Source organism: Hyperolius riggenbachi, chromosome 5 (genome assembly GCF_040937935.1).
Source record: "Hyperolius riggenbachi isolate aHypRig1 chromosome 5, aHypRig1.pri, whole genome shotgun sequence".
NCBI lineage: Eukaryota > Metazoa > Chordata > Amphibia > Anura > Hyperoliidae > Hyperolius > Hyperolius riggenbachi.
Window position 1 is genome coordinate 382,508,211 of NC_090650.1, and position 121,896 is coordinate 382,630,106.

General features: G+C 45.5%; 1 protein-coding gene across 2 annotated transcripts; it reads left to right on the forward strand.

The window, feature by feature from the left end:
* The first annotated feature begins 33,142 nt into the window (after positions 1 to 33,142).
* Positions 33,143 to 119,517, forward strand: DPY19L4 (dpy-19 like 4). Of its 2 annotated transcripts, none has more exons than XM_068237671.1 (20): positions 33,143 to 33,222; positions 42,857 to 43,034; positions 48,441 to 48,554; positions 59,204 to 59,328; positions 61,501 to 61,591; positions 61,692 to 61,813; positions 63,675 to 63,820; positions 73,127 to 73,250; positions 74,162 to 74,296; positions 76,233 to 76,364; positions 79,045 to 79,143; positions 91,483 to 91,556; positions 97,253 to 97,411; positions 100,147 to 100,266; positions 102,647 to 102,767; positions 104,537 to 104,635; positions 105,889 to 105,971; positions 109,029 to 109,161; positions 110,323 to 110,481; positions 118,319 to 119,517. In XM_068237671.1, the coding sequence occupies exons 2-20, from the start codon at positions 43,022 to 43,024 to the stop codon at positions 118,481 to 118,483; spliced, it is 2,214 nt and encodes a 737-aa protein (XP_068093772.1). In that variant the 5' UTR covers positions 33,143 to 33,222; positions 42,857 to 43,021; the 3' UTR covers positions 118,484 to 119,517. The 2 variants fall into 2 exon arrangements, with proteins under 2 accessions (XP_068093772.1, XP_068093773.1); XM_068237672.1 differs by having other exon boundaries at positions 104,537 to 104,593.
* Positions 119,518 to 121,896: the final 2,379 nt, after the last annotated feature.

Here is a 121,896-nt window from a genome sequence, read left to right on the forward strand (position 1 = left end):
CCCTATAAACTAAACAGGCTTCGCCCACAGCTTCTTAGAGAGCATTGGCTCTCAGTCCCAGGTAGCAGGGGCTTATGGGAGCTCAGTCTGGGCAGGAGGAGGAGGAGGTTACTAGCCATTGATTTCAGAGGCAGAGGGGAGGAGGGAGGAGGAGAGGGGACTGAATTTACACACAGGCAAGCTGATAGCATCTCCAGCCCTCAGGCCTGTGACAATGTGACAAACAAAAAATGGCTGCCCTCATTGTATCACAACAATAAATAATCAAACTTTTAAAGCTGTTTGCAGCTAGATTTGCTGTGTAAACTATCTAAACTTTAGATAAGATATATAGATAAGTTATTTGTTATAGTTACTTTTTCATTTTGAATCTGCTTTAACCTCCTTGGCGGTAACCCCGTGTGTGACACGGGGTAAGCTGCCGGAGGGTGCCGCTCAGGCCCTGCTAGGCCGATTTACATCATTTTTTCTTTGCTACAAGCAGCTAGCACTGTGCATAACAATCGCCGCCGCTACCCGCCTATTCGCCGTGCCGCCCCCCCCCCCCCCCCCCCCCCCAGACCCTTTACGCTGCCTGGCCAATCAGTGCCCGACGTCGGTGGCGTCATCGCGATCGTCGCCATGGCGACGGGGAAGCCCGTACAGGGAATCCCGTACAGAACGGGATTCCCTGCAGGGTAAAAGCGCCGGTGGCAATCAGAGGGGTGGGAGAAATAGCGAAGGGAGGGCGGAAGCATGGAGCTAGCGCTAGGCTAGCTACATGCTTTAAAAAAAAAATGTTAAAAGTGCTGCGCTCCCCCCCTGGCGGATTTATTGTACCGCCAGGGAGGTTAAGGGACAGGAGGGGTTAATGGCTGAAATACTGTATGCAGTACAGTCATTAACTCCTCCTGAGCCCCAAGTGGAGCTATTTACTTTGCTGAGTAGACTTAGGTAACTATTGTATGTATTTTAAATGTCAATATACTGTATATACAAATGTTGTTTATTGGCAACTATGCAAGAGTGGGGGAGGTAAGGGGTTCATTTTAATGGGGAATTAAGGTATTTTTATTTTTTCACAGGAGGCTACTAAAACGCTTGTACAGTGGGGTGCGAATGTTATGGCAACCTTGTTAATCGTCCAGATTTTCCTGTATAAATCATTGGTTGTTATGACAAAAAATGTCAAATATATAATATAGGAGACACACACAGTGATATTCGAGAAGTGAAATTACGTTTATTGGATTTACAGAAAGTGTGCAATAATTGTTTAAATAAAATTAGGCAGGTACATAAATTTAGGCACCACAAAAAGTACATGAAATCAATATTTAGTAGAAATGACAGCCTCTAAACGCTTCCTGTAGGTTCCAATGACAGTCTGGATTCTGGCAGCACGGTGGCGTAGTGGTTAGCTCTCTCGCCTTGCAGCGCTGGGTCCCTGGTTCGCGTCCCCGGCCAGGGCACTATCTGCAAAGAGTTTGTATGTTCTCTCCGTGTCTGCGTGGGTTTCCTCCGGGCACTCCGGTTTCCTCCCACATTCCAAAAACATACAAATAAGTTAATTGGCTCCCGCTAAAAAAATTGGCCCTAGACTACAGTACTTACACAACATAATATAGACATATGGCAATGGTAGGGATTAGATTGTGAGCTCCTTTGAGGGACAGTTAGTGACAAGATATATATATATATATACACTGTACAGCGCTGCGTATTATGTCGGCGCTATATAAATACTAAATAATAATAATAATAATTTTGGACCATTCCTCTTTACAAAACATCTCTATTTCATTCAGGTTTGATGGCTTCTGAGCATGGACAGCTCTCTTTAACTCACACCACAAATTTTCAATTATATTCATTTCTGGGGACTGAGATGGCCATTCCAGAACGTTGTACTTGTTCCTCTGCATGAATGCCTTAGTGGATTTTGAGCAGTGTTTAGGGTCTTTGTATTGTTGAAAGATCCAGCCCCGGCGCAGCTTCAGCTTTGTCACCGATTCCTGGACATTGGTCTCCAGAATCTGCCGATACTGAGTGGAATTCATGCATCCCTCAACTTTGACAAGATTCCCAGTGCCTGCACTGGCCACACAGCCCCACAGCATGATGGAACCACCACCATATTTTAGTGTAGGTAGCAGGTGTTTTTCTTGGAATGCTGTGTTCTTTTTCCTCCATGCATAATGCCACTTCTTATGCCCAAATAACTCAATTTTAGTTTCATCAGTCCACAGCACCTTATACCAAAATGAAGCTGGTTTGTCCAAATGTGCCTTAGCATACCTCAAGCGGCTCTGTTTGTGCTGTGGGCAGAGAAAAGGCTTCCTCTGCATCACTCTCACATACAGCATCTCCTTGTGTAAAATTCGCCGAATGTTTGAACGATGCACAGTAACTCCATCTGCGGCAAGATGATGTTGTAGGTCTTTGGTGCTGGTCTGGGGGTTGGCTCTGACTGTTCTCACTATTCGTAACTTCTGTCTATTCGAGATTTTTCTTGGTCTGCCACTTCAAGCCTTAACTTGAACTGAGCCTGTGGTCTTCCGTTTCCTCAATATGTTCCTAACAGTGGTAACAGACAGCTGAAATCTCTGAGACAGCTTTCTGTATCCTTCCCCTAGACCATGATGGTGAACAATCTTTGTCTTCAGGTCATTTGAGAGTTGTTTTGAGACCCCCATGTTGCTACTCTTAAAAGAGGAGGGAAACTTACAATTGACCCCCTTAAATACTCTTTCTCATAATTGGATTCACCTGTTTATGTAGGTCAGGGGCTTACCAAGCCAATTTTAGTTCTAATCATTAGTACCAAAGGTTTTGGAATCAATATAATAACAACAGTGCCCAAATTTATGCACCTGCCTAATTTTATTTAAACAATTATTGCGCACTTGCTGTAAACCCAATAAACATCATTTCACTTCTCAAATATCACTGTGTGTGTCACCTATATGATATATTTAACTAACATTTTTTATCGTAACAACTGACGATTTATACAGGAAAATCCTGACGATTAACAAGGTTGCCAAAACTTTCGCACCCCACTGTATATGCTTTAATCCCATCCCGTCTTGATTACTTAAACACGCTACCCTGTGGTCTGCCGAAAAACAGACTGGCACCTCTCAAGCCCCTACTGAACTCTGCTGCCCATTTCATCCACCTCTCCTCCCTTTCCTCTAAGGTAGCCCCTCTCTGCCAATCTCCCCATTGGCTACCAATTACCCAAAGGCTTCAGCTAAAACTCATCACCGTCATACGAAGCTCTATTTATGTGGTCACCTGCATACATTTCCTCATTAATGTCCAGATACCATCGCACCAGGAACCTTCACTCCTCCCATGAGACCCTCTTGTCCTCTAGCATGGTCACCTCCTCTCACTTCCGCATCCAGGACTTCTCACGTGCAACTACTCTCTTTTGGAATTTTCTCCCACAGTGGAAGTGGCCAGAGCCTGGCGGCCTAATCCATGTGTACAATAGAGATATAGGCAGTGGCGCAATGTGAATGCAGAGCAGCACAGGTGTACTCAGGGCCAGTCCCCAAGCCCCAAAGGGAGGATACAATAAAAACTAGAGCACCTGGCGCTTAGACAACAGACACTCTAATAGTTAAATCCAATTGTGACAAGTCCTGTCAGTGCAGCAAGGTCTGATGTAACAGTTCCAACACAACTCGTGTGGGGAAGCGGCTATACTTGCTTAGACTTGATAATGTGTCCGGTCATGAGTGAAGATGCATCACAGTACCTTTCTCAGGTGACCAATACTTTCATGCAGAAACCTCTGGTCCTACCGTCCGTGTCAGCGTATGTATGGATAGTTCCTATTCCGCGCGGCTCGGATCCGAGCTCACGCGAGAAGGCTCACAGCCTCCGTCAACTTCCACCGGCAGTGACGTCACCCTCTGCGTTCCAGTACTATCCTAGGTGGTGTTGGCTCACTTCCTTGCACACGTGGCGCTACTTGAAAGCTTTCGGTAGGACGGTAGGACCAGAGGTTTCTGCATGAAAGTATTGGTCACCTGAGAAAGGTACTGTGATACATCTTCACTCATGACCGGGCACATTATCAAGTCTAAGCAAGTATAGCCGCTTCCCCACACGAGTTGTGTTGGAACTGTTACATCAGACCTTGCTGCACTGACAGGACTTGTCACAATTGGATTTAACTATTAGAGTGTCTGTTGTCTAAGCGCCAGGTGCTCTAGTTTTTATTCTAATCCATCTGTGTTCACAGGAATGCCATAGTGACATAGAGACAGGGCATGGGTGCTGTGAAGTGCCCATGAAGAAATATGATGGTGGAGATACAGATGGTAGAAACAGTGAAGGTAGCCACTAACTGTCCAATTTCTAGCGAAAAATCGTTCGCGCGATCAGAAATTTTGATCGGAAGTGAAATATTGTAATAAATCGTTCACTACACCATCAACGAACCAATCTTTACTTCCTATCTATCACAACCAACAAGAAAATCCATATTTTGGTTCGACGAAAATTCATTCGGGCGACATTTTTTTCACTCGTTCATAATTGATTGTGTCCACCAATGGAGATTATTTACAACCAATCCAATCAGAATTTCTGATCGCTCAAATGATTTTTCGCTAGAAATTGGACCGTTAGTGGCCACCTTATGACTGTTCAGCTGCGGACTCTACAAATTCTTCATGGGTATACGTACCCTTTGCATGACCTGTGCCATGCCCAACGGGCACATGTTTGCTAGTTCTTATAAATATAAGGAATAAAAAATTGTGTAGCAGGAGGAAATGACTTTCTGTAAAAATGAAAGGGTACCAAGTTCATCTGGGTGTGACTGTAACTTACAAAGCTTATCTGGAACAGCTTGTGTACACCCAGCTTGTGACAAAGATAAAGATCCATTCACTTTGCTGTTATTCTTACTAGAAATGTTTTTAGAATATACTTGTTTTACCATATCTGTTGTTTTTCGACACAGAGATAGAAATCCTCAGTGACAGACCGCATACCTGCACTGATCTGGGCTGGATCTTTGAAGAGGAAATTATAACTCAGGCCGGTTTACATGTGATTTTTGCATTGCAGTGGGGATGCGGTGAACCTACTGCATCCCACCACAACTCAAAAAATGACAAACACCCTCCGCTTAGTGACCTACTCTCTGCTGAGCAGGAAGTAGGTTACTGCGATTCCTGGGGATCCCCGTCGTATTCCCGTCTTTCCACGCATGTGCGCCAAAACGCCACTGCCAAAGGTATGCGTCGCACATTGGTAAGAACATATGTGTTACATTGGTAAGTAAGCAAAAAGTTAGTGTTGCCTCACACTCTCTATTGGGTCAAACCCTAAAGGACCACTGTCGCGAAAATCTTAAAATTGAAAATATATGTAAACATATACAGATAAGAAGTACGTTTCTTCTGGAGTAAAATGAGCCATACATTACTTTTCTCCTATGTTGCTGTGACAGTAAGTAGTAGAAATCTGACATTACCGACAGGTTTTAGATTAGCCCATCTCCTCATGGGGGTTCTCATGGTTTTCTCAATTTCTTAAAAGCACTTAGTGAATGTCAGTTGCTCTATCCAACTGAAATTCCCAAATTAAGCTGCGCTCCAGGACCAATTAGCTAAAAGTCAAAACAAAACCTGATAAATGACCATCAGCAACAAAAGTCTCTTTGTCTGTGGTCTGTTGGATTTCCTGGTTTACACTGTTAGACTCCGCTCAGGACCAACACGTCCTGTGAAAAAATGAGAGAAAGGGCCAATAGTGTAAATCCGTATGGCTGCTTTGCATTCACCACCACCTTTTCCCTTATAACAATAACCGTGTTCTTTTTATTGCTATCAATACACCTTCTGTGAGCACCTCAACACACCCCCACCGTGTGTGCACTCACCCAATGGGCCTCCTTAGATCTCCGGAGGTAGGATTAATCGCATGTGGGGAATATATGCAGGCTCCAGGAATCCAATTCCAAACAATAGCACTACAGCTAAAAAAGGTTCTATATAGTGTAAAACCATTTATTCATAAAACGTTAAAAATCAGACCGCACTCACAATTGGTTGACTTGGGTATAGCGCATATAACAACGTTGGGTCCCCGGGTGACCACTCTGTCAATAGCCGCCTTGAATCCCCTCGTCTCCGCTTGCCTGGTCTGCTACTTCCGTATCTACCGACAGCGTCTAGCGTAGCTCCGCCCTACGCGTTTCGTCATAAGTATGACTCATCAGGGGCTGATCCATCCAACTGCCCAAAAAGTGTTCAGTGAGCAGGCAGGCTCACCAGCATCTTTATTTAAATCTTTTTCAGGGAGTGTCTTTATAAAAAATAAAGGCCATCCTGAGAATCCCCTATGAAGAGATGGACTAGCCCAAAACCTGTCAGTAATGTCAGATTTCTACTACTTACTGTAAGTGACCGCAATATTGGAGAAAAGTAATTTATGGCACATTTTACTCTGGAAGAAACACACTTTTTATTTATACGTGTTTACATACACTAACTAAATCATTTATACATAATTACTGTAGTAAAGAGTACAGCCGGCACTATCCAGGTTGATTTAATGGTCTTTTATTTGATATGAATGCATAATATCAGAAGAGATACAGCTGTGTCAAGCCAAGTCATTGGGCCTGATTCACAAAGTGGTGCTAACAGTTAGCACGCTGGTGAAAAGCCCTTTATCATGCCTAAACTCAGTTTAGGCATGATAAGTTTAGGTGTGATAAGTTTAGGCGTGATAAGTTTAAGCGCCAACTGGGTTAGCACTGCAGTGCACAGCTGAACAAAAGTTTTATGCTAGCAAAGTCTGATGCACTTCGCATAGGGTTTAATGGCGCTGCTTTGCGTGCGGGACTTTGCGCGCGATCTAAACTTATCTAAATTTATCATGCCTAAACTTATCACACCTAAACTGGCTTTTCACCAGCGTGGTGCAATGGTTATCATGCCTAAAGTCTCTAACTGGGTTAGCACCGCTTTGTGAATCGAGCCCATTGTATCTCTTCTGATATTATGCATTAATATCAACTAAAAGAGCATTAAATCAACCTGGATGGTGCCGGCTCTACTCTTCACTACAGGATTTTGGATCTGGAGTGCTGACGGAGCATAGCCTGGGCACATCCACTATTGGCAACATTTGGGACGCTCCACAACCACTTTTGAATTGACTTACATAATTACTGTACAAATGAAGCACATTTTTTATTACATTATTTTCACTGGAGTTCTTCTTTAAAGACAATGTAACCTCACTGCTAAAAAAAGAACCCAGATACTTACCGAAGGAGAGGCAAGGCTCTGGCTCCCCTAATGACTCTTCCCTCTCCTCTCCTGGTGCCAACGGTGCTGCGCTGTCCCCGGGAGCCGTATTTGACTAAATTGGTCAAATCCTGCTCCTTCCGCCGGCAAAGGTGACTTCGGAAAGTCTTCGGGAGCCCGAGTACTTCCGAAGACGGGCCGCTCCACACAAGCGCCCTCTATCGCATCAGCGCACGTGCGCAGTATGGATCCGCCTGTCTTCGGAAGGACTCGGCTCCCGAAGTCCCCCGCGGCGGGGGCTTTGAACGGGGGAGCCGGCGCTGCACCGACAGGAGAGGGGAGGCTCATTAGGACCCAGAGCTTTCCCTTTCCTTAGGTGAGTATCTGGTTTCTTTTTTTAGCAGCGGTGGTTACATTGGCTTTAAGGGTGAGTACTACAGCTAAAAAAGGAGGATGACGCCCTCTGTAAACCTTCGAATAAAGCAGTAAGCTAGCATTCAATATGTACCTTTATTCGTTTTGCGTATAAAAACACATTTTTCATACACAAAATAAACAAAGACACATATTGGATGTACCAGCTTCCTGTTTTAATTGGTAAGTTAGCGTCAGATTGGTTTGATTAGGTTTCATCAACAGCTACCTAATTCGTTTTGCGTCGCTTGATGCGGTATTATGCAGTAGTTGGTCCGTCTGTTGACCACTCAGTGACAAGTGACCTATGAAAAGGAATAGAAAATCAATCCGTGTTCTTTACAAGCACTCTGAGGAAAGGCATCATAATCAAGCATGCTAAACTTTTACACATAGCCTTGTTCATGCAAAGTAATTCCATTTTAGCTTATCATCTTTCTTATTAATCGTTGTTATCCTACCTAATAATACACAAGTGTCCCTGCGTCCCATGCCCCTGTGTCAGTGCTTTTGCGCTACTGCGCATGTCCTGCACTGACACAAACGTTGGGGCAGGATGGGCCAGCCGGCAGGGCGGGCGTGAGTGTGCGGCGTTCAGACGGGTACCCGCACGGCGGTGACAGACCTAGAGCCCGTTTTTAAACCAGCATAGGTCACTAGTAAGATCAATACTTTTCTAATGTCTTCAAAACAATGCACAAAAATAGAAACAAGGCATTAAAATATATGAAAAAATAAATAAAATAAAATAACGTTGAAAACTGTAAAGACCAACAACAATGTTATATTGCAAATCTTGTATGCATTGTTCTACTTTGTTCTTTATTTGTATTTTTCACTGAATGTTTGATGTTAAGGAAATTCTACTGGTACAATATAACGCATATGTTGTAACTGTCTTCTAACAAGTGCCAATAAAAATTTAAATTTGAAAAAAAAAAAAATGAAGCATGCAAAGTTTCCTAGAACAGCTACGCTGCCATCCTGTGGCCACAGTGAGTAACTCCTGATGATCTTATTACATTGTACTTTTACCTATTATTATCAGGGCCGGTTCTAGACTTTTTGCTGCCTGAGGCAAACTTGTAAGGATGCTTCCCCCCCCCCCCCCCCCCCCCCCCCAATTTGGAGTGATTGCACAGCACAATTTTTTCACCCTCAGTATAGGTAGCCAGCTAGATATAGTTGCCCCCAGTATAGGTACTTAGTATAGTTGCCCCCAGTATAGGTAGCATAGTTGCCCCACTTTAGCTAGTATGATTGCCCCAGTAGGTAGTATAGTTGCCCCAGTATAGCTAGTATAGTTGCTCCAGTAGGTAGTATAGTTGCCCCAGTATAGCTAGTATAGTTGCCCCAGTAGGTAGTATAGATGCCCCAGTATAGCTACTATAGTTGCCCCAGTAGGTAGTATAGTTGCCCCAGTATAGTTAGTATAGTTGCCCCAGTAGGTAGTATAGTTGCCCCAGTATAGCTACTATAATTGCCTTAGTAGGTAGTATAGTTGCCCCAGTATAGCTAGTATAGTTGCTCCAGTAGGTAGTATAGTTGCCCCAGTATAGCTAGTATAGTTGCTCCAGAAGGTAGTATAGTTTCCCCAGTATAGCTAGTATAGTTGCCCCAGTATAGCTACTATAGTTGCCCCAGTAGGTAGTATAGTTGCCCCAGTATAGTTAGTATAGTTGCCCCAGTATAGCTACTATAATTGCCCCAGTAGGTAGTATAGTTGCCCCAGTATAGCTAGTATAGTTGCCCCAGTAGGTAGTATAGTTGCCCCGGTATAGCTACTATAATTGCCCCAGTAGGTAGTATAGTTGCCCTAGTATAGCTAGTATAGTTGCTCCAGTAGGTAGTAGAACAGTTGCCCCCAGTATAGGTACTTAGTATAGTTGCCCCCAGTATAGGTAGCATAGTTGCCCCACTTTAACTAGGATGATTGCCCCAGTAGGTAGTATAGTTGCCCCAGTATAGTTAGTATAGTTGCCCCAGTAGGTAGTATAGTTGCCCCAGTATAGCTACTATAATTTCCCCAGTAGGTAGTATAGTTGCCCCAGTATAGCTAGTATAGTTGCTCCAGTAGGTAGTAGTATAGTTGCCCCCAGTATAGGTACTTAGTATAGTTGCCCCCAGTATAGGTAGCATAGTTGCCCCACTTTAGCTAGTATGATTCCCCCAGTAGGTAGTATAGTTGCCCCAGTATAGTTAGTATAGTTGCCCTAGTAGGTAGTATAGTTGCCCCAGTTTAGCTACTATAATTGCCCCAGTAGGTAGTATAGTTGCCCCAGTATAGCTAGTATAGTTGCCCCAGTAGGTAGTATAGTTGCCCCCAGTGTAGGTAGTACAGGCCTGGTCAAAAGTTTTGAGAGTTGGTGCTTAAGTTTTTATAATAGCAATTTGCATATACTCCAGAATGTTATGAAGAGTGTTCAGATGAATTGCATAGTCCTTCTTTGCCATGAAAATTAACTGACTCCCAAAAAAACCTTTCCACTGCATTTAATTGCTGTCATTAAAGGACCTGCTGAGATCATTTCAGTAATCGTCTTGTTAACTCAGGTGAGAATGTTGACGAGCACAAGGCTGGAGATCATTATTTTAGGCTGATTGGGTTAGAATGGCAGACTTGACATGTTAAAAGGAGGGTGATGCTTGAAATCATTGATCTTCCATTGTTAACCATGGTGACCAACAAAGAAACGCATGCAGCCATCATTGCGTTGCATAAAAATTGCTTCACAGGCAAGGATATTGTGGCTACTAAGATTGCACCTAAATCAACAATTTATAGGATCATCAAGAATTTCAAGGAAAGAGATTCAATTCTTGTTAAGACGGTTTCAGGGTGTCCAAGAAAGTCCAGCAAGTACCAGGATCGTCTCCTAAAGAGGATTCAGCTGCGGGATCGGAGTGCATCCAGTGCAGAGGTTGCTCAGGAATGGCAGGTGTGAGCACATCTGCACGCACAGTGAGGCAAATAATTTTGGAAGTTGTCCTGGTGTCAAGAAGGGCAGCAAAGAAGCCACTTCTCTCCCAAAAAAACATCAGGGACAGATTGATCTTCTGCAGACAGTATGGTGAATGGACTGCTGAGGACTGGAGCAAAGTCATATTGTCCGTTGAAGCCCCATTCCGATTTTTTGGGGCATCTGGATAAAGGCTTGTCAGGAGAAGAAAAGGTGAGCGCTACCATCAGTCCTGTGTCATGCCAACAGTAAAGCATCCTGAGACCATTCATGTGTGGGGTTGCTTCTCATCCAAGGCAGTGGGCTCACTCACAATTTTGCCAAAAAACACAGCCATGAATAAAGAACGGTACCAGAACACCCTCCAACAGCAACTTCTTCCAACAATCCAACAACAGTTGGATGCCTGGCTCTTCTACTGACCACATATGCTATTGCTCCGTTGTTATTGCCTGATGAAGCGGGATCAAACCTGCGAAACGCGTTGCATATTTGGAGTTCATAAATAAAATATATTGACTGTGTTTACTACAGTCGTTGTGTGTCTACTTGGAGGAGGTAAGTCCACCACTACCTCCTCTATTTACCAAGAATTTGGTTTTTAAGCTCATTTAGCTTCCTTTTATCCTTTTGGTGCCTCTGTTCTCCTGCATAATGGTGAACAGTGCATTTTCCAGCACGATGGAGCACCGTGTCATAAGGCAAAAGTGATAACTACGTGGCTCGGGAACCAAAACGTTGAAATTTTGGGTCCATGGCCTGGAAACTCCCCAGATCTTAATCCCATTGAGAACTTGTGGTCATTCCTTAAGAGGGGGATGGACAAACGAAAACCAACTAATTCTGAGAAACAAACACAGGGTAACTAATGACCAGTCCTTTGAGTATAAATATAGGAGTATTTAGCTCCACATTATTGGACCTAATGGTCAGTAAAAGAAACACAACTTTAATCGTGCCTAACAATATTCACAAATTAATGTATATAACCTCTAGTGTGGAGGTCTTGGCTTATCCCCCACAATAAGACATATAATGTGGTGTAGCTATTCCACATAGAGGTTTAGAACCCTGCTGGTATAGGAGATGGTTGTAGCCACTACTAGCATTCAGTCAGCTGTCGTATAACCTGCTAGCAGATGCTGCCTATAGTCAGTACAGACCATCACCTACATATACATATCAGGAGGACATATAGAGGAGTGATAGTGCTATTTACAAAGTGGTTGTATAATGTTCTTTAACATGTTTCACCCTACAGCTTTTTCAAAAAGTGCTATACATATAACAATGAGCATAGTGCACCCCCCACCAGCAAAATGTCCCCCAGCAAATAGCCCAAGTCAGAGCTCTAAACAAAATGATCACACACTAAAAGCCTTTGTTGTCCTGAAATAAAAACAATATATAGATCATTTAGGTGTGATTATTAGTAATATAGTTATTGGCGAATGAATGGGAGTAGTGCTGATATGTTAAATTTGTTCGGTCCTGAAGTGGTTAAAGACTGGATTCCATGACTCCCCCAAGAGGCGCCACGCCAGTATGGACTACTACCTGGTTGCTCCTACCTGTATGTATTTTGCCTGAGGAAGCGGGCTTGTGTCCCGTGAAACGCGTTGCAAACTGATTGTTTATTTGGAGTACAAAATGTATTAAATTTATATTGTTTACCATACATAGTGGTCTTTTGCTTACCATAGGGTGGGCAAGTCCACCATTGCCACCCATGTTTTAATTGGTTTTAATTGGAATTATTTTGCTCTATTGGCACCTCTGGTTCTTCTACATCTCCCAAGATTAACGTTCAATTATTGTATTTTAACATTTGGTACAGAGTTGATGGTATGTATATAGAGAGGGGTATAGCACTGTATTAGGTAGGCCTATTTTTAAAGAGACACTGAAGCAAAAAAAAAAAATGATATAATGAATTGGTAGTGTAGTACGGATAATTACTAGAAGATTAGTAGCAAAGAAAATATTCTCATATTTTTATTTTCAGTTATATAGTGTTTTATTTTCAGTTATATGTTTGCATTATTCTTTAATATTTGCAGTTTCCACCCTACTCAGCATTCTAAATGTTTTTACAGAGCAGTCTTGTGAACTATTGACCTGTCCACTGGTAGAGAAAAAGAAAATCCTTGACTGACAGTTGAGATAATAAACTTCAGAAGACAGAGCTCTCGCCGACATTGAAAGTGGTGGAACTTAATGGCTTGTATGCATAGAGATAACAACTGGGGTTTCTTAACCCCGCCTGTACTGGAAACAATTAGACTTATGTCTCTGCTCATAATGTTTTATTTCTTAGCTGTACTACATATATATATAATTAGATCATACTTTTTTTTCGCTTCAGCGTCTCTTTAACCCAGAGTCTCAAGCAACCAGAAGGCACTACTTATCCGACATCAGCCGATCCCTGTTGGTGTCGGATGCAGGCATCCTTGACATTTTATGTGTCCCTCAAGAGCTTCCAATGTGCATCATTGTAAACAGTAACATCGTTTCTGGTTAAATCATTGTCAGTTTAAGCTGGGATGCAGCAACAAACCCCTCCCCCATAACTCCCAACTTTTTGAGATCAGAAACAGGGACATTTAAGCCACACCCCTGTCATACTTCTAACTGCGCTCCTGACACACCCCTAATCACGCACACTATAAAGATTTCATCAGAAAAATATGTTGTTTTTTTAATTCAAACCACACTGGTCCTTTCTATCCTGGTTAATTTTCCTTTATACGAACATTTAAAATAAGAAATATATCAATTTAGGAGTAGGCTCCTCAAGGTTGTTAGGGTGCTTTAACACTGAATCAGTTGCTCTCAGTTATAACTGAAAGACAACTGATTTCAAAGTAATGTTCATGTTTTCCTATGGCACAGTTCCCACTATACGTGTTTTAACTGAAAGCTTTTTAGCATTGCACTGCTATGGAGAGAAGAAAAAGAAAAAACGTAAACTAACGCAAACCAACGCATTAAAGGGACACTGAGCACCTCTCATGGGCATGCCTTTAAGCCAGACGACTTCCAACAAAGTCGTGCTATGATCCCTCTGGAGGAGCCTCTTGCAATGGCCAGGCGTGTCACTTCCTCTTCCTGCTTCATTCAGTGATGCACTTCTCTAACAGAAAAGACAAGGGTGACCCGGAAGTTATATACATAGCCAAGATGGTAGCAGCGATTTTTAAATTGAAATCAAACGAAAACTATCTTGTGTTAAAAAATGAACGAGGAGAGCACAAGCTACAGAAAGGTATGTATCTTTAAGTACTTTGCAGTACTGGTCAGAGTCTTAAAGGCATGCCCATGAGAGGTGCTCGGAGTCCCTTTAAGTGTAAAAGGGCCCTCACACCACTTAGTTTGCGACTGTTCAATAAATGTTAACTCTTAATAAACAATATGGCCTGTGACTTTAGACTATGTTTTAGATGTGGGCTCCTGATGTGATTGAGTCTGACACCCCTGCTCTACTGTATTTGGGTTAAACAGAAATAAGGTTAGAAAAATGTTTGCATATAGTATTGTCACATAGAGTCTGATACTTTGCTGCCATCTAGTGGTAAGGAATATGAAAATCCTGCTGATGCCTGAAGCGAGAAGTATATAGACTAGAGGCTGTCATATTTATTTCCATTTTAACCACTTCTGTGGTTTGCATTAGTATATCTACGTTGCGCAGGACTTCAGTACCTCCCCAGCGATGTAGATAATCGTCAATGGCTGTGGATGGCTGTTGCTCGCTCCTATTGCAGTTCCCATTCATTAATCTAAGTCCCTGTGTGAATGATCGAAAGCATCAATGAGATCACGCATTACTTCCCATTTAGCGTAATAGGAAATAATGTGCAAGGACATCTCGTGGCCAAATAGTAAAATTACATCTACATTCATTTATTTTAATAAAAAGACCCAAACTTACATTACAAATTAACTCCTTCCCTCCCACCCTCTCCTATAGTTAGCTAAATAAATTATATAAATTATATAATAAAAAATGTTTATGGGTGTGTGTGGTGAAGGAACTAATGGGGCAACACTAGTTATGGGAAGGGGCATCTCATGCCGGCTGCAGTTCTAATGCCGGTGGGAAGGGATCAATGGCAGTTATTATTGGTAGAAAGTGGGTGTCATGGTGGCTGCATTTGTTATACCTGTGGGGAGGGTGTCATAGTGGCCACATCTTTTGCAAGTGGCCACAGAGGTGTCACATGGAGGCGCAGGCCACATTGGGAGTTATCACAGAACTGGTGACATCCAGCCACAGGCGTTTGAATCCCTAGCCTCTGGCCACAATTAGGGAAGGGGGGGGGGGGGGGCAACTTATTTTCTCGTTTCCTTTCCTAGGGTTCCTCTGCTCTCCCAGTACTAAGGCGGGGTATTATTATTAATTTCATTTATTGGATACATATTAAGCAGCGCTGGACAATAGATATGGTCACAGACAATGATAATAGGGTGACAGACAACACAATACAGGCAATAAGCAGTAAGAAAAACAATGTCAGATCATACACTGGAGTAGTATTCCAAGTAAATGACGTTATTCTGTGAGCAAGATGCATGATCACAGGTAGGATACACATGGAGGAAGGGCCTTGCCAAAGGCTTACAATCTAAAGGGGGGGATGACATTATAGGAGTGGGGCTGTATCAAGAGGTTTTCGGTAGAAAAAGTAGTGCAGCCGATGTGCTAAAAGTGTAGCAGAGCTGAAAATGAAAAGGATTTTATACATACCTGGGGCTTCCTCCAGCTCCATCCGCCTGGACCGTTCCCGCGCCGCCGTCCTCCGCTGCCCACAGCTACGAGAACCGGCTCCCGTCACTTCAGCCAGTCGGAGTCTCTTTAACATCTCCAACTCTTTGTATCCCCGCCCATCCTCTCCTGCAGCTGCAAGCTGTTTACTACCTGGTTCTCATGCATGTCATGCAAATCGACAGTAGGAAAACCAGGAGGAGGGGGCATCTGCAGTATAGGATGGGGGGGGGGGGATCCCCAGCGCTGGAGGTGGTAAGGTTCCACATTAAGCACATTTGCTGCACCTACTCTGCCTGTAGGGGAGCAAAGGAGGGAGGGCCTAGCCGCCTATAAGAAGGAAGGAAGAAAGGAGACTGGCCACCATATACACCATAAGTGGTAAGCAGGGGATGTGGATGGCTGCACAATGTGGGGCAAAGGTGAGCTGTTCACACACACACAGCCTTAGGATGGGGAATATAAGGTACAAAGCAAGGGATACCTATTACTGGTATCTGGGGGAAGGGGGAGACAAGCAACACTTTTTACTACTATCTGAGAGTGTGGGTGGGAGAGGCTACCTAAGACTGCTGGGATGGGGGAGGCACTAAGGCTACCTAGAGAGGGGTGGGTGGCAAGCGTCACCTACTGTTGGGGAATTAAGGTACATGGGGCGTACACAAAGGCTACCTGATACTGCTTTCGTGGGAAGGGAAGCAAAGGGTACTCACTACTGCAATGAGTGTATGGGAGGGACAAAGGCTATTACTGCTATCTGGGTGGGGGGCAGGATACCTAACACTGCTGTGGGGGGTGAGGGGCACAAAAGCTACTCATTACTGCTGTATGGTGGTGGTGGGGGGGGGGGGAGGGAGGTAGAAAGGATATTTAATACTGCTAAAGTGGGGGATCACAGGCTCAAATACTACCTAGTGCTGCTAGTGGGGACACACATAACAGCTAATACTGCTATAAGCAGGGGGTATAAGGTTACCTGACATTGATATCTTGAGGAGACACCACATTGATTGTCTGGGAAACACACACAGACTATTCTGATATCGGGGTGGGGGCAGGTACAGCTGCTTAGTCACTTTATCTGAGGGGGCGTGGCTCATCATTCTAATATCTGGGGACTATGGCTACTTAGAGGCACCATCGACCAGAGGTTTCCCATGTCCTTAACCCCAACCCCGCTGGCCAGGACCCACTTTTAGCTTGTGCGGCGAGTAAGGACGCACCTGCACAGCAGCATGGAGCCACACATGGACACGTGGCTTCAGCATATTGCGCAGGTGCGGCCATACTCACATAGGCGTGGCATGGCCGCTTGTACATGGCGAGGAGCATGGCCACAAGAACATATCTGATAAGGATAAGGGGATATAAAACCTCTGGTCTATCCAGAAGCTTTCCTCCACCTAGATAAGTAGCTTTGTTTTTAGGCCGCCTCAGGTTCACTTTAATAATGCCCCTTTAATATAGTGCTCCCATAATGCTCTTAACAAATCCACCCCACACCACTATGCAGAGAGCCCAGTGCTGGGCTGAGTGAGTTGTGGCACATCTCTGGGATTTGGCTGCATTCCACAGTAAGTGTTTGATGGCATTATAGCACATCTCTGGGATTTGGCTGCATTCCACAGTAAGTGTTTGATGGCATTATAGCAGCAGCATAACCTGAATTTCCAGTGCTACTGAGGTGGCTGCTGTTCAGCCCCACCAGGTTTATCTGGTAACTGGCTCCTTTATACCTTTTTTTTTAAAGAATGACCTGAGCAGGGTCAGAGAATATAAACAATAGCAAATGCCTATCAGCAGTCATGTCATAATCTACTGCAGTGCTGTCCAACTTCACGCATATGGGATTTTTTTTGCATACTACACTGCCTTTAATAAATAGAGAATTATTATTATTATTATTTAGCATTTATAAAGCACTGACATCTTCCACAGCGCTGTACAGAGTATATTGTCTTGTCACTAACTGTCCCTCAGAGGCAGGGTTGGTTCTCTCATGAAGCGAGGTGAAACATTTGCATCAGGCACAGAGATTACAGGGGCGGCATGTTTGTACTGTGTTTACACTAACACAGTGGTGGCAAACCTTTTCGAGACAGAGTGCCCAAACTTCAACTCAAAAGTCCCTTGTCTCTCGTAAAGTGCCAACACGCCAATTTGAACAAAATGCCCCCCCCCCCCCTCCTCAGAACAAAAGAGATGACAAATACCAGGCCCTCAAACCTACAGTGACCAGATTTTTCTGGGTTCAACCTTGTATACAAGGCCTTGTATATATCGGCAATGAACCGATATATGACATATGTTAGTCAGAAGTTACAAATAGTTTCATTGATAGCTGTAATTGTAATACGCTAGGAAAACATACTTATTGTATATTTATCTGTGTTACGTTCACCTATCTTAATCCTGCTATTTTCTGACTATCCTGTCCTGTCTTTGTGAGGCACGCCATCGCCGCAGCGCATTGGCTGCCTCATTCCAGTCTGTCTGGTTTTGGACGCTTGCTGTCGCTAAGTAGCCGCTTGCTAGCAAGCGTTCATTCTGTCTACCTGTCCTGATCTCCTCAGTTCTGGTTTATGCGCTCAGCGCTACTTTGCGCTGAGACGTTATAACGAAAGCATTGTTTGTGGCTGTCAGATCTGCACCGGCTCTGTGCGCCACAATCTCCTATTGGAGTCAGTCCTCCCCTCCACTATACTAGGGATAGCCTGTTTCCTGGTGCTAGTGTGTGTACCTCCTCCACGCCAGCTCATGCGTTGCATGCTGACTGTGGAGAATACACCACCAAGCGTTACATTATGAAAACCCAAGGAAACCCTGCAGGAAGCAGATCTTTATACTGAGGTCATCCAATGGGAGCAGACATGCAGATTCCCACACAGGTGAATGATAATCAGTCACAAGCTGACAGCAGGGAAAGACAGACAAACCTATGCAGCTTGCATGGAAAGACATCAGAACTGCCTGAGCTGCAGCACTACTTCCAGCAATAGCTGCTGCAGCAGCGATCATTACAGTACCCCCGCCTTTAAAAGCGGATTCCAGACGCTTTTCAAAACTGAAATTTCCAACAAAACAGTCTGACTGATAATTCATGATGACCGGGACAGCCCGGCAAGACCGAATTCCAGAATCAGTCCCCACAAGACTGGACCCATCAGAACCAGAACCTACAGAACCATGCCCATCAGTACTACAAGCCCCAGTGTGACACCCATCAGAACCATGATTTCCAGAAGAAAGCCCTCCGAAACTCCCTGAGCGATACCCACCGCCTTCCAGGAACAGTTCAGAAACGCCAAAGCCTTTGCAATGCCCACCGGTACTGTCTTTACCAAGACAAAACCCACTGTTGAACCAGTCCAAGGCACCAGGACAAGTTTTCTCAGAGACCTCCCAGAACACCTTGAAGCTCCAAAGAGATCCCCATAGGTCAGAATGCCCCTTAGGCTCACATGGAGAACTATCAAGAACCCCTATGGAACCTAGGGCAATTCCCGAGTCAGGGCCACAAGGACAAACATCAATATCAGGGCTTTCAGGGACCAGAACCATCTCTGGGCATGCAGGCAGACTGGCAACATCAGAACATGTTCCCACTAAGGAAGCATCAGAGCACGCTAACACCTTAAACACACTTGGGCATTCTGGCACACAAAGAACATCTGGGCACACTGGCACAAGAGAAACCTCTGGGCATGTCAAGGAACTGTGAGCCTCAGGGTCAGCCAAGACAGGACCAAAACCAGGACTGGCCAAAAAAAAATCATCATGACTAGACTTCGCAACTACTGGATTTTTACACGAGAATGCAGGATCAGACTTAGATGTCGCTGATTCCAGCAAAGTCAGTAACAAATCAGATTCAGGGGCACTAACAAGACAGGACAAATCTTCTGATGTATGCACTGAACCAGATAGGGACTCCACAACTACCTCTGGACTGGACAGAGACTCATCTAATACACTGGATTGGAGCTCATGAGGCGCTGCAGAACAAGTCAGCATTGCAGCAGCCCCCACTGGACTAGGCAAAACTGAGGAATTCCCTGGACAGGAAGGGGACTCTGGAACCTCTGCCACAGCGGCCAGAGAACCAGAATCTTTCAGGATACAGGGCTGGGTTTCAGGAACACACATCAGACCGGACTGAAATTCTGAGATTTCTATTATTTTGACCAGAGAATCAGAATTATCCATGTTACAGGGCAAGACTTCTGAAACATTCAGAGGACAGGGCTGGAGTTCCTCGGCTGTTACAACACTGGAGAGGGACTCAACATTGGTTAAATCAGACTATGTACAGGGCAAGGTATCTAACACAATTGCTGACGAGGACAATATTTCAATGGCTTCTGCTTTGCTGGGCAGAAATTCACCACGTTTTATTAGAGCAGACTGTAATTCCAAAACAGCTGCTAAACAAGTGAATATTACTGCAACACCAACTGAGGTAAGCAGTGCTTCAGCCTCCTCTGCTAGAGGGTTTAAAGTATCCAAAGTACTGGGTGAAGCATAAGACTCTGCGACCACAGCTTCACTGGACAGGATCACTGAACAGTCCACATTGCAGGGCAAAACCATGGAAGCACCTGCTGGACAGCATAATGATTCTGTGACCTGAGTTTCATTGGAGAGATCTACTGCACAATTCATGGTACAGGGCAAATTTATTGGAAAATTTTCTGAACAAGGTAATAATTCTGCAATTTCAGGTTCACATAGCAGATGCTCTGAGCTATTCACGAAACTAGAGCGAGGTGTAGAAACAGGAAGATCAAGACACAATGTTTGCGCATCTGAATCACCATTCATTTGTAAAATTGGAAAATTCAGATGCTGGGGTTCTGAGTCTACTAGACAGGATTGCTGGGACTCGGAAACTGATGTAGTGCATCTATTGGCATCTGCTGGATCAGACAGGAGTTGAACTTTATTAACACAGGTAATTTCTGCAGAAGTGTTTGCAGAGACAGGCAAGATTTTTCTGGTGTCTGTTTCACTAAACAAAGAGTCATGAGTACTGGCTAGGCTGGACTCGGAAGTCAGCAGGACCTCTGGATTCTCTGCTGAGAAATTTGCGCAGGGCAAGGTTAAGAATGTATCAGTGGCTTCTGTTTTACTGGGAAGTAACACTGAGTTATCCATGGTACAGGGTGGAATTGCAGGAACTTCAATTTCACACAAAAAGAGCTCCGAATCACCTGCTGAATCAGCCAAAGGTGCTGAAGCAGGCGGGTCAGAACGCCAAATTTGCGAATTCGGAGTCACATAAAAATCATCCAAAATCAGTTCCCACACATCAATCAAGGGAGCCACACAGTCATACCTACACACACCAGCCTCTATTAGGTTATAGGCTGACTTAATGCATGCGTTCAATACCATTTCACTTTTTGCACTGTAAAATTGACAAAATGAACTTGAATCATTCTTCCATTCACAGACCAGGGCTTCCATCTCTCCCCTCTCGAATGGAGGATCCCATGCATACTTAACAGCGAAACATTTAGGCTGATCACAGTCTGCAGATATGATTGTGGCAGGCACATGTATAGGGTTAATTAGCAGGTGATTGGCAGATTCCTTATTCTTAAGAATCTCCAATACCTGTAGCAAGTGTTGAACTGTAGTGTATGCAAACTTCCCTTGGTTCACAAATAAGTTGATTTGTTCAATACTCTGTAATATCTCATCATAATCATACTCAGATAATTCTTTTAAACAAAAATCTTTATTTTCCCTAGCCAGGGAGGAAAGTTCATTAGTAGTTTCATAGGTCCATTTAACTCCCCTGAAAGACAATTGCATTTCATTATCTGTTAATGGCAGAATCTCATTATAGGTCTCAGTCGCTAAGGATAACGATTCTGCAGATTGGACACGTTTCTTAGAACGTTTGCGTTTTGCCTTTGACCTTGCGGTTTTTGGTGATTTATTCATAGCTTCAGCCTAAGCCTGTCTTGCTGTCGCTTTAGCCCCCGATCGTGTTTCTTGTTATAAAGATACCTTGCTGGTCTTTGCATCATATATTGGTTCATTGCCAATATATATGCATACCAGCACGTTTATTATTTTCCTTGTATTTGTGTTACGTGATACATCAGTGTCGCTGATGTATACGTACACAAACTGTTTATATCCTGTGTGCAGTTAGTCAGCTTTCCAGCACGTTTTGGTAGGTTGCGCGTACCGTGACCACCCGTGCTGAGGTAGTTACCCTGCTCCTGGTTCTGTTTGTGGATTGCGTTCATCTCTGCGAAGAGATAACGGATCCTTCTGAATCCTGTCCTGTTACCGTTTGTGGATTGCGTTCATCTCTGCGAAGAGATAACGAATCCTTCTGAATCCTGTTCTGTTACTGTTTGTGGATTGCGTTCATCTCTGCGAAGAGATAACGAATCCTTCTGAATCCTGTTCTGTTACCGTTTGTGGATTGCGTTCATCTCTGCGAAGAGATAGCGAATCCTTCTGAGTCCTGTTCCCTGTGTTACTCCATTCCTAGTCAGCGTTCCTGCTTATGTCATATATCGGTTCATTGCCGATATATACATATGTTAGTCAGAAGTTACAAATAGTTTCATTGATAGCTGTAATTGTAATACGCTAGGAAAACATACTTATTGTATATTTATCTGTGTTACGTTCACCTATCTTAATCCTGCTATTTCCTGTCTCTCCTGTCCTGTCTTTGTGAGGCACGCCATCGCCGCAGCGCATTGGCTGCCTCATTCCAGTCTGTCTGGTTTTGGACGCTTGCTGTCGCTAAGTAGCCGCTTGCTAGCAAGCGTTCATTCTGTCTACCTGTCCTGATCTCCTCAGTTCTGGTTTATGCGCTCAGCGCTACTTTGCGCTGAGACGTTATAACGAAAGCATTGTTTGTGGCTGTCAGATCTGCACCGGCTCTGTGCGCCACAATCTCCTATTGGAGTCAGTCCTCCCCTCCACTATACTAGGGATAGCCTGTTTCCTGGTGCTAGTGTGTGTACCTCCTCCACGCCAGCTCATGCGTTGCATGCTGACTGTGGAGAATACACCACCAAGCGTTACATTATGAAAACCCAAGGAAACCCTGCAGGAAGCAGATCTTTATACTGAGGTCATCCAATGGGAGCAGACATGCAGATTCCCACACAGGTGAATGATAATCAGTCACAAGCTGACAGCAGGGAAAGACAGACAAACCTATGCAGCTTGCATGGAAAGACATCAGAACTGCCTGAGCTGCAGCACTACTTCCAGCAATAGCTGCTGCAGCAGCGATCATTACAGAGGCATAAGAAAGCAGTGTTTCCGCCATGATGTGGTGAAACGAGGATTCGCATCATGGGTGTGCAGAAACTGTGTGATGCTGTTTATTAGTATACCCGCCGTAACCCCAAAGCAGCAACTATAGCCAACTATGACCATTAAATAATAAATGCAGCAACAGTTACCCCAGACACCAGAAAATAAATGCAATGTGGGCAACATTTCAGCAGAAAATAATGCAATGTTGGCAACATTTCAGCAGAAAATAACACATTGTGGGCAACATTTCAGCAGAAAATAACGCAGTGGGCAACATTTCAGCAGAAAATAATGCAGTGGGCAACATTTCAGCAGAAAATAAAGCAGTGGGCAACATTTCAGCAGAAAATAATGTAGTGGGCAACATTTCAGCAGAAAATAAACGCAGTGGGCAACATTTCACCAGAAAATAAACGCAGTGGGCAACATTTCCAGGGCTGTGGAGTCGGAGAAATTTTGGGTGCCTGGAGTCGGAGTCGGGAAAAAATGCACCGACTCCTAATGAATTTGTAACTGTAATTAAAATAGAAAATATGATAAAATGTTCTATTTCTCAGATAATAGTCATTAAAAATAATGTATATATACAGTATATATACAGTAATAGCTGTGTTCAGTCCACAAAAATGAAATAAACCAATCAAAATTAGTTACTTGTGCTGCTTCAATAAAGCAGTCCCCGTATTTTTAAAGTCAGATATACATATCTGATTGTGACTGTACAGTATATATGATGTGTACACAGGAATCTCTTATATATACTAAATAACGTCTATGCTGTAAGAATAAAGCCTGATGTGTAGCCGTGTCACTAATAGAGATAGTCAATGAGATGGAAATAATTCTACATTGATGCTGGTTTATGCAAATGTAAATGTACGCACTCCCTTTGCTCATGAAATCAAATAATTTGATATGTTGTTAAAATTTGGTTTGGTGACTATGAATTAAGGGGTACCTGAGGCGAATTAAAAGAAAAGCTTTATACATACCTGGGGCTTCCTCCAGCCCCCTTCAGGCCATTCGGTCCCTCGCTGTCCTCCTCCGCCACCTGGATCTTCTGCTATGAGTCCAGGTATTTCAGCCAGTCAGAGCAGTCTGGCTACGTGCTGTTTCCACAGCCAGGAGCGTTCTGCACCTGCGCAATAGTGCTGCGCAGGTGTAGTATGCTCCCGGCGGCGGAGTGTGTGCATGCGCACTACACCAGACTAGCTCAAGTACCTGGACTCATAGCAGAGGATCCAGGTGGTGGAGGAGGACAGCGAGGGACTGATTAGCCTGAAGGGGGCTGGAGGAAGCCCCAGGTATGTATAAAACTTTAATTAATCTGTCTCAGGTTTACTTTGTTACACAGTAGTACTATACTCTACATATGCACTCCCCACAGAGCTGCAGGGAATCCACTGAGAATGTTGTGCACATTGAACACAGAGGTGTTGTATATCACCCATAAACCTGGTTCAGATTGTGCATGAAGAATGTGCAATAGAGGAAGAATCTCCTCATTCCCCTGCAGAGTACCTGCACATCATTCTTACATGTACCCACACTTACATTGCCTAGGGCCTGATCCATGTTTCAGATGTGTAATAGAGGAAGAATCTCCTCATTCCCCTGCGGAATACCTGCACATCACTCTTACAATGTACCCACAGTTACATTGCCTAGGGCCTGATAGATGTTCTTTGTTCCGGTCTGTACATTTTACAAGTACTCTTACCAAGGACTAGTTTTAGTCTAAAGGGAATAAATATAGTAGTCTACATATCCTTCTCACTTTAGTTGTCTTGTAAAATTCCTAAGCGTTGGCAGTTAAAAGACGAATTTCACGTTACATACTGTTAACCCCCCTGGCGTTATAATTCCCGCGGCTGCGCAGCCGCGGGAGGGTTTTTCACTTTTTTTTTTAGCATGTAGCTAGCCTAGCGCTAGCTACATGCTCCCCCCCCCCCCTCCCCGCGGCGTCCGCCCGTCCAACTCCGATCGCCGCCGGCGCCGCTTGCCCATAAGGAAATCTCGTTCTGAACGGGATTTCCTTGAGGGCTTTCCCCGTCGCCATGGTGACAAATGGAGTGACGTCATCGACGTCATGAACGTCGTGACGTCACAGGGAGTCCCGATCCACCCCATAGCGCAGCCTGGCGGCGATTGGCCAGGCTGCGCAAGGGGTATGCGGGGGGGGCCTGTTTCCGCGGCGGGTAGCGGTGCATCGGCGGCGGCGATCAGACCACACGCAGCTAGCAAAGTGCTAGCTGCGTGTTTGAAAAAAAAATTATGTAAATCGGAACAGCAGGGCCTGAGCGGCACCCTTCGGCGGCTTACCCCGTGTCACACACGGGGTTACCGCCAAGGAGGTTAATCAACAAAATTGTAATATGCAAATTAGAGGAGTCGGAGTCGAGGAGTGGGAGTCGGTGGAATCCTAAACTGAGGAGTCGGAGTCGGTGGATTTTTGGACCGACTCCACAGCCCTGAACATTTCACCTGAAAATAAACGCAGTGGGCAACATTTCAGCAGAAAAACGCAGTGGGCAACATTTCAGCAGAAAATAACACGATGTGGGCAACATTTCACCAGAAAATAAACGCAGTGGGCAACATTTCACCAGAAAATAACACGATGTGGGCAACATTTCACCTGCAAAAAAAGGAATTTACTCACCTGACAGGCCTCTTCCGGCCGGCCTCTGGCGCGCAGCTCCCCGGACGATCCTCCTGCATATCTCCCGCTCTGAATGCAATAGCAGGGCTACGGGAAGATGGTGCCCGAAGCCCTGTACTGGAGACATCCTCATCCTGACATCCTCAGGCAGTAAAAAGTCTGGAACTGGCTCTGCTCAGAGGGGCTCACAATCTACTCCCTACCATAGTCATATGTCTACGTACTTTATGTATCGTAGTCTAGGGCTAATTTCAGGGGGAAGCCAATTAACTTATCTTTATGTTTTTGGGATGTGGGAGGAAACTGAAGTGCCAAGAGGAAACCCACACAGACACGGGGTGAACATACCAATTCCGTGCAGATAATGCCCTGGTTGGGATTCGAACCGGGGACACAGCACTGCACATAATCCAGCAGCAGGTTTCCCACAAAATGCACATGATCTGCCAGCAGTTTCCCCACAAAATGCACATGATCTGCCAGCAGATTCCCTACGGAGTTCCTCTTCAATAAAACGAGCATTCACCTGATCATTTCATGAAACTTTTTCTAAACAAACATGCTGCTCGGTTATTTGCTCCATGGAAAAGGATGTTTTGCTCTATAACGTGGAAAGGTGTTCTGCTATTTGGAGAGGGGAGTGTTCTTTCCTATGAAGAGGGGAAGGGGGAGTCCTGTATTATGAAGAGGAGATAAGGGGAGTGTTCTGACCTATCAAGAGGAAAAGGAAATGTTTTGATCTATATAAAGAGGAAGGTTCTGCCCTATGAAGAGGGGAAGGAGTGCTCTGAGCTATGGAGAGAGGAGGGGTGTTCTGCTTTATAATGGAGATGTTCAGGTCTCCCCACTGTCACTGACTGGTCCTTCATAAAAGCAGCAGTAGAAAAACACCCAACAGGTCCTTCGGATCCCTGTGCCCACTAAGAGCCAGAAAAGCCTGAGGCTGGGTTCACAGAAAGCATTGTGTTTCCTGTAAAAGCAGGAACATAAAAGTGTACAGTCAATGAAAAATATGCTTCTCAGCCACTGTTAAGGTGCACGTTTGCGGTAACGCACGGCATGCAGTATTTAGGTTGATGCAAACTGTTAAACCGTACCACTCTGGCTTCACCTTGAACGTCACATAGGTGGTGCACTGCTGTACGGAAAGCCGTGTTGCAATGCGCCCGTTACTCAGTACTGGAAAGCGCCACTGTAAAATGTAGCCTTAGGCTTATTAAAGCACAAGGGGGAAAAATGCGCCCAAATATTGATAAAACTGTGTTAAAAACCACTAAAATAGAAAAAGGTTGAGGTGGCTTACCTCAATGATGACAAATGCGTACATGGAATAAACAAATACAATACTGTGCCAGAAATAAATTAAGCCTGCATGTGGAGGCCTCTATTAAAGCACATCAGTGTTCTCACTGCCGTGATTGGCACCGATCAAGCCGCCGTCACACATATCCCAAAGAATTCATAAGCAAAACACATAGGCTATCATTCATAAAAGCAGTGCGGTAAAAAAAATCCGTGCGGGAAAATACCGCATTCGGTATTTTAGACTTCTGTGTGCTCATTCATAAAATTGTTTACAGTTGCGATAGCAGTGCGGTATTTTCCCGATCTATGCTGGCTCTAGGCAGGCGGTAGGCTTGCGGAAACACGAGAAGCTGCCGAGTTGATACATTTTCTCCTCCAGAGAAAGCGTTACAATAGAAGAGGCAGCCCCAGCATCCCTTTACATGTGCATTTTTTTTTAAACTGCCTCTGTTTGCCCTGAATCTGTCTATTAGTCTTTTTAAACAATCTATTTAATTGCCACATTTTAGAAGAACTTCAAAAAAATGTTACACATGCAGGCTTTGTGATGTGAAATAAATCTGAAAACAGGTACCCAAGGGGTTAAAAAACACAGCCTGGGTATTCCCGGAATGCCTTTTTTTGCTCTACTCTCTCTGATGCTGCTGCCTGGGAGGTCTGTCTCATTAGCTTAGCTGTTCTCCGCATGCTTATCAGCTCTGACACCGGTTGCTCTAATCTTTATGTATTGACATATGGTGCCATGTGTTAACATAATCACATTTATCGCTCTGCTCGGTAATTGTAGCTTTTCATGCGGAAACAGCCTTTATGAATAGACACTTTGCTAAGTGCTCTGTAAATTCAGCTGTTTTCAGCATTTCCGCAAGCAGGAATGCTTTATGAAAATATGATAGCCATAGTTTTACAAATCAAACCACACTGGTCCCTTCTATCATCATTACTTTTCCTAGATATTAAGGGAAACCTGAGATCAAATTTACTAAGGATTTATACTTACATGGGGCGTCCTTCAGCCCCTTTTTTAGGCCATTGGCAACCTTCCTGTTTCCCCGGGGTGGCTTCAATCATCCGCTGGCCACCCCATCTGTTCCTCAAGTTGCCGCCAATTCGACAGTACTCTACATACGACTGGAGGGAGGTACTGGGCTGGCCAGCGGACAATCGGAGCGGCCCGGGACGATGGTGAAAGAGCCTGTGGCCTAAAGGGAGCCCCAGGTAAGTATAAAGCTTTAGTAAATTTGGTCTCAGGTACATTTTAACATTTGAAATTAAGAAACATATCAATTTAAAGGATGGAATAAATGTAAAAGTTAACTAAACACATTTTAAATAGAAAAGTACAGAACGTATATTCCGGTGTATAAGTTGACCCCCCTCCCAACTTTTCCAGTTAAAATATAGACTTTGGGATATACTCGCCGTGTAATGCTGGGCATACACCGCATTTTTTTTTTCTTATCAATCGAGACGCTGATGGCTCGATTGATAATTTCCGACAGGTCCGATCAGCGAGGCGCACAATTCCCCGCTCGATAGCCTAGGGCGGACAATGGGAAGAAAACGAGCGGAAGATAAGGGGCGCCGGCGGGGACGAGCGGGGATGCGCCGGGATCGAGCCAGCAGCTCGATCCTGCGCATAAATCTAACTGTGTATGCCCAGCATAAGACTACCCCTCTTCCAAAGCACAGCAAATAAAAAAAAACATCATATACTGGTGCTATGTATGAACAGATACTGGTGCTGTACTGTATGTGGTACCCAGTATATAAGCTGGTTGCATTGGTCAACTCTCCATCTCCCTAACTGGATTGATCAGCTCTCTCTGTCCCCGTTTTGCAGAGCGGAATGGAAGAATAGAGCGTGCTGTATGCATAAAACACGCCTCTGTCACCCTTCTGGCCCACCCTTGTATCCTATTTACCTCCTTCTCTGCCTCTCAGATCTCGCACATGTGCGCTGTGCCGCTTCACTACAGTCCTCAGCAGCGAGATCTGAGCGGCGGTAACAGGATAAGGCGGATCACCCGGCATCAATGACACCCGACGTATAAGACGACCCCTGACTTATACGCCAGAATATACATTATATTTACATAGATCTGTACATGAGTCCTGAAAGAGGGACAAATGAGGAAGAAAGGATAGAGGGATTGGGTTACCAAAGAGGGACTGTCCCTCCGAAAAAGAGGCTTCAGGCTATGCTTCAGGTGTCCTATAATGGCTTTGGTCCCACCGCATACCGCTTCACAGTTTATCGATTTAAATGGTGATCAGGCAAGTAGTGAAAATCTCAGGCAAATGGGACCACATTGTACTATACTGCTGCAGAGGTGGCTTAGCTTGAGTCTGGTTTTACACCTGGTCCTTGCGTTTGCGGTGCGACGCTCCGCCTCCATCGCAACAAACTACATTCATACGACTCTGCATCAGTGTGCGCTGACATGGTCATATGCATAGTGCCGCCCCCTTGGACACCTTTCGCCCAATGACATACTCCCTGCTGGACAGGATGTTTGTTACTGGGATTCCTGTCTTCCCTGCGTTGTTTCACGTGCACCGCCGCAAACAAATGTAACATTTCTGTCGCCATTGACTTCCACGCATGCCGCTGCTGCTGTGTCGCTGCAGAAGTCCAACAGTAACGCGATGTTCACTTAGCTGCGGGATATCGGCTGATGAGAAACTTCTGGCGCAACGCGACGGGCTATGTGTACTAGGCTCCATAGGACTTTCATTGCTGTTGCATTACCCTGCATGCCGAAAGGGTAACGCAACGCAACGCAAAGAAAGCATCCTAGTGTAAGAGGGGCTTGAATCTACGGGCAGCACGGATACAAGGGTACTAAGTAGACCATTTGCCCCGGATAATAGAACTATACGAATGTGTGCCCCCAAATACCTTAAGTACTGTGTTATACAACCCCAGATACAAGAATTAGATAGCCGTGTGCCCCAAGATACCAGAAGTAGGTAGCTATGTGCCCCCAGATATCAGAATTGGGAAGCCATGTGCACCAGATCAGTGTCATCTTGCGGTGGTCACGTGGTGATGACTTTGACGTCGTGCAGCCAAGGAAACCGGACACCCAGGAGGAGTCAGGACAGATGATTGCCAGCATCGCTGGTCTTTCTGGTGTTCTGTGTCTGCTCCTGTCATTATTGCTCCTGTCCTGCTTGCGCCCCCCCTATCCTCCTTGCTGCCCTGTGCTACCCTTTTCCTCCTTTCTGCTCTGCAAACTGGCCCTGGTTGCGTGGCTTGTATAAAGTGAAGGCAGGCACCACCAAATAAATCAAGCTCTTATTTCATTGGCGCAGTTGGAATTGCTCATTCCAGGCCATTGGCACACCGGTCCCATCTTCAGTGAGTGCCACTCCTTCCATCACCGGTCTTTTTTTAATAAGATTTGGTAGGGTCCTAGCATCCCCCAGGCCCCTACACTCTCTCCAGGCCCTAGGAATCTGCCTAACTTTGCCTTTTGGATGATACGGCACTGTCTTGTACACAGCAGGAACAATTAGAGACATTTGTGCTGTGATAGCCGATTGCCACCGGAGTGTCTCCCTATGGGTGACTGCAGCGTTGAAATCGCAAAATCAACGCTGCATGTAGCATTCTGGGAACAATCACACAGCTATTCTTGTTTCCGTAATGAGAATTACAAACGTAATCACCATAAAATCGCTGTGAAAAATCACTAAAAAATTGCGATCACTAAGCAATTTTTTGGGCAATTTTCATTGTGAAAAGGCCCTTAAAGGGAACCAGAGGCCCCAGAAAAAAGCTATTATACATACCTGGGGCTTCCTCCAGCCCCATACGCACGGATCGCTCCCACGCCACCGTCCTTCGCTTCCTGTATCCGGCAGTACCGGGTCCAGTCGTTTCGGCCAGTCGGCGGCAGGACGCAGCCAATTGTCCGCATCACAGGGTCTCCCGACATACACTTACGCGTGCAGCTGCATACTGAGCAGCCGCACGCGTAAGGGTATGGAGGGAGCCCCTGCTCATGCGGACAATTGGCCGCGTCTGCCGGAAGTGACGGGACCCGGTACCGCCGTTACAGGAAGCGGTGGACGGCGGCGTGGGAGCGATCCGTGCGTATGGGGCTGGAAGAAGCCCCAGGTATGTATAAAAGCTTTTTCTGTTTTTAAAGTGAGTTCCTCTCTGGTTCCCTTTAAAAAGGATAGTTTCTGAGAATACACAGAACTGATGTAATGTCTGTAATGCCTTTAGGCTGATTTTAAAACTGAGGAAAGTGTTGTGGTGCAATGTTCTGCCACCATTGCACTGCAATGCCCTGCCACTATTGCACCGCAATGCCAAAAACGTCACCCATTGACTTCCATGCATTCTGCCGCCACTGCAGAAGTTGCACAGTAATTATGCCCTGTTGACTTTGTGGTGGATTAGCGGTGAATCGGAGACTTCCAGTGCAACCTGTTGCGACGCAGATAGTGTAGCAGGCCCCACAGACTTTCTTTGTTGTTGCATTACCGTGAGTACAAAAAGGGTAAGGCAACACAAAGAAAGTGGCCTAGTAAAAGGGGCTGAAGGCCTTGTTCACATTGTGTTCGGCTTGCGTGTCCGTCCACATTGGGCTGTTTTTGAGGCGCCTTTTTTTCCCCAATTCCTGGCGCTTGGGTGGGTGATTCGTTTTTGTGCTTAGCCGTTTTCTAAGGCCCGGTTCACATTAGCGTTCGCTATCCGGATTTTCCGGATCTGATCCGGACCGCATACTGTACAAACGGAACATACGTTCCGCATAGCAATGTAAAGTCTATGCGGACGTTCACACGCGTCCGTTCCGTACAGTACGGAGCCGGATCGGATCCGGACTCTTTTCCAACATGCGCTATTTTTTGAGTCCGGATCTCCGGCCCACGCACCCGGACCGGAGCCGGACCTGAGCCTGACAGCACCATCAGGAACACAGAAACCAATGGGGAACGGAAGGCACAGAACACACTGCCTACAAAAACCTGACGTTCTACCCCACTTCCTATGCGTATGCAAGCGGCCATTTCGGATGGGGACACATGGGCCAAGCATGTCTGGAGTGGAGCAGCAGTGACAGACGTGCTGGAGCTGTTTGGCAGAATGTCGGAGGTGGAGGTGAGGCCTACAGCGGAGGAACCTGATTCTACACGTGCACCAGGTGCACCTTCTGCTGACCCCAACATTTTTTTTTTCAAATTTCGCTATTTTTTGCCCACGGATCCGGATGGCAGCCTGATGCATGCTTGATACAAACGGACCGGATCCGGATCGGAACCGTACGGTTCTGATCAGGATCAGGTCAGGATCCGATCAGGATCCGGTCCGTTTATTTGCCAAAACGCAAGTGTGAACGGGGCCTAAGCTTTTTAACGGTTTTGTAATTCACTCCCTGACGCAAGTCAGGAAGTGAACTCTTTGACCCGGAAAAGAATACATACAATGTATTTATTCTTAAAAATGTGAACGCAATGGCTTCACAAAGCGATTTTGTGAGCATTTTGCATTTCTCCTATACTTTCCATTGAGGCGTAATCGCCTCAAAAATGGTACACGCACCGATTTGCTAGCTGCATAGCGCATGACCCGCGCTGATATGAACCTTCTCATAGACATTTATTGTCCACGTGGTCGGGGGGGGGGTGTTAAAAACTGCACACGGGCGAAAAAAAGCCAAAAACTCCTGCAGTGCAAACAAGCCCTAAGGGCCCGTTTCCACTTGTGCCGCACATGGCTGGGAGACGTGCGGCGGCACTTCATCTGCAGGAACGCTGATGAATCCCATACGCAGTACCATGCACGGCTATGGGATTCACAGCCTCCTGTACGGAAACTGATGCCAATGTCGGCCGAATAGCTAAGGTAAGCGATTCGGCCCTGATGGCAATGTTGGCCGAATAGCTAAGGTAAGCTATTCGGCCGGCGCGCGCCATTGTGTCCTATTGCAGAGTTTCCCTGCAATTTGCCTGCAGGGAAACTGTGAATTCGGCCCAGTTTCCATGCTCTTTTTGCACCCCTCAAAGTATGTATCTGTGGGATAAACACACAGTCGTCTGACCACTATACATTTTGCTGTTGATAACTGTAGATTAGGTAGATCGTGATCTACTAGTAGATTGCGAAGGACCTCTTGGTAGATCCCGACCCACTGCTCCTAAAATTTTACATAGGTAGATCATTTTGACTTGCTAATTTTTCAAAGTAGCTCACAAGTCAAAAAAGTGTGGACATCTCTGCTGTAGTAGAAGAACACAAAAAAACTGTAATTAACAAACGTTATTCCTGTTTAACGTCCATTGGAATGGCTGGAATTCTATCAAGTAACAAAGAAAAGTAAAGTGAAACTGCACAGTGCACTGCACACAATGCTTTGCCATCCCCCACCTGGCAGCTCTGCGCTCCTCCTCTACGCCTCTCTGTCTGCTGCTCTTTTCAGAATGAACAGGCTGAGCTGCGGATAGGCGCTCGATTGGTGCGGCCTACTTCCTGTGTCGGCTGTGCTGTGAATGGCAGGCGGCGGCTGTGCAGACCAGGGACCTCGGCGAGACCTGCAGCTGGTAGGTGACGGACGGAGGGCGGCGGGGGTCATGCCACGTGCAGGGGGCATGCAGCGTAACCCCTTCCCTGCCAGGCTGCGGCTGATGCAGGGCAGGCGGGGGCACTGCGCCTCCTGAGATCCCCCTATGATGGCATCACTTCTCTCTCCTGTGACTTTGGTGCCAGTTCTCTCTGGTGGGGAATACTTTTTTTTTCATTACGTGCCACCAGGCAGACCAGGAGTCTCAGTATTGTTGCAGTATCAGTTTTGTATTATAGCTCCCAACTGTCCCTCTTTTGGAGGGACAGTCCCTCTTTGGGAGCCCTGTCCCTCTTTCCACCTCATTTGTCCCTCTTTTAGGACTTTGTCCCTCTTTCTATGTAAATATATATATTTCTCTACTAAAAAGTGTGTTTGATTCTAAACTTTATTCCCATCCTTTAAATTGATATATTATTAATTTTAAAATGTTAATATGAAGGAAAACGAACCAGGATAGAAAGGACCAGTGTGGTTTGAATTATAAAACCTATTTTTCTTATGAAATCTTTATGGTATGCGTGACTAGGGGTGTGATGGGGTCGTGATCAGGGGTGTGGTTTAAGTGTCCCTCTTTCTCATCTCACAAAGTTGGGAGGTATGTATATTGCATTTCTCCAACTCTCATAACTGGACCTGTGATCTCAGTCTGTCTGCCCTTGTTACTCTCAGTGTTATTAGCACCATGTTTACATGCATGAATAACCTGTTGTGCAAGTGTTTATTTTATTAGCATGCAACTCATAATCACAATGATCAAAATGCAGAGCTAATTTATTCTAATTAGAATGTAAAGATACAATCTAACATTTCCATTGACTCGTGCAAAGTCGACAACAGCATACATCCTTTTTCCCAGTACAGTAAAAACAAACCCCGTTATGCAGAACTCAGTTAACCAGAAATCTCAAGCACCATGAAAAAAAATGATGGCCTTACTAGATGTATATCTACTTTTACACATCTTTATATAGTAATAAACTCTGTTAGATTAAAGGAAATCCAAAGTCAATCAAAATAATATCAGTTGAACTTACCTGGGGCTTCTTGCAGCCCCTTGGAATCATCTTGTGCCCATGACGTTCGTCCGAGTCCCTCTGGCAACCAGTGGCGACCCCCGCATAAATGGCCAGTTGCTGCCAGTAAACGGCTACTGCGCAGGGGTAGCCCCGAGCACCCTGATCACGCTGCCGGGAGTGCTCTGCGCATGCCTAGTAGCAATTTGTGGATATTGCGCATGCATGGAAACGCTCCTGGCTGCGGTTGCGCAGTGGGGAGTTTTGTGGCCAGCCAGCTTTGCGGGGGTGGCCACTGCTTGCAAGGGGGACTTGGATGGATGTCGTAGGCACAGGATGACTCCAGGGGGCTGCAAGAAGCCAGAGGTTAGTTAAGCTGATTTTTTTTAGGTTGACTTTAAAGGGACCCTGAACAGTGAAAAAAAACCACATCTGGACTTACCTGAGGCTTTCTCCAACCCCCCACAGCCCGTGAGGTTTCCCGGCGTTATCTGGGTCCCATCCGTGTTCCTGCTGGTGGCCCCGTTAGGCTGGTGACTTTGGGCAAAGTCCTGCACGTGCACCTGGCTTGATCACGTGTGTGTTGCCATCAGCCTTTTGCCATGGGCAGTTCAGCCTTTTGAAAACTCTGAGGGCGTTCAGGGACCTCGCGGGCTTCAGGGGGTTGGAGGAAGCCCCAGTTAAGTCCAGACTTGTGGGGTTTTTTCACGGTTCAGGGTCCCTTTAAGTAACCCTTTAAGACTGTCCTTTGTCTTAATTTGTTTTTATTTACTGTATTTCAACATTTACAGCGTTTAGGATAAGTATACAGTGTGGGGTATAGTACTGATTTTTAGTTAGGCCAATTTTTAACATTGACTCTCAAGCAACCAGAAACTACACCACGCATCAGCCGATCCCCGTTAATGCTGGAAAATGAAGGTGTTTCTGTAGCTCATTAATGGTACAATTTTTTTCATTGGATGCATCTTTCGATGCACTTTATACGATCAGAAGATAATTCTCGAATATTCCCAAAAACAGGTCAATTAGGCCATTTTTCTCTATTCTGATACAATTGTAAAATCCAACTTTCGGATTAATGAAGTTTTCAGTTCCAATCGACCAAAGAATCGTTTCACATTGATTGTCACCAAACTGCGCTGTTTTTGGTACAATTCGAATGTAAATACTTCATCGAAAGATCGCATCTGATGAAAATAAAGGGGCACTACAGCGAAAAACTGTAAAATTTGTTATATATTTGCAAACATACAAATAAGAAGTATGTTTCTTCCAGAGTAAAGTGAGCCAAAAATTACTTTTCTCCTATAATGCTGTCACTTACAGTAGGCAGTAGAAATCTGACAGAAGTGACAGGTTTTGGACTAGTCCATCTCTTCATAGGGGATTCTCAGCCAGGCGTTTATTCTTTATAAAGATATTCTCTAAAAAGGATTTAAACAATGATGCTGGCCAGCTTCCCTGCTCCCTACACAGTTTTTTGGCAGTTGGACAGAGCAACTGCCATTCACTAAGTGCTTTTGAAAATAAATATATATCCCTGAGAAGCCCCTATAAAGAGATGAATAAACATACATATATCCAGGCACATCGCCTCTAGTTAGGACATTAAATAAATTATTAGGGAAAGGGAGGTGCTGAAGGGGGTGTGGCTAGAAACAGCAAAAATCAATTAACCCTTCGCACACTCACATGCAAATGTTCAAACAAATGCATTCACAGATTTACTCATCCAGGCACAACTGTTATCCCTACAGCTAAATTAAAAGCCAGGGTTTTAGTTCACAGAAGAATGCATTCTTATGCTTAGTCACCTATACTGCGTAGAAGTACCCAGGTAAACATAGGTGTCCTAACTCTGGCCCTGTAACATGCATAGTGCAGACATGCAAACACATTCATTGCATCAAACCTATCAATGGATTAGGAGCACACATCCTAACTTCCTCTCCTGGGAAAGACAGTGCATCTTACCAATCGCACAAGGGAGCTAATGTTATGTGTCCATGTGCACCATGCGCATACTCCTAACTAGAGGCGATGTGCCTGGATATATGTATGTTTATTCTTATCATTGACCCCTGTGGCTAGGGTCCAATTCGGTGCACTCCCCCTTCCCCTGTATGTTTGTCAGCATGCAGACAGCTTATGCTGGTGTATGCGCATGGTGCACATGGACACATAACATTAGCTCCCTTGTGCGATTGGTAAGATGCACTGTCTTTCCCAGGAGAGGAAGTTAGGATGTGTGCTCCTAATCCATTGATAGGTTTGATGCAATGAATGTGTTTGCATGTCTGCACTATGCATGTTACAGGGCCAGAGTTAGGACACCTATGTTTACCTGGGTACTTCCACGCAGTATAGGTGACTAAGCATAAGAATGCATTCTTCTGTGAACTAAAACCCTGGCTTTTAATTTAGCTGTAGGGATAACAGTTGTGCCTGGATGAGTAAATCTGTGAATGCATTTGTTTGAACATTTGCATGTGAGTGTGCGAAGGGTTAGTTGATTTTTCCTATAAAGAGATGGACTAGTCCAAAACTTGTCACTTTTGTCCGATTTCTACAACCTACTGGAAGTGACAGCAACATAGGAGAAAGGTAATTTATAGCTCATTTTACTCTGGAAAAAAATGTACTTCTTATTTGTATATGTTTGCACATATTTTAAATTTTACAGTTTTTCGCTGTAGTGCCCCTTTAAGCTAGGCACACCGATATAGATTTCTCATCAATCCCTTTTGTTCCCTTTGGAATTTCCCATGGTTCTCGTTTCCGCAAAGAACTACACACTGTTGGGGCCGAATAGCGTGTGTGTTTGGTTGTTTTCTTTACGTTTAAATATCCCTTTATTATGCGGTTCATTATCTTTTAGAACTGAGAGAAAGTTTTGAGTTTAGGTCTACTTTAAAGAAAAACATTTCTTCATTACATTTCCTTCACTTTACTAACAATAAGCAGTAACTTCTGATTAAGAAATCAACTGAAAATCTGATTAACATGGCACAAATTCGGTACAAAACTTTGTAGCAATCCAATTTCCATCTACTCTTATCATATTTCAGCAGAATTCAGATCCAAATCAGAAGGTACAGCTTGAGGCACTGTTTAGTGTTTCCTGTTTGGTAGGCACTGGAAAGTATCAGTCAGCAGATATTATGTACTGTTTTGAAAGAAATATAGATGCTATCGTTGCTGATGTAATTACTGTACCCAGAGCTGGTGTCCTTACTAGATCTGTTTGTGTTGTAGATGAGGAAATCAGTATGACTGGCAGTTAGGCAGTTTAAGTTTCTTTCAGAACACAATTGGTAATGGATGCCTTGTACTGGGTCACTGTGTTTCTACGTAGTTATACTCTATTGAACTCCAGCAAATCCCATAGTTAGATAAGAACCCAACTGTGGCCTTAAAGCGGATCCGAGATGAAAAACGAACTATCACAAGTAACTTGTCTATATATCTTATCTAAAGTTTAGATAGTTTACACAGGAAATCTAGCTGCAAACAGCTTTAATAGAAAATCATTATTTCTTCCTGTGATACAATGATAGCAACCATTTTGTTTGTAAACATTAAACAGAGGCAGGCTTATCTGTATGTTGAGCACTCAGCCTGTGATAAAAACCTAATCCCCCCCCTCCTCCCCTCTGCCTCTGAAATCAATGGCTAGTAACACCTCCTCCTCCTCCTACCCAGACTGAGCTCCCATGAGCCCTTGCTACTGCCAAGGCTCTCTGAAAATCTGTGGGCGTGGTTTATTTAGTTTATAGGGAATTAGCGTATTTAAACAAAAACAAAAGAGTATTTGGCTTGATGAATACCCTATAAACAATAGGAAAGAAACACAATTATGCAATGAGTAAAAGTTCACCTCGGATCCACTTTAACTACCAAACTACTCTCCCTCTCCATGTGGAGTTGCCAGGCCTTGATGTTAGTGAGGCCTCACCAGGGAACTAGATGAAGCCGTGGCTAGTCAATCCAAGAAAGTTGGCCAGACAATATGACTTGTACCTGAAATTTCAGCATTATTGTGCAGGCCAAGGCTGTGGAGTCAGTCAAAGCAACTTTGGTACCTGGAGATGGTGGTTTCATAAACAAAGGAGTCGGGGTCTGTTGATTTTTGTACCATCTCCACAGCCCTGGTGCAGGCCAAATACATTTTAATAGCACAAATATGGAATTTCAAGAAACAGGACTTAAGAACACCCAGCATCCAGGGTAAAAAAACACCCCAATGGCTACTGTACTGGCCACCAAACTGCCATTCTTCAGAGAGATAGGAGTAGCGGGGCCACCACCATGCTACAGAAAGACTGGGTGACTGAGAGACTGGTATGAGGTGTAGGATGGCCACCATGCCAAGAGAGGCTGGAGGATGTGTGAGCTGGCTGGAGAGACGATTATTATTATTATTATTACTATTTTTTATTTATAAAGAGCCAACATATTCCGTGACCCTGTACTTATTAAGAAAACAAACAAGGGGTACATAATGATACAGACAATGGTATACATAAAATATGGACACTGATACAAAATACAGAACTGCTGATTATTACAATGACAGCTGTAACATGATGAATAATATGTATAAGAGTGCAAGCTATTAAAGAGGATCTGTAACGTCAAAACGTCCCCTGGGGGGTACTCACCTCGGGTGGGGGAAGCCTCCGGATCCTAATGAGGCTTCCCACGCCGTCCTCCGTCCCTCAGGGGTCTCGCTGCAGCCCTCTGTGAAAGATGACGTCAATATTTACCTTCCCGGCTCCTGCGCAGGCGCTCTGACGGCTGTCGGCTCCGAACTACACGGAAATACCCGCTCGCCGTCTGGTCTGCTCTACTGCGCAGGCGCAAGTTTCCGGCGCCTGAGCAGTAGAGCGGACCCGACTGAGATCAGGTATTTCCGTGTAGTTCGGAGCCGAAAGCAGCCACAGCGCCCCCGCTGGAGCCAGCAAAGGTAAATATTGGACTGACAGTCGGGTCTGTCGCCGGCTGTTCGGAGGGCTGCAGCGAGACCCCCGTGGGACAGAGGACGGCGTGGGAAGCCTCATTAGGATCCGGAGGCTTCCCCCACCCGAGGTGAGTACCCCCCAGGGGATCTTTTTGAGGTTACAGGGTCTCTTTAAAAATAAAATTCCAAGACACAAAAGGGTAAGAGAGCCCTGCCCTTGAGAGCTTACAATCTAAAGGAATAGGGAAGGGGGATCAAGAGGTGGGTAAGTATACAGTATACATATAGGCAGTGCATGTTTATGTTATTTAATAAGGAGTAAAACTAGATGTGATTATGCAAATAATTAGAAGTTGATGCTGGTTTATGCTAATTCTTTTATGTAAATTTGTGCAGCTTGAAAATGGACTTGTCAAGTTTGAAGTCAACTGGTCCATTTTCAAGCTGTATACATATGCAGACAATATTTGAATAATCCTGCATCAACTTAGCATTGTTTGCATCTCCTTGACCATCCCCACTGGTCACCAAGGCGTTTGGAGGTTTTGGTGACCACAACGCTACTTTCAAACTGGATGAGTTTAAAGGTGTGTACACACGCACTACGGAAGCCAACGACTGGTCCGTCAGACCCTCCTGCTGGGCGGACTTTCAGCAGACAGTAGTGTGTGTGTACCCAAGTTGTGTTGAGCTCAGAGAAGCTCTTTTACATAGATAACTGAAGTTTTTTAACTCTTCCTGTACAGGAAAACAATATGAGACTCATATCTTTGCTACTAATGTTCTATTTCTTATCTGTTCTACACATACAATTCATTCTCACATAAGTATTTTTCGCTTCAGTTTTGCATTAAAGGGGAACTGAATTGAGAAGAATATGGAGGCTGCCATATTTATTTCCTTTGAAACAATACACATTGCCTGGCAGCCCTGCTGATCTATCTGGCTGCAGTAGTGTCTGAATCACACCAGAAGCAAGCATGCAGCTGATCTTGTCAGATCTGACAATAATGTCAAACACCTGATCTGCTGCAGGCTTGTTTAGGGTCATTGGCTAAAAGTATTAGAGGCAGAGGAGCAGCAAGACAGCCAGGCAATGTGCATTGTTAAAAAGGAAATAAATATCGCGTAGTGGTTAGCGTTCTCGCCTTGCAGCGCTGGGTTTCCGTTTCGAATCCCAGCCAGGTCAACATCTGCAAGGACTTTGTATGTCCTCCCCGTGTCTGCGTGGGTTTCCTCCAGGCACTCCAGTTTCCTCCCACATGCCAAAAACATACAGATAAGTTAATTGGCTTCCCCCTAAATTGGCCCTAGACTACAAAACATACACTACACGATACATTCATAGACATAGGACTCTGGTAGGGATTAGATTGTATGCTCCTCTGAGGGACAGTTAGTGATAAGACTATATACTCTGTACAGCGCTGCAGAAGATGTCAGCGCTATATGAATACTAAATAATAATAATAATCCCTCTTGCTTTAGTTGCCCTTTAAGCACTCCATTGCTGTGCTTGTGGAGACTTCCCTTACTCACCTTGTAAGCACAATCAACTTGTTGGAAGGACTTCAATGGACATTGAGTCATGCTTGCTGTCTGTGTCCAATCCATCTTCTCTTATACTAGGTACACACCATACAATTTTCTGGCAGATTTATCTGCCAGATCGTTATTTTTCCAACATGTCCGATCTGAATTTGATCGATTTTTCTGTTCACTTCTATGGAAATCAATCGGAAAATCAATCAAAATTCAAATTGGATATGTTGGAAAAAATTGATCTGGCAGGTAAATCTGCCAGAAAATTGTATGGTGTGTACCTAGGATCAGGGCTGTGGAGTCGGTACAAAAATCCACCGACCTCGACTCCGACTACTCTAATTTGCATATTACAATCTTGTTGATTGACAGTATGTAACATGAAATTCATCTATTAACTGCCAACACTTAGGAATTTTAAAAGACAACTGAAGTGAGAAGGATATGTGGACTGCCATATTTATTACCTTTAGTCATAGACTAAAACTAGTCCTTGGTAAGAGTACTTGTAAAAGGTACAGACCGGAACAAAGAACATCTATCAGGCCATAGGCAGTGTAACTGTGCGTACATGTAAGAGTGATGTGCAGGTACTCTGCAGGGGAATAAGGAGATTCTTCCTCTATTACACATTCTTCATGCACAATCTGACCATGGATCAGGCCCTAGGCAATGTAACTGTGGGTACATGTAAGAGTGATGTGCAGGTACTCTGCAGGGGAATAAGGAGATTCTTCCTCTATTACACATTCTTCATGCACAATCTGAACCAGGTTTATGGGTGACAGACAACACCTCTCTGTTCAATGTGCACAACATTCTCAGTGGATTCCCTGCAGCTCTGTGGAGAGTGCATATGTAGAGTATAGTACTACTGTGTAACAAAGTAAACCTGAGACAGATTAAATTAAAGTTTTATAAATACCTGGGGCTTCCTCCAGCCCCCCTCAGGCTAATCAGTCCCTCGCTGTCCTCCGCCACCTGGATCTTCTGCAAGTGGTCCAGGTACTTGAGCCAGTCGGGCGTAGTGCGCATGCACACACTCCGCCGCTGGGAGCGTACTACACCTGCGTAGCACTATTGCGCAGGTGCAGAAAGCTCCTGGCTGTGAGAGCGGCACGTGGCTGGACTGCGCTGACTGGCTGAATTACCGGGACTCATAGCAGAAGATCCAGGTGGTGGAGGAGGACAGAGATTGACTGGCCTGAAGGAGGCTGGAGGAAGCCCCAGGTATGTATAAAACTTTTCTTTTCATCCATCTCAGTTACCCTTTAATTTGTAGTTGCCAAACCAAATTTTAACAACCTATCAAATTATTTGATTTCATCAGCAAAGGGAGTGCATACATTTGCATAAACCAGCATCAACGCAGAATTATTTCCATCTCATTGACCATCTCTATTAGTGACACGGCTACACATCAGACTTTATACTTACAGCATAGATGTTATTTAGTATATATAAGAGATTCCTGTGTACACATATATACTGTACAGTCACAATCAGATATGTATATCTGACTTTAAAAATACGGGGACTGCTTTATTGAAGCAGCACAAGTAACTCATTTTGATTGGTTTATTTCATTTTTGTGGGCTAAGCACAGCTATTACTGTATATATAAATTATTTATGATGACTATTATCTGAGAAATAGAAAATGTTATCATATTTTCTATTTTAATTACAGTTTAAATTCATTAGGAGTCGGAGTCGGTGCATTTTTTTTCCGACTCCAGGCACCCAAAATTACTCCGACTCCACAGCCCTGCCTAGCATTACAGAAATCTGCTTGTTTATGATTAATGAATGCGTATAGCTTGCTGGCGAGGTCAGAAGTGTCATTAATTCAGAAAACATTCTGTTCACATTTACAAAACTCACATCTCTGATGTAGATTTGACCAATTACCTAAGCTGTTTTCTTTCATCACTGTAACAAAAGTGCTGAAATGTTTGTCAGGAGACAGACTACTTCACAAAAAACTTTATTAGCAAAATTGTATCTATTTAGGAGCCCCTGTGACTATTCGATACATTTTGGAATGCACATATATAACTTTATTTTTTTTGTGTACGAATTCTGTTGCTTTAGGTCTGCAAGGGCTGCAAGTGATACCAAGGACAGCGCGGTGCCCGGAAACCACAGTCTCTTCATGTTGTGAGTGCGCCATCCACGAATGGTTCTGTTCATCGTCCATTTCTCTTCATAACACATCGTAGACTGACAGCCCTGCAAGCACATTCCAGACTTTTCCAAATGGAAGCTGAAGGTAATACCGAGATGTTTAAGATGGCCACTAACGGTCCAATTTCTAGCTAAAAATTGTTTGAGCGATCAGAAATTCTTATCGGATTGGTTGTAAATAATCCCTGTTGATGGGCACAATCAATTACAGACGATTATAAAATCAGTCGTCCGATTGGATTTTCGTCGAACCAAAATTTGAATTTTCTTGTTGGTTGTGATGGATAGGAAGCAAAGATTGGTTCGTTGATGGTGTAGTGAACGATTTCACTTCCGATCAGAATTTCTGATTGCTTGAACGATTTTTCTCTAGAAATTGGACCATTAGCGGCCAACTTTAGTTCTCTTTGCAGAACTAGTATTGTCATAATCCAGACCCGAGCATTGTGAACTATCTGGCAGCTTTATGTGGAGTTGAGATTTTTATATCCCAAAGAAAAAAGACTGCTAATCTATGCTAGTTACACCATTAGTAGGGATTTTTTTTTTTTTAAAGTTTTGTTGGATGTTCTACCTGACAGACTGCATTCATGATTTGATTGCATATTTATGACAACTAGCTACCTGATTTGTGCTATTTAGTGACACTTAACCACTTGAGGACCGCGGTGTGAAACCCCCCTAAAGACCAGGCCATTTTTTACTAAAAGGGCCACTGCAGCTTTAAGGCCTAGCTGCAGGGCCGTTGAACACAGCACACAAATGATTCCCCCCTCCCTTTTCTCCCCACCAACAGAGCTATCTGTTGGTGGGGTCTGATCGCTCCCTCAATTTTTTTTTTTTTTTTTTTTTACAAATATTTATCTTCGCAGTGCTGTACTGTCCTGTTAGACAGCGGTTTCACCGTCTAACAGTCTCCGAGCGGCGATCGCCACTGGGAGACTGAAGGCAGAGCGCGTTCCAAGCAAAGATGCTCTTCTGCTAATCGGCATGGAGCGGTCCTGGGGCTGCTGCCGCGTTCAGGCCAATTGGCGTGGAGCGGTCGGCAAGAAGTTAAACCAAACCTGAAGCGAAAATAAACTTATGAGATAATGATTTTGTATGTGTAGCACAGCTAAGAAATGGAACATTAGTAGCAAAGAACAGAGTTTCATATTGTTTCCAGTGCAGGAGGAGTTAACAACTGAAGTTTCTTATCTATGCAAAAGCTTCTCTGAGCTCTCGACCCAAAACAACAAAGAACAGTGAGAGACAGGCTGAGATAAGGTTTTACTGCAGGAAAGATCAAAGGGTCATCGGCTCTGTTCTTTTATATACCGTATTTCGCGCCGTATAAGACGCTCCGGAATATAAGACGCACCCAGGTTTAGAGGGCAAAAACCAGAGAAAAAAAATATATATACTAAACCTGGTGCGTCCATATTCCAGGAGCGTCTTGTACATGTTACCCCTCAAATGTTGTCCTCCTGTGTCCCATTGTCTCCCCAGTGTCCCCAATACCTGCCCCATGTGTCCTCTGTGTCCCCCATGTGTCCTCTGTGTCCCTAAAGCCTGCCCCATGTGCCTGTGTCCCCATGTGTCCTCTGTGTCACCTATGCATGCCTCATGTGTCCCTCATGCCTGCCCCATGTGTCCTCTGTGTCCCCCATGTGTCCTCTGTGTCCCCCATGTGTCCTCTGTGTCCCCCATGTGTCCTCTGTGTCCCCCATGCCTGCTGTATCCTCTGTGTCCCTCATGTGGCTGCACCTGACTTATGCCTCTGCCCTCTCCCCCATGCCTGTTATGTGTCCGGCTGAGTGTGTTACATGCCCCCTCCCGCTGTGTTCCTTATCGCTGCGTGCCCCCACGAGTGTCTAATATGCCCGCTCCCCCGCCTGCCTTATCTCCCTCCCCCATGTCTTGGCTGGCCCCCCCGGGTGTTAATCTGCAGCGGGCTTACCTCTCCACCATGCCCGCGAGGATTGGAGACCTTCTTCACAGCCGCGCATCTCGCTCTAGTGATCGGCATGTGGTGATTGCGTCATTATCACATGCCGATCACTAGAGCGAGATGCGCGGCTGTGAAGGAAGTCTCCAATCCTCGCGGGCATGGCGGAGAGGTAAGCCCGCTGCAGATTAACACCCGGGGGGGCCAGCAACCACATGGGGGAGGGAGATAAGGCAGGCGGGGGAGCGGGCATATTAGACACTCGCGGGGGCACGCAGCGATAAGGAACACAGCGGGAGGGGGCATGTAACACACTCAGCCGGACACATTACAGGCATGGGGAGCAGGCAGATGCATACGTCGGGTGCAGCCACACAAGCAGGGAATTCCCGACATGGCGGCGGGTCGCGGTCCGTATCGGCGGGCGTTTCTAAGTCGGGAATTCCCTGCCTTTGCCGTATAAGACGCAGGGACTTTTTCCCCCTATTTTTTGGGGAGAAAAAGTGCGTCTTATACGGCGAAAAATACGGTAGTTTAAAATACAGAGTGTGGTTTGTTAACTGCAAATATGACAGAATGCATCGTTATAAAAAAAATGTATAACTGAAAATAAAAAAAGATTTTCTTTGCTACTAACGTTTATTAATTGTCTGTACTACACATATATCATGAGGTTTTTTACTCAGGTTTACCTGAGCTTGAATACTTGGTTTGTGTCATCTGGTGATACTCAAATGAATCATTTGTTTTGTAGTATTGTGTGCTAGTTTTTTTGTATATATTCTGCATAAATAATGTGGAAGTGTGTGTATTCCTCTGTGTTGAATAGAAAGCCATCTCTGTGGTATGTTTATGGAGTAAAGCCAAAAGAAATGTTTAGCAGATGCTCCAAGGGCTACTCAGCGGTACACAAAGTATCCATATGCTGGTATGCTTGCAGCTGAGCTTCCTGTCACTGAACTATCTTTTCTGCTGCGGTGACAGTTCCCTTGGAGCTCAGGGCAGCCTGGCCCATGGCTCTTTACAGCAGTCCTCAGCTCCCCTAGATTCTGTAGTCTACAGTAGATTAAACTTTGCTCAAATAGCCCAATGATAGTCTGAGTACCGTATATTCCGGTGTATAGGACGACTGAGTGTATAAGACGACTGAGTGTATAAGACGACCCCCCATATTATTCCAATTAAAATATAGAGTTTGGGATATACTCGCCATATAAGACTACCCCACTTCCAACACACACCAAATAAAAAATAAAAAAATTCATACACTGGTGCTATGTATGAACAGATACTGGTGCTGTACTGTATGTAGTACCCAGTATATAACAGTATACAGGTAATTGACTGGTTGGATTGGTCAGCTCTCCCTAAGTGGATTGGTCAGCTCTCCCTGTCTCCCTGTTTATCAGAGCAGTATGGAAAAATAGATCACGCTGTGCCTATAAAACACGCCTCTTTCACCCTTCTGTCCCACCCTTGTATCCTATTTACCTCCTTCTCTGCCTCTCAGATCTTACACATGTGTGCCGCTTCACTACAGTCCTCAGCAGCGACACCTGAGAGCCGGTAACAGGATATGGGGTATCACCCGGCATCAATGACACCCGGCGTATAAGATGACCCCTGACTTTTCAGAAGATTTTCAAGGTTTAAAAAGTAGTCTTATACGCCAGAATATATAGTAGATCTGGCAGATCATACTCAGGTTTCTCATGCAAAGGTAGGCAGAAAGAGGAAATCTAGTGAATAGAACTTAAAGTGGAATTGATGAGTATTTTAAAACAAACTATTTCACTTACCTGGAGCTTCTTAAGGTAAGGTAAGTGAAACCGTTTGTTTTAAAATACTCTTCAGTTCCGCTTTAATGACTACATTTTTTTTGTTTTTTGTTTTTTACAATATTTATTTATTTATAAATTGCTAGTGTACCTAAGCCCGTGATACCGCCGCCACATGTTAGTGCGCAAGCGCGCACCCGTCTGCCGCACACACGCCTGCCCTGCTCCATGGTCCGTCCTCCTGTCCCAGCGGATGACTATACTACACTCATGCGCAGTACAAAAAAACCACGGACACGCAGACAGGGAAAGAGGATGACGCAGGGACAGTTAGGTTTTATTATAAAGGATTTTACCCATTGTAAAATCTTGCCACACCCTGATTTGCATGCTTAAAGGGGAACTGAAGAGAGAGGTATATGGAGGCTGCCATGTTTATTTCCTTTTAAGCAATACCAGTTGCCTGGCAGCCCTGCTGATCCTCTGCTTCTAATACTATTAGCCATAGCCCCTGAACAAGCATGCAGCAGTTCAGGTGTTTCAGACTTTAAAGGGAAGGTTCAGGGTGGCTCTTAAAAAAATAAAAATGCCCATCAACTTACCTGGGGCTTCCTCCAGCCGTGGGCAGCCAGGACGTGCCCTCGGCGCCGCTCCGCAGGCTCCCGGTCCCCTCCGGTGGCCGACCCGACCTGGCCAGGCCGGCTGCCAGGTCGGGCTCTTCTGCGTTTCAAAATGCGCCTCACGGGGGCGCGCTGACGTCATCGGACGTCCTCCGGGCTGTACTGCGCCTGCAGCCGGCCTGGCCAGGTCGGGTCGGCCACCGGAGGGGACCGGGAGCCTGCGGAGCGGCGCCGAGGGCACGTCCTGGCTGCCCACGGCTGGAGGAAGCCCCAGGTAAGTGGATAGGCATTTTTATTTTTTTAAGAGCCACCCTGAACCTTCCCTTTAAAGTCAGATCTGACAAGACTAGCTGCATGCTTGTTTCTGGTGTTATTCATATACTACTGCAGAGAAATAGACCAGCAGGGTTGCCAGGCAACTGGTATTGATTAAAAGAAAATAAATATGGCAGCCTCCGTATACCTCTTACTTCAGTTCCCCTTTAAATGTATCAGATGCCGGTATCTTTACTGTTGGCATGGAGAATCATGTTGGGAATTATTTTCACACAGCACATGATCTTCCAGAGTGCTGTGTGACATCATAGCCTATGCTGAACTTCACTGGGAGGTCAGTGTTACTTACTAATATACGGATTGCCCAGGAAGCTCACTGTGAACCAGAACTCCTAGGATTGTGTAAGGCGCTAAAAAGGACCAAAAAGCCATCTTACTAAAATGCTATGCAAAGCAGAGGTTTGCCATAAACAGAAGGTATTTGTGATTATTCAGGTTGGAGTGAGCAAATGATGTCTCCCACAATGCATCACTGCTGAATATGCAAATCGTCCCATCCAGCAGTTCTGAAAGTGTGTTTAGCTTTCAGGGACACTTTGCATATTCAGCAGTGATGCATTGTGGGAGACCTCATTTGCGCACTCCAACTTGAATAATCGCAAATGCCTTCTTTAAGAAGGCAAACGTCTATTTTTCATACTAATATACAGCAATATTTGCCATAGATATAAAACATTTTTGATGCTAAAACCAGGAGAAGGTAAAAACGAGTATCCTGAATACTATATGTTATTACACTTTCTTTTGAAAGGATAAGAAAACCTGACCATTCATTTTTGTTTGAAGTAATTTGTATGTATAATTTTTATCTATTATTTTTAATATTTAAGGTCCACCAGAGGAAGAGCTGAGGCAAAGAAGCAAGACTTCATCATTCGAGAAAAAAGATAGTAAACCGTCTGAAAAGCCAAAGGCGAGGCAAAGAGTGGGGAAATCTGCAAAATGTAAGAGGTTTACAAGCAAGGACTATCAAACTTCATAGATAATTTTAAATTCAAGATGACATCATATCCAGAACATTTTTAGTGTGTGATGTGGATAAGGTTTAGGGCCAATTTAAATGGAACCTAAAGGTGCGTACACACATGCGACTATAGTCGTTTGAAACTATCATTCCCCGATCATTTCAGACGACGATCGTTTGAAAAAAACAGCCAACGACCATGAAGTCTAACGACGGACGAGCTAGATCGTTCAAAACGAATGATCTAGTTTGGCGGATTTTTCCCAACGTCGATCGTTTGCAAAAGTAGTACATCATTGGAAACAATCGTTCGTACTAGGCTTGACATGCGCATTTCACTATTTCTCCATGGAACTTTTCATTTTTATGCGCAGGCGCAATAGTTACTTCTACCTGATGTAACGTTCCTTCTAACGATCAGATCGTTACACACCTTTTAAAACTAACTTTACTTAGGTCGTTCTTTCATCAATTAAAAGTTCGTTCGTCGTTGACAACGAACGATCGTTGTCGCATGTGTGTACGTAGCTTAAGACGAGAAGTGTCTCGGATTCCATTCTTACGTGAGGCTTCCTTAAAGTGTACCAGAGCCATTTTAAATGAAAAGGTTTTTTTTGTTTGTTTTTTGTTTGTTTTTTTACATACCTGGGGCTTCCTCCAGCCTCGTGCTTGGACTGCTCCCATGCTGCTGTCCTCAGTCTTCTCCCTCTTTGGTTCCTGGGTCCCGCAACTTTAGCCAGTCTGCGCAAGAGAAGTGCGCCCTCTACGTATCTCTCCGGCTGGCTGAGACTGGAGGGAGTTACGGGACTCAGCACTGAAGAGGGAGACTGCTGCGTGGGAGCGATCCAAGAGCATGGGGTTGGAGGAAGCCCCAGGTATGATAAACTTTTCATTTTCAAAAATGTTAGTTTAAAATGGCTCTGGTACACTTTAAGCCCACTTAAGGCTGCTTGTCCCCACCATCTCCCCAAGTGGCTCCGGGCACCGGCAATTGAAAGCCTGGCCAAATCGCACTTTGGCGTGTGTGCACGGCCCGGCCATGTGTGCTCCTATCCCTAGGAGCGTTCTGCTCCTGCTCAGTACTACTGCGCAGGCGCAGATTGTTCCAGGGACGGGAAAGGTCATGGCCGGGCCGTGCTCATGCGACTCGGCCAGGCTTTCGGGCAGAATTGCTGGGGACCTGAGCCACTCGGAGAGACTGCGATTGACGAGCGGCCTTAAGGGGGCTTAAGGAAGGCCCAGGTAAGTATGTTACCTGAGACGATTCTTGTCTCAGGTACACTTTAAGGTGTACCTGAAGTGACCCTAAAAAAATAAAATCAGATACTTGCCTAAGGAGAGTGAGGCCTCTGGATCCTGCAGAGGCTTCCCATGTCCTCCTGGCCCCCACCATTGCCATGCGGGGACCACCGAAACCTACCCAACAAGAGCCATTACATGCAGGCACAGTACAGCTGCGCTTGTTCCTGAAGAGAAGCGACCATAAAGGGAGTCCCGGGCAGCAGTGGTGTCCTGCAGGAAATTCTTCAAACATCTTCTTAGGGAAGGGATTTCATTGTTTTTTAGGGTCACCTCAGATTCTCTTGAAAGGTTTTTGTTTTGTTTTTTTTGTCTGTGTAGATTTCTTTCACTTCCTGTTCCTATTACAAAAAGTGAAATGCATCTCCAAAATTTGAAATTGGAGTTTTGGGTGAATATTCAATTGGGGCTCAGCTTATTGCTGCTTTATAATTATGCATTTTGTTGCTGGGGGGCATAGGGCCGATGGAGCGGCATGGGAGTGAGGTCACATGGGAGCAGGGTAAGCAAGGAGAACCATGCTCTCTGGACTGAGGGGTCACTATCGGCCATTTCGGCCAAGTTTCATCTGCCGTGCGTTCGGAGCTTTATAGTGATGGTGATAGTTATGGCAATCTTTAAAAATCATCGGCACTTTTAATAATATAATGGTCGGAAAAGTGATGCTATTTATGTAGAAATCTCTGGAGATCGGGCTGATTGCCACCTTTTATAAACATGCCCATTCACCCCATTAGCGTCATGAAGGATTAGTTGTCCTTTAAAGAGACACTGAAGCCAGTTTAAAACGCCGCTATCCCGCAGCAGAACGAGGGGTCTTTACCCCCCAAATCCCCGGGTGCACACTGCAGGGAGCGCTTCCGTGAGAGGCAGAGCTTTCAGCTGAAGCTCTGCCTCTACACGCGTCTATCAGCGCTGATCGCCGCCTCTCCCTGCCCCTCTCAGTCTTCCTTCACTGAGAGGGGCAGGGGAGAGGCGGAGATCTGCGGCTGATTGACACGCATGGAGGCAGAGCTGCAGCCGAAAGCTCTGCCTCCATGAGCCGCAAAATCCACGACCAAGAAAGTCGTGGATTTTGCACAGGGGATTTTGGGGGTAAAGACCCCTCGTTCTGCCGCGGGATAACGGTGTTTTAACAGGCAAACATGCCTCACATAAATAAATAAAAGTTAAAAAGCCATTTTAAACTGGCTTCAGTGTTTCTTTAAGCACAGAACAGCTTCACAGGACACCTGGCAGAAAGGGGGAGGAGCACTTCACAAATCATGTCTAGCCTGCACTCCACTCCATCTGTAGACCTTCTGTTAAGCACTTCTTAATCTGCTGCAGTTTAGGGATGGATTTGCACTTTTCTTAATGGTAGTGCAGCTCTAGAAATTCACACCAAACTGTCACTATTAAGTAGAATTTAAGAATCTTCTTCTTATTATGCAGAACAGTCTCCCCCCCCCCCCCCCCCCCCCCTTCTTGGTTAGAATAAAAACTGTTGGTAATGCTTTGATAAATCTGGCCCTGTGTTCCGCTTGTATTGATTGTCACTGCAGTAAATATCTCTGGTTCTTCTCTCCCTGCTGTAGCCCTTCCATAGCACAGGCTCACAGCTCAGACTGTCAGTTACTGATAGTTTGGATGATAATCTTCCCCTCTCTTGTGACCATCACAGCAAGATGAAAATGCCACATATGTATTGTAATATATAGGGGGGCATCACAGGATTATAAGTGCAGCGGTTATCTTCCAGATATGTCCTCTGTGTCCTAATATTGACCTTGCATCCATCAGACTTGTTTTAAAGAGACACTGTAAAAATGTCCCCTAGGGGGTACTCTCCTCAGGAGGGGGAAGCCTCCGGAACCTAATGAGGCTTCCCCCGTCCTCCTCTGTCCCACGGGGGTCTCGCTGCAGCCCTCCAAACAGCGACCGGACAGCCTGTGCAATATTTACCTTTCCAGGCTCCAGCGGGGGCGCTGTTGCGGCTCTTCTGGCGGAAATACCCGATCTCCATCCGGTCCGCTCTACTGCGCAGGAGACTGCGCCTATGCAGTAGAGCGGCCCAACGGAGTTCGGCTATTTTCGCTTATCTCCATGGGAAGGAGCGGATACTGCGCCTGCGCTGGAGCCACGGAGGTAAATATTTACATCGCTGCCGCTCTGGGTGTATTTTCTCCGCCGCCGTGGGACCGAGGAGTACAGGGGAAGCCTCAAAAGGATCCGGGGGCTTCCCCCACCCTAGGTGAGTACCCCCTAGGGGAGGTTTTTTCCTTACAGATTTTCTTTAAATTTAAACCTGAAGTGAAAAAAACCCTTATGAGATAATTGTGCAGAACGGATAATGAATAGAACAGTAGTAGCAAAGAAAAGTCTCTTATTTTTATTTTCAGTTATATAACTTTTTTTTGTAACAGCATCATACTGTCACAGTTGCAGTTTTAAAACCACACTCTGTCTTTAAGCTATAAAACAAAGCAGAAATAATGACCCTTTGAACTCTCCTGCAGTAAAACCTTATCTCAATTGGTCTCTCACTGTTTCTTGGCTGTTTTAAGTGCTTCAGAAAACAGGACTGTATTCCACCCAGTGGGTTTTAGAGCTCAGAGAAGCTCTTTTGCATAAATAACTGAAGTTTTTTTTTAACTCTTCCTGTAGAGGAAAACAATATGAGACTCTTTTCTTTACTACTAATGTACTATTTCTTAGCTCTACTACACATACAATTCACTATCTTATAAGTTTATTTTTCGCTTTAGGTTTGCTTTAAAGTGTAAATGTTGGGCATAAAAAAATCCTATCTATCTATCTATCTATCTCTCTATCCTGCTTGTTGTGATCATCCTCTGACCTTACTACACACTCAGGAGGACTAGGCAAGTGAAATCAGAACTTCATCCTGAACGCTTCGTATGGGTAGTTGGTTTAGTGAACTATGAGGATGCGTAGACAACAGTAGACTTGCTGTTGCCACAAGCGTGATCAGGCAGGGCCCTCTCCTCCTCCCGTGTCAGTTTGTTTTGGTTATTATGTATGTATTGTTCAGTGCTGCTCACTGTAAATAAAACATGATAGTGGCTGGTTCAGCTTGCTGCTGAATGAGAGAAGGTCACGCATTGTTTACATGCTACATTTACCTTGCTGGCAGGCACAGGTTGTTTTGCATACACATGAAAATTGTGAGCAGCGAGGCGTAGTGTTGTGCTGACACGCACTGCCTGTACACTATGGCCTGTTACTCCTCTGGAGATGTATACACTGGAGTACTGGGCCACACAAGACATTACAGTGGACCTTTGTTTGAAGCAGAACTGAAATCCGGTGGTCCTATTCTGTCTAGTGGTGAAACAGAATATGAGGGTCAACGGTACAAACTAGTCTTGAAGCCAAAGCCATAACTAACCATGCTTATAACAGTATTAGCCAGCCTTGCAAGGATGCACATACTGGTGGTGCGGTGGCATTCATGCTTTTCATCCTAGCAGCCAATGCTAAGATGCTTCAATTCTCTCTGAACTATGCAGGTGCAGAGAGCTCACGCATGCGTAGAAGATACCGACCCGACGCGGGTCGTAATCTTGTGGATGGGCCACTGCAGGCCTGGCTCAGAGCGGAACCTCACCTTGGGGCCTAACAGACTTCTAGGGGCTGAAAAAAGCCCCAAGTGAGTACAACTTTTTATGGCCGAGAGGAATTTTCACATTTCAGCACTTCTCCTTTTAATTTCCCAAAGACTTTATCACTACTTGTCACAACAAAATAATCTATATTTTGGTTTGGTTTTTTTTTTTTCTACCAATTATGCTTTCTTTTGGGTGGTACCTTATGCTAAGTATTTTTATTCTAAATGCATTTTAATGGGAATAATAAGAAAAAAATCATTATTTCTCAGTTTTCAGCCATTATAAAAATTTTAAAATGAAACCTAAAACTGTGGATAAAAGCCACACATTTTATTTGCACATTGTCCCAGTTATTGCAACATTTAAATGATATCCCTAGTACAAAGTATGGTGAAAATATATTATTTGAAAATAAAGGTGCATTTTTTCAGTCACTATTTTTAAGCACATAACTTAATAGTAATATACCCTCTTGACATACTGTACATATTAAAAAAGTTATTCCTTAGGCCTGGTTCACATTAGCATTCGCTGTCCGGATTCGCCTGATCGGATCCGGACCGTATACTGTACAAAAGGAACGCACGTTCCGCATAGCAATGCAAAGTCTATGCGGACGTTCACATGCGTCCGTTCCGTACAGAACGGAGCCGGATCGGATCCGGACACTTTTCCAACATGCGCTATTTTCGGGACCGGATCATCCGGCCCACGCACCTGGGCCGGATCCTGACCCAAACATGCGGCCATGCTGTGCAATGAGAAATGGATGTTTCTCATCACACTGGCAATAGGACCGGATGCTTCCAGCACCGGTCCTATGCCACTTGGGGGGCCCGGACTACACACCGGTATCCCCTATGCTTGCGGTGCCTTTCTGGCACTGCAATGTATCTAGTTCCGACTACTTCATTGTAGCCGGAACTGATACATTCCGGATCCGCAACTGGTGGCAACTTGTGGCCACCGCAGAGACCTGTACGGTCTCTTTGCGGGACTCGGACCCCCGGACACTTGCGGACTCGAACCGCAAGTGTGAACAGGGCCTTAAAGAGACACTGAAGCGAAAAAAAAATTCTGATATTATGATTTGTATGTGTAGTACAGCTAAGAAATAAAACATTAAGATCAGATACATCAGTCTAATGGTTTCCAGTACAGGAAGAGTTAAGAAACTCCAGTTGTTATCTCTATACAAAAAAGCCATTAATCTCTACGACTTTCAAAGTCGTGGAGAGGGCTGTTTTCTGACTTTTATTATCTCAACTGTTTGTTAACTATTACTTTTTCTCTGCCAGAGGAGAGGTCATTAGTTCACAGACTGCTCTGAAGGAATCATTTTGAATGCTGAGTGTTGTGTAATCTGCACATATTAGAGAATGATGCAATGTTAGAAAAAACACTATATACCTGCAAATAAAAATATGAGAATATTTTCTTTGCTGCTAATCTTCTAGTAATTATTCATAGTACACAACCAATTCATTATATCATGTATTTTTTTTCGCTTCAGTGTCTAATGTAGGTGTAATGTTACTATTTGGCCACAAGATGTCCTTGCGCATTATTTTCTATTGCATACAATAAGTACGCTAAATAGGAAGTAATGCGTGACTGTGTTACATCGGAAGTGATGCAGGCATCTCATTGATGCCGGCGATCACAGGGACTTAGAGGGTAAATGAATGAATGGGAACAATATTCCCATTCATTAATCTAACGATCAGTGGCAGGAGTAGTGGGCACGAGCAAGCGGCATGGCCGGCACTTCCACAGAGGGAAAGGGGGCAGTTGCCCCAGGGCCACAGAGGCTGGAGGGCCCCCCATGGTACCCCCAACTTACCTGTGCTTCCCAGAGATCCTGCAATGGAGCAATGAAGACAGTGAAGTTGGAATGTGATGTGGGGGGTAGCTGGCTCAGGGGCCCTGGGGAGAAATTTGGCTGCAACAAAAGGGCCCCTAATTTCATTTTTTTGTCAAGGAGGGGTCTGTCAGGCCCCCCCCCCCCATGTTAATATTGCCTAAGCACCCCTTTGTTACTAGAGCCGGCCCTGGTAAGCGGGAGGGAGCGCAGTGGCCCCATATGAATATGATCACTGTTTTTTTTTACCAGCGCCAGCCGCGGATGTGAGACTCGGGTCCGTTCAGCTAAAATAGTTAAATATAGAGGAACTGTAACCAAAGATTGAACTTCATTTCAATCAGTAGCTGATATCCCTTTTCCCATCAGAAATATTTTCCTTTTCTTGAATAGATCATCAGGGGGGTCTGTATGGCTGATATTGTAGTGAAACCCCTCCTACAGTATGATGTCAGGACCATGGTCCTGACAGCTGTCTGTGAACCTCATTGCATTCTGGGAAATAACAGCTCTTTCCCAACTGCCAAGCAACCAGTACCTCCCTCTGTGCTCATTGTTAGTGGGTGTGGTTATAGAGAATGGTAGTTGGTGCTGTCTGGTTTTTCATGTCTGCCAGTAATAAAGATGATTACGTGCAAGCAGATCAAACATGAACAAATTATTAGCGAGTATCAATCATATCTTGATCACTCTTCTATTTTTTAACTTCTCATTTTGCAATGTTTTGTATTAATTTTTTTCCCCCTTTTTTGATACAGTTCCTCTTTTTAAAGTGTACCCGAGACTTTTTATGACATGAGATAAACATGTGTATGTACAGTATAATAACCAGGCTGTTTTACTTCTTTAATTTTGCTGCCTGAAAGAGTTAATTTCTAGCCATGGAAGTGACAGCTTCTGTCTTGTCGATACCTTGTCGGGAATATAGTAAACCTTGCTGATAAGCTAATTACAGCCATAAAAGTTTTCCTGGAAGAATATAACTTCTGAGGGCAAGAAGAGATAAAATACATGAACTGTAAAGGTAAACACTGGTCGATTTGCCATCAGATTCGACCAACAGGTAGATCCCTCTCTGATCGAATCTGATCAGAGAGGGATCGTATGGCTGCCTTATCTGCAAACAGATTGTGAATCGATTTCAGCCTGAAACCGATCACAATCTGTGGAGCTGCCGCTGTCGCCAGTCATTTCCCCCCCCCCCCCCCCCCCCACTTGCGCAGAAGGCCCCCTGCTGACGTCACTGGGCCGCTTACTGGAGCAGATTGCGGCTTAACTGAGGTGCTAAGGAGGACAGCGAGGGACACATCCATGCTTATGGGGCTGGAGGAAGCCCCAGGTACGTATATATAAAAAAAAAAAAAAAAGGAAATATGACTCAACTCTGAGTTTCTTTAAGCCTCAAGTGAAAAACATAATGAATGTACCTGTTGTTTTGTCTGGTAACACTATCAGATAAGGTAATCCCGTGTGTTGGGTTGCATGGGGCAGTGACGGCCTCTCCGGTGTCCTGTAATCCTGGTAGGAACACAGCCCTGCACTGCGCACTGTCACAGACCTACCATTGTATCTAGCTGCAGAGCATGTCTGAACAACAGATATCCAGGCTGATCCGCTCCAGCAGTTCCCAGCTCACAGAGATTGAATGAAGGCTTCATTATTGTACAAAGTGACTACTTCACCACTATGGATGGGGTCTGTCATCCCAGTCAATTTCAGGAAACAGTGTTCATTACAGGAAAACTGCTCATTTCAAGCTGTGTCAGTACAATAAATATACCCACACTGAAGAGTGCAGGAAGCCCAGCTCACATGGTTGCTTGGGAATAATTGTGCTGGCTGAAGAGGACCTGTGTCTCAGCAGAAAAGGATTAAGATTAAAGAGACTGAAGCGAAAAAAAATTATGATATAATGATGTGTATGTGTAGTACAGTTAAGAAATAAAACATTAGCAGCAGAGACATAAGACTAATATTGTTTCCAGTACAGGAAGAGTTAAGAGACTCCAGTTGTTATCTATGCAAAAAAAAAAAAAAACACATTGATCTCCATGACTTTCAAAGTCGCAGAGAGCTCTGTCTTCTGAAGCTTATCACAACTGTCAGTCACTGTATTTTCTTTTTCTCTGCGGAGGACAATTCAAAAGTTCATTGGCCTGCTCTGTAAAATCATTTACAATGCTGAGTAGTGTGTAAACTGCAAATATTAGAGAATGATGCAATGTTATAAAAAAAACAAAACTATATAACTGAAAATAAAAATGAGAATATTTTCTTTGCTACTAATGTTCTAGTAATCATCCATACTACACAACCAATTCATTATATCATAATTTTTTTTCGCTTCAGTGTCTCTTTAAATGGGGCCCTAGCAGGGCTGAGGAGTCTGGGCAATTTTGGGTACCTGGAGTCGGTGGTTTCAATAAACTGAGGAGTTTGAGTCGGATGATTTTTGAACCAAATCCATAGCCTTTGTAAAAATTTGACTAAGTAGTCAGAGTAACTTTGGGTAGCTGGAGTCGGATGATTTTTGTACAGACTCCATAACCCTGGGCCATAGGCAAGATATGGTCCCCTGGCTTTTTTTTTTTTAGTAAGTTTTGGTGAGGGCTAACATCCACTCTGCCCCTGGACACTCTCCAAGCCCTAGGCAACTGCCTAGGTTTGCCTTGTGGATGATCTGGCTCCGATTCTCAGGCTGAAACCCTCAGCTTCCTTTCCTGGGTGTAGTCAGTGTGGAGGGTCAAGCCCTGGCTGTCAATTTACCCTCCCCAGCCTTTAATTTCACCGCAATTTTTGTACCAACAGTGGTACAATTTTTTTTTTTTCAGCGTCTCTTTATATTGTAAGCATTTTTGCAAACCGCTTGCAAGTTGCAGTTTTGCAATCTGCCCGCCAGCATTTTTTTTTTTTTTTTTTACACTTCAATGTTTGCTGCTATCGGCATTAGTGCTGCCCTCAGTTTTTTTTTTGTTTTTTTTTGTTTTGTGTTTTTTTTTTTTTTTTTTTTTTTTTTTTTTTTTTTTACACTTAGATTTTTTAATATTGGAGCCAATACAGATATTTGTATTGAATGTAATACATCAAAATTAAATCTGTCGTGGGGGGGCGCACGCAGTGTCATCAGGATACGTCGGGGGGCGCGATCGCTGGAGAACAGGAAGCGGATGGAGGAAGAAGAAGAGGAGATCGCCGCTAAGAAGATAAGCCGCAAGGTGCTGGCGTGGGATAGCGCACACCAGCAACGAGGCAGGTGAGTAATAGAAATTACTAGACAAGCCTGACTCCTCCTGCACAGTAGTAGCTAGGTTTTTTAGGACGAGTCAGGCTTATCCTTAACGCTAGGGAGGTTAATATTCTAAATTCTGTTCCATTTGGGGGTCAATTACCATAGGGGAAAATAGTTTGAAGAGCAGTGGACTTTTACTCCTTACACATTACTTATTCAATCGTAGACAGGAAAGTTCCATGTTTTAACCTTAGACAATTTTGCGGAATTTTGCGTTATTAAAACAGAAGGTATTTGCGATTATTCAAGCTCTGTGGTGTCCCACAATGCATCACTGCTGAATATGCAAGTTGCCTCATTGTTATTCCTAAAAGCGAAACACACCTCCAGAACCGCTGGAATGCAATGATGTGTCAGCTTGTTAATTGTCCAATTAACAAACTGACACATAATTGCATTGCAACTTTAAAGGTCCTCTTTAAAGTTTTCCATTACCATTGTTCATCACTGACCAGAAGGATTAAAATGTGCCTTGTTTCACATAGCATAGATTTCCTAAGAGTAGAGTTACACTTTTTATCAATTACTTTGTGTCGCGTTTCATGCCTATTTTTCTGCTCTCATTCCAGGTGTCGCAGTGCAGCGGTTTGCAAAGCTGTTTGTCGGTTGCCTGGTAACGATCACAAGCGGGATGATGTATGCAGTCTACCTATCCACCTATCATGAGCGCAAGTTCTGGTTCTCTAGCAGAAGGGTAAGAAGATGTGGGATGACAGGAAGTGAGTGTGGGGCGATAGCAGCACTGTGGAGGAAGTGGTCGGGGATGTCATGATATTAACAGTATAATTACCATTCAGAAGTGTTAAATAAAAACCCATATAACTCTTCCTTATTCTTATGACTTGAGCTATTGACATATGGATTTTGCTAATTTATTTGCGGTTTTATTTGTTTCTGGAATTAACTTTATTTATACTAGACAGTATTGTCATTCTGTAACAAAACATCTTATTGGGGTTGAAGAAGTAACCACCAGTATGATTGCTGTGCACAGGGAGTTCCACTAGCAGTGTACACTTTGCCACTTTGGGGTTCTGGATTCAATTCACGCCAAAGTCCTGCCAAGGTATATCCTCTACTTGTATTTACGCAGATTTTCTCTGGATACTCAGCTATCAATGGCCAAGAATATCCCCAACTACTGCCAGCAGTGTACTGCACGACCTGCAGTATGTAAGTAACATCAGTGTTGCTAGGGTAACATGCATTGCACTATTTGCGCAATGCACGTTATCGTAGTAACTCCTGTGTTAATCATTCTAAAGCGCATCGCACAGCAGTTAGAAGTGCGTGCTACACTCACAGGACCTTGCACTATGTGCGCACGCTAATAGTAACCCATGCTGTGTGTGTGGGTTAGATTTAGATTGATGCATCCAAGCCATTTGACACAACTGCAGCCAAAGAAATCATCAGGACTACCAAGCAACTGGTATTGTTTATAAAGAAATAAATATGGCAGCCACCATATACCTCTCGCTTAGGTGTCCTTTTCCTGACCACTGCTGCGCATATCCACACCCCTATGGACTTCACTTCAGCACTAGGGCCACTGCTGCCGTTTGTTTCTGTCGGAATCCCACCGTTATGTGAACTGTGAATTGGAACAGCTTGTTCCCAAACCCGATCACCGTGCCTATGATGAATGAAAGCTGGCGTCAGCGAGATGTCAACTAAAGTAAACACACTTACTACTTCTGTTTACAGTTTATAGTACTCAGCAATTAAGTATAGCACCATCTTGTGGCCAAAAAGTAAAAATGCACCCCCATCACTATTATAAATACAAAAATACATACATTTTTATTAATTTTTAACCCATTACACTCCTACCCTATAGTTACCAAATAAAACACTTGTAAAAAAACAAACAAATACATTATGGACTTTTTAATATATATGTCATGAGGATATAATATTGTTACTTTTGCAAATAAAGGCACGTAATTATTAATATAGCATTAAAAAAATACACCTTTATGTCCAGATAAAATATTATCAACATACATTGTACTAGAGACTCAATTTAAACATTGAAATATCTGGGGCAAATAAAATGTCTGTTTTATGTATTGTAGCACATTTTATTTTAAAGGGGTTCTGTGGATTATTAAAACAACAAAAAACTGACACTTACCTGGGGCTTCTATCAGCCCCCTGCAGCTGTCCTGTCCTGCGCCGTCCTCCTACGATCCTTCATTCCCCGCCGCCGGTCCCAGTCCACTTAGCCGTCTGATGCGGCTGCGCGGCCATGGCCGAGTGCGTGCTCGCTTCCGCTGCGTCTCCGGGAGCTTACTGCGCAGGCGCAGTACAATAAAACCTCGTACTATGCCTGCGCAGTAAGCTCCTGGGGACGCAGCGGGAGCGAGCATTATTCATCTAATTAGACAAATAATTGGGCGGTGCCGGCCGCGGGGAACGGCGGATCGTAGGAGGACGGCGTGGGACAGGACAGCTGCAGGAGGCCGATAGAAGCCCTAGGTAAATGTCATTTTTTTTTTTTTATAATTGTCCACAGAACCCCTTTAAAACTGTAATGGCTGAAAACTGAGAAATTATTTTTTTCTTATTATTCCCTTTAAAATGCATAGAAAATCTTAGCTAAAAGTACTACCTAAAGAAAGCCTACTCTTGGTGAAAAAAACAATATATTGAGCATTTCGGTGTGATAAGCACATAGTTATTGGCGAATGAATGGGAGGAGCGTGATGTGAAAAGTGCTACGGTTTTTAAGGGGAAAAAAACTGTGATTGGGAAGTGGTCAATGAAATCGCCTCCATTTTGTAAATATAAATGTATTTCATTCTTATGATAACATACATGTGTTCAGTCCTGGCTGACGCATTCTCCTTCTCTCTTTCACCAGGATCTTGAAAAAGAAGTCACCTTTCAGGGGGATGGAGCGGTCTATTATTCATTTTACAAAGACATGCTGCGCGCTCCATCATTTGAAAGAGGTATTGTGATCTGTAGGAAGCATTACTCACAAGAAGCATGGCTTTTGTTTTAGCCTCTCAGTGTGTCGGAGTGTCACCGCTGTGCTATTGTTGTTTTCAGGTGTGTTTGAGCTGGCCTATAATAACAAGACTGTGCCTATGAAGACCATTAATGCTGTACAGCAGATGACCCTGTACCCGGAGCTCATTGCCAGTGCCCTGTATCATATGTCCGGGAGTAAGGTAACATCTAAAAGCTGCTTAGATTTGTTCAGGGGAGATTTAGCAGAGATGCAACTGATGCAATGATGTCCTCCCTCTGTAGCTGCTCACACATCAGTACTCTCGCTCGGCGGGGAAGGTTTATAGTTTTTGGTCACTACAAGCTGTTTATGTACTGCAGTAACAACAAGGCTGATTGATTAGAAGATTTTCATCCATTAGTGGTCCCAAACGATAATTTCCGATCGCTCATACAAATAATCGTTTCTAAACGATCATTCACAGAATTGTATCGTTAGTGGCCACCTTTAGCTATGCACTAAATTCTGGGGACTGGGAAGATAGCCGCTTAACTGCAATTTCTTGCTGGGTCACAAATAGTCTAAATCTGACATAAAGGTTTTATGAGAACTACTTAAAGGACAACTGAAGGGAGAGGAATCTGGAGGCTGCCATATTAATTTCCTTTGAAACAATAGCAGTTGCCTGACTATCCTGCTGATCTATTTGGCTGCAGTAGTGTCTGTATTACACCAGAAATAAGCATGCTGCTAATCTTGTCAGATCTGACAATAATGTCAGAAACACCTGATCTGCATATCATATCGGGGTCTATGGCTAAAAGTATTAGAGGCAGGGGATCAGCAGGATAGCCAGGCAACTGGTATTGCTTAAAAGGAAATAAATATGGCAGCCTCCATATCCCTCTTGTTACGGTTGTCCTTTAATTCCTCACCTTAACTCCCAAGATACATAGCAGAATGTTTAATAGGAGAGGACACCCCATTTTGTCATACAGAAAATGTTAGTCATTTGCTCCCAGTTATCAGCAATTAGAGGGTGCTCCCAAGTAAAGTGAAGGGAAGTAGGGTCAAGTGTACAGCACCAGGGACAGACATGGCATAGGGAAGTTTTTAAAGGACCACTATCTCGAAAATCTTAAAATTTAAAATATATGTAAGCATATACAGATAAGTGCATTTCTCCCAGAGTAAAATGAGCCAGACATTACTTTTCTTCTATGTTGCTGTCACTTACAGCAGGTAGTAGAAATCTGACAAAACCGACAGGTTTGGACTAGCCCATCTCCTCATGGGGGATTCTCATGTATTTCTTTATTTTCAAAAGCACTTAGGGAATGGCAGTTGCTTCGTCCACTGCCAAAAAAGTGTATGGCTAGCAGGGAGGATGGCCAGATTCTTGTTATAAATCTTTTTCAGGGAGTGTTTTTATAAAGAATCAAGGCCATCTTGTGTATCCCCTATGGATCGATGGACTAGCCCAAAACCTGTCGGTTCTGTCAGATTTCTACTACCTACTGTAAGTGACAGCAACATAGGAGAAAAGTAATTTATGGCTCATTTTACTCCGGAAGAAACGTACTTCTTATTTGTATATACCGGTATTTACATGCACATGTTAAGATTTTCGCAACAGTGGTCCTTTAACTGCCTTTCATGTGTCCTCCCAGTCTTCCTCTTCAAGATGAACCTCCTATCCTAACCATTTGTCTCTAATAGTAGATGTCTGTTCAAGAGCATCCGAGGACAGCAACTCTTTATATAGTAAGCTAACTTGCTTCTTAGCTGGGCTGTCTTTTACCAGGTCAATGATGGGGAGAAGGAAATCAGTATTTGTGGGTTTCTAAACTGAGAATTAGTAGCATGCTTGGGTTGCATATAACGGAATTGGTATTTTGCCAAAGTGGGAATTAGGTGGCAAGGGCATTAAAAGAAATGAATGTACTTTGTTCAACAGCAGATATGTGTCAGGTATATTGGATTATTCATCCATTTATAAATTCCCAGAGAAAATGCTGAAATGGTTAGTTCTCCTGCAGTAAGTGTGTCCCTTGTTACCACTGTCTTTCTGCTCCTCACAGGGCGTGGTGGACCCCGTATACTTCTACATCGGGATCCTATTTGGCCTACAAGGAATATATGTCAGTGCCTTGTTTGTAACCAGCTGGATCATGAGCGGCACCTGGCTGGCTGGGATGCTGACGGCCGCCTGGTTTATAATTAACAGGTAAAGAACTGCGAATAGCTTCTGAATACAATCATGTTCACTTCCCAGTTATACTTAAAGTGAACCTGCGCCAAAGTCCCCAAAACAATGTCCACACTATTTTACACCCACTGCTGGGATCGCTGCAGAATGTCCAATGTTCAGTCTATTTCAATAATTACTGCTGCGCTCTCCATGCATACCTGGAATAAAAGATACAAACTCCACATACGGTAATAACGTCCAGTAAGGTTTCATTCAAAACACCCAGGTGTCTGTGATGGATATTGCCACGTCCCCTCTGTCTAGATGCTCACCAGATGCTGACCACCTCAGCTCTCAGGTGGATCTTAAGCGTTAATCAAAAACTCCTTGCTTGTACCCAAACTGTCCTGTAATGTAAACCATCTCCACATAGAGTAATACTGCTGAAACTAGATGACAGGATAAAACGAGGGCACTGGTTTTAGCTTATAGAATAGCATGTATGTGCTTCTGAGTAGACACTCCAGAGCAGTACAGCGTGTCCATGCAATGCAGTCTTGTGTAAACTGCGCCTGCCTATACAGAAGATCCAGGAGAAATAAGGTACCAAATTAATAACCAACAAAAAGTTCAAAGGTTAAAATAGTTCCTGCTCGTAGAGTGTTCGCTACCACATTTCCAGGCTTGCACATTAGTCTAAGTTGTGACAGCGCTCCTCTTTGTGAGATCTGTAAATTGAAACAAAAAAAGCTCCACATAGTGCATTACTGTTATAACTATAATGCAATAGCATGCAACCACCCTTGTGTGCACTGTGATCCACTGTGCTCCACTCAGTGTCAAAATCCACACAACACCCCTTCAGTATAGCAGCTCACCAGATCGACACCACCTCAGAATCCAGATGGGTCTAGCGTATAAACCCCACAGCAACAGATTGCACTGCTCCAGTTTTCCAAAAGTATAAATCCAGTATTTAATCCACAGTGTACATATAAAAACAGATAAAACAAAACATAGCGTAATACAACTTTAAAACTGGGCAAATGGGCCTGCGCACTTATGCGCACTCACTTGATCCAGGTGAATATGAAACCTATCGGGCTATACAGCCCAGCAATGTCGCTTTTCCGTGCGGTGCCGGCATCCGGTGCCTCTGCTGCTTAGGTAATCCTCGGATCGGCGAATCCTCCGCTCTCGCTGCCCCTCCGGGTGGAGCCAGGTGCGTCTGATGTCACTGGGCAGCGCGAGTGGAGGATTCGCCGATCCAAGAATTGCCTAAGCAAAATGGATACTAGGCTTCATATTCACCGGGATCAAGTGAGTGCGCATAAGTGCGCAGGCCCATTTGCCCAGTTTTAAAGCTGTATTATGCTGTGTTTTATCTGTTTTTATATGTACACTGTGGATTAAATACTGGATTTATACTTTTGGAAAACTGGAGCAGTGCAATCTGTTGCTGTGGAGATTATACGCTAGACCCCCCTGGATTCTGAGGTGGTGTCAATCTGGTGAGCAGCTATACTGAAGCCGGGTGTTGTGTGGATTCTGACACTGAGTGGATCACAGTGCAGGCAAGGGTGGTTGCATGCTATTGCATTATAGTTATAACAGGAATTTTTTTGTTTGAATTTACAGATCGCACAGAGGAGCGCTGTCACAACTTAGACTAGTATCCATGCAATATGGATAAACATGTGCAATACAGGGCAGTGGGGTCGGGGCCGAGGAGTCCGAGCAGTTTTGGGTGCCTGGAGTCGGTGGTTTTAAAAAACTGAGGAGTCGAATGATTTTTGAACCAAACCCATAGCCTTTGTAAAAATTAGACTAAGGAGCCTGAGTTTCTGAGTCGGAGCAATTTTCGGTACCTGGAGTTGGACGTTTCATAAACTGAGGAGTCGCATGATTTTTGTACCGACTTCACAGCACTGGGGTAATATACAAATCATGTGATCAGAATGGATATCCATGTCTCTTCTACAAGAGGTTTGTTTAACTAACAGGGACAACGGGATAATATGCATATTCAGCATTGATGCATCGTGGGAGACCTCATATGCTCAATCCAACCTGAATAATCGCAAATACCTTCTGTATTAAGAAGGGAATCTTCTGTTATACACAGCCAGGGGTATCAGCAGGGCCGGTCTGTTGGCGCTCCAATATGGCATTCTTTCTTGTTTGTCTTTCATGCCAAGTTCTTTATGACCCTGTGATTACAGTGCAGTATAATCCTTCCTTATGTTCGGATCTCATTAGTGGTTTTCTGTTTGCTCCGTTTTTATAAATTATCCCAGGTCATTTGTAATTATCCTAGGTAATTTGTCTTCCAAGCCTTATTTGACAGGTGCAATTGAAAAATATCTACTTGCATAATGATGCTGGAAACAAGTCTTAAAATACTGCTGAAAGAACTTTTGGACTTGCCCAGATCTGCCTATTTTGTACAGGAAACCACTGAGAGCTTTGTTCTAGTCACTTACCCTGGCTGCGGCGACCATCTGCCCCCTGCATAGCAACAGAATATGTCTAGCCTGCAGGCTAGCAACTTGTCTGTACAGTGTTGGCCCTGCAATGTCGCTCGAGGCATGGGGTCTCGGCCCCCTCCGGCTTTACACATTGTACATATATGTGTGTTTGCTTAATCTGTGTTCCAGACCATTTCATACCTGATAGGAAAGTTGTCTAAAAAGAGGTGTGTGTGTGTGTGTGTGTGTGTGTGTGTGTGTGTGTGTGTGTGTGTGTGTGTGTGTGTGTGTGTGTGTGTGTGTGTGTGTGTGTGTGTGTGTGTGTGTGTGTGTGTGTGTGTGTGTGTGTGTGTGTGTGTGTGTGTGTGTGTGTGTGTGTGAGATAAATAAATCCAAACACCCCTCTACTTGGCAAGTTTTAAATATATAAATGAGTTACTTATCAAATCAAGTCTGCACACTGGTTCTGGCTCAGTAAATCATAATGAAGGAGAGGGATATCATCAGCACAGCAGGCAGATAAGCAGCAAATATAAAGATATTTTGTGTCCAACCTGATCATGCACCTCCGTTACTGTGCACCCATACTATGCATCTGAGTGAACCTAACTTGCCTAATCTCCATGCTCCATCCAGTGACTGACTAAGCATTACCTTGTACTCATACTGTGCTGCGTGATCTCTACTGAGACTTGACCCCAAGATAATACAGGTGGTGGGCGACTATCCACATATGGCGGCTAGAAGGGCCCCCAATCTGCGTGATATGTTAGTGAAATCTGAGTACAGATCCACTACAGTTCAGTCATCGCGCATGTGGTTGGGCCCTTCTACACGACCTAATGGGATGTTCCCATGTGGAAAATGTACAGTGTGTCATTTGACTGATCGTGTGAGAAGTTTATCAGATTCACAGTCTAGAAAATCATATGATATACGGTCGTTCATAAACTGTGAGAGCAAACTCGTGGTTTATATGATCGAATGTCCTTGCGGACTCAAGTACATTGGAAAAACGACACTTATGTTAAAACAAAGAATACAACAACACGTGGGGAACATCAAAGAAGGGGATGAAACCAGTTCACTAGGTCTACACTTTAAAATTTTCCATCAAATGAACCCTGACTCATTGAGATTTAAGGGGATTGTTAAGATGCCTATTCCACCAAGAGGGGGGGATTTAGATAGACGGCTGTGCCAAATAGAGTCAAGTTGGATTTTTAAATTAGCCACGGTTATTCTGAGGGGATTGAACTCTGATTTACCATTGTCTCCTTTTCTACCGGTTTAAGTTTAAGTATAAATATGGGAATTAAGCCTGTGGGTGCTGTGTGAGGTGTGATGTGTGACCAATGGAAGGTACCCTCCGCTCTGTATAGCAATAAGTAGGCTAATTCCCCTGAAAATCCAATTACTTTGATCATTGAGATGATAAATGAGAGATGATGATAAGACTCCTGAAAGTTCAGTAACATGGGGAGGTATTGCTGTTGCTCTATTTATGACTATGGATTATGTGAACAGTCAGGTATAGCAAAATATGATAATCACAAGTGAACCCTCTATAGATACTTTTCCTTATGTAAAACTGTCAGGATATGTATAGGGAGTGTGTGTTGAAACGTCCCTTTATACACCCGTTCCGTGGAAAGCTCTGATGAACTGTCTATATGGGAACACACAGTGCAATGACTGTGTGATACTGCATTACGATTGATGTCCCAATGGTTGGAGTGTAGACAAGACAAGACAAATAACATTTATATTGCGCTTTTCTCCTTGCGGACTCAAAGCGCCAGAGCAGAGCAGCAGCCACTAGGGCGCGCTCTATTGGCAGTAGCAGTGTAAGGGAGACTTGCCAAAGGTCTCCTACTGAATAGGTGCTGGCTTACTGAACGGGCAGAGCCGAGATTCGAACCCTGGTCTCCTGTGTCAGAGGCAGAGCCCTTAACCATTACACCATCAGCCAATCAGAGTAGAGGCGGGGATACGCAAATGTGGTAAGAGAGGATGGCTTTTAAAAGTAACATGACGGGGCTGCCCACGTGACCGCCTGAGGAAGCCCGATGGGCGGGCGATACTAGTAACGGAAACGAGCCTGGAGTGACGTCACCCGCTGCGCTGTTTGTGGCGCTTGGATCTGGATAGCGTGGATTGATGCTGGCGGCAAGAGGGGTTGAGAGGAGGAGGCGTGCAGTATCCGAGGGTGTCTGAAGAGACGCTGGGAACGATTCATCAGTCTGAGGAGGTGGTGAGAGCCTGATGGGCAGTGCAATTAATTTGTGCATATAAGTGAAGCTGAAATCACTGTGAGGAGTGGACAATAGCCCTCCAAGTGTGGCTGATCCTTTACTAACACCTCCATGCTGGCTAAGCTATGAATATACGTGCATGCTAAGTGACCCCCTGCTGCACGGACTAATACAACTGCATGCTTATCCCCACTCCCCCTAACCTACATATGACAGCATATGACAACACAGCGCTGCAACTATATATGAATGGGAGGAGAATAGCCGGTTTGACCTGGGACTGCTCTACAATCTATGTACAGTATACATCATGAAGCAGGATCTGAGGCCATAAGTCGATACATTACAGAAAATTGTTACAACCTGAGAATCTCCCGGGAGTGTAGCATTTGAATGTGTGGTGTGAATTGAATGTGCAGCTTGAGTGACACGGCCGGCTGTGTATGCTGGGTTGGTACACACTCACAGGCTCGATTTTATGGGGGGTTTTGGGGGGGGGGGTTTGTATGCAGATTACCAATAAAATTTGTAGTGTTACTGAGACTTAGTGAGACAGTTTCCTTGTTGGTGCTGCATGATCTGATCTTTCTTGTATTCAGGTATTGTCATTTTGCTGTATGTCACCCCTAAATATTGTCTGTATCCCTATTTATTGTCCAGCGCTGTGTAATATGTTGGCGCTTTATAAATATAATAAATAAATAAGATAGATTGATCGATCTATTTATTTAAAAATAGAAGAAAAAAAGGCAGTGGCACCTTCTATAGTCAATTAGTATTATATGTGGTTGGTTGCGTTTGGCCTGCCCACACTTAGTAAGTACGCTATTTTAGGGGTTCTATTTGGGAGGCTCGGGTGTCCTGATGAAGCGCCCCATTTGAGGGCGTGAACAGCTGTCGACCGTGAGCTTGCTTATACACTCTCTCTCCATGTAGCCGGTGCCATTGCTGGATTGTTTGACTTTAACTTTTTCTCAATAAATTGATGTTTTATCCGGGAGGTGCCCAGCCGCTATTTTCTACACTATTGCCTGCACCTTCTATATGCCTTGCTCTTAAAGGGAGCCAAGCAGCAATTTTAACCCCCGGTGCATCTTAATAGCACATTAAAATGCATGCTAACAATATGACTCCTTAATCAACAACTTCCATTTTACCTTGTCTTTTTACATTTAAAGCGGACCGGACCTGAACTCAGATCTTCCTCTCAACTCTAAGGCCTGGGGCACACTGAGCGGATTTGGATGCGATCCGCCGGCCGCATCCGCCTGCAAATCCACTTGGCTAATGTACTTCAATGGGCTAGTGCACACCGGCGGTTTGAGGTTTTTGGCAAACCGCAAACATGCCTCCTGCTGCACGTTTGCGGTTTGCTAAAAACCTCAAACCGCAGGTGTGCACCACACATTGAAATACAACTCATTGAAATTCCCCCCTTGACCCCATCCCTTCTGATTTACTCCAGCCTCACTTCACGGAATTGGCCCCAGTCCTCACTACCCTGTTCAACCTCTCCCTATCCACAGGCACCTTCCCCTCAGATTTCAAGCAGGCCACTGTACTACCCCTGCTCAAGAAACCCTCCCTCGACCCCTCGCTACCCTCCAACTACCGTCCTATCTCCCTCCTCCCCTTTGCCTCAAAACTCCTTGAGCGTCTGGTTCACAAACGCCTGACCCAGTTCCTCAATGCCAACTCACTGCTAGACCCACTGCAATCTGGATTTCGGCCTGCCCACTCAACCGAAACTGCTCTCACCAAAGTGTTCAATGACCTTGCCTTAGCTAAAGCTGAAGGTAAATACTCCATTCTCCTCCTTCTTGACCTTTCAGCAGCTTTCGACACAGTAGATCATCCCCTACTCCTCCAGTCCCTCCAGTCCATGGGCATTCACGATCTTGCCCTGTCCTGGCTTTCATCCTACCTCTCCAACCGCTCCTTCACGACCGCCTTCAATGAGTCCTCGTCCACCCCCAACCACCTCTCGGTGGGAGTCCCCCAAGGTTCGGTCCTTGGCCCCCTACTGTTCACCCTATACGCATCCTCCATTGGCAAGGTTATCTCCTCCATGGGTTTTAGCTATCATCTGTATGCAGATGACACCCAGATCTACCTCCACACCCCTGACATATTTACCACTACCATGGACAAGGTCTCCTCCTGTCTATCAGCCATCTCCTCCTGGATGTCCACTAGGTTCCTGAAACTAAACCTAGACAAAACGGAATTTATGATCTTCCCACCCCGGACATCCATAAACCTCCCAGATGTGCATGTCACTGTTAACCACACTACCATTCACCCTACTTCTCAAGCCCGCTGTCTGGGTGTCACCCTGGACTCCGCACTCTCCTTCACTCCCCACATCCAAAACCTCACAAAGTCCTGCAACTTCCACCTTCGTAACATCTCTAAGATTCGCCCTTTCCTGACCTCTGCCACCACCAAACTCATAATTTCCCGCCTTGACTACTGCAATGCCCTGCTGTCTGGTCTCCCTATGACCCAAACAGCCCCACTGCAGTCCATCATGAATGCGGCAGCCAGAATTATCCACTGCTCCCATTGCTCCACCATGGCGGATCCCCTCCTTGAATCCCTCCACTGGCTTCCTATCCAGTCCAGAATCCGATTCAAGATGCTGTGTCTGACCTACAAATCTGTCCACAAAACCTGTCCAACCTACATTTCCGATCTTACTCAGAGGTACACACCTAGCTGCTCACTCTGCTCTTCCAATGAACTTCGCCTAACCACCCCCCGCATCACCCAGTCCCATGCACGCCTCCAGGACTTCTCAAGAGCTGCTCCAACACTATGGAACTCCCTACCTCCACCCATTAGGGCAGCCCCTCCTTCAACATCTTCAAGAAAGCCCTCAAAACTCACCTTTTTACTCTGGCCTACTACCCCTCACAAGTGCTCTAAACCCACAGCTGAAACTCTGGTCTCCTACCTCTCGTGTCCCTACCTCTCCCTTTAGATTGTAAGCCTTTGGGCAGGGTCCTCCTCCTTTTGTGTCCAACCTGATCATGCTCCTCCATTACTGTGAACCCAAAGGACCATCTAGGCTAGGCATCTGAGTGAACCTAACTTGCCTAATCTCCATGCTCCATCCAGTGACTGACTAAGCATTACATTGTACTCATACTGTGCTGCATGATCTGGTCTTTCTTGTATTCAGGTATTGTCATTTTGCTGTATGTCACCCCTAAATATTGTATGTATCCCTATTTATTGCCCAGCGCTGTGTAATATGTTGGCGCTTTATAAATACAATAAATAAATAAATGAGTTATCAGCCAAAATGAGCTGTACTCACCTGGGGCTTTTTCCAGCCCCTTGCAATCAACAGTCCCATGCCGGCCGCTCCGCTCTGCGCCGCCTTCCCGGTCTCCGAGCACTGTGCGGAGAACTACCTCTGGGTCGGCCTCCGCACGGTGCTCGGAGACCGGGTCGGCGGTGCAGATCGGAGCGGTCAGCATGGGACAGTCGACTGCAAGGGGCTGGAGAAAGCCCCAGGTTTTTAAAACTCATTTTGTACATTTTGGCTGATAACTCCTTTAAACACACATTGGGGTCACTGCCACCCAGAGGAAATCCCAGAAAAAGTCTTTTCTTCTACAACTGAGAAAGTTCGGCATGGCCCAAGAGATTCTGACAAGCTTCTACTCTAACATTAAATCGATCCTCTGTTCTTCCATCTTGGTTTGGTATGCTAATACCATTGCCAGCGACAGGCACAAACTACAGAGGGTCATCAGGTCGGCGGACAGGATCATTGGAACACCGCTCCCCTCACTTGCCCACCTATACAACACAAGACTGCGGTAAAGTGCGCTGAGGATCGCCACCGATCCCACTCACCCAGGCCACCCTTACTTCAGCCTGCTTCCATTGGGCTGGCGCTTACGAGCAATCTCCATTAAGGCCGCTACACACAGAAACTCTTCCCCCCCTCGGCCATCAGCCTCTCAAATTCTCTCCACATACTCCCATCAGCGCCCCCGCCCCAACGAGCAGTGACCCTTGGCCATGTTATCACCAACAAGTCAACCGGCCGACAACTCTTAAGCGATCGGCCGTCTTACTGTCACAATTGGACTGTGTGTCTAGCGTTTCTTATTGACTTATGTTCCTAATATTTTTTTTTTTTTCTTTTAATGTTCTTACAAGTTAGTTCTTGCAAGTGCTGCTCCTGTTGTTCTCTACTGTTACTGCATGCTTTTTATGCCATCTATCTGCATGTGTCTTCTTCCTGAGCTTTGTATTGTGCCAAACCCAATTCCGGGCATGACCCTGTCATGCTTGGCAACATAAATAATTCTGAATGAGAAAACGTTTCTTCATGCTAGTGAAGAAACGGACCGATCTAGACAGAAAAATCCACTTTGCTGATGGGGGGTCTGGGGGCAATGTGGGGAAACGGAAGCTGAAGGCAAATGGAGTGAAAACGGATCTAATTGACCGGTAATCAGATCAGTTTTCACGGATCCGTTTGCCACTTGACACAAGTGTGAACCGGGCCTTAGTCTTCAGCTCTTATGAATGTTCTTTTCTGCCATGGGATTGTAATTGACCCAGAAAGACTACAGAGGAAGTAATGCACTTTATTTCAGGGCAGATACCACCCGAATGGACGACTCCATTCCACTGAGAGAAAACTGGGCCCTCCCATACTTCGCATGTCAGGTCGCAGCTCTCACAGGCTTCCTAAAGAACAGCAGCAACCTCTCTGTGGAGGTAAGAGACACTTAACTAAATACTTTTACTGTGATGTTTTCTGGGGGGTGATCTTTTTTTTCTTTAAGAGAAAAAAGCTAAGAATAACCAATTTTATAGACGGTTTATGAACACTAGGGGCCTTATTCAATTTACTTTTTCTCAGAAGTTTTCTGCTAGGAGAAAAGTTTTTCATCTTCTGTTTAAAAAAAACAACTTTTTTTTTTAGCATTCTGCAATTGAAAAGGTACCAAAAAGTTGGTGAACAAATACTGCCAAGATTATTCAGAGTGTTTTGCTTGCTGGTGACATAAAATGGATTTTACTGATGAGGTTTAAAGGGACTCCGCGCAGTGCAGAAACTATGGAAAGATGCATATCATTTTAAAGCTCTCTTTCTCCTCTTTCCGATGATATATAAACCGCTGCCCTACGCCTTTTAGTTTTCGCTATTTTTGCATAGTTACATTGTATTACACAGGCCGACTTTTTCTGCTGAATGGAGCTGCTGACACTGGGGAAAGTGTCGGCCTGTGTAATGCAATGTAACTCTGGAAAGATGGATATCATTTTAAAGCTCTCTTTCTCCTCTTTCTGGCGACACCTAAATCGTCGCTCTACGCCTTTTAGTTTTCTTTATTTTCGCGATTGAAATCGTGGCCGCGGCAATTTCAATCGCGAAAATAGCGAAAACTAAAAGGCGTAGGGCTGTGATTTATATATCATTGGAAAGAGGAGAAAGAGAGCTTTAAAATGCTATGCATCTTTCCATAGTTTCTGCACTGTTCGGAGTCCCTTTAAAAATATCACCTAGGAGAAAAAGTGAATTGAATAAGAAACTAAATCTTTGAATTGTATTGCACTGTAACCGCCACTGTGGCTCTGGACTGGGCCACTGCATGATGCAATATTGTTCTGTGTTTCCTCCACAGAGGTTCTGTTACCTGCTGATGAGTGCTTCCACATACACGTTTATTATGATGTGGGAATACAGTCACTACCTGCTCTTCATACAGGCCTTATCTCTGTGTCTGCTGGACGGCCTCTCCCTGGTCAAGAAGGAGAAGGTGGGCTGTGGTTCCTTTTATCAGTTTTCTATGCATTATTGTTGTTTCTGATTACTATGGTGTCATCTTCTGTGGTATTGCACGATAGAATATTTATTACACAGGCATTCAGCACTCCATGTAAACAATGTACATTTAGATGATATATATATGCAGCAATAACAAGATGAAATGAATTGAGTCCTGGCTGTACAAGTTTACAGAGCGGTCTTCCTGTCCCAGATTTATGTGCTGGTTCCTTCAACTAATTAGCATTGTGTGAGCTGTCCAAGCTCCTTGCCTATCCCACCATAACTCAAATGAGGTCATGCGAGAAAGGAAATGGGAGGAAGCATCAGCCTTTTGCTGTGAATACAGGAATGATCACCTGGCGCTGCCCACCTCCTCCCTCTGCTGCTGAGATGAACTCTTTGTGGCCAGTACCACAGCTACATTAGAATAGAGTTACATCCTCAATTCCTGACCAGTTCCTCTCTGCTCAGCTTATAAGAAAGTATTTACCGTTACTGCACGGTCCCTAGTTTAATAAAATAGGTAAATAAAGAGTAATAAGAAATATTTTCTTCTTGCAGACAGGGCAGGATGATGAGGCACATGGGGCTTTCATCAACGCACTGTGAAGGTAGTGGGAAAAGTTAAACGCTTTATTACACGCTAAGCACTGAGGAACTGCTGAGCACTGCAGTGCTGCCCACAAAGAGTTTAACAGCAACGCTAGAAAAGTGTGCGGAGTCATGTGATTGGCTCTCTACTGGTGAAGCCACTCCCATTTTTCTGGCAGCTTGGAGCTTGCAGGATTCATTCAGCCTGGTAGAAGACTTGTTATATTGCTAATGAATGCAGATTCACTGCAGCACATAGAGCTGAAATGAAGAGACTATCTTTTCCTCAGGAACATTGTAGTTTAACTTTTAAAGATGCTGTTGTCCTGTTCCTCTGCTTTCTCTGAATCACTGATCCAGAAGGAGTATGCAGATCACCTGTGATTCTACTCTGACTCTGCTAGCTGCTTACTGGTTGCAGATGTGGGATATTAAAGACACTGAAGCGAAAAAAAAATTATGATATAATGAATTGGCTGTGTAGTACGGATAATTATTAGAACATTAGTAGCAAAGAAAATATTCTCATTTTTTTATTTTCATTTATATAGTTTTTTTTATAACATTGCATCAGTCTCTAATATTTGCAGTTTACACACTACTCAGCATTGTAAATGATTTTACAGAGCAGGCCAGTGAACTATTGACCTGTCCTCTGCTGAAGAAAAATCAATACAGTGACTGACAGTTGAGATAACAAGCTTCAGAAGACAGAGCTCTCTGCCGCTTTCAAAGTCGTGGAGCTCAATGGCTCTTTTTTGCATAGATAACTGGAGTTTCTTAACTCATCCCGTACTGGAAACGTTAGACTTGTGTATCTGCTCCTAATGTTTTATTTCTTAGCTGTACTACACATACAAATCATTATCATAATTTTTTTTTTTGCTTCAGTGTCTCTGTAACAACATATCCACCGTATCATCACAACAGACATGGGCCTCAATTCACTAAGCTTATCTCCTGTCTTTAATAACTCTTCTACCATGTTGTTACCATGGTGATAAGGCATGTAGTATTCAAGAAACATTTTACCTCAGGCAAGCCTAAAGTTAACTCTTCTGTCTTTAAGTTAACTCTCCAATCCATAAAATAACTCCAGAGTTAAAGACAGGCTGTTAATTAACTGCGTGTGAAAATAACTACAGAGGAGGTAACTTAAGGAATGAAGAGATAAGATTACTCTCTCACTGTGTGGAGGTAAGTTTTCTCTTGCCTTATTATCTCCAGCATGATCTTAGTGAATTGAGGCCATGCACATGGCATGTTTAAAGCATGATGCCTTGTGTTCCCTTTAAGATTCATTGTGATCCGATTTTTTTTTTTCTCTGTTCTAGGTGCATGAAGTACATAAAATGTACCTGTTCTCTCTATGTCTGGGATATTTACTGCAGTTTGAGAACTCTGCTCTGCTGACATCGCCTCTACTAAGCCTTGTCGTGGGTTCTATGATTGCCAAAAGTCTCCAGGTACCAAGAGGGATTACAGGAATCTTATGAGCACAACCAAACTGTTAGATTTTCCTGGGAATCCATTACACATTTGTACAGTAATTACAAATTTCAGTTAAGGTGCCCATTAATGGTACAATTTTTCACTAAATGCGATCTTTCGATGCGATTTGAATGAACGTAAGTAATCTGAGGGCAATTATAGAAAGTTCACATTTACTGAATGATTCTTTCTTCAAATGCAATCATATTTTCCATTGATTGATTTTATCCTATAAAGCAATTGACCAAAAAATCGTTTACTATTGATTGCCTTCATAAACTGCAAATTTTCTATACAATTTAATCGTAAAAAATTGCATTGAAAGGTTGCATTTGGTGAAAAAATTGTACCGTTAATTGGCACCTTAACATTAAAGCCAGTATTGGGGCATGAGCATATCCTATACTATTAATCAATGGGCACTATTGCTAAGGAAGAACTCCAGACAGCGCTATTTGTAGCTACGGTGGCCTCTTGTGCAGAGATTTGCACTTGTTAAAAATGTGCACCTTATTGCCCAATGTACATTATTGTCCAATGCGATGACTCACTTTTAGGGCTTCCCCCATTTTCAAAAGCTCGTTGCAATTCTCAGTTTGCATTTCCTCCGCATTCAAAAAAAAAAGAGTCCTTGCCGCTGAAAAATAAAAAAATGCATTAAAGGGACACTTAAGTCAAACAAAAAAAAATGAGTTTTATTCACCTGGGGCTTCCAATAGCCCCCTGCAGCTGTCCGGTGCCCTCGCCGTCTCCCTCCGATCCTCCTGGCCCCGCCGGCAGCCACTTCCTGTTTCGGTGACAGGAGCTGACAGGCTGGGGACGCGAGTGATTCTTCGTGTTCCTGGCCACAATAGCGCCATCTATGCTGCTATAGCATATATCATATAGCAGCATAGAGGGTGCTAATGTGTCTGGGAACGCGAAGAATCACTCGCGTCCCCAGCCTGTCAGCTCCTGTCACCGAAACAGGAAGTGGCTGCTGGTGGGGCCAGGAGGATCGGAGGGAGACGGCGAGGGCACCGGACAGCTGCAGGGGGCTATTGGAAGCCCTAGGTGAGTAAAACTCATTTTTTTTTGTTTGACTTAAGTGTCCCTTTAAAGACGCACTGTCATGAAAATCGTAAAATACATGTAAACAAATAAGAAATACATTTCTTCCAGAGTAAAATGAGCCATACATTACTTTTTTCCTATGTTGCCGTCACAGTAGGTAGTAGAAATCTGACAGAACCGACAGGCTTTGGAGTAGCCCATCTCCTCACGGGAGGTTCTCAGGGTTTTCTTTATTTTCAAAAGCACTTAGTGAATAGCAGTTGCTCCGTCCAACTGCCAAAAAAGTATACGGAGAGCAGGGAGGCTGGCCAGCATCTTTATAGAAATCTTTTTTAGGAATTGGCTTTATGAAGAATAAAATACATGCTGAGAATCACCCATGAAGAGATGGACTACCCCAAAACCTGTTGGTTCTGTCAGATTTCTATTTCCTGGATCAACAGGACAGACGGGTGGTTTGCATTGTTTAAAAGTAAAAAGTATGTCTATCCATATTCCTCTCACTTCAGGTGTCCTTTAATACCTGTGTATGCACAGGCGGCTCTCGGTCCTGATGGCCGACTCTGTGGACCTCCTTAAAAGAGAAACCGTAACCAAGAATTGAACGTCATCCCAATCAGTAGCTGATTCCTCCTTTCCCATGAGAAATCTTTTCCTTATCTCAAACGGATCAACAAGTGGGTCTAATATGGCTAATATTGGGGTGAAACCCCTCCCACAGTGTGATGTCAGGACTATGGTCCTGACAGTTTCCTTTCTGTGAACCTCATTGCATTGTGGGAAATGGCGGTTTACAACGGTTTCCAACTGCCAAAAAAGCAAGCAGCATTTCCTTCCAGTGACATAACCTGCCAGCAGTAAAAATGTCACCATGTGATAAATGTCAGAATATAAATCAGAGAGAGGAAAGATTTTACAATGGGCAAACACTGACTAATTATTTATACATAATTATTGTAAAAATGAAGCACTTTTTTTATTACATTATTCTCACTGGAGTTCCTCTTTAAATGAAGGAGGTTACTAGTCAACAGAAACACCTTAAAGTGTACCAGAGACGAGCACTGTAACAGATTTCTTACTTACCCGGGGCTTCTTCCAGCCCCATAAACATAGATGCGTCCCTCACCGTCCTCCTGAGTGCCTCCGTTAACCGGCAATGAGCTCCGGTATTCGGCTCAGTGACTTCAGCAGGGGGACTTCTGCGCATGCGCGGACTTTCTGCGCAAACGCCGAAGACTATGGCTGAGGTCACTGCCTCAGACTGAGCACAACTGAGTGGAATACCGGAGCTGATCTCGGCTTAACGGAAGCGCGCGGGAGCACGGCGAGGAACGGATCCGTGCTTATGGGGCTGTTACAGCACTGGTCTCTGGGTCACTTTAGGAATAGCATAGGAGCTTCTTTACCCAGCCGGTTCTCTTGTTATGTTGTATTGGCTCAGATTCTGCAATTGTCCCAATTTCTGCTTTTTTGAATAGCAGTTATTAGTAGTAGTTGATTTTCTCATAACTTAAGAAGAGAATATTCTGTAAATTAAGATCTTACCATTTATCCTTAAGACTCGCACTTCTTTTAACTTACAGATTCTCTTTTTCTCAGATTGGTGCGAAAAAAGGCACATTCAGAGCGAGAGTGATGAAGATAATGTATTTCTATTTGGCATTTACAATTTCTGCATCATTGCATTATTTAATAAGGGTAAGTAGTCCTGCTGACAGTGGTAAGAAGTGGCAGCAGAGACAACTAAGAAAGGGCAGGAAGGTGCAGGTATAAGGTCCTGAGAGGCACTTATGAAAGTGATCATGGTGGCATACCCCCCAACCGTCCCGTTTTTGTCGGCATTCTCCCGATTTGGGAGGCCCTCCCGCTATCCCGACGGCTGGGCAGAGAATGGAGGTGGAAAAAATGATCGAGGCTCCAGCCTGCGGTAATGGGGGATGCGGGAGCCGGCTTTATTACTTCCTCCCTCCCTCTCTCTGAATGCCCTTTCTGATGTGTCTGTACCCCCCCCCCCCCCCCCCCCCTCCCTTGTAGGCAGAGTGAGCGCAGCGGAGCAGCCAGTCAAGTCTTCTTACCGCTGATCCACTCGTACTGGCACCGGACTTCCATCTGCTTCCTGTTTACTATGACGTCACAGGAAGCAGATGGAAGTCAGATGCCAGTACGAGTGGATCAGCGGTAAGAGGATTCGACTGGCTGCTCCGCTGCACTCACTCTGCCTACAGGGGGGGGGGAACACAGACACATCAGGGGGGCATTCAGAGAGAGGGAGGGAGGGAGGAAGTAATGAAGCCGGCTCCCGCATCCCTCATTACCGCGGCTGGAGCCTCGATCCTTTTTTTCCGCCTCCATTCTCTGCCCAGGCAATCCCCCACCTAAAAGTGGCACCCTCCTCCCCACCCACGGGCATTCTCCCCCTCCACTGACATCCCCCCTTCCCACTAGCACCCTCCTCCCCACCAAGTGTCAGTGTACACTGCCCATGGCCCCAGGCACCCTGGCCCCTGCACCTTTCCCCAGGCACCCTGCACCGCACCCTGCACCTTTCCCCAGGCACCCTGCACCCTTCTCCAGGCACCCTTCCCCAGGCACCCTGCCCCAGGCACCCTTCCCCAGGCAGCCTGCACCCTTCCCCAGGCACCCTGCTCCTGGCCCCTGTCCCAGGCACCCTGCTCCTGGCCCCTGTCCCAGGCACCCTGCTCCTGGCCCCTGTCCCAGGCACCCTGCTCCTGGCCCCTGTCCCAGGCACCCTGCTCATGGCCCCTGTTCCAGGCACCCTGCTCCTGGCCCAGTCAAAGTCAAAAAACAGGCAGCTTAAACATGTGCATAAAAATATCAGGCAATGATTGCACCTTATGCTCCACCAATACGGAGCGTGACACAGCCCTTAATTAGGCACATAGTATAACAGAAAAAGCTTTGGGCTCATAGTGTCAGCAAGGAATACAAACTTTATTAATTACAGCACTGATATAATTCTCCAAGAACTATGTAGGCAACTCAATTGTTATCTACAACACAAACAGTTAAAAACAAGAGCTCAGCAGATAACTTCATAGATCAGCTTGTCCGCAATTGCATGCGCTCCCAGACATATAGCGTGTATGACATAACCAATCACATGCAACCATCATACGCCCGCGCATTCACCTCTAAATGCACCGTGCCCAGAAAGGTAAAAAATTGTTGGGGGGCCCCCATTGAAAAACTCCGCAATAAGGGTAGGGCTTGATCCACTTTGATTCTATAATGGTGGCAGTCACATCCTATTTGTATACCCGACTTGCGTACGATACTGAGCAATAGCATAGGGGGATCTCACCAACATCAGCCGGAATACTCCTTTCGAATCCACAGTGCCACCTCACATGGACCTAGCTGATCCTACGGGTCCTATCACTCCTGCTCAGTCGCAGCAGGGGATCTTCTTGTGATGATTCACCGGCAAGGGGATGGAGCACGCCGGGCTCGGAGCAATGGCGGGCACACGCTGCTGTGGAGCGATCAGCTGATCGAGGTCCCCCTGCTCCTGGCCCCTGTCCCAGGCACCCTGCTCCTGGCCCCTGTCTCAGGCACCCTGCTCCTGGCCCCTGTCCCAGGCACCCTGCTCCTGGCCCCTGTCCCAGGCTCCCTGCTCCTGGCCCCTGTCCCAGGCACCCTGCTCCTGGCCCCTGTCCCAGGCTCCCTGCTCCTGGCCCCTGGCCCAGGCACCCTGCTCCTGGCCCAGGCACCCTGCTCCTGGCCCAGGCACCCTGCTCCTGGCCCAGGCACCCTGCTCCTGGCCCAGGCACCCTGCTCCTGGCCCAGGCACCCTGCTCCTGGCCCAGGCACCCTGCTCCTGGCCCAGGCACCCTGCTCCTGGCCCAGGCACCCTGCTCCTGGCCCAGGCACCCTGCTCCTGGCCCAGGCACCCTGCTCCTGGCCCCTGTCCCAGGCACCCGGTGCCTGCCCCAGGCACCCTGCACCTGCCCCAGGCACCCTGCTCCTGGCCCCTGTCCCAGGCACCCAGTCCCTGCTCCAGGCGCCCAGTCCCTGCACCCTGCTCCAGGCGCCCAGTCCCTGCACCCTGCTCCAGGCGCCCAGTCCCTGCACCCTGCTCCAGGCGCCCAGTCCCTGCTCCAGGCGCCCAGACCCTGCACCCTGCTCCAGGCGCCCAGACCCTGCTCCAGGCGCCCAGTCCCTGCTCCAGGCGCCCAGTCCCTGCACCCTGCTCCAGGCGCCCAGTCCCTGCGCCCTGCTCCAGGCGCCCAGTCCCTGCGCCCTGCTCCAGGCGCCCAGTCCCTGCGCCCTGCTCCAGGCGCCCAGTCCCTGCGCCCTGCTCCAGGCGCCCAGTCCCTGCGCCCTGCTCCAGGCGCCCAGTCCCTGCGCCCTGCTCCAGGCGCCCAGTCCCTGCGCCCTGCTCCAGGCGCCCAGTCCCTGCGCCCTGCTCCAGGCGCCCAGTCCCTGCGCCCTGCTCCAGGCGCCCAGTCCCTGCGCCCTGCTCCAGGCGCCCAGTCCCTGCGCCCTGCTCCAGGCGCCCAGTCCCTGCGCCCTGCTCCAGGCGCCCAGTCCCTGCGCCCTGCTCCAGGCGCCCAGTCCCTGCGCCCTGCTCCAGGCGCCCAGTCCCTGCGCCCAGCTCCAGGCGCCCAGTCCCTGCTCCAGGCGCCCAGTCCCTGCGCCCTGCTTCCTCCAGGCGCCCAGTCCCTGCGCCCTGCTCCAGGCACCCAGTCCCTGCTCCAGGCACCCAGTCCCTGCACCCTGCTCCAGGCACCCAGTCCCTGCTCCAGGCACCCAGTCCCTGCACCCTGCTCCAGGCACCCAGTCACTGCTCCAGGCACCCAGTCACTGCTCCAGGCACCCAGTCCCTGCACCCTGCTCCAGGCACCCAGTCACTGCTCCAGGCACCCAGTCACTGCTCCAGGCACCCAGTCACTGCTCCAGGCACCCAGTCACTGCTCCAGGCACCCAGTCACTGCTCCAGGCACCCAGTCCCTGCAACCTGTTCCAGGCACCCTGCTCCAGGCGCCCAGTCCCTGCACCCTGCTCCAGGCGCCCAGTCCCTGCACCCTGCTCCAGGCGCCCAGTCCCTGCACCCTGCTCCAGGCGCCCAGTCCCTGCTCCAGGCGCCCAGACCCTGCTCCAGGCGCCCAGTCCCTGCACCCTGCTCCAGGCGCCCAGTCCCTGCACCCTGCTCCAGGCGCCCAGTCCCTGCACCCTGCTCCAGGCGCCCAGTCCCTGCACCCTGCTCCAGGCGCCCAGTCCCTGCACCCTGCTCCAGGCGCCCAGTCCCTGCTCCAGGCGCCCAGTCCCTGCACCCTGCTCCAGGCGCCCAGTCCCTGCACCCTGCTCCAGGCGCCCAGTCCCTGCACCCTGCTCCAGGCGCCCAGTCCCTGCACCCTGCTCCAGGCGCCCAGTCCCTGCACCCTGCTCCAGGCGCCCAGTCCCTGCACCCTGCTCCAGGCGCCCAGTCCCTGCACCCTGCTCCAGGCGCCCAGTCCCTGCACCCTGCTCCAGGCGCCCAGTCCCTGCACCCTGCTCCAGGCGCCCAGTCCCTGCACCCTGCTCCAGGCGCCCAGTCCCTGCACCCTGCTCCAGGCGCCCAGTCCCTGCACCCTGCTCCAGGCGCCCAGTCCCTGCTCCAGGCGCCCAGTCCCTGCTCCAGGCGCCCAGTCCCTGCGCCCTGCTCCAGGCGCCCAGTCCCTGCGCCCTGCTCCAGGCACCCAGTCCCTGCGCCCTGCTCCAGGCACCCAGTCCCTGCGCCCTGCTCCAGGCACCCAGTCCCTGCTCCAGGCACCCAGTCCCTGCACCCTGCTCCAGGCACCCAGTCACTGCTCCAGGCACCCAGTCCCTGCACCCTGCTCCAGGCACCCAGTCACTGCTCCAGGCACCCAGTCCCTGCACCCTGCTCCAGGCACCCAGTCACTGCTCCAGGCACCCAGTCCCTGCACCCTGCTCCAGGCACCCAGTCACTGCTCCAGGCACCCAGTCCCTGCACCCTGCTCCAGGCACCCAGTCACTGCTCCAGGCACCCAGTCCCTGCACCCTGCTCCAGGCACCCAGTCACTGCTCCAGGCACCCAGTCCCTGCACCCTGCTCCAGGCACCCAGTCACTGCTCCAGGCACCCAGTCCCTGCACCCTGCTCCAGGCACCCAGTCACTGCTCCAGGCACCCAGTCACTGCTACAGGCGCCCAGTCACTGCTCCAGGCGCCCAGTCCCTGCACCCTGCTCCAGGCGCCCAGTCCCTGCACCCTGCTCCAGGCGCCCAGTCCCTGCACCCTGCTCCAGGCGCCCAGTCCCTGCACCCTGCTCCAGGCGCCCAGTCCCTGCACCCTGCTCCAGGCGCCCAGTCCCTGCACCCTGCTCCAGGCGCCCAGTCCCTGCACCCTGCTCCAGGCGCCCAGTCCCTGCTCCAGGCGCCCAGTCCCTGCTCCAGGCGCCCAGTCCCTGCTCCAGGCGCCCAGTCCCTGCTCCAGGCGCCCAGTCCCTGCACCCTGCTCCAGGCGCCCAGTCCCTGCACCCTGCTCCAGGCGCCCAGTCCCTGCACCCTGCTCCAGGCGCCCAGTCCCTGCACCCTGCTCCAGGCGCCCAGTCCCTGCACCCTGCTCCAGGCGCCCAGTCCCTGCACCCTGCTCCAGGCGCCCAGTCCCTGCACCCTGCTCCAGGCGCCCAGTCCCTGCACCCTGCTCCAGGCGCCCAGTCCCTGCACCCTGCTCCAGGCGCCCAGTCCCTGCTCCAGGCGCCCAGTCCCTGCACCCTGCTCCAGGCGCCCAGTCCCTGCACCCTGCTCCAGGCGCCCAGTCCCTGCTCCAGGCGCCCAGTCCCTGCACCCTGCTCCAGGCGCCCAGTCCCTGCTCCAGGCGCCCAGTCCCTGCTTCAGGCGCCCAGTCCCTGCTTCAGGCGCCCAGTCCCTGCTTCAGGCGCCCAGTCCCTGCTTCAGGCGCCCAGTCCCTGCTCCAGGCGCCCAGTCCCTGCTTCAGGCGCCCAGTCCCTGCTCCAGGCGCCCAGTCCCTGCGCCCAGCTCCAGGCGCCCAGTCCCTGCTCCAGGCGCCCAGTCCCTGCGCCCTGCTTCCTCCAGGCGCCCAGTCCCTGCGCCCTGCTCCAGGCGCCCAGTCCCTGCGCCCTGCTCCAGGCACCCAGTCCCTGCGCCCTGCTCCAGGCACCCAGTCCCTGCGCCCTGCTCCAGGCACCCAGTCCCTGCGCCCTGCTCCAGGCACCCAGTCCCTGCTCCAGGCACCCAGTCCCTGCTCCAGGCACCCAGTCCCTGCTCCAGGCACCCAGTCCCTGCTCCAGGCACCCAGTCCCTGCTCCATGCACCCAGTCCCTGCTCCAGGCACCCAGTCCCTGCTCCAGGCACCCAGTCCCTGCTCCAGGCACCCAGTCCCTGCTCCAGGCACCCAGTCCCTGCTCCAGGCACCCAGTCCCTGCTCCAGGCACCCAGTCCCTGCTCCAGGCACCCAGTCCCTGCTCCAGGCACCCAGTCACTGCTCCAGGCACCCAGTCCCTGCTCCAGGCACCCAGTCACTGCTCCAGGCACCCAGTCCCTGCTCCAGGCACCCAGTCACTGCTCCAGGCACCCAGTCCCTGCACCCTGCTCCAGGCACCCAGTCACTGCTCCAGGCACCCAGTCCCTTCACCCTGCTCCAGGCACCCAGTCACTGCTCCAGGCACCCAGTCCCTGCACCCTGCTCCAGGCACCCAGTCACTGCTCCAGGCACCCAGTCACTGCTCCAGGCACCCAGTCACTGCTCCAGGCACCCAGTCCCTGCAGCCTGTTCCAGGCACCCTGCCCCAGGCACCCAATCCCTGCACCCTCCCCCAGGCACCCTACACCCTCCCCCAGGCACCCTGTCCCTGCATCCTATCCTGCACCTGCACCCTTCCCCAGGCACCCTGCCCCAGCCACAACTAAAAAAACCAAGAGGACTAAATAGTCTGGCACTATAGTTTAATATGCAGCAAAGTGACACAATACCGCTCTCCCATATATTATCCCAGCCACAACTACCCTAACCAGCACCCTGCCCCGCCCTGAACTGCCCTGTCCCTGCCCCAGCCACAACTGCCCTAACCACCAGCACCCTGTCCCTGCACCCTGCCCCAGCCTGAACTGTCCTACCCTGCACCCTGCCCCTAGCCTGAACTGCCGAACCACCAGCACCCTGTCCCTGCCCCAGCCTGAACTGCCCTAACCAGCACCCTGTCCCTGCACACTGCCCTAACCAGCACCCTTTCCCTGCACCCAGCCACCAGCCTGCACACTGCCTTAACCAGCACCCTGTCCCTGCACACTGCCCTAACCTGCACTCAGCCAGCAATTGGAGGTCTGATATGGCTACCTAATATCTAAGGGCACATTTTTCTACCTAATCCTGATATCTATGGGCACATAGCTATCTAATTCTTTTATTTGGTGAATATGGCTGTTTAATTTATGTATCCAGGGTGGACTTGGCTACTAAATTGTTTTATCTTGAGGCATCTGTCTATGTCATTTGTTTATTGTGAGGCACCTGGCTACTTAATTTATCTGGTTGATTGTTACAGCTTTATTTTTATGGGACAGCATGTGACTACTTGATGAATTATCTGATTGCCGTATTACCCAGATATGCCTGTCAGTGTCACCCTCCTCTCTGCCCACTGACACCCTCCTCCTACCCACTGGCACCTTTCTCCCCCACCCACTAGCACCCTCCTTTCCACCCAGTGTCACCCTCTCCCACCCACTGGCACCCCACCCCCCCCCCCCCCCCCGCACACTCACTCCCATTGTCACCCTCTTGCAAAAGCAGGGGTGTGGCTTAACCACTTAAGGACTGCATTCATAAAACCCCTTAAGGACCAGAGCCTTTTTTTCCATTCGGACCACTGCAGCTTTCACGGTTTATTGCTCAGTCATACAACCTACCACCTAAATGAATTCTACCTCCTTTTCTTGTCACTAATACAGCTTTCTTTCGGTGCTATTTGATTGCTGCTGCGAGTTTTAGTTTTTATTATATTCATCAAAAAAGACATGAATTTTGTCAAAAAAATGACTTTTTTAACTTTCTGTGCTGACAGTTTTCAAATAAAGTAAAATTTCCTATACATTTGAGCGCGAAAGTTATTCTGCTACATGTCTTTGATAAAAAAAAAACCCATTCAGTGTATATTTATTGGATTGGGTAAAAGTTATAGCGTTTACAAACTATGGTGCAAAAAGTGAATTTTCCCATTTTCAAGCATCTCTGACTTTTCTGCGCACCTGTCAGGTTTCATGAGGGGCTAAAATTCCAGGATAGTACAAATACCCCCCAAATGACCCCATTTTGGAAAGAAGACATCCCAAAGTATTCAGTGAGAGGCATGGTGAGTTCATAGAAGATTTTATTTTTTGTCACAAGTTAGCGGAAAATGACACTTTGTAACAAAAAAAAAAAAAAAGTTTCCATTTCTTCTAACTTGCGACAAAAAAAAATGAAATCTGCCACGGACTCACTATGTTCCTCTCTGAATACCTTGAAGTGTCTACTTTCCAAAATGGGGTCATTTGTGGGGTGTGTTCACTGTCCTGGCATTTTGGGGGGTGCCTAATTGTAAGCACCCCTGTAAAGCCTAAAGATGCTCATTGGACTTTGGGCCCCTTAGCGCAGTTAGGCTGCAAAAAAGTGCCACACATGTGGTATTGCCGTACTCAGGAGAAGTAGTATAATGTGTTTTGGGGTGTATTTTTACACATACCCATGCTGGGTGGGAGAAATATCTCCGTAAATGACAATTGTTTTCTTTTTTTAACACACAATTGTCAATTTATAGAGATATTTCTCCCACTCAGCATGGGTATGTGGAAAAATACACCCCAAAACACATTATACTACTTCTCCTGAGTACGGCGATACCACATGTGTGGCACTTTTTTGCACCCTAACTGCGCTAAGGGGCTCAAAGTCCAATGAGTACCTTTAGGATTTCACAGGTCATTTTGAGAAATTTCGTTTCAAGACTGCTCCTCACGGTTTAGGGCCCCTAAAATGCCAGGACAGTATAGGAATCCCACAAATTACCCCATTTTAGAAGGAAGACACCCCAAGGTATTCCATTAGGAGGATGGTGAGTTCATAGAAGATTTTATTTTTTTGTCACAAGTTAGCGGAAATTGATTTTAATTGTTTTTTTTCACAAAGTGTCATTTTCTGCTAACTTGTGACAAAAATAAAATCTTCTATGAACTCACCATACTCCTAACGGAATACCTTGGGGTGTCTTCTTTCTAAAATGGGGTCATTTGTGGGGTTCCTATACTGCCCTGGCATTTTAGGGGCCCTAAACCGTGAGGAGTAGTCTTGAAACCAAATGTCGCAAAATGACCTGTGAAATCCTAAAGGTACTCATTGGACTTTGGGCCCCTTAGCGCACTTAGGGTGCAAGAAAGTGCCACACATGTAGTACCGCCGTACTCAGGAGAAGTAGTATAATGTGTTTTGGGGTGTATTTTTACACATACAGATGCTAGGTGGGAGAAATATCTCTGTAAATGACAATTATTTGATTTTTTTTTACACACAATTGTCCATTTACAGAGAGATTTCTCCCACCCAGCATGGGTATGTATAAAAATACACCTCAAAACACATTATACTACTTCTTCTGAGTACGGCGATACCACGTGTGACACTTTTTTGCAACCTAGGTGCGCTAAGGGGCCTAACGTCCTATTCACAGGTCATTTTGAGGCATTTGGATTCTAGACTACTCCTCACGGTTTAGGGCCCCTAAAATGCCAGGGCAGTATAGGAACCCCACAAGTGACCCCATTTTAGAATGAAGACACCCCAAGGTATTCCGTTAGGGGTATGGTGAGTTCATAGAAGATTTTTTTTTTGTCACAAGTTAGCGGAAAATGACACTTTGTGAAAAAAAAAACAATACATATCAATTTCCGCTAACTTGTGACAAAAAATAAAATCTTCTATGAACTCACCATACTCCTAACGGAATACCTTGGGGTGTCTTCTTTCTAGAATGGGGTCATTTGTGGGGTTCCAATACTGCCCTGGCATTTTAGGGGCCCTAAACCGTGAGTAGTCGTCTTGAACCCAAATGTCTCAAAATGACCTGTGAAATCCTAAAGGTACTCATTGGACTTTGGGCCCCTTAGCACAGTTAGGCTGCAAAAAAGTGTCACACATGTGGTATCGCCGTACTCAGAAGAAGTAGTATAATGTGTTTTGTGGTGTATTTTTACATATAACCATGCTGGGTGGGAGAAATATCTCTGTAAATGACACATTTTTGATTTTTTTTACACACAATTGTCCATTTACAGAGAGATTTCTCCCACCCAGCATGGGTATGTGTAAAAATACACCACAAAACACATTATACTACTTCTCCTGAGTATGGCGATACTACATGTGTGACACTTTTTTGCAGCCTAGGTGCGCTAAGGGGCCCAACGTCCTATTCACAGGTCATTTTGAGGCATTTGTTTTCTAGACTACTCCCCACGGTTTAGGGCCCCTAAAATGCCAGGGCAGTATAGGAACCCCACAAGTGACCCCATTTTAGAAAGACGACACCCCAAGGTATTCCGTTAGGGGTATGGTGAGTTCATAGAAGATTTTATTTTTTGTCACAAGTTAGTGAAAAATGACACTTTGTGAAAAAAAACAATAAAAATCCAATTTCCGCTAACTTTTGACAAAAAATAAAATCTTCTATGAACTCAGCATACACCTAACAGAATACCTTGGGGTGTCTTCTTTCTAAAATGGGGTCACTTGTGGGGTTCCTATACTGCCCTGGCATTTTACGGGCCCAAAACTGTGAGTAGTCTGGAAACCAAATTTCTCAAAATGACTGTTCAGGGGTATAAGCATCTGCAAATTTTGATGAAAGGTGGTCTATGAGAGGGCAAATTTTGTGGAAACGGTCATAAGCAGGGTGGCCTCTTAGATGACAGGATGTATTGGGCCTGATCTGATGGATAGGAGTGCTAGGGGGGTGACAGGAGGTGATTGATGGGTGTCTCAGGGGGCGGTTAGAGGGGAAAATAGATGCAATCAATGCACTGGGGAGGTGATCGGAAGGGGGTCTGAGGGGGATCTGAGGGTTTGGCCGAGTGATCAGGAGCCCACACGGGGCAAATTAGGGCCTGATCTGATGGGTAGGTGTGCTAGGGGGTGACAGGAGGTGATTTATGGGTGTCTCAAGGTGTGATTAGAGGGGGGAAATAGATGCAAGCAATGCACTAGCGAGGTGATCAGGGCTGGGGTCTGAGGGCGTTCTGAGGTGTGGGCGGGTGATTGGGTGCCCGCAAGGGGCAGATTAGGGTCTAATCTGATGGGTAACAGTGACAGGTGGTGATAGGGGGTGATTGATGGGTAATTAGTGGGTGTTTAGAGGAGAGAAGAGATGTAAACACTGCACTTGGGAGGTGATCTGATGTCGGATCTGCGGGCGATCTATTGGTGTGGGTGGGTGATCAGATTGCCCGCAAGGGGCAGGTTAGGGGCTGATTGATGGGTGGCAGTGACAGAGGGTGATTGATGGGTGGCAGTGACAGGGGGTGATTGATGGGTGATTGACAGGTGATCAGTGGGTTATTACAGGGAAGAACGGATGTAAATAATGCACTGGCGAATCGATAAGGGGGGGGGTTGAGGGCAATCTGAGTGTGTGGGCGGGCGATTGGGTGCCCGCAAGGGTCTAATCTGATGGGTAACAGTGACAGGTGGTGATAGGGGGTGATTGATGGGTGATTGATGGGTAATTAGTGGGTGTTTAGAGGAGAGAATAGATGTAAACGATGGATTTGGGAGGTGATCTGATGTCGGATCTGCGGGCGATCTATTGGTGTGGGTGGGTGATCAGATTGCCCGCAAGGGGCAGGTTAGGGGCTGATTGATGGGTGGCAGTGACAGGGGGTGATTGACGGGTGATTGACAGGTGATTGACAGTTGATCAGGGGGGATAGATGCATACAGTACGCAGGGGGGGGGGGAGGGTCTGGGGGGGTCTGGGGAGAATCTGAGGGGTGGGGGGGTGATCAGGAGGGAGCAGGGGGCAGTTTAGGGACTAAAAAAAAAAATAGCGTTGACAGATAGTGACAGGGAGTGATTGATGGGTGATTAGGGGGGTGATTGTGTGCAAATGGTGGTCTGGGGGGTGGGCAGGGGGGGATCTGAGGGGTACTGTGGGCGATCAGGGGGCAGGGGGGGGCAGATCAGTGTGTTTGGGTGCAGACTAGGGTGGCTGCAGCCTGCCCTGGTGGTCCCTCGGACACTGGGACCACCAGGGCAGGAGGCAGCCTGTATAATACACTTTGTATACATTACAAAGTGTATTATACACTTTGTAGCGGCGATCGCGGGGTTAACAACCCGCCGGCGCTTCCGATTGGCCGGCGGGTTGACGTCGCGGGTGGGCGGAGCCTATTGCCGGTGGATGCGCGCGCATCCCAGCGCGCGATCCCCGGCCAGAGAGTGCCCCAGGACCTGACGCCAATCTGCGTTACGTGGTCCTGGGGCTGCCACTTTGCCGCCGCCAATATGAAGTAGGCGGTCGGCAAGTGGTTAAGGCCGCACAGGGGGTGTGGCTTAAGTGTCCCTCTTTCACATCTTCAAAAGTTGGGAGGTATGATGGTGGTAATGCTGCACCTTACTAGCCAGATCAGCTATCTTCTGGTCTGCTCTCCCATGACCCTGCATGTTACTGAAAGTAACGGAGTATAGATAGAGAAGAGGTCTAAGAACTGAGGCTTGTGGTACACTAACAGACAGCGAGTGTGGAGAGAATATTTTTTTTTTTTTTTTTTTTTTGACAGATTCTTTATATGCTAGCTGATCTTGTGTAATTATTAACCCAGAAAAAGGACAAAAAGTGCAATCAAACTGGATAGATATTATCCTCCCTCACCTTATCCAAATCGATGAAATATTTTGAGGAATTAGGATAAGTGATCCCTGTATGCAAAATAGAGAAGGAGACAAAATCCTGAAATGGGTTTAATATTGTTAAAGTAATTTTAGTATTTTGGATTTTATGTAGATATTTTTTTTCTTTCTATTTAAAGAGCGTTGTTCCTCCTAAAGAAAACCGTCAACTTCTGAAATCACTTGAAGTGAAATTCGGACTAAACATGACCAAGTAAGCTACCAGTCACCTTTGTTACATTTATGTAAGCCTGTACTTAAAGCGATCAGAAAAAACAGGTTTGATTGATTTTCTGATCGATTTTGTACAGAAGTGATCAGAAAAACAAATGGAAATAAAATTGGACCCATCAAACATTATCGATTTGACCCTGCTGGGAAATTGCATGGTGTGTACCACGCGTCAGATATGATCAAATCTGATCAGAGAGCGGTTTATTGCCTGCACATTCACTTGTGTCTGTAGAGTAGTGGAGCACTCCCCAATATCAAAAAAGGTGATGTGCCACGGCTGTCCTGGCAACACTCCAGGGTCTTAGCAGAGAAGAGGGAACGAAGCCGGCACCATCAATTGTTTCAATGCTCTTTTATTGAGATAAAATATGCATACAGCTGATATGCGACGTTTCGAGGCGAATAAGCCCCTTTCTCAAGCTGAGCTGTGCATAGTCAAAATAACAAATGAACAAACACGTTTATATATACACAACATGGAGTACAGGCAGCCAATCAGCATTGCTAATGCAAATGTCAACCAATCAAATCAGGTCCTACCAAGTGGACCTGATAGGAAACTGCATTACTGCCTACCTCATAGGATCGTTTGAAGTGGGATAAGCCCAACTCTCACCCTACGTCAGTCTCACAGAGGGCAAACGGCTACTCTGTTGCTGGGCTGTGAGCGCGGAAGCGCGTCTTCGTCAAGCCACGCCCCCGGCGGACCTGAGAGGAGACATCCCGCACTACGTCAAGAGGAGAAGGCGGCGGCTAGCCGCCGACTCCCCTTCCGCCCAGCAACTAGTGACGCGAGCGGGCAAAAGTCCGCTCATTCGTCGCTATAGATGTAAATAGAGAGCCAGAGATGTCCGCCCCCAGTGGGAGGAAGAGCGTGTGTTCGTTGTCTAGCAACGGCACCGCTCATGTGCAGAGTGTCGCATGTCTCTATAGACCACATAGTCAAAGAGATTTCTGCTATAAAGTGGATGGAGTTTGCCTGCAATAGGAACATATCATGTCTTCAATATAACAGTCTGACAGGACAGAGGGGGGCCACCAGGGACATATGACTATATGATTGAACAAGAAGTCTATAATCTATATAAAAACGAATGAAAAAATGAAAATCAATAATAATGGTGATAATAAAACATAAGAAAATGAAATAGAAAAATAAAATAAAAAAGTAAAATAAACAGAATATAAATAAAAATAAAAAGATAATGAAAGAATAATGATTTGGAAAAATAAATAAATAAAAAAATAAAAATAAAAACATAAAAACATAAAAAAATATAAAAATAAAAAATAATAAAAAGTACATATGAAAATAGAAATGAAAATAATGGTGATACAATGAATGTGAAGCCACGTTGGTGGGAGGTGGAGGCAGCGGAGACAAGGCCGCACGCTGCAGGGCACAGGAACTATGTTCTATACAGAACTTACAAGAAATATACATAGTATATACAAAAGAAAAATCATAATACCCACATGGAGGCTGGACAGCATGGAACGGGGTCAAATGAACGGCATCAAATCAAGTTCTCTATTGAGGCCTCTAGGTTCCATGGTGTCCAGTCTCTTAATCCACTGTGCCTCTCTCCACAGCAGCCTCCTCTCCCTGTCACCACCCCTCATCAACGGTAGCACCTGTTCTATAATCTGAAATCTAAGTTGGCTAACATGGTGGCTAGCCTTAACAAAGTGATAAGGGACAGCCTGATCTGTCAACCTCTCTCTAATGGCATGTTTGTGAGAAGACAGTCTTTTTTTGAACTTTTGTGTGGTCTGACCTACGTAAATTAGTCCACATGGACATTTGAGGGCGTATACTACGTAAGCTGTGTCACAAGTATAGTAGCCATTAATTCTAAAAAAAATTTCCGGTATGTGGGTGACTCACATATTCACCCTTTGTCACAGAGCTACAATGCACACAATGGAGGCATGGGAAAGTACCCTTACGTGTAATAGTTGATTTGCCTATGTCAGTGTTTCCCATATCTGCATGGACCAACCGGTCTCTCAAGTTTGGTGCTCTCTTATAGGACACCAATGGGGAACGCTGAAAATAGGATATGTCAGGGAAACTATCGGCCAAAAGGTACCAGTGTTTCCTGACAATTTTTGCTATATCCTCACTCTGTGTGCTATACCTCGTGACAAAGGGGATACGGTCGGTATTATTCTTCCTAATTCGTCTATGTCGTCCCTCCAGTCCTCCCTGTAGTCTATCATGTGCTGACTGTAATATATTTATTGGATAACCTCGTTGCGAAAATTTGTCCGTCATTTGTGTCAACCTCTGCTGTCTAGTCACCCCGTCATCAACTATCGTCTGAACCCTGCGTAATTGGCCAATCGGTATGGCTCTCCTAGTTGTCTCAGAATGAAAACTATCATAATGTAAAAGTGAATTGACGTCTGTGGGTTTTACAAAAATGTCTGTCTTTAATACATTATCTTGTCTATAAACAAGTGTGTCCAAAAAAGTAATCTGACTTTCAGAATAGTGAATGGTCAGACGTATATCGGTGCATCTAGACATCAATTCTGAAACAAAGGTTTCTAGGGTCGAATGTGGCCCCGCCCACACACAAAAAACATCATCAATATAGCGATACCATAACTTGGCATGTCTGTGAAACAGTTGATTAGTATATACATACATATCTTCATATACTCCCATGAAGATGTTGGCGTAGGGGGGGGGGGGCACATTCGACCCCATCGCCGTACCCTTCTTCTGTAAGTAAAACCTGCTTTCAAAACGAAAATAATTTAACGTCAAAACAATTTCAAGTAATTTGCAAACAAAATCGACCTGTTGTTGTGAAAAATCTGAAGAGGTTTCTAACACATAACGGACAGCCTCTATACCCCCATCATGTGGGATGGAGGTATAGAGGCTCTCCACATCAAGAGTAACAAGCAAAACCGGTCCTTCCAAAGGTGGGAAGGTGCGCAAAATATTGAGGAACATCTGAGTGTCTCTTAAATAAGATTTTAGGGCCACCACATAAGGGCTCAACACCTTTTCAAGGTACTTAGCTATAGGTGCAAAGACAGAGTCAATGCCTGCCACTATGGGCCTGCCAGGGGGATTGACTAAACTCTTATGGATTTTAGGGCATATGTAGAGAACAGGGGTAATCGGAAAGTCCTGTATCAGAAATTTGGCCAGTTGGTCATCTATTAGTCCTGCCGATTTGGCATCTGATATAACAGTTTCCACTTTAAGTTGAATATCAGGGAGAGGATCCCTCTCCAAAAGTGAATAAGTAGATGTATCTGAAATCTGCCTAAATATTTCCTGTCGATAACTTGTTGTGTCCATAATGACAATGGCTCCGCCTTTATCGGCAGGTTTGATGGTAATAGATGCATTTTCTGCCAGTTGTTGAATGGCCAGTCTCTCCTGTCTCGTGATGTTATTGCGAAACCTCAGGCCCATCATGTTGGTTTTTCTTAAAAGAGAGTCTATTTCCCCTTGGACTTTTTGTGTGTATATGTCGATAATCTGACAAGATGGTGGCTGAAACTTGCTCTTGATGCGTAGTCCACTGTCCTTTAATCTCAGTAGATCACCAGAGTCCTCTCTACGAGATCCATCAAAGGGTCGTGGTATGGAAAAGAAGTATTTTAGCCTTATTGTACGAAAAAACCTCTGCAGGTCCACCTCAATTTCTAGTGGGTCTGGTATGTGTGTTGGAGCAAAAGAAAGTCCTCGGTTAAGTACCGCCAATTGATGACTGGACAACGTGACAGCAGAGAGGTTGACTACTATGTTCTCCTGTTCATATGTCTTGGTTGACGTGATCTCAGGCGTTCTCTTATACCTCCTTCGCCTGTGTCCACCCCTCCGCTTCCGTCCTGACTGGACATCTGGTCTGAGAGGCCCTCTTGAGACGATGTTAAGGGTAAATCCGACGACTCATGTGGATTTCCATAAGGTTGTGGCCGAGAACCAGCACGTCCTCCTTGTCCTCCCTGTCTTGGCTTCCGTGGTGCCCGAGGTCTTTTTATGGGTCTTTGCCACGGGTATACGTATCCCGAATTGTAATCGTTCTCATCTCGATGGAACTTGTCTCGTTTGATCACCTTTATCTGATGTTAGTGTGTTTCCAGGATATTAAACAATTCGGTAGATAATAACTCATAGGCCTCATGACTAATGAGTGTTTTTAATTTCTCCTTTAACTGTATTCGCTGGGACTCGAGTTTAGGGAGTTCTTCCTGAATTTTCTGGATGGTCAACGTCATGGAGTCAAACGCAGCCTTGTTCCATATTAGACTCCATTTGTGGCAGAATGGTTGATCAGTCGGGAACATGATGGGGGCCACATTTGATCTCATGCCTCTAGGGATTCTCTGTTGGCGATGGTATTCAGCCAAAGTTTTGGCATGAAGTTCCAATGTGATGTGCATCTTTGCAGCTTTAATGATTTGTTTACGTAGCATCTTGTCGTCCGCCTTATTAAGAAAGGCAACTTCAGTGGACACCTGTGCCATGATCCTTGATGTCTCTTCTGGCGTATAGGATAAGATGGGAAAATCCACATCTCGATCCTTCATGTTGTAATCCGGGGGTGCACGCGCTATGTGTGTTGAAATAGCACTTGTGTCTGTAGAGTAGTGGAGCACTCCCCAATATCAAAAAAGGTGATGTGCCAGGGCTGTCCTGGCAACACTCCAGGGTCTTAGTGCGGGATGTCTCCTCTAAGGTCCGCCGGGGGCGTGGCTTGACGGAGACGCGCTTCCGCGCTCACAGCCCAGCAACAGAGTAGCCGTTTGCCCTCTGTGAGACTGACGTAGGGTGAGAGTTGGGCTTATCCCACTTCAAACGATCCTATGAGGTAGGCAGTAATGCAGTTTCCTATCAGGTCCACTTGGTAGGACCTGATTTGATTGGTTGACATTTGCATTAGCAATGCTGATTGGCTGCCTGTACTCCATGTTGTGTATATATAAACGTGTTTGTTCATTTGTTATTTTGACTATGCACAGCTCAGCTTGAGAAAGGGGCTTATTCGCCTCGAAACGTCGCATATCAGCTGTATGCATATTTTATCTCAATAAAAGAGCATTGATACGATTGATGGTGCCGGCTTCGTTCCCTCTTCTTTGCCTGCACATTCACTACATACCAAATTTTAATGGATTTCAGCATGAAATCTATTGGAAATAGCCTGCAAAATCGAACAATGTATGGGCTCCCTAAAGGTATCCGTATAAACCCTAAAGGTACCCACACACATCGATTTCTGCCATCGATGTACGGCAGTTTTGACCGCTCTGATCGAATCGGCTAGAAATCGATGCAGCAGGCAGCATGATCGATTGATTTCCGGACGAAATTGTTAGATTTACAACCATTGGTCTGGGTGGCAAATCTAGGTCGATTGGCTGCTGGCGGCAGATCGATGGCCCATAGAATTTCATTGGATCGAATAGTGCAACACTGCATTTCAGTCTATTGGAAATCTGTTCCTAGTGTGTGGCACACATCAGATTCCTGTCAGATTTGACCTGACAGGAATCTATCTGATGGTTGAATCTGCTGGAAATCTTTAAGTGTATGGGTACCTTTAGACTTTTAAGTAGTACACAAACGGTTAATTTCTTCACAGTTTCATATCATCTTTGATTGGCAGATTATATTCTCTCCTTGATTGTATGCATGTCCTTTAGAAACTTCACAGTGAATTGGCTGCTCTGCCACGACTCGTTTCAGCCACCATCTCAGGACTACCTATTACGGCTCATCCAGTCTTCCCTGCTGCCCTTCTACATCCTTGTCCTGGTCATCTGTATGTTCTCCATATCTCAGGGAATCTTCAAGAGAATCCGGTAAGTCATTTGCATGCTGGAAATATAAGCCCTACCCGAAAATAAGCCCTAACAGTAAGGGGAAAGAGTATGGCAACTTGTGTTATTACTGGAGCCCACGGTGTCATGAGCAGGACCATAGCTCTGTCATTGGGCCAATCATTGCACTTGCTGCTACTCAGCGAGTACAGTGATTGGCTCAATAATGGAGACATGGTCCCACCTGCGAGACCATTGACTCCAGTAGCAACACAAGTTACCGTACTTCTTCCCAATAGGATGAAGCTCGGGGACACAGTGGCATAGAGAGGATGCAGGGGGATATCAGAGGACAGCGTGGCATGGAACTGGGGGTAAGAGGAGGATGCAGGGGGACATCGAAGACATGTGGGGACACCAGGAGGACACGTGACATAGGAGGACAGGGGATAGAGGAGGACACAGATACAGAAGGGGACACCAGGGGTACACTAAAGGTACAAGGGTGATGCAGGGGCACACAAGAGGTGGATCTAGCAGAAGAAGAGGTGCCACAGTGGGGGAAGGCAGGAGGACACACAGCACAGGAACTTGTGTGTTCATAGAAATATAAGCCATCCCCTAAAAATAAGCCCTAGCACATCTTTTGAAGCAAAAATGAATATGACACTGTCTTATTTTTGGGGAAGCACAGTAATAGTTTTATTTCATAAATAGTTATCATTGCTACACAAACATTTTGAAATGTAAATGTTCTTAAAATGATCTGTCCACTTCTGTTAGCAGTCAGCTAAGGTTGTGTACAATTGTCAGCCATTTCAGGTTTTCCTACCTTGCTAGCGTGGCAGCAGTACAGTGTTCATGTACACAATTTCTCAGAATTCACAACTTTATACTTGCATAATTGGCTTTCTGCTTTTCCAGAATTTTGTGAGAACCCAGTGTTTTTAGGTTGAATGTTTCGAGCCTTTCTTGCATCTGGAAATTAAAATGGCACATCACATAAAGGGAACCCGAGGTGAGAGAGATATGGAGGCTGACATGTTTATTTTCTTTTTAAATAATGCACATTGCCTGGCTGCCCTGCTGATCCTCTGCCTCTAATACTTTAAGCCTTAGACCCTGAACAAGCATATGCAGATCAGATGTCTATTACAAATCTGACAAGATTAGCTGCATGCTTGTTTCATGTGTGTGTTTCAGACACTACTGACAAGAAGGATCAGCAGGACAGCCAGGCAATGTGTATTGTTTAAAAGGAAATAAATATGGTAGCTTCCATTGGTCTCGCACCTCGAGTTCCTTTTAAGAAATGTCACATTTACATTTTTTTTTTTCACAAACCTGGGACTGATCATGTGGTTACAGCAGGCAGACACTGCCACCTAGCACCACTTATACTTCCATGCAAAATAACAATAGGGCCTAGAAAAAGTGGTGAGTATATGAAAACATTTCAAGCGGGATTGTCAGACATTAAATCAAATTCCATTTACACACTGCTCTGTTTATTATGTAGTTGCATTGCAAGCATTCCAATATAATCATAAATGTTTCTGCTGTACTGGATCTTAGTCAGCTTGGCTCTATTCTGGTACATTGCTTGTTAACTCCCATCCTATATTCCTGCTCCTCACTGATTGGCTAAAAGCAGTTCAGTGTGACATGAGGCTGAGAAGGAAAATACACCTCACCCCTCTGCAGAAGCTGCTGAAACACGATCTATGATGTGCTCACAAGTGCAAACAAAGCAAGCTAAATATGACAGTCCAGTTTATAGGGGAAAAAAGGGAGGAAATGACTTCAGGATTGTCTTTATTTACTATATAAAAATCACTGAAATAAAAACGTGGACAGTACAATACATACAGTATGTTATGTAAGTAGAACAAGTATTTATCTACTTATATATGTGGTTTTTCCTGGAATAGTATGGCCCTCCCTGCTGCTTTAAAACCACAAAACAGCCTGTATTGAAACTGTACGGTACTGAATACGCATGATGATTTGGATATGATGATAGCTAACTCTAATAACTGAGAAAGAGTACTACAGCAGTTGCAATGTTTTTAAGATAGTATTAAAGGGGAACTGAAGAGAGAGGTATATGGAGGCTGTCATGTTTATTTCCTTTTAAGCAATACCAGTTGCCTGGCAGCCCTGCTGATCCTCTGCCTCTAATACTATTAGCCATAGCCCCTGAACAAGCATGCAGCAGATCAGGTGGTTCAGACTTATAAGTCTGATCTGACAAGACTAGCTGCATGCTTGTTTCTGGTTTTAATCAGATACTACTGCAGAGAAATAGACCAGCAGGGCTGCCAGGCAACTGGTATTGATTAAAAGGAAATAAACATGACAGCTTCCATATACCTCTCTCTTCAGTTCCCCTTTAAGGGGCCCATACACTCAGCCGATTTTTGGCCAATCGATTGATCTAAATCGATCGATTGGTCGATTGAAATCAATCGAAATCGGCCGCAAATGAATCGATTGGTCAATCGATCTGGCAGGCTGGAAAATCTAGGTCGATCTGTTGAGATGGCTTATCATTTTGCATTGGCCCTAATGGAAATCTGATGGCAAAAAAATGCCATCAGATCGATTTTCAATCGATTTCAAACTGAAATCTATTGGAAATCTGTTCCTAGTAAAAAATGTTCCTAAACACATCAGATAGATCAGAAATCTATCTGATGATCTATCTGCTGCTAATCTAACGAGTGTATGGCCACCTTTAGTAATTTCCTGACTGACTCTTCATATTATGTTTGCAGTGGCGTTCCAGTAAATAATCACATTAACCCCGAGGAAGGGCGGATTGGAGAAAGGCCAGAGGTCATCTATCATGTCATCCAGGGTCTTCTGCTGGGCTGTCTCGCCATGACCTTTGAAGGGTAAGATCATTTTTATTGTTGGCTGTGCAGGAAGTGACACTATGATGGACTAGCACACTATAGTTGGATTTACATTCTGGCTTTTATTCTGTTTAAAGGCTACCTTAACGCTGTTAAAAATTAAAAAAAACGAGGGGAGCAGGCATGTGTAGGAAGCTCTCCTCATGCTCACCGCTCCCCTGTTCTCCTCCTTTATGTTCAAATGGCCCCCGAAGCTACTTCGGGGTCGGGATGGTCGGTGGGCAGTGCTCAGGCGCTGCATGTCTTTGATCGTGCGAGCGCTCTGCACATGCACACTACATAGTTGTGTGCAGAGTGCTCCCGACCAAGAGATCAAAGGGCAACACCTGCGCACTGCTCACCAATCCTCCCAACCCAGAAGTAGCTTTGTGGGGGTGGAGGGGGGGGGGGGGGGGAGGTACTGCATTAGAACACAATATAGGGGGATGGGGGAAGAAGTGGGCATGAGGAGCACTTCCTACACATGCCTGCCCCCCAATCCCCTCCCCACTCCCCTGTTTTTACATTTGTAACAGCGATAAGGTATCCTTTACGTTGCATAATTTTGAAGGGATAAGGTACAATCTAGCTTTATTTCCCAAATCCTCTGCCTTCACACGGTATATAGGACAGGTGCTTTTTAAAGTGAAACTTTCACTTTCTTGCTCCCAGTAAAGCAAGTATGGTGAAAGTAAAGATTTTTCTTTTTTAGTGGTACACACCATGCAATCTCCCATCAGATCCATCAGCAGGTTTAAACTGTTTTCCGTTCTTTTTTTCTGATTGATTTTATGATCACTTTTATTCAAAAGTGAATCAGAAAAAAGGATCGAAAATCAGATCGGAACTGTTGGAAATAATCGATTTGACCCGTGTATCTGAAGGGAATTGCATGGTGTGTACCAGGCATTCGCATACCTTGAATAGAGAGTTCTTTCTAGATTCACTGACTTGTAGATAAGCTGTTCCAGTGCTGCACAGAACTCATCACAGCTATGCTCACATGACCAAACATGCTGGTGGTTAAAGCCTAGAAACCTGATTGGCTGAACACCACCAAATGTATTGGTAAGTTTAGGCAACCCATGTCATAGTATTCTTCTGTTGTTCTGTTAAGCAGTTTACATTAGTAGGGAATGTAAGAGTAAAGGTAGCCATACATCTAACGATTTGGCTGTGCGATCGACTATTCAGTTCGATCATTTGAGGGAATTGAGTGTGTTCCAGAATTCCCAATCGATGAAAAGCGGCTAATTTCATGTCGAATCGACCAGCTTAGTCAATCGAGCAGGATGCAAGATATCGGTCGAACGCACAGGAATCTGCTACTGTTCACACGTCATTCGATCAACTCTGAATCCATGTTTGCATTCAGAGCAAGGAGACACAACATTGGTCAAATCGAATGTGAAATTGCATAGGATATCGTTTGTTGTGTGTCGGGTTACTAGTCGATCGACTTTCGATTAACTCAACCATACTGAAGTCGATTCCTTAATAAAGTCGATCACTTTGTCGATTGAATCAGAATCGCTAGATGTATGGCCCTTAATGCTCGGTTTCCACCTGCTGTCGGATCACATGCTGCCAGCGGGATGGGACAGTAATGTCTGCTCCAATGGTCTGCTATGATCCGGCTGGAGCCCGGGGCAGTTGCGCTCCCTCATAGACTATATGGGAGAAGGCATCCGCCTGGCCCAGGATTATCGTGGACTGCACAGAAGTGCGGCCTGCTTACTGCAATGGATGTCTGTTCTCCACTCTTATGCCTAAAGCTGTGTACACATGGTGGATGAAACTCTAGCGAGGCAACTGATAACGTCCACCTCTGCCAACAATCCAGCATGTGCACAGCAGCCCCCGACACCCCTCGGCCAGCGATGAGCCTGACAGATCACTTCGGCTGAGAGCGTTGTTCTCCCGAGTTACCCCACCTGCCGCATGATGTCATGTCCAAGCTGCTCGTTTGTCCCTCTGCCCGAGGCTAGCAAGGCATCTGTACATCCTAGACCCTGCAATGCAGTCAGTAACCGATCCCTGCCTGGTACCATTCCTCGTACATGCGTACAAGGCTTTAGCTGTCAGGAACGGGTTGACCATAGGTGGGGGTCAGTCAGGGTTAGGTGAATGACGGGGAGCTGCCTTGAAACCGTAGCAGAAACGCAAAATAGCATAGTATTAATAAACCAATTTCTGAAAACGAAGCACCCTGAATCCATACATGTCTAGAGATAAAACATAATAGGTAAAACATTAGTGGAGCTGCAAAACCCACCACTACAGAGGACCATGCTTATGTTGGTGTTATATTCGTATGATGGGGTTGGGGGATCCCGGTGCATAAATCCATGGCTGATTCTCACTGGTATATAATCCTCAGAGTGAAGTATCTATGGACGCCGTATGTCTGTGTACTCGCTGGGTTTGGCGTCTGTTCCCCGGAGCTCTGGATTACGCTGCTGAGGTGGATCCGTGTGAAGACCGTACATCCAGTCCTACTGGTGAGCATCCTACATTGGACATGATTCAGAAATCTTTTTCACCTGTTTTCCTCTTCCTTATCTATGTTATATTTTTAAGTTCCCAAAGAGCAATAATATAATATAATTAAGGTAAGAAAAGTACTGTATGTACTCAACTATAAGTCTAGAAATGTAGGACTGACTCACTAAATAAAAGTAGAGGGGTCGACTTATACACGAGCCACGTGCAACACTGAGTAATGTGTGTACTAACAGTGACATTCCCATTTGCAGCAATATACCCTGTGGTAAGTGATACCTTCTTGATAAAGGAAATGTCAAGAAAACACAGGTCTGAAAGTCCTGGCCACAACAATCAACAAGGAAAGGGACAGGAGGGAAATACGGGGCTTTAGGAAAGGGGAGGGGGGTGAATAATTACTGCTCTTGGGGGTCTGGAGGATGCATTGCAGTCATTAACCCCTCCTCCAAGTCAAGCTTTTAATGCCTCCTGTTTTCCAAGTGCAGCCATTAATTTTACTGGGTAGACTTGTACTTGAGTCAATAAAAAGTTCCAGAATTAAGAGGGTCAAATATTAGTTGACCTATACACGAGGTCGACTTCTATTCAAGCATATACTGTAATATTGAAATGAAGTAAATCAGGAACAACCTACTTTGAGTGATTATTTTCCTTGTAAATGTGCTGCAATGTTATTTTTATCATAGGTGATAAATAAGCAATTTATAAGAAGTTTTGTGAATAGAGGCCATTGTGACTGTCTGTGGTAATAAAGGAGAACTCCGAGAGAGATTTAACAAATACACCTCCTCATGTCATGTACCACATTTTATATTTAATATCTTTTCTTTAAAAAAAACTGCTGTTCCTGTGATTTTTCAGTTGACGTTGAGAAGGCGTTTTGCACCTCCTGCTGTGTTAAAAGGAACCTAAGGTGTGAGACCTATGGAAGCTGCCATATTTATTTCCTTTTTAAACAATATCAGTTGTCTGGCAGTCCTGTTGATCTTTCTGGTTAGTTTACTATGAAAGCCAGTAGAAAAGATCTCTGGTCTTCTAGAATAAAGGGGGAGGGGGGTGATTTTGCATAATAAATAGCCTAGGCTAAGTCTTAGTAGGAGGGCAGGGCTACATATCAATATACAGCAAACATCTGATGCCGAAACCTGGATATTTAAAGGTTACTTGAGAAAAGTTAGAAAAAAAAAACTTTTACACATACCTGGGGCTTCCTCCAGCCCCCTTCACGCTCATCCGTCCCGTGCCGTCCTCCTCCGCCACCTGGATCCTCCGCTAGGCAGCCCGGTATCTTTACCAGTCCGCACAGGTGCAGTCCAGCTGCACGCGCCCCCACGTTGCACTCCTGTAGAGGAGAGCATTGTGCATCTCCCCCGGCATCGGGGGCACGCGGACGGCCAGGCTGCGCATGCGCAGTACGCCTCGGATTGGCGAAGATACTGGGCCGTCTAGCGGAGGAGGACAGCAAGGGACCGATCAGGCAGAAGGGGCTGGAGGAAGCCCCAGGAATGTATAAAACCTTTTGTTGAGCCCAAATAAAGGAGAATTCTGTTGAAGAGCTTGTAATGTCAATCAACTCTCATCTGTAGAAGCCATATCCAGTATGGTGATTCTCAGACACCTCTCCGAACGCTTAGTGCTGAATTAGTTGATCTGCTCTTGACTGCTCTGTGAAACACCTTAATAAAAAAGAAAAAAAAAACTGTGCAAACTTCATACTTGGCCTTTGTCCACTGACAGGTCTGCTCTCTCTCTGTTTTTTTTGCAGGCCTTTATCCTGAGTGCAGCTGTCCCTGCTGTGATTGGCTTCAGCTTGTGGAGAGAGGTGCGTCTCTGGCAGGTTGCTGCAAAGTCTGGAAATCAACAGGTTTGACTGTAGCAATCTTACACACTAGACCTGATTTACAAAGGTTCCTCATAGCTGAAGATGATTGTAGAACATTTGAGATCTTGCAGACCTTATCTGGAGTAATGGTGGCTTATGGAAATTTTTTTCGTATCAGGATCTAGGCTTGAGGTAGCGATCAGAGAGTGCTTGGTGGTCAGTGGTAAGGTGCTGCTGCCTCTACCTTTTAAAGTGGAAAAGCTGTAGGCAGACTAAAAATAGCACACACTGAGAGAAAGGGACTAAGTGCTATATATATATATATATATATATATATATATATATATATATATATATATATATATATATATATATATATACACACACACACACACACACACACACACACACACACACACACACACACACACACACACACACACACACACACACACACACACACACACACACACACACACACACACACACACACACACACACACACATTTTGTATGTAGTAATAATGCAAAGAGCAATATTACCGGTACTTCCGCCAGCAGTGTACCACGAGTTACGCTAATAGCACCACCCACAGTACTTGAGTAATGCAAGTGTTGCTATGGTAACATGTTAGGCAGTGCACCAGTCCCCATTCATCTCTGGTCTTCTGGTTGTATTTACCTGGAGCTCCTGCCAGCCCCCTTGCAGCCTGCGCAGTCACGGAATGATCCTCTGCACCCCCGCCGCGGCTCAGTTACGCTTTCAGCGACGGAGCCTGTCGCTGGCCACTGTGCCTGCTTGGCCCTGGCCCCGCGTGTCCCCATTTCTTGTACTGCGCCTACACAGGACGCTCCCGGTTACGGGAGTGTGAACAAGGACGCGCTTGGCCAGGGCTGCGCAGGCCCAGTGGACGTCGACTTGCAGGTCAGCAAAAGCGAAACTGAGCGAACGGAGCATTGTTTTGTGATGGCACAGGGCAGCTGCAGGGAGCTGGCAGATTCCTCAGGTAAGTGAAACTTTATTTATGTAAGTCATTACAGGATTCCTTTAACTGTCACCTGATAATTTTTAGTATGATGAATCTTTAGGAAATCAGACTTGGCTATGAATATGAGACCTGTTCAGCACAATGTGTTATCCCTTTCATCACAGCTCATTTCAGAACCAATTTCTAGGTTGAAGCTTTGTGTTTATCTATAGCATGGCGGCATCATTTTATGAAATAGGCCTCTTTATGCTCATATTAGGTTATATACTGAGCAAATCTTATTTTGCATTCCTTTTTTTCATCCCAGTTTTTACCGCGGATTGTAAATGAGCTGTCTGAGCTGGAGGAGCATTACGAGTCCGACACGGTGGAGCTCATGAATTGGATCAAGTAAGTGGTGGAAAGAATGTTCTAAGAAAATGATGGGTAATGGCTAAAATTGCTCCATTATCCTTTGCAGATTTCTATAAAAACAGGGGGACAAGCAAGGTGAAATAGTAAAGACACTTTAAAGTGGTATGAAACTCAGCATTTCTTCTTTCTCTGCTCTAAATTAATTTTTACAGCATAAGCTCTACTACCACAAAAAAATTCAGCAGAACAGCATTCAAACAGTTAAACACAGCACTTTATTCTTCAGTGGAAAGCTCCTTGCTTCAGTGGGCAGCTTCTGGCCACATCTGAGGAGGTGATGACATTATATTTTGTTTACATTCTTTTGTCTGCTACAATTAGTATATATTCTTAGCCGTGCTTAAAATGAGCTCTTTCTGTTGTAAATGCAGAGAGCTGAGAAGTGATCACTAGATATATTTTAATATAGTAATACAGCAGCTATGCTAGAAATTGCAATGGCAGCTTTCAGAGCAGATAAACTGCACTTTGGGAACTTGGAATTTTTAAACAGACAATATCACTTGTGAACAGCAGCAAATATGGTAAAAGTAGGAAAGCACATTTTTATTGAATGTTATGTTAGAGCTCCATCCAACTTTAAAAATAAGCTGCTTTTACTCATTGGCCTGATGTATGAAGATGGGAAATTGCTTACCTCATGTATACCCATGTTTTGAGGTTTTCTTGCCCCCCACAGTCTCCAGGCAAGAGCGATGATGCAGTAGAAAATACCTTGATTTCAAAATAAAATATGACCACCACACCATATTTCACACCACACATTGTTAGCATGCAGTTTAATGCGTACATCTCAATCTAAAGTCACTTCTGTGCCATCCAGCCCTGCTGGTTCCTGAGATACGCTGCAGGCACCCGTCCTGGGAAAATTTGATGTCTATAGGTGGCATGGTTTTGGAGATCTTTGGCCACTAATCTAACCAATCAGAGGAGGGCACATCGCTGGAGATAATGGAAGGGGGCTGCACCTTCAATGTGCATGCCTGGAGCTCTGGGCCTCCGGGCAACAAAAAGAGGATCTAGAAGAGAGATGGATAAGACAGGCAGCGTAGTTTAGTAGGGATTGGAGAGGTGCCAATCTGCTTTTTGGTAGACCACAGACCACAGGCTGCATTACCCAATTGCAATGCTCCAGGACAGAGGCGGAGCACCCATTTTGAAACCCCTGGCGTAATGCATTGCAAGTAATGTATTGTATTATTTTTTTAGTAATATTTTTTTAAATATATTTTTATTTTTATTATGTACCCCATGTTATTTTCTTAGTCTGCACAGCAGCACGGAAATTTACAAAGAGCTTCTTTATGTGTGTTGCTCGGTGTATACGCCCTCCTAGTTCTTCCTCCAAGGTTTGTGTTGCACCACGGAATATGTTGGCGCTTTATACATTTGTAATGATATTTGCTAATCAAGGACCTCTCCAAAAACAAGCTGTGCAATTAGCATAATTCCCTTGCAATGGGGAATTATGCTAATTGTTTACAGATCACCCTACAGAACATCTGTGGCATTGCATAAATTATAACATTTCTCTCCGAAGTTTTGTGATTTCTTTGCCTGCTCATTCTACATGTTGAGTGTAATTATAGGTTTGAGGCTCCATATATCTATACATAGTACCATTACAAAACAAGCTGTGTAGGATAAACATGGTGCAGTAAACATGCATTATTAAATGTGTGTTAGTCATCAGCAGCTGTGCTGGTCTCTTCTGCTCTCCATAAATAATACAGGTTTTTCTCATCAATATCTGTTAAATTTCAACAGAAAGTATCTATATAACATTTATTCATTACTCCGTTTGAAGACGGGCGTACCCCCCTTCCCCCACAATGGACGCGCGTGAACGGCCACGCACGCCCGCCCCCCTGCACCCGTCATCCTGCTGTCCCACGTCCGCCCACATGCTGCACATAAGCGCTGGGAAAAAACGCAGAGACACAGACACTGGTTTTATTATATAGGATACCACATGAAAGGGTAATGCTACCCAACAGCATTTGTGGAAGTGAATGTCACATGACCTATGCAGCTGTTTGTTTGTTTTTGGTTTTTTTTGGGGGGGGGGGGGGTTATGTTTTTGTTTGTTTTTTTCCTTTCGTGTTCAGTATTGACTTCTTAACGGGAACCCAGGGTGGGTATTTTAATTGCTATCTGATCAGGGAGCCTGGCTGGATCAGGTAGACGTAATCCCCGCCCCTCTCCGTGGCTCCTGTTGTCTGCTCTTCCAAGTTTCGTTTTCCTGACCCCTGGGGTCACAATGCTGGATGCACTGCCCTGTGTGTCTCACGCAGAGTGCAGGGAGGAGGAGGAAGCGGCTGGGGAGAGGCAGCTGGGGAAGCTTTCCAGGAATGCTACCAGTGGGCGTTTAGGAGAGAGTGCTTCTCTGCCTCTACCCCCTCGAGATGTGGACATGCTGTATGTCGGCAATTTTAGGGGGTGATAGCGCGGCGCTGGGGGGGGGGGCAGAGAGTGGCACGTGGGGGACGCAGAGGCATGTCATGCAGCATGGAACATGCCTCTGTCCCCCATCTGCCCCTCCAGTGCCGCCTCGGGTACACTTTAACCTCTTCAGCCTGCGGGTTGTTTTCACCATCTTATGTACCCGAATTTTCACATTTCTCACTCTTCCCATTCATTCGCCAATAATGGCTTTTTCCCTTTTTATTAAAGTTCCACTTTAAGAGGGGGAGGGCATGGAGAGCGGTCAAGAAGTTGACAGCAGAGGGAGAAAAAACATATATGCCTTAAGGTCCTGGTGGAGATGGCCCGAAACCTCTGGCCTGATGGGAGCCGACTGAAGAAGCGGTGACCTTGGTGTGAGGGGTTGTTAGCCATGCAGTCATGTGACCATTGACCATTTATATCTTCACTAGAAATGCAAGGAGCCACTTTAGAAAGATTATGCACTTTGGCTTTTAAGTGTTAGAATAGTTAAGAGAAGGCAGGACTGCAGATCCATACATGTTCCTCCGCTGTTGCATGTATTATTAAATGGATATCCAACCTGTGCCATTTTCCCTTTCTTTACAGAGGACAAGCTCCTCTGGCTGCAGTGTTTGCTGGGAGCCCTCAGCTCATGGGTGCCATAAAGCTCTGCACGGGGTGGATGGTGGCGAGTCTACCGGTGTACAACGATGAAGAACTGATGAAGAGGAATGAACATGTAAAGTATACGTTTCTATCACTATATTCTTTATCTGTAGGAGCTGCTGGTACAAATGCATCCTTGTCAAGCCAGAATAAGTCCAGCAAACACAGCGCTCAAGACTCCAGACTCTATTTAAGTCAATGGGAAGTGAAATATATCACCAAGTTACTTGTAGGTGATATAAAATCGGTAGTTAAGTCAGAAATAATGTGTTGTTTTTTCTTTGTGATTTTATTTATCTTTTTTTTTTTTCCCGCGGGAATTGCCGACTTTTGCAGACTTTTACTGCACTTTCTACACATGCGGGAAAACAATGCGTAAAATTTTGTGAATGTCAAGATGGTCTTATTTCATTCAGGAATTTATCGCAAGTCCATTTCCGCATGCTGAAAATGATTGTGAATAGAACCCAATATGGTGTTGTCCGAACTCAACATATCGAATTCAGAACGCCTGAACACCAAACTTCAGCAGCATCAGGGGCGTAGCAATAGGGGGTGCAGAGGTAGCGACCGCATTTGGGCCAGAGGGGCCCCGAAGGAACCTCCCTCAACTACAGTATTAGCATTCTCTATTGGTCCTGTGCTCATAATAATCACTTCTATAGATACTTTGAATAGTGCTAATCATTAACAAACTTCTCCCCATCCCCTTCTTGCACCTCTGACACTGTAGTTGCCGTTGGCAAGTTTTGCTGCGACGTATCAATTATGCATAGAGTGCTTGGAGGGCCCTACTGTAAACTTGCATCGGGGCCCACAGCTCCTTAGCTACGCCACTGAGCAGCATTTCAGTACCGACCAAGTAGACAGAGTCAGGGGGAGTTCACTTCCTCCTCCTTCAGGCTTTGGAAGGAGGAAGTATCGGAGTCATGTGAAAGTGACTGTGAATTATGAGTAAGTGAACTGACCCTGCCCACATGTTCAATACTGACATGCTGCTGAAATGCGGTGAATTTGAACACCAACATTCATTTAAAGGCCATTCAATTTTACTTTACTCTGCTAAATAACCTGCTATGCAACCTTTTTGATGAAAGTGTAATTGTAAACTAGAGTGCCTTGAAACTAATGAGGATATGAGACCCTTGATGGCTTATATCTCAGTTGGCCACTAGATGACACCAGAACATTGTTTTTTTCTAGCAGGAGAAATAATATACCTGTCATCTTCCAGGTTTATCAGATCTACAGTATGAGATCAGCAGAAGACATCTACAAGATCCTCACCTCATACAAGGCCAATTATGTGGTGATCGAAGACTCCATCTGCAACGAGGTGGCTGGAATGAAAGGCTGCAGAGTAAAAGATTTGCTCGACATTGCAAATGATCATGTAAGTTTCTTTCCATAAATCTGTATATTTGATGGGCCTATTCTGTGCTGATGTGCACCTGCTGTTGTCACTTAATATTTCATGAAGAAAGAGAATGCAAATATGTTGACATTTTCGCTTAAGGAGGTTTTCCACATATATTTTTCACTTAAAAAGGAACTGTAACAACATATAGTAAATTATTCAGGATACCCACTTTTACGTTAAATATCTTGGTTTCAGCATCAGAGACACTTCCTGTATATTTGTATGTAGCCCCACCCTCCCACTGATTCTTCGACTCTCTCCACCCTAGAGCATTCTGGGAGACGAGATCCTTTCTGGCTTTAGAACTCTCCGTAAACAAACATTCTGCAGAGATCACCTGCCAGGACTAAAGATGTTACCTCTGATACATTTCAGAAAGTAAATCAGGCAGAGGAAAGATTTTACAATGGGCAAACACTGACTAAATAATTTACAAATTAGTATTGTAGAGAAAAAAGAGCAATTTTAGTAATTATGTTATTTTGACTGCAATTCCTCTTTAATTGTTTCTCGGCATGCATGCTAGTGTCTCCACAAAGCAGCCCCACTTTGCTGTTCTGTTTGTCCCTCACTACTGTGCTGGTGTCCTCAGCCTCTCACCATTAGTTCATCTCTTAAAGCAGCAGGAACAGCCATACTATCCAATGAAAAAAACAAGTAAATACTTGTTCTACTTGTACAACATATGTATTGTACTGTTCATGTTTTGATTTTAGTGAATTCTATATAGTAAATAAAGAGCAAATTGTTCCAGGCTTTTTCCATCTTAACTGCCTCTGATTGAAGTCAATCAGAATCAGTTTATTTCACCAAGTACAACTGGGGTTGTACCCGGAATTGGTTTTGGCACTTCAGGGTCGGCAGTAGTACAGTAAGCATAAAGTGACGCAGTAAACACAGAGTACAGTGGTACAATAAAAAACAGTTGAACAGTAAGCAATACCTCAAGTATACAGTAGATCCAGAAAATTATACAAAGTTATACATAGATAAGAGATACGAAAAGAAAGTCGAAGGAGAGGGACCAGGGGATAATCTGCTGCCGTCTAGTGCAGTGATACTTGAATTAGATGCCTCACAGACTGTGCTTGGGGAGAGAGTAAGAAAGAGAGTGTCTCCTTGGGGTTGCGGTGGAATCTGGCCGATTGGTGTTTGGTTGGTGTTCTGGTTGACTTGCTGTCCGAAAAAGTCCCATGTGAGCTGCCTGTATGCGATAAAGGTGGCATGACTGGTGTGGAAGATGACTGGCGTGCTGGCAACTTGAGGATCCAGGCCGCACCTAAATTTAGCACCTGGTTGCGGCCTAGTATGGAGAGATCGGGGGCCTGATTTCCGAACCAGACAGCAATGGCTGAGGAGACCGTGGACCCCTTGGAGGCTGCGCCAACTGTTGTGGCAATCCAGTGCAGGCTGGCAGGGTCTGGCATGGAGCAGCGAACACGTTGATGACAGCGCAAGTTAATTCAGGCGCGGCTATTCCGTCAATGTAATTATCGGCTACAGCACTCTTTCACGGCGCATACTGTATAAAATGGGCGCATTTTACGGCTATAACTTCCTTCAGATATTAACGCGGCTATTCATTATCCCTGCTGAAACTCCACACTAGTTATCACTGCATAACTGTGCATTACCGAAGCAGGAAAGCAGCTGGCAAATTAAAACTATTAATATATATACCCGAACATTATAGGTTTCTAAGAAAAACTGTTCTCTCCAATATGCGGCTGTTCAAATATCGGTAAACTCTGCTCACTGGCACTGCAGGTTTACTTGCATCTAAGTTTACTGCCAGACTTCATAGCCAGTTTTGCTTTCTGCTGGCTTGCAATGTAACAGAATATTTTTCAAAGAAGAATAGCGGTATAAGAATATATATAGGTCAAATAATATCGGTAATATAATATCGGTCAAATAAATACCGGTCAAAGAAGGCTTGTTATTGCTGCACGGACTGAACCTTGCAGCTCTCATCCCAACCTGCCCATCCACGGAGTGTGCACAGAGCCAGTCTGTACATATACCCTGAGGACTACAAGCCAAAGTGAAATCTCTCCCGCTGTGGTCAGCAAGATTTATGTGTCCTGCAAGCTGCTGACCCCAGAGTGCCTGACTATCTCCATCCTCTGCAAGCTGCGGACATTACTGATTTTCTGAGCAATGACATTTACAGCCACTTTATAACATGGCATTCCAGCTGCAGGAAGTTGCTGATCCTCTGTCCAGTGTTTAAAATAACTAACACTAACTATAGTATGTGTTTTCTCTGACAATTTTACTCCAGAGCCATTATTATTCAAGAATTAGATTTATAATTTTTTTCCTACTACTAAATAGCCCCTAGTTAATGCCGCTATAATATGTCTTCATCTAATTTGTACATTATCGGCTATTTCTACAAAATGTCAATTCACTACACTATAGACTAATATCCACTATTTGTCTGCAAGTTGAAGCAACAACCGATATGGGCACCCTCCTCACCTGGTGCACAGAGGTAGCTATGGGATATCCCTCTGGCTGGCCTGGAGAGTTTCTGCTACCATGGGACAAGCTGTCAAAACTCCCTGGATAATCCTGGAACATGATCCGCGGGGGCTAGCCGTTCCTCAGCTACTCACTCTCTTCATTGCCGGCACTTTGGAGACTCCTCTTAGCAGTAAAATTGTTACCTTCGGCGCATCTTTGGGCTACACTGCACTTCTATGCACCGGTGAAGCTCCTCTGATACAGGGCACCAAGTGTCACCAGTCAGAAGCATTTGCGATTGCTGAGAAACCATGTGATAACTCAGATCAGGCTGTAATACAGCCACAGAATGCTGAATCAAATGTGAGTGTTTATGGGGTCCCAAGTAGTAGCAACTCAGATCAGCTAAGTTCCTGGATGGAAAGTGCTGAAATACAATGTAACAAAGTCTCATGGGATTTCCCACATCAACAGGCTGGATACAATGTAACAGCTGGGGTTTCTGGAATACAATGTAACACGTCTTATACAGTGTAATAACTCATCTCAGTATACAGATCCTGTAATAGTAGTGCTGGAAGCTAACGGAAAAGATCAGGTCAGCAGGTGCTCAGATACGATCTATAGAGTGAATGAGAGTCAAAATGCTGAATACAGACAATGGTGAAGAAGTTTCATACAACAGATCACCATCTCCTCTGAGTTCAGTGCTCTTTACAGGTAACAAGTGGCTGTGGCAGAGCACAGCAGGGATCGGGACACGTGCTTCAGCCTGGCTGGCAATATGGGCATATAGTAAAATATTGTTATTCAATATAGATATTTTACATTTATATAGTAAAATATCAGTATTTCATAATTATATTTTACAACAACTTTACTGTGCGCCCTTATTTCCCACTAACCTGTACTATTTTCAATGTTTGCTTCCTATAGCTGCTTGTTATGTGTAGCCTTGTTATAGCGGCTTTGAAACTACTTGAATAGGGACTTTTTACAAATTTTCACTTAAAGTTTAACATAAATTAAGGACTGTGTGTGTGCATTTTGCTTTTATATGTTAGAGAAAAAGCGGCTATAGGGAGCATATGCTATCAATAGCAGTGATTCACAGCCCTATAATCACTGTAATTTACAGGATATCCTCCCTACAGCCGACTTTTTCTCTAAGGTATGAAAGCTAAATGTACACATATAGCCGTTAATAAACATGAGGAAAAAATTAGGGAAATGTTGCATTTCAAGCATTTACTATAGCCGCTACATAAGGCTAAAGATCTCTACTATTTCTATCTTCTAGCTACAGCCGCAAAGCTCGGCACAGGATCCCGTTAATTGATATAGTGTAGGCAAGTTCTGAAACGTTGAATAATAGTTGCATACGAAGTGAGCCATATCCGTGAATTAAGTACTAAAATAAAGCTGAAGATCTCTACTATTAGAATCTTATCCTCCTTACAGCCGCACAATGTTGTTTTAGTATGAATTTATATAGCGCTAACTTCAATTGAAATTTAAGTTAACCGATATCCGCGCCCATTTTAGCTTACGGCTATTTTAAATGTACGCTGGAGCAGAGTGGCAGGGTCTGGTGTGGAGGAGGGTGGCAGGGTACACTTGCCTTGTCCTGGAGCTGGTCCCCTGGTGAATGGAGCCGGGCAGCTGTGATTTCCTCCTCCTAGTTGGATCCAGGGCTGAGCTGGCGATGCTTGCTCCTGATCAGCTGGTAGATGGGACTGAAGCCCTGCCGCTGTTTCTCTGCTTTGCTCAGTGTGGCGGCATGGAACCCTCCATCAGGCACAGAAAGGCTTCCATGGCACGTGGCGGTGGTGGGAATCCAGTCAGCAGTGAGTGGAAGACCAGAGGCAGCGGGACAGGGCAGCCTGGCACCCTGGCAGGCCAGCTGATCAGCACATGGCTTGATCAGCTGGCAGCCCGATCAGCTGGCTGCACATCGGCGTTGTCTGCATGTCCCGTCTGCGAGCCCACATCCCCGCAAGTGAGGAAGAGGGAAGGTGGGGTCCAGGGTCCTGACAACCGAGCATGAAGCAGGGATCCAGCTGCGGGGCCAGCCTCAGCGGCGTCACATGGGGTCAATCAGATGGTGTCTCCCACGTGGCGAGTCGGTCCTCAGAGTAAGCGCTGGGGAGCCGGAGCCCGGGAAGCGAGCAGACCACACTCTGCGGTGATGGAGTAAGGGAGCTGGAGGGAGCCTCTGCTGTGAGCCATGGCCAGGGGGGAACCCAGGAAAAATCCTGATGTCATTCCCTCCCTTACTCTTTTTATCTCCAAAAAACTGCACTGTCATATCTAGCTTTCTTTGTAAACACATATGAGCACAGCCAGCTCTGCAGAAATAGGCTTTGCCTGTCACACTGAACTTCCCTCAGCCAATCACTGAGGAACAGGAATGTGGGAGGGGAGATGACAAGCTTCCCTCTCATCGCCAATGTACCAAATAGAGCCAGGCTGACTGAGATAAGATTGATTAAAGCAGAAACATTTATGATTATATTGGAATGCTTGCAATGCGGGATCCAGTTGTAGACGCATAATAAACACAGAGCAGTAGGTAAATGGAAATTGATTTTACAGCTGACAATCCCGCTTTAAAGAGGAACTCCAGTGAAAATAATGTAATAAAAAAGTGCTTCATTTTTACAATAATTATGTATAAATGATTTAGTCAGTGTTTGCCCATTGTAAAATCGTTTAAATCCCTGATTTACACTCTGACATTTATTACATGGTGACATTTTTACAGTTGGCAGGTGATGTAGCTGCTGCATGCTGTTTTGGCAGTTGGAAACAGCTGTAAACAGCTATTTCCCACAATGCAACAAGGTTCACAGACAAGAAACTGCCAGGAGTACCTACTTAGTGTTTTTTGTGGGAGGGGTTTCACCACAATATCAGTCATACAGAACCCCCTGATGGTCTGTTTGTGAAAAGGAATGGATTTCTCATGTATAAGGGGGTATCGGCTACTGATTGGTATAAAGTTCAATGCTTGGTCGGAGTTTCTCTTTAAGTACAGTCACAAAATAACAGTTTGCATTACAGAGAGGAAATCCCCAGGCTAGTCCAAACTGTTCAATAGGGTGTCTGTCCCTTTTAAAAGGTTATAACCTCTAAAAACCATATCCCCATCTGCCAGTTCATGAATATAAAACAAACTTCATACTATAACAGATAACTATAAAGTACAGTGGGTTTACCAGGGCTATGCTGAACCATGGAAGAGGGTTTTTAGGCTTGTCCAAATTTAAAGTGCACCTGTAAGGAAAAAAAAAGTGCTCCTGGTTGTTACTTACCTCGGGAGGGGGAAGCCACTGGATCTTAAAGGGGCTTCCCCATCCTTCTCAGCACCCCCGTTTTTTTTAGCACCGACACCCTCCGGAATTGTGTGCGTAGGCGCAGTAGTCATCCGGCTTCAGGCCCATAACAATCCTGTGACGCACCTCGCGCAGGCGCACATGCGGGTTTCCGTTCTGACTCCGTCGGAAATAGCCAGGCTCAGCTATTTCCATCAAAGCCCATCAGAAGCTGCTGCTGCGCCTGCGCAAGGCAAGAGAGCGACCGCATCTCACCCGAGTGGAGACAGCCCTAAAATGTCCACCACATTCTCATTGCTAAGCTGTCACGTGATATTATTAGATTTCTGTGTGGAGGAGAGGTGGACTTTCAGATCAAAGAAGCCAAGACCTTCATTAAAGAGGAGCTGTTAGTAGGGATGATCACAGATTTGCAACTTCTTCTGAGTTGATGCAAATTTATGCAATTTTTTATGCCGTTTGAAAACTGACCAATTAATTTAAATTGATTGGTCCATTTTCAAACTGCATACATTTGCATAAAAATGTGCATCATTTTGGAAAAATTTGCATCTCATTGATCATCCTTATATGTCAGCTATACGATCTCAGAAAAAAACACACGTGTGTGTGTATATATAGATAGATAGAGAGAGAGAGAGAGAGAGAGAGAGATACTTGCTCTACTTGCATAACATATGTATTGCACTGTCCACGTTTTGATTTTAGTGATTTTTCTACAATAAAAAAATAAGAGAAAATCCTTCTTAGCATTTCCCATTTTAACTGTGGCTCTTTTGAAGCCAATCCTGATGTCATTTCCTCCCTTACTCTCCTCTACCTGATTGTGTATGTATTGCCCGCCCTCCACTAAAGTGCATTGTCTCAGCATGAGAAATATTGGCCAATCAGAGAGGAACAGAGGTGTGGGAGGGGAAAACAGGAGGGAAAGAGGCTTCAGCCAATCAGGCTGCAGTAGTTAAGTCTGAGGGGAAAGTAGAGAAGCAAAAAAGGATACCCCAGCATGCCCTGCAACTGCCTTTGTGCGTACCAAATTTTGTGTGTGCTAAATAAGAGTCAGGAAAACTGGGGAATGCTCATTTATCAACAAGAAATTTAATAGTGATTTTAACTTTTAGATTGCCTGGTTAGCATCCCTATTACTTGGTTACCAGATATAAAGAAAAATTGATTTTGGATTTTATGCCCAACAGTTACACTTTAAGGGCTGGAACCCACAGGAGCGCTTTTGGCAGCGTTTTGGCAGCACTGCGATACGCTAGCAGTTTGCCAAAACGCTGGGCTAATGTTAATGGATGGGGCAACTTCCACAGGAGCGTTTGCGTTTCCCAGAAACGCAAACGCAGGACCTGCAGCATTTTGGGAGCGTTAGCGCTTCAATGCAAAGTATTGAAACGCTAGCAGAAACGCTCAGCAAAACCTAAACTGAGCGGTTTTGCTAGCGTTTTGCGGTTCAGCACACTGTAACAAAATGAAAAATAATTCACAGGACCAATCAGGATAAAAACGCAAAACGCAAAACGCTAGGCACCCGCTGGGGAAAAAAATACAATGTTGCAAAACACGACCAAAAACGCGCATGAATCCGCTTGCAAACCGCTCAGACAAAACGCTAGCGGTTGCGTTTAGCGTTTGCGGTTTGCAGTGGGTTCCAGGCCTAAGTGTGGAACTGGGTTAGAGGGGTTTCCTGGTTCTAAAGGAAAGGATATGGAAGTACAACAGAGGCACTTACCGGGACCTTGGCGACAGTGAAAGTTTACAATCGCTAACTGATTCACTTAAAATGAGTCTGTAGATCATCTGTTTACACTTGCACTGTAAAATGTTTTTTTAATTTTTTTTTAGTGTTTTCTCTCTTTCGAGTTCTTTCTTTGTCTGTACAATTCTGGCTTCTTAGTATATTTAATTAAACACGTTGTCCCTTTTACATATTTATAGGCACCTTTAGGTTATACAATACTTGGAATACATGAATAATTCTTACGGTTTGTTCTTTCTGCTGGCAGGTGGTGAATGAGGATGGGGATGTTTATGCCTACTCTAAATACGGACGGTTCTGCCATGAAATCAAGATGAATTATTCTCCATATGTGAATTATTTCACCAGAGTCTTTTGGAACAGGTCCTATTTCGTATATAAAATCAACACACTTATATCCTTCCAGTACTGACCAACATTAGGACTTGATGGTGATCACTGTATGAGGCTCTTCTGCGATGAGTACCTGAGCCTTTTCATCGATGGATCCCTAGACCTTTTCCGCCAAGGTTCTCTGAGCCTTTTCTGCAATGGGTCTCTGAGCCTTTTCTGCAATGGGCCTCTGAGCCTTTTCTGCAATGGGCCTCTGAGCCTTTTCTGCAATGGGCCTCTGAGCCTTTTCTGCAATGGGCCTCTGAGCCTTTTCTGCAATGGGTCTCTGAGCCTTTTCTGCAATGGGTCTCTGAGCCTTTTCTGCAATGGGTCTCTGAGCCTTTTCTGCAATGGGTCTCTGAGCCTTTTCTGCAATGGGTCTCTGAGCCTTTTCTGCAATGGGTCTCTGAGCCTTTTCTGCAATGGGTCTCTGAGCCTTTTCTGCAATGGGTCTCTGAGCCTTTTCTGCAATGGGTCTCTGAGCCTTTTCTGCAATGGGTCTCTGAGCCATTTCTATGATGGGTCTGTGCCTTTGCTATAATGGGTTTCTGAGCCTTTTCTGAGATGGGTCTCTGAGCCTTTTCTGAGCCTTATCTGTGTTTGGTCTCTGAGCCTTTTTCACAGTGTATCTCTGAGCCTTTTCCTCAAGGGGTCTCTGAGACTTTTCTTCAATGGTCTCTGATCCATTTTTATGATGGGTCTGGGCCTTTGTTGTAATGATTCTCTGAGGCTTTTCTGAGATGGGTCTCTGAGCCTTTTCAGAGATGGCTCTCTAAGCCTTTTCCATGATAGATCTCTAAGCCTTTTTATGCAATCGGTCACATTTTTTCTGAACTCTGCAGCATTGCTGTGTGTAGCTGAAAGTTGGGTCTACTTTCATGTATCCATTCAGTGCAGGCCTGACCATCTGTTCCAGGAACTCTCTAAGAAGAAACCGACATCACAAACGTACCGGAGGAATGACTAAAAGGTCTGAGTTAGGAGCATTCTGATGGAAGCGTGCCATGTGTATGTTTTATCACTTTTTCAAAGATGTTTGTACTTTGTGATTTGAAATATGCAAACTGATAAGCATTTTATTTGTTTGTTTGTTTTTTAACATTTCTTTTAGTAGTTTCCTGTTTAGGATGTTTATTTATTTTAGTTTAGCTGGAAGATGGTGTAGGACAGGATCCAGCATCTGCCATCAACCAGCCAAGAGTGTAATATGATTTTTACCCCCTGCAAAGTGCTGCCTCCTCTGTGTTGGAAATTCTCTGTCTAAAGCTTGTCGTAAACAAAACAGTTTCTGGCCATTCTTGGTGTCGCCCAATTACTCCATCACTCCTGCTCTCCCATTCACTCTCACTCCATGCCACAAGGTACTGATGTAGTATTTTGGAATACAGGTAGTCCCCGCCTGACGAATGAACTGCAGATACGAACATCCCGATCCCATCATTTCCGCGTGGGGGAAGTTTGAAGAAGTGGCTTCAAACTTCCCCAGAATGCCAGCGTGTGTCCCCGCAGCTGCGCTGGACTCGCTTTCGAACCAACTCGCTTTCGAAGTGCAACGCTGTTTGCCCTCCTCTCTCCGCCACCTACTGGCTCTTGTGCATGGTATGCTTCCTGTATGTCACATGACATACAGGAAGCAGTGCTGTACACTAGAGGGAGCAGGAGGCGGAGTGGCTAGACGGACATCACTGGACTGGAGCTTAAAATCAGCACTGCTGCTTGCAGGAGGGAGGGGGATGGCAAAACAAGGGATTTGAGGGGGAGAGGAACGGGGAAAAAAAGTGAGATGGGGGGAGGGGGGCAAACAGAGGCACGGGTGGACAAAGAGAGGGACAACAGAGGCACAGGGGGACAAAGAGAGGAACAAACCGAGGCACAGGGAGGAGGGCAAACAGAGGCATGGGGATACAAAGAGGCACAGAGGGTGGGGGACAAGCAGAGGCACGGGGGGGACCAAAAAGGCACTGAGGGGGAAATAGACGGGGGGGGGGGGGGAACAGAGAGGCGGACAAAGAGAGGTATAAAGGGGGACAAACTAGCATGGGGGGGCCACAAATGGGCAAGGGGGAGACAAACAGGCACTGAAGGGGAAAAACGGCCACAGAGGAAGACAGGGGCATAGAGGGGCACATAGGAGGCAAAGGGGACAGAGATGGCACAGCATTATGACTTAAGAATGGATTTAGGTTAAAGGTGGCCATACACTTATAGATCTGCAGCAGATTCGGCCATCAGATAGATTTCTGGCAGATGCCTGTCAAGTCCAATCTGACATGAATCTATCTGATGTGTGCCACACACTAGGAACAGATTTCTAATAGATTTCAGAATGAAATCTATTGGAAATCAATCTAAATGCATTACTGGACCATTAGATCCAATGCAACTCTATGGGCCATCGATCTGCTGCCAGCAGCAGATAGACCTAGATCTTCCATCCTGTCAGATCGATCAAATCAATAGAAATCGTCCGCAAATCGATCGAATGGGGAATTTCTATAGAATCGATCAGAAATCAATTTGATCTATCAATGGCTGAAATCAACCAGTGTATGGGCCTCTTAAGAACGAACCTACAATCGCTATCTCGTTCGTTAACCGGGGACTAACTGTAGTCCATCCTATTTACAGTAAGGTGTAAAAGAAATGCATGGGAAGAAAAATAAAATGGCTACAACAGTTCTGGCTCTAGAAAACAACAGTACACAACTGCTGAATTTTGTCCTTGGAACTCAGAAATTACAGAGTTAATCAACTAATGACAAATCTACAACAAGTGCAAGAGTTCTTGGGATGGTTCTGTACTTCCCTTCTAAGAGGTGGTGCCCTAGGCAACTGTCTAGTTTGCTTATGTCTAAAAACAACAATGTTGCTAGACCTACCAAAAGTGTCTCCTATTTATTCCATAGCAAAAACATGCATAAGTCATACAGTATACAAATTGTAACTCAGGGGATAGGTAGCAGGTGTGCCTTTTGGGACAGGCACAGTGCAACGCAAGCCAGTACTTTACTTGCTTTGTGCAGACAAGACAAAATTACAATATTTACAGTAAAAACAAAATGGTAACAAGGTAGCGCAACATGGATGGGACTATGAGAGTCCTCTCTACTGGGAGCAAGCCTACTGTTTGCACCAAATATTAAAAAACAAATGAATGCCTATTTTAGGGAGAAGCCCAAATCCCGGCATGAATCCTCTTCCTTGCCTAAGCAACTGTTTTAAAGGAATACTGTAGGGGGTCGGGGGAAAATGAGTTGAACTTACGTGGAGCTTCTAATGGTCCCGCGCAGACATCCTGTGCCCGCGCAGCCACTCAACGATGCTAGGGCCCCGCCTCCGGTTCACTTCTGGAATTTCAGACTTTAAAGTCTGAAAACCACTGCGCCGGCATTGCTGTGTCCTCGCTTTTACTGATGTCACCAGGAGCATACTGCGCAGGTCCAGTATGGTCTG

Coding starts and splice junctions, on each gene's coding strand:
- DPY19L4 (XM_068237671.1), top strand. Junction 59,329..61,500: donor TCTGGTTCTCTAGCAGAAGG/GTAAGAAGATGT, acceptor CTCTTTCACCAG/GATCTTGAAAAAGAAGTCAC. Junction 104,636..105,888: donor CAAAGTCTGGAAATCAACAG/GTTTGACTGTAG, acceptor TTTTCATCCCAG/TTTTTACCGCGGATTGTAAA.